The sequence below is a fragment of the Crassostrea angulata genome, chromosome 8 (assembly GCF_025612915.1).
Source record: "Crassostrea angulata isolate pt1a10 chromosome 8, ASM2561291v2, whole genome shotgun sequence".
Classification (NCBI taxonomy): domain Eukaryota; kingdom Metazoa; phylum Mollusca; class Bivalvia; order Ostreida; family Ostreidae; genus Magallana; species Magallana angulata.
The window spans coordinates 39667612-39811790 of record NC_069118.1 but is presented as its reverse complement, the minus strand read 5'-3'; the positions used below and the strand labels follow the sequence as shown (position 1 = coordinate 39811790).

Genomic DNA, 144179 nt, shown 5'->3' with positions numbered 1-144179 from the left:
AATACCAAAGCTTGTATGCATAGTGAATATCCTAAATCACTAGAATCGTGACCGCTGGACCAATGCTAGGGCCAAAAGAATGTTTTAAAATTTACATCTAAATACCGGGCTTGATCCAAAAGTAACGTTACAGATGCAATAAAATCGTGAAAAATCCGCGTAAAGTGACAAAAACTTGCGCTTTGAGATATCTACCCTATTCAATTCAGATCTGAAAATTTTAATGCTTTATTATAAATATTTCTGAAGATAATGTATTTTGTAGAGCCTGAACCATGGATGGTCGCCGCACGCTAGCGACTTCATTTCTAGACTTTTCGCGTTCTTGTAGAATTACGTAATTTAGTGGTCTGTGAAAATTGGCCACGACATTGATGCTCTTTTTTTTTATATATATATTTTTTCCATAAAGTAACTAATTACTCTTTTTATAATCGATGGGGTAGTATATGAGATATTATTTAATGTGCGATCAGTTTGTTGAGGTCTCTTCAAGAAGTCATGAACGTAGCTTCGAGATATAGCTCATGACGTAAAAACCAGTTTTAACTTTCCTTCAGAGCGTATATCTTCGATCTAATTTTTTTAATCATGTGCTTTTATTATATATTGGAACCACGTTCAGGGTACTCTGTTCACTCGCTCTCAATTTTAGACTGATATGTCATTTCCAATACACTCTAATGATATCTTTCAATCGAAGCAAAAAATGCCTCGTATCATTATTCGATGTCCAGTCTTTTTATTTCTTGATCTAAAGACAAAAGGCATTGCGTAAATATCCGAAATGTACAGTCCCTAATTTTTTAAAACAGTTTAGAAAAAGTCTATGATACATCTGTTTTCAAAATATTGCGTTGTTCGTTTTTTTTTCAAATTTTGGAAGCATGATATTTATGCATAAATACAAACCTTAAAAAAGACGTAAATTCATGACGCGGCGATGTCACGTACGAGGGTTGTTAGAAAAGTTCGCGAACAAAGTGATTTACGGCTAAATTATTGTGTAGTTTGTAAGAAGACGTATGTTTTATTAAAAGAAATTAGGTATGCAAAAAAAAAAACCATATGATTTTGAAGATGTTTTCAAAAGATACAGCGACACTTAGCAATATGGTCTATGGGCTTGTGTTGAATAGTTGTCATATTAGAATTAATGACCTTTATTTAACAATTTACGTACTAAACAATTATATGAAATATCAAAATAAAATAACATAAAATTCTTTCATGAACCAAAGAGGAATAGCTGTATTTTGAGCGTACGTATGACCAGGGGCTCGTAACATAAAGCATGCTAAGATTTTGACTTAAGTAGGGTCATAAGTAGGACTTAGGCGGAATCTTAGGACCTACATAAGTCCTGCTTAAGTATGTCTTATACCGTAACATAAAGCAAACTTAGCAATGTCTTAGCTAAGTCATGTTTATGTTAAAAAGTAAAAACGTATTTTTCATTTCTTTTGTCGAATTTGAATGTATTGGTTTTTATAAGATACACGTGCATGACATCTTTGATATTTGATGGGGTAGATGTAAATGTACAGACACAATATTCAAGGTGGCATGAGTATATATACATATGTGCCTAAAATTTTTAAAAAGCTCAAAGCGATGGATCTCGGAAAATATATTCAGTCTGTTGTTGTTGCTTATTTGCTTTGACGAATATTCACTATCTTAGTCGTTCTCGAAGACTGCCTGTGGCGTAATATAGCGATGCCGTTATAACTTGATATACTTGTAATTATATAGTGGATTTTTTATTTTTTGTTCTACCTCTTACCTCACCAATAAGGCAATTCACATATTCTGGATATAATTTCTTCATTAAGTCGATATATTGAAATTAGGCAATCGTCGTCTTTAAAATCGCTAAGGATTTTTCTGTCTTCGAACGTCGTTTTTTAGTTTCACGTTTCGCGAGTTTATATATGCAATTACTGCTTGTAAACCGACCATTACGTGTTTACAACCTATTTAGCAGTCCACCTGCATATCACCAGTTTATGGAAAATGTTACAGATCATTACGACCACTATTGATATTTATTTTAATCAAATCAAAAATTTTATATTGGTGAATATTAAGATATTCATTCTGTGTAAATATCATAATGTGATTAATACTCTGTAATCATATGCTGAATTGAAATAATTAACAATAAAACTTCTAAATGTATGAAAACATTACTTAAGACATACTTAAGTCACCTCTACCGATCGCCTAAGTTTTGGGTAAATTGTCTTAGCTAAGCACTCTTCTAGTTACGGACTTAAGTCTAAGAATGTACATAAGTCCTACTTAAGCACTGTCTTAGACTTAAGTACCCTTTATGTTACGAGCCCTAGATAATTTCAGCAAAGAAAAAAATGGGAATTGTACAATTTTTTTTTTAAAATATAACTCCTCCTCTAAACATCAAAAAGATGCTATTCATAAAAATTATAACGAAGATTTTGTTCTTTTTCTCCGCTTATACTATATTGGGGTTGGATGGTTGTTGTCGTATTAGACTACAAGTATATTGATATCCTCAAGAAAAAGAGCTCCTTTAAAGATATAAAAAATATTCACATCGGAGATTGCATATAACTGGTAATGTCATTTACAGTAGCCTAGCGTCGCATTCAGCATTGCTGGCGTTCAAAAGCGGCTGCCCAAATTTATTATCCTTACAAAATAAATTTTGAAGCTTGAGTACTGGAGCGATCTGATACAACTCTGAACAATCCTACGTTAATTATTGTTTAGATTAATGAGTGGAATATTAATATAAAACAGCAAAAACGAGCAACCTGGTGTGTTCTGTTTATTAGACGAAAGCGCACAAGAGACATTGAAGTATTCATATTCCGGCAGAAATAAGGTATCCAGAAAAGTAGTTGTAATGTCTTTCTATATGTCTTGCATGACCGAGGCGTCTAACCCATACATTATCCCCTTTCTTCCAATTCAGTACCACCGATCCTGAACCAGTTTCTGGTGAATAAACAGACGAAGCGATCCTCAAAACCGGACGGCCATTGTGTACAATTACAACAGTTATCCCGACTTTGCTGTTGGCCCGTACTGAGCAGGTAAAGACATATAGCCCTTTTCTTGGAGCAGCAAAGTGCCCTGACCATCTTTTATAGCCGTTTCTAACATTTGTAACGACATTGTCATATACTATTGCATGGTCGTTTTCCAGATAAGTATTCTGGGATAAAATCGCGCTGAAACCTATAGCAGGATTGGATATTCCTAAAATGATAAAATTATTTTGCATTATATGTCAATGCCATAAAAATAAAAAAATTAAAAAATTAAAAAAAAACACTTTCCGCAAAGAAACAAGTTAAAGAAAGACAGGAGAAACAAGAGATAATTTTTTTTACAACACCTTGATCGACAACGGTTGAAAGTAATATGAACGTCGCAGTGAAGAGAAACGTGTTCATTTTTTCAAACGTTTACCTCTTTCAGTTCGATCTGAAATAAAGAAATAAAAACATTAATCAAATTGGATAATTACATAAAGCAACAAGCTTTACAAAAATTTAAATCAGCCGTGAATATTTCACATAAAGTTTTAAAATTAAACACTTCAAAACGCATTAAATTCAAGTTATGTTCTCTCTCTCTCTTTCTCTCTCTCTCTCTCAATTTTCAATTACTCTTTCATTTGGATCAAAAAAGTAAATCATTAATATTTCATAATCAGTTCGCAGCAGCTGAAAAAAGAATTAAAGAAACTATATGTATATAGGTTCCATTTCACTTTCTTTTAAGTCATGTCCTAGTCAATTAGTTAATTCAAACCAATAGGTATGAAACAAAATCTGCTCTGATTTAAAAATCCAGTAAATAAATTTTTCAGTCAAAAGTCAGTTCTTATGAATAAATGGTATCAAAGCACTAACATGAAATGCATTTAATTTTATAAATGTGAATAGTCAGAAATATTATTTTTGGATATATTTGTGAAATTTCCACCAAAAATATCAATAATTATTTTCAAAAGGTATTTTGTGACATTTCAATGATAAGGTTTTGCTTTAGACTATATTTACAATAAATAATTAAGAAAACGCTTCAGAATAAAAAAAAAAAGTTATCAAGAATCTTGCCCGATATCAGAGAGAGAGAGAGAGAGAGAGAGAGAGAGAGAGAGAGAGAGATTAATTACGAAAAGCATGGCCTAAAAAGTTAAAACACAAAAGATATAAAAAAAAAATAGTTCAATACATACAAATCTGGCTTAAGCGTGTCTGTCCAATTTTACAAAGCTTCAATTAATTTAATGCCGGTCGTTATATTCGTTGTACTTTTATGTCACAGCTGGTCATCATATACTTATATAAGGATAATGCGATATTTAGCTGTACTGTGCGGGAAGCAAAATGCTGACCGAATCATAAATGTTACTTTAAAATAGCACATCTAGTGTTACATATAAAAAAAAAATTAGGACGATTCAAACGGTTATTAACAAAGCATTTTTAAAACTTAATCCGACAAAATATGCGCAGTTTCGTACATGAAAATAACCTTTGTTTTATACTTTTCGTATATTAACTACAATGTACATGACTGTACAATAGCCAGGGTCAAAATAAGTAAAAAAAAAAAATTAAGTAAATTATATTTATGTTTCAATGACTATAGTCTGATCTCACTTGCATTGCACATCTATTATTGAATATAATGTCAATCAATTGTTCGTTTGCAAATAGATTGAACGTCTATTACGTACTTAGTATTCTCGTCGAAGTAAATTTTGTTATTGGTTTTGTTTTTTTTTTTCTGGGTTTTTTTTTGAATTGTATTGTTTTGATTTGTTTTGTTTTTAATTAAAACTGCACACTGTACATTAGCAAACAATCATAAATAATAATAAAAGAAATTTGACGCGACGTCAAAGTACAAAAATACCCAAACATTATTTTTTTGCACTGTTTGATTTTCTGATCACCTGAGCCACTTGCGTGACCTATTGCCATTATTCTTCGTCAACCATGGCCATTATGCGTCGTTTATCATCCGTTAACAATTTGTAGCTTCCGAAAAACTTCACAGCCACTTTTTTTTTGCTATTTTTTGGTGTGAAGATTCTAATATTGGATTACTATAAATTGTGCATCTTCGCTAGCCAAGGGTTTCTGATCCGCACCGCTTCTCACGTTAACTTACTTTCCCTAGAGCCTTATTTATAAGTGAGGCCTTTACTGCAAATATATGCCAAATTAAAAAAATATATCTTCTTTTTCTACTCCCGGTATAAGAAAAACTAAATGCATGTGTATATTAATGTCCATGAAACCCTCAATCAAAACCGTGAAAATGGACCCTTGGTCAGGGTTCTGACCTTAGGGCGGAGCAAATATGGCCGTATAGTGAAAAGGTAAAAAATCGTAGAAAAACTATCTTATATAAGTTTGAGAATAACTAATTGCATGGTTGTGTTTATTGAACCATCTACCTAAATTGTGAAATTTGTGGCCGCTGGGTCAGGGTTAAATGCCATACGTCGTGGCCAATATGCCGATAAAGTGTAAATGTATGAAATCTTAGAAAATATTTTTATCTACTCCCGTTAATATTGAAGAAAATCTAAATTCATAATTATGATGACCATTAAGACTTTTGGCTATTTTGTGTTCATGTGTTCATTGTGTATTAATGGGTTCAGAGCTAAGGCCGAGTAAAATTTATTAAATCTTTAAAAAAAAAAATTTTCTACCCTCGACAGCAGTTGACATGGTTATGATGTCCATGCCATGAAGCCCTTTACCTAAAAAGACAGGTGTTTGAGGACAGGACCTACATTCCCAAAGTAAAGCAATCGCGTCTTTACTATTTTTTCCATTGTCCTAAGATCATAGTTATGGTTTGTAGTTTAACAAGTAGTAGACACGATTGCTATTTCTTTTTGTTGCCCATTGTCAAACTATCATTTTATTAATTAAGGCATGTCTTTCGTGTTTCCACCTATCCACTGATTATTATTGAATTATGATAATTGTTAAAAAAAACGGAATGCTAAGTCTTTGTCAAGCATACAGTGAATTATTTCGCGAAATTTGTGATCTTTTCTTTTTTGCGATAGTTTGGCGTATATGCCCTTTCTTTCGTTGATTTTAGATTGATCAACTCAAATTAAGGCAATTTGTCGGTGAAAAAAATTCCGTATTACCCAGTAAATGTATTACAATATGCTGATGTTAAGTGAAGGGAATAATCGATCTACTAAAAAAGGTTATTTTTCAAAATGAGTGCATGAATTATTCTAGAAATTTATCATAAATTGAATGAGAAAGAAATTGGTCTATACTTGTGTGAAGGAAGGGGGGTGGGGGGGGGGGGGGGGTCCTGTACTCTAGCATCTGTGTGCCTAAATCGTGAAATTCATGAACCCTGTGACATAGTGTACTTTTTTAATTTTATTACAGGGTGGGTATACATTTGGGATATCAGTTCTTTCTCGGTTGGTTAAGTCGATTAATTGGGCGATAATCGAGTACTCGTTGATTTATTTGAAACCGTGTGTCCTTTTCAAATAAATAATGCAACTGTCACATACACCGCATTTTAAAACTCAGTAAGATTTAAAAACTTATGATGTTGTGTACTGAAGGTACAGTGTACTTGACTTAAATTAAATTGAAAAGTTTTTTATCTAAATGTCCGTTAGCAAATGTCTCTAGTTATCTTTAATTTTTTTTCATTTTGGCGCTTACCCTTGAATGAGCTCAATATCAAATCAAATGTGCCATTTTCCAATATAATTGTAAGTCATTGTACCGTTCCTAATGAAACAATTAATGATTGTAAAAACGAACGTCTGGAGATGATTATTGATATGATTAAATTTTCAAATTAAAACAAACATCTATTCCAATTTATAACGGGTTAAATAAAAATTAAAGTATACTAAAGTATACTATACTAAATATATAAGTGTACTTTAAAAAAATAAAGTACACTGTATTCAAAACAATAATTTTATCTACAAAATCAAGAGAATAATTATCTATTTAGCCAAGGACACGATGGAACATCTAATGAACAAGGTATTACATGGACCAAAATGCAGAAAAGAATTATATCTGTATTCTTCATTCGTAGCCGATTTTCTTTTTCACTTTATAAAAAATGGTCGGCCAAGAAATATTTGCTGATGATTGTCGTGAGCGAGCAATAGTTAAATACTCGACGTGCACTCTTTGACATCCCTGGTATAAAAACAGAATTACAACATTAGCCCTCATGCTGTAAATTTTGTATAAATTTTATACCCACCCAGTAATTCAAAACTCACAACATGAAAGAGAGTTCGTAAATTTCCCAATTTCGCAGTTCAGGCGTTTGGAAGGATCAATATGACCACATGGTAAAAGAGTATACAATTTTCTGATATTTGCTTTCTTTACCTTCCCAAAGGTTGAAGAAAAATTAAATGCATTGTTATTACATGTATGTAAAAAATGTCATCCTTTTTAATTGTAGATTGTACATGAAATACATCCTTCATTATGCTTTGATAGCTCTCTAGAGGATTAATAAGTGCAACTTCAATCACAAAAGTGTAGTGCTATTTATTTTCACATCATTCAAATGTACAATCTTTAATTTTACTCACTGCTAAGTGACAACGGTCAAAAACTCTGCGGGTCTCTTTTTACCTTAAGTTTGTTGGTCCCATGCAGGAACTAACTCAACGGTACAAATAATCCGAGATTAATACGACTCTGCCCCACCTTCCCCTCCCCCTTTATGAATTGATGTTTACAAATGTCCAAAAATAAAAGCCGGGGTAACAGTCAGAGGGGTCTTGAATTGGGGTTTAGACTTCAAAATGATGCTTTAAATAAAAGTTCAATTTGACAACAAAAATATTAGTAATCAAGCATTGGGTTACTTGTTTTAATTGACTTATGTTATTAGGTCTTTAAATTAATTTTCAATTAAAAAATATAATTGATAACTTCACTAACTTTTAAATGTCGGAACTGCATATTTTTTAACGTACTATTTGAGAAATGATACGAGAGCCTATATTAAATTGAAGAATGATTCAAACATCTCGCACGGTGGCTATCAGATCAATACAGTGTGTTTGCCTCAAGCTGACATCAAAGTGTTATAAACTGATACCAGCAATTAGCATCAGGTTACAAATAAACGGACATATATATTAGTTTTTTTATACACATTGTTAACTGAAACTTTATTCATGTAGAACGTTGTTAAGTGAAACTTTATCTATACTACTATATTAAAATAATAGACTCGAATTTTTGGGCTTTTATACCGAGAAATCGGAAGAGTACTGTCTTTTGTTTTATATATTTTAAACATCATTGGTACTTGAAGATTACCAATTTATTTTTATTTTTTCTCAATCAAGCTTCGCTGATTGATAATCAACGATACTACAATCTTGCGCATGCGCATTACATTCACGCTAAATCACGAGAGACTCTTTAGTTTATGTTTCCATGATATCAAATTTGCATAGATAAACTAAGAAACGATATTACAAATACGTTTGAATTTTTATTGCATTATTGTAGGCTTAAAGCTTGGTTATGTAAATGTCAACAATACAGTGTGTCGATGTATCGATTTCGAAAATTTCCGATATTATAAACAATGACAACCCTTGCACGCAGGGGTCAAAATCTAGTTCATAAAATTTTTTAGTCTAAGTCTAGACGTCTTTAAACACACTGCTTTTCGAGGTTTTAAATCGATACCCAGCTTTGTAACTTTGAATAAACATTTCAGATTTGTGAGGCTGGGACAGACTGTTTTTAGTAGTAAATAATGCCGTGTCGTTTTCGATGAAAGTCTTTTGTAATAGTTTTTGGGAGTTGATTTTAATCAACTCTCCTATGCAGTTACTCTGTCAAACTAAAGTGAAACAGTGTTTGGACCTAAGCACAAATCATCACCGCTGACAAGACTTAGTTCTTGAAAATAATAGAAAAATTCAAATTAAAATAAAGCATGCTGAAGCATTGTTTTTCAAGGAAACTAATCAATAAACACTTTGAAAATAGTCAGATTTTATATAATACGAACAACTAAGATATTTTTACAGTCTCATGTATTCCTACGCCAGAGTTTAATATAGCCTCGCTCAACCAAACGCTCGGCTGTCTCCGTAAATCTCTGACAAGCAGAAGGCTCTCTTGCTTGTCGGAGATTAACGTCCTCCTGGATTAAAACACAGGAATTCGTTAATTTTGTGCTTGATGTTGTACAAGTACACTATTAAACTTGAAATAATCGCACTGCAGCCCATTATTGATATTCAACACAAACCAAAATAAATCGGACACGTACATGTAGCACTAGTCATAGTGGAGGGAAAGGGGGCGCTTTTTCTTGCAATAAACATTTTGTTTATTGACAAAAAATTAACATATAGCTAGGAAAGGAATCTTACGACAGCTGCCCCTTCCTGTCTACATATTTTTTGGTGATTTGTGAACATTCAACCTTTCGGGAGAAATAACAACTTGAGATGAAAATAAAAGATAAAGGTTTTTAGCACTACCAACCCTGCCCCAGAGTATTCTAGGGTTTATAAATGCTTTATATTTTAAAATACTAAGTTTTAAGAGCAGTTAGTATTTTGAATTTGAATTTTTATCAATGTAAATATATATCAAATTCATAATGTACTTGCGCAATTTTCGTATAACAATACATCATCCTGTGTCAAAATACCGTTTAATTCTGAGCATTACATTGTTTTTCTCAAAATTGCAATTATGTATTTCTATATTTTCAAATCGTTCGCATTAAAGTATATCATACCAAAATAACCCACCTTTAAATGTGTTTGAAAAATGTTTTAAACGTATAGCAAGACTCTTTAAAAGGAGCAAAAAGTATTATTTGTTAAGGATAAGAAAGGTTGAACTACAAAAAAAATGATCGCCCAACGTGGGGCTCGAACCCACGACCCCGAGATTAAGAGTCTCGTGCTCTACCGACTGAGCTAGCAGGGCTTGTGCTATACCATATTTGGAGTTGTCAATTTGGCTCACCTGTGTCTTTTGTGACATTTCAGTTTAATATTTAATCATCCCCAACCGTAATACTCGTAGATAACATTGGTTTGCTTTGACATCAAAATGTTAATGACAGATGACACCCAAGATAATTACGTTTTAGGATAAACCAGCAACTCATTCTGAAACCGTTTTTAGTTTTTTGATAATACATTTGCTTATTGCATGATATCACAATACCGACAGGTGATTTATTTTCCGTTTTAGGGGACTAGGAAGTTCAAACAAATTAACCATCAAATATCCATAAAACTTTTAAATATTATATTTATGGCCATAAACTGATGTTTCCTTAACTAAAAATTTCTAAATATCCTTTGCTTTAAAATCTAAACATGTTCCTATATCTTAATTCAAAGCTCTTTGTGTGAAGGAGGTAAATATAACCTGAACATTGTCACGACTATCAAGCCCTCTTAACTACTCACGTTATGATAGTGTGTGCAATAAAGTAAGCAATATGAAAAAGTATGCCATTAATAATTACTATAATAATTTGGAGCTCAGCTTATTAGACTCAAGTAAGAATAATCCAAAACTCTATTGGAGATTATTGAAGAACATTTTTAATATTAAAATGTCTACTGAAATTCCTCCATTGCAATTTACCTTGAAAACGGGTGAACAATCGATAGCTTATTCCAATGCAGAAAAGGCTGAAGTTCTGAACGATTATTTTTCTTCTCTTTCATTTTTAGATGACAATGAAGCTAAATTACCCAAATTTCACTCTGTATGCAATAATTTAATCACTGATATATGTATTTTAGAACAAGAAGTTATAGATATTGTATCAATTCTTCAAATTAACAAGGCTGGGGGCCAGATAATATAAGTCATAACATGTTAAAAAGTACTACGTATACTATTGCTAAACCTCTGTGTATATTATTTAATCGCTCTGTAAGAGATTGTACGTTTCCAAGCTCCTGGAAAATATCCCATGTTCTTCCTTTATATAAGAAAGGTGATTCATCTCAAATGTCAAAATATAGACCTGTTTCTTTGGTAAGTTGTGAATCAAAGACAATAGAGCGAATTATTTTTTAAACATGTGTACAATTATTTTCATGGCAATAATCTTTTTTTATAAATATCAAGCTGGATTTTAACCTGGCCACTCAACTGTTTACCAGCTTATAGAAACATATGATCATGGCCAATCATGTTGCATGATATTTTGTGATTTGTCAAAAGCGTTTGACCGCGTCTGGTATAACGGTTTATTGTTTAAACTCCAAACTTATGGTATCACTGGGAATCTGTTTAAATTGTTTGATAGTTATCTTGTTAATAGAAAGCAAAAGGTTATTATCGAGAAGTGTTGTCGTCTACAAAGCCTGTGAATGCCGGAGTGCCTCAAGGCTCTGTCCTTGGGCCATTGTTATTTCTTATTTATGTAAATGATATAGCAGATAATATGTTAACATTATGTAGACTTTTTGCAGATGATAATAGTTTTCAACATGCTGCAATCAATGTTCAAGATATCTGGAAATTTGGTCTAAGAAATGGCCTTTGAGCTTCAATCCTTCAAAAACCAAAGCAGTTCATTTTAATATTAAAAAGAATAGTGTAAATCCCTTGTTAAAATTTCAAGATCGTGATTTGGAATTTGTGTCTTCTCACAAACATTTAGGTGTTATTTTTTCTGAGGATCTTTCATGGACAGTTTATGTTAACTCTATTATAGCAAATGCTCAAAAGAAATTGGAGCTAATGAAAAAACTCAAATTTAAACTTAATGGAAAGTCACTATCATTGTTATATACTTCATTTATAAGACCTCAGTTAGAATATGCATCTGATGTATGGGGCGGGTGCACTTTCACTGATTCCGAAAGGTTAGAACAAATACAATTGAATGCAGCAAGAATCGTCACAGGATTACCTGTTTTTGCTTCTAGGGATTCTCTTTATTTCGAAACAATGTGGGAAACACTTGATAGTAGAAGGAGAATGTCCAGGCTGAAAACCATGTATAAAATTGATAGAAACTTTTTACCCAATTATGTAATGGACATTTTCCCAAATACACGTGTTAAAGCATCCAATTATTTTACAAGAAATGCACAAAACTATAGTATACCAAAATGTCGTTTACAAATGTATAAATCTTCATTTGATCCCACTGGTGTTAATAAATGGAATGCGCTTTCAAAGGATGTCAGTGAAAGCGACTCCATTCGCATTTTCAAAGAAAAAATACATGTTTCTATTATAAATCAGAATGATATTACCTGTCGAACAAAACCTGATTTTTTTACTTATGGTGACAGATTTTTGAATATTATTCATACTAGACTACGTCATAATTGTGTACTAAATAGTGATCTTTTTCGTTGTAATATTTATTAATAGTCCACTCTGCTCGTGTGGCAAGCTCGAAGACACTTATCATTATTTTTTCACTTGTAATAAATATAAAGAGGCTAGAAATATTATGCTTAATGAAATTTTCAATATTGTAAATTTAAATATTGTTAATACTCATGTCCTACTTTGGGGCGACAACGCAATCAGTGTCAGCGAAACAAACATTTATTTTCTCTAGTTTATCGTTATATCAAAGGTACAAAAAGATTTAGTTGATGTTTGTACACCATTGAAAATTTATATATAACTCTCATATGATCTGTTGACCTTACATATTGTGCATACATTATTTTTACTGTAGTATATACTTGCATTGGGAGAGGGCGGTCTATGTTTTTGAACTTGTGCCCAATCCCTGTTGTAATTTTTGTACAATAAAAATATGTTCAAATCAAATCAAATCGATAGTGTGTCGTGTACATATATGTACTTTGATTAGTCATTGGACTAACCGTTGTGTGCATAACCCGTAGTAAAACTGAAAGACCACCCTGCATAAGTGAATGCAGGCATTTCTAAACAATGTGATTGTTTGTCAAATTACTAAAACTAGCAGACATAACTTGATTAATTCAACTATCCAATTGCAAGAAAGAACCAAACGTATGCAAAGCAATGCAAACATAGCCTTATTCTAATGCTCTAGTGCCAGCAGTCATCTGGATTTAGAACGTCTTGAATGCTAGTATCTATAATTTGATAAACGATTTCACCCATAGAAATATTTAAAGATATTATTTAACAAATTCTTATTATCATGGCGTATATTTCTAATAGCCTTATGAGCATCAAGCATAGTACTCGACGTGGGTATGCTGAGATCGGCTTTTCTTGAATTATTTAAAGTTTTGATGAAATATACATGTAGTAGTGAACATAGTAATGCTATTCTTTAAACTTCATATTAAATTTACCCTAATGTTTAGACAAAACCTTACTAATTAATCATATGTTATCACTTCTACACACATCAACAACATTTTGCTGCATTTTGACGGGCTCTGTGGATTTCTTTATCCACGTATGGACTCTTTCATAAGGCACCGTTTCCGACCCATAAACTCTCTCCAATGCAGTAGAAATTACCGATTTAAAAAGTTTTACATAAGCTCTATCTTTTATTCAATATTCTCAACCTGTTTCCAAATCATTTATTAATCAGTGGTCAACGGCTTGCTTTATTGAAACGACAATTAGTTTAGAAGGCTTGTATTTTTACCGTTTGAAAAGCTTTGAATAGAGCAATTAAAGAGTATCAACATGCAAAAAATTGTAAAAGCGTCATCGCTTTTTGATGCAAAACGGATACCAAGAAGCCCTCGTATAGATTTGCATAACAATAATTTTGATTGGGTTCGAACCCCTCGATACTTTACACTTTCAAATATACAATCACGATATATTTAAAAGAGGTTCTACGATTTTTAACCAGTATCATTGCCTTCAACCTTTCTACAAATAGTATATCTAAGAATTAGTTGTAACTAATCTAATTCTGTACTGGATCAAAAATAGAGGTTCGATGATTTTATATATATATAAATAAACATAAACATCAAGTTTAACTGAGCACATTTATTTGTTATGTTTCGGTTGATATAAGGTATATCGAAAAGGAGTTATAATGACTGATGATACTTCGGTCGTGAGCCAGACGTCTTACCTAGAACCTATCTCTTTTATCCTTTGCCAGTACCATCGTTCTTGAACCACTTTCCCATGATGAATGAGCTTAAGAGACTTTCAAAATAAAGGTGACCCTTTATATGACGTTTTGTTTGGGGACAAGAATCAGTCACTCTGTGATCTTCGAGACAGGTGTCACGTAAAAAGAATTATGCCAAACAGAAACTGTTGCGTTTGCCTTTGCAAAACATCTTTAGAAAATGGTACAATTGTTGGAAAAGTACTGCAAAGAAGATGCAGTTCGTTCTTTGCAAAGAACATGTGCATTGGTGACATTCTATGCCGAAAATGCAGGAGGACGGTTTAGAGATCACAAAGAAATTTGGGGGGGGGGGGGGTGGGGGCAGTTAGAGTTTTCCGTCACTGCCATCCCGGCATCTGGTAAGTCGCTTTATACAAAGCTGTTAATCCGTACGGAGAAGAGTTCAATTGAATGTACAATGAATGATTATAATGTTCAAACACCTCGTAAAAATCCTTCTACATCTACAAACATCACTTTTCCTATTTCTGGTTGAAAAACCATGTCCATATGCATTGTTCTATTTGTAATGACTAAATGGATTATTCCACTAGAGCATTTATTTATATTATTATACTTTTTTTATTTTGAACAATTTGCTTGTCCCCATACACCTTAATGCAATATTCATTAAATGATTACTGATAACATTTTTGAAAAGTTCTCTTTGTAAATTCATTGCTACTTTAAATTGCCTCAAATTAATATTAAAGTATTAAAAACATGGTGGATGTTCAGATTTACCGAGAGAAATTTTAAAAAATATTATTAACTAAGCAGTAATTAATTAATGAAGATTGCATTAAGGTCTATGGAGACTATTACATTATTTTAAATAAAAAAGTAATTACTAGGAATATCAAAAAATGGTTCGGTGGAAAGATGTATTTTATCATTAGGTATACAAAACTAGTGAAAAAAAAAATATACTGTGTAGATTGTTTTAGAATTAATATTTATAGAATAAAAGCAAAGGGGGACAACTCTTCAAAAAATAGAAAAAGGTCATTAATTAGGACACATTCCACTCTTACATATCTATACTTAAATACTGTAAAACGAGAACATTTGGCGCATACGTATTTTAGCGCAAACGCAAGTGCCAGTACATTAGCGCAATTATATTTTAGCGCATGCATCTTTTCCTTAAAAAAGAAAACAACAAATGTTGTTGTTTCATAAACAATCACGCCCAAAATTTAGTTCTGTGTTCACTCAAGCACGTGAACACAACGACTTTGATTTCTATCTCGCATGCACAGTAAACTGTCGTTGAGAACAAAACACTTTCGTGTAAATCGTCAGTAGATAGATATGAAAACTTCATTTATTGGCGATGATGTGTAATTTTTGCTGGTAAACAAATTTGAGTTATCGGACTTTGAAATTGACGTGTCGACTTGGAAAACACTGGAAGAGTCCCGAAACTAAAAGTGAAATCGAAGGCTACATTTACCATGAGTTTCGATCACCATGAGAAAATCTTTTCACAGTAATTTTACATAAAAAAACCCACAAAAAATAGGTATCGTCTTGTTTTCTTTATATCAACTAATCAGAGATCAAAGAAATTATGATCAATATTGTCATTGTATTGTCAGCGTTAACGATCGCCACGATTAATAACATTTTTCCCTCGAGGCGCTAAATGGAAGTGGCATGGGGAGAACCCCTATTTTCAAGGTGCTAATGAGAGATACTGAAAAGCAATTAAAACTGAATTAATTAATCCATGTTTAGGCACTTATACCCGATAACCCATACCGTTTACCTGTGTAATTGTTTAAACAAACAGAACCGACAGCATCTGATATTTAAATGAACACTTCTATATAGCCTTGAAAATGGACTGATGTTATTGTTTTGCAACTTGAAGAAATTTAATACATATAAACAATCGTTGGCGCACTATTAATTTTAGCGCTCAGAGGCAGTTGCGCCAAAGGCGCTAAAATTTGTAGTGCGCCATATTTTCTCGTTTTACAGTAGGAAAATTATGTTCCAGTATACTGAGTATTAGGCCCATACATATTTGTTGTGCATCCAGATTCATTGAATCTGAGGCCTTAATGGATCGGATATCTTAAGACTGCGTGAATTCAATTATCTCGAATTATCTCTCTGTAAGCACATGTACAACTGTGCCTGGGCAAATTTAAGACGAAGCGAAACTGCTTGTAAGTATAGAGGGGCTAAATAATAATCGGAGAAAATAATCCAGTATGTAGTATGTTACTAGTGACATATATGTAATGAAAAATGTAATTCTCATATTAAGAAAATCTTGATTGTTTCTTTTTTTTTTGGTTACAGAGACATGGAAATGCCCCCAGTGTACGTTTACGAACGATGGATACAAATCCAAGTGTACTGCTTGCGGGACATACAATGGTACGTAGTTTATCTAATTATGATACATAAAAATGCATACTGTACTAGATTGTTATATACAAACTCCATGCTTATAAGAAATAATTGATTTTTAAAGATGGGAGTTCATAAATGTAATTTCACGTTTCCCTATTATCTTGAAGAATATGGCGGTGGTGCACGTGGGCACAGTCCACGGGGAGGTTACATGTCGCAAGGAGGACGAGGGAGATACGGAAGGGGGATAGACAATGAAGTGCGCATTGTGCTTCTGGGAAAAACAGGAAGTGGAAAGAGTGCCACGGGGAACACTATTTTGAACGGTGACTTTTTCGAGTCTACCACAGCGGGCTCGTCTGTTACGTCACGATGCACTAGCAGACAAGCGCAGAGATTTGGAAGAGAGATTCAAGTAGTTGATACGCCGGGAATATTTGATACCAACTTGCCTAACGATGTTGTGCAGAAGGAAATCGTCAAATGTATCGGGATTACTTCCCCGGGTCCCCATTGTTTCTTATTAGTACTTGGACTCAGTCGATTTACACAAGAGGAGGAGGAGAGCATTTGTCACTTTGTCAACTATTTTGGAAGACATGTGTTTCGTTATTTTATTGTTCTCTTCACACGAAAAGATGATCTTGATCACCATGGAAAGACGCTGGACGATCACTTACGGACTGTTCCGACCAGTCTTAAGAAAATCCTTGGCCAATGCGATGATCGTTGCATTGCGTTTAACAATCGGGCCCCGAGTCCCGCTCGGCACGATCAAGTTGAGGATCTTCTTGAGATGATTGATGGAATCGTCCGTCAAAATAATGGAGAATATTACACGAATTAAATGTACTCGGAAGCTGAAAAAGTAATGAAACATCGTCAATACCAAATTGAAAGAGAAAGAGAAAGAAAATATGAAAGGGAAAGAAAAGAAATTGAACGCGATGTGGAAAAAAAGTACAAGACCCACTACCAAAGCCAAAATGCCAAAGAGTAGCGGAACTTGAATCAATGCGCGATCACTACGCAAGCCGATCGACTGCTCTTGAGAAAGAAGTCCGGGAGCTAGAGGAGCAGATAGACTACGAAAAGAGACAGTATGGATCCCCAAGCTCGAAACTTTTGACAAAACTCAGACATCTGCAAGAAGAAGGAACACGACTGGGTTCTGGGAGAGGGTCAGAGAAAGATAAAGAGATTGAAGAGCTGCGGCATCAGCTTAAGCATATGCAGAAGGAGACGAAGAAAATCAGTAAGGAGAAAGATAGGATGTATCAAGAGAGGCTTGAAGAGCTTGATAAAAGGTACAGCCAACTCGAACATGGCCGTCATCAAGCAATAAAGGAAGTGGAGACCGGAAGTGGAAATGTTGGGGAAGCCTTGACCATAGGAAAGCTTGCGTGGAAAGGAATACAAATGCTCTTTTGAAAAAAGAATTTAATCTTTTCTTTTATGCACTAGTCCTGGTATCTTGATTAGCATATACTTTATAATTGTCTCCCGTGTATAAATTAAACATTTGGTTTTGATTGGACGGAGAAAACGTGATTTTTACCATTTGTGAACAAAAAGGAGCGATCCCGAACATCACGTCAGGTATTATCTTAAACGAAACTTGTTCAAATGTATAACTATATAGTATGTTTTTTGGGGTGTTTTAAACTGTGCCATTTAAGTATATTATACGTGACTTAAAGAAACAAATTGATAAAATGGAACAGTTACAATTTATAGCATTCTGAAATGATAGACTAGAACCTAGACACCTCACATGAAATGACGCGATAAGGAGCAGTGTTCAGGATCAAAAGTCTAAAGGAAAAATACGAAACAGGAGCATAGCAAACACGCGTCCCTACAACAATTAGAGGTAGGATCAGGTGCCATGGAGGAGTGAGCATCCTCTGCTGACCGGTCACATTCGACGTACGCTCTTTGTCGAAATCGGAAAAAACGTGCAAATATCTAGAAATTTCGGTGTCCTAACAATAAGTATGAAAACGCCAGTCAGCATTTGAACTATCAGAAGATTGTATTTGCTGACATGGTTGTTGTATCGACCATAGCAGTTTGAAAATGATGACTTCAATCAAGACTATCGATAATAAACTCTATCATCTTACTCACCGAGGACACATGTCAAAGTATGGTATTAAATGGCATGGATTGGTGTCATTTCAATTACTGAGTTATGCTGTTTGTAAATATTTGATTAAAAACCAAAATCATTGGATTGGACATCCTAATCTTTTTATAAATTTAAAGCAATTTTAAGAGAAAATTGTGATTTAGAAAAAAAAACAAAAACAAAAAACAAAAGTGCATCTTCTTTAAAAATCATTTCACATTGTACGTTGTGATTAAAAATAAATGAAACATGCTATATTAGTTTTATAAAATATACTACTGGCTTTCTAAAAACTCGAAATACAAACCAACACATTAACTATTTAAGTTTCAGTTGAAGAAAGGTATCTAGAAAAAGAGTTGTAGTGGTGGAGAATACTTCGGTCGTGAGCAAGACGTCTTACTCCGACTGTATCGCCTTTATTTATTGACAAAACCACCGTTCTTGAACCACTTTCATAAGCTGCAAGAGTTAAGGAAACTTTCAAAATAAGATGACTGTTTTTTATGATTTATATCGCGGTGAACAGAATGAAAAATAAAAAGATCACGGGAAATCGGGAATTAGATTCCAAACCAGGTTAACAAGCATGCGTATTTGTTATTTAATTGCGCACAGTACATTTTAAATAGGACGCTATAATTGATTCATTCATGACTAATTCTCCAAACACATTCATCTCTAAAATATCTTCAGTTCTATAGAGTTTTCTACCGTGTATAACGTGTATTATGTCGAAGTTCATTCTTACTGTAAATAAATAATATACACAAAACTCCAAATATTTCCAAACATATTTACTATCTAAGTTTCTGTTGAATTAAGGTAACCAGAAAAGGAGTTGTAATGGGTGAGAATACTTCGGTTGTGAGCAAGACGTCTTTCCCAGACTGTATCCCCTTTATTCATTGTCAGTACCACAGTTCATAAACCATTTTCAAAAGCTGCATGACTTGAGGAAACTTTCAAAAAAAGATGACCGTTTTTTATGATTATATATATATATATATATATATATATATATATATATATATATATATATATATATATATATATATATATATATGTGTGTAATATAACTTCTACATTGTAACAACTTTAAGGTTGACGTTTAATGGGGAACAAATCATTTGATGATACATGTAATGAAAATAACCCATTGTATATTGATTATAGTGTTACATGTATTTTTTATTTTCAAATTGAGTTAATGTCCATTTGATATATTTTTTGTAAAGTTATGAAAAAAAAATATTACGAATTATTATAATAAAACTCTTTAAGGTTCAAAAATAAAATATAAAAGGATGTACTACATGCTTGCTTACCTTTTTCAAGTACTTTCAGTACTTTGAATCAAGTAAGCAAAAAAAAAAAAACCCAAAACAAACAAACACTCCCACCCCCCCACCCCCCCTCCCAAAAAATAAAAATAAAATTAGATTATAAAAAAGTAATTAAAACCCCAAAACAAAAGACTTTATGATTACTTATTATTTTTAACATTGAAGGTATATTGATCTTATTTTGCTGACATAAAATGTAATATATATATAAATGTAATGATCAAAACCTTGAGACATGCTGTTTTTAACCTTCTTAAGCATATTTCAATATTTGAGAGAGAGAGAGAGAGAGAGAGAGAGAGAGAGATCTAGTGAGAACAATTTTACCTGTTTAAATAACACTGTATCCGATCATCTTTTAAACGTTTGTACAGGCAATTCAATCTTAAATAAATTTTTTACAAAACATCTTTGTTTTATTAAAAAACGATAGAAAACAAAAGATGGACTATGAATTGAATTGATTAGTCATTTAAAAAACAAACCAAACAATAAAACAAACAATTATGTTAGCCACTACGTAAAAAATTAAATATAACATTACCATAATGCGGCTGTCTCTTTGGTACAAAACTTTGGTTCCATATTGGTTGTTATAAAGATTGCTCCTTTGCATAACAGCTAGTTGGTGTGTCATATATCTATGACGACGTTTTAATAGCTGATGAATCAATTATGATTAACAACATTGTTAATTGATACTTAAATGTAATGAAAATAAACCTGTATTATTTACTCATTTTGTCAGGAATAAAATCGAAAACTTTGCACTAATGTCAAAAAATTCAATTTAATGAATGCAAATAGACAATTGATATATCTAATTCGTCAGACGTCAAGCACAGCAACCATTGTTGAATAATGATTTCTTTCGAGACAATGGTCAAATTGGATACGCACACGTAGTAATATATAGGTAACATAAGTATTTAATGAAAAAGGTGTGTTTAAATGATTACAAACTTTTTGAGATATTTTGACAAATAGATCAAATTTTATAAATGATATGATTAGAATTGTTGATATGAAATACCAAGTGTTTTATTAGATAACATTTTGTTAACGCATTGTCTTCATAATGGTGTCCATTATATATTCGATAAAAATGTTTTGATATGAAAAGGGATATTGGCACAGTTTCTACACAAACAAAACAAAGAATATGAATGATAATCTTTTAAGTGAATTTAACTACAAAATGCTGAACATGCAAGTATGCAGGGATTCTTTTTTTGCACAAATGTAGATTAAGCAAAATTCAAAACATGATTATTGTGCTTTCGCTTTTAATATTAAGCATTCTTTTATTATGATGTCAAAGGTGTGTGGCATGCTTCTTACCTCACCATTCAAGTAGTATAGTGCAGCACACACAAAACCTTGAACATTATATAAGTATTGTGATCTCTACATTACAAGTAAAAAAGACTGTTGGAAGTCGAGATTTATTTCCTTGATACTATATCCAAAAACCAAGAGTAGATAGAGAGTACTTTTAAAAACCTCAGCTCATCGAAAATTTCTAATTTCCTTTGGCATGAAAACAATAGTATGAAGAAGCGCATTGTTGCATAATTTTGTTATCATCCTTCACATGAAATTGCGACGTACGGAATGGCTGTCAAGAAAGTTGAACACACTCATGGAGCAGATGTGACCAAGTGCAATAAAAAAAACCCCTATTTTTGGAAGTTATAACCACAATAAAATGCCGGGACTATAGATTTTCTATTAATTATTGTAAGACCATATGTTTAAAAACAAAAGTCTCGAAATAAATCTGCACTATTTCACAAACTACACTATTGAATTGATGATTGTTTAGACTTCGCTACTGGTGGATACCAGCTTAAATAAAATATACTTGCGTGGGTCTCCAACCACCTGAAGGCTGAGTGTAAACATTGATATCAGTTATCGAATTTTTTTCTGGATAATTGTAGCCAAGCAATTTTTCAGCAAACAGTTATGACCACTGTGTCTATCTTTGGATTGGATAGTCTGCCCTTGATTTCAAATGGTACCTTTAGAGAAATGGCGCTTTAGTAATCAATGACAGCGAACCAGTCATATTCACGTAGAAATACTGAAATACGTACGACTACAAAATATCTTAATTGTTCGTACAATTTGAAATCTTACAACTTTCAAAGTATTTATTCCGGATTTTCGTAATTTGGCGTTATCGCTCGTAGCACGAGTGTCTCTTTATTAATAGAGCAGGTATAGCGCTATGTAACAAATGTTTACAAACGATTAAAAGAGATTTTTTTGTCTTGTTTCATTGTTGTTGCTGGCAATGTTAAAAGACAATTACGTGTATGCAATAAAAAGATGTTGTAAAACTACAAACAATGGGGAAATTTGCGAGCGCGTTTAATAATTGAGTCATGTACCACAAATTAAATGCAGTTGCTACCGGTGAAGTGCGTGATGTCAGGAGAACGCCGGTGATACATGTACATATGTACATTGTATTATCCAGATAACTAGACGGGCAAAGCTATCATAAATACATGGATGGTTTTGTCTGTAAAGACACTATATCATTTTATCAGTACGTCGAAGTACAATTATGGACATCCTACGTCCTACGCATCTGCACTGATTATTGGCGGAAGTTGCCATACTTCCTCTTGATCGAATTCATTTAGATTGATTCAATTTCATCATAATGGAAATTAAGAAGGAATATTGCCATTAATGGATAAAAACATTTGCAACCTAGCTTTTCCGTACGTGCGATCATGGTTTCATTGAAACTTGCGTCAGGATTAAGATTGAGAACTTTTATGCTTTTATTTATATATTAGTTAATTCCATTCTTAATTTTCTTGAAAAATTTATTCACAATACCCAGGTTTGAATATAATAATATATCATATATTATAATAGGTAATTATATAAAGGACATTTAAATAAATGATCAACGTAACAAAGGAAAAAAACGAACAAAGGTTAAACAAAAGCGAAACAAACAGAAAACAAATGCAAACACAAACTACAATCAAAGTACTGAAGAAGTGACGGAAGTTGATTTTGTCGATGTTAATTTATTTCAAAATCGTAAACTATTTGTAATTGATTTACACACATTTTTATAAGATGAATTTTTTGTTTTTTTTCGACAAGAATGGTGGTGGTGGTGGGGGGGGGGGGGGGGGGGGGGACTAGTATGCTTCTGAATCCAACTTCTTAATCTTTCCAGGTAAATTTAGGAACAATAATCTTTCCTCTCAATCTTTCAAGGTAAATTTAGGAACAATAATCTTTCCTGCGAGAAAAAGTGGGGGCTGAACCCTCTATCATGCTATGTTTCTAATGGTTAGGTATAACTCTGCATAAAAAGTGCCCCCCCCCCCTTGCCCCCCCCCCCCCCCCCCCCCCGGTTCCAACGCCTATGCAAGAAGGACAACTCTAGGTCACTAACGGTCAATCCGGGAACGTGCTATCACTGAGGGTTTAAAGGCCAATGGGCTAGAGACTGCAGAGGGGAAAACTCAATGATTTAGCAGAGACAAGTATTGTTAATACATCCAGAAATTGAGATTCAAATTCAAAACAACTAGTAGACTAATTGTTCGAGAACAATAAGAGGTCTTTCCACCTAATATCTTTTTAATAACTTGCTAGATTGCTCAATAAGGTAAACACAATACTATTATTATTCTTGTGATATATGTACAGTGTAGTAATAGAAATTGAGAAAACCACGAAGCCATCAACGATATTTAAAAAGAGTTCTTTTATTTAATTTCAAGCCATTGCTTTGACAATTTCATGTTGTTTATTGTAAATGTCTTTTACATTACTTTAAAAAATATACGCTTGCTCTGAACAAAACTGATAGGCTGGTCAGGTGAGTATTTTTTTTACACAAGCCTATAAATAGAAAATCTAACAATAAAAAAGTGTTATAGAGGCTAGGCTGTGTTTGTACAATGTACAATATGAATGGTTGACTGTAAAAACAATTTACACCTCAGTACCTGCAGGACCATGTTGTGATACTTGGCTGACCAAATTAAATACCTTATTGTGCAATCCAGCAAGAAATTGAAAACTTTACAAAAATTCTCTATTTCTCAAGATATGAAAATTCATTAATTAACAAATAAAACAACCTTGACCTTTGAAAATGTCGTTTTGTTTTACCAAGGTAGACAATCCCATTCCAAGTGGTCCGAAGTCTCTATGATAAATATTAAAATCGTTGGAAGAGATTTAATTGAATTTAAATACTTTCAGGGGCAATAACTACTAAGAGGGGTCTCAGATCCTTTCGGTATGAATAGATTGAAGAACCCTCTATGTGTACTGAAGACATTGGTAAAAGTTTCAAGTCTCTCTCTCTCTCTCTCTCTCTCTCTCTCTCTCTCTCTCTTTCTCTACAGGGTTAAAATTGAAAACTGAATAGGGACATTTCAAGGAAGGAGCTAAGGGGCTATATTTTAGAACGTCTTAAGATGTCATACTACCTCTATGAAAAAAAATATCTGTATCAACCTAAACAAATAAGATAAAAAGTCACATTATTTCACAGTTTATCAAATGACCTTGACATTTGACCTTTATGTCATTTTAATTGGCAAATATAGACGTTCCTATCCCAAGTGATCTGTTCAAGTGTAAATTAAAGGTGTATCAAAAGAAATGTCGCTGGAAGTGCGATTCTAGTATGGAAATGTATGCTGTACACTGGTAAGAACATCGACTGGCAGTCTTACAAAGATGCATCACATTTTAGTCAATAAAAAAATAAATTCTATTATTATGACTTAAATTAATAACAGAATGTTTATATTATTTCCCTGCACTACCCTGGAGACGCCGCGCATTTTGCTATTTTGACATGCTATGGGACACACGTTTCCAGACATTTTTTTAAATAGTCATTAGCTCATCTGAGCTGAAAGATCAAGTAAGCTATTCTGATCACATTTTGTCTGTCCTTCGTCCGTCTGTCCGTCTTTCAATCAGTCTTTCTGTAAACTTTTCAATTTTTCAACATCTTTTCAAGAACCACTTGACCAATTTCAACCAACTTTTGCACAAAGCACCCTTAGGCAAAGGGGATTCAAGATGTGATAATTAAGGACCACGTCTTATTTTAATGGGAGATAATTAAGAATTATTAAAAATTTTGTGAAAATAATGTACATGAAGCGGTGGGGGGGGGGGGGGGGGGGGCTACAGTTGGGTCGAATTTTTTAAAAAGAATACATAGAATAAATATTTAAAAATCTTCTCAGAAATCAATCAGCCAGAAAAGCTGAAACTTACGTGAAAGCATTCTCATATAGTGTAGATTCAAAGTTGTGAAAAGCATGACTCCCAGGGGTAGGGCGGGACAACATTGGGGGTATCAAATTTTCACATAAGAATATATAGAGTAAATCCTAAAACATCTTCTTAACAAGAACCATTTGGACAAGAAAACTGAAACTTCTATGGCAGCATCTTCTGGTAGTGTATATTTAAAGTTTCGCCCAATGGGGTGTCAAGTTTTTACAAAGGAATATATAGAGTAAATATTTAAAAATCTTCTCAACAAAAAACCAATTGGCCTGGAAAGCTGAAACTCGTGTGGAAGCATCCTCAGGCATTGTAAATTCAGAGCTGTTAAAATCATGATCCCTGGGTGTAGGATGAGGTCACACAGGGTGGGACAGTTTTTTACATAGGATTATATAGAAGAAAATCTTAAAATCCTTAAATCTTAAAATTTTTCTAAAAACATTTGCTTACATAAGCTGTAAATTTAGTTAAAGCAACTTCAGATGATGTAGATTATAATTCGTTAAAATCATATTGGGGATCCAGCTGTACAAAGGAAAACATTTAAATTATTCACAAAACTGAAATGTTATCATTATAGTTTTACTTATATGCAAGCATCTTGACTTACTGCTGATTTTTTATAATTGTTAAGACTTTGGCCCCAGGACAATTCTTCAGCCTCACAAGGGGTTCAGAGTCTGATGCAGGTGTAAATCCCGTATATAAACAATGTAGGGTCTTTTTGAGAACTGCAATGCTCAACATGTGATATAACTATACAATCATCCTTTCAGAAAAGGGAATTTATTATAAACATGAGAACATCGGGGGGGGGGGGGGGTGTTATTAATGCAGGATCCACATGCATTCTACCACATTGTCCAGATATTTTGTATAATTATGACTTAATTAAGCTGATTATATTGTTTCTATTATTTCTTGGGTGAGCGATTGGTTTTTTTTTTATTTTGTTTTTGTTTTGGAAAGGGGGTGGGGGGCAGTCATGTCGTCGATGAAAAGATTAAATAGTTTGTTCAAAAAAGTATGAGTCGATGATTTTTTATATTATATTTAATCACAATGTATATGTACATGATACATTTTTGTTTTGCTCACAGTTTAAAATAAACTTCCGGCTCCCCTATATATGCATTCTTGGTTAGTTGGCCATCGTAAATGGGTACCGTCACACAGGTACATGTGTATAAACCGTTCGATCTCGTTACAGCCGAGTATTCCTTTCGTGGTCTTTTTATTTTATGCATGTATTGCTCATTTTAAATGCATATTCTGTTTGTAAATCATACATTGACTTGTGTGTTTGATGTTAGCATTCTCTTGGCTTAAAAGAAGTGCGTAAATTTTTTCTCGCGACCGAGTAACACGGCGAGGCAAGATGTACGTCCATATATGCGAGACTTCCACAGTGAAATACTTTACGGTGTCAAGAGGTCTGCAGCTTATATATGGGTTGAAGGGATAGTGATTGTAGAGATAATGGTGATAAAAGATAAATATGGTGAACAGTGCCTCTTCACGAGCGGTGTTCAGCTTTAAGAGCCAGCAATGGTGCATTTTAAATGTTTTTGATATGCCCTTGGTAAATAGAAAAGCACGACTATTTACATAAATAGAAAGGATCTATTGAATTTTGAATCATATAAAAAGAACATTTTTAAATTGCTCCTACAGTGTTCATGTGTGTGAATCAAATACGTTTGGTTCTGGTCGATTTCGGTTGGGTGAACATACATAATACATATAGCGACAACGATTCGCAAGTATGGAGGTATTTCTCCCTTAAATATTATAGTTCCATAAACAGCTTTAATTATGACGTTAAGATTGAATAGTACACCAAAAGTTTATTTAATGGATTAGTATCATAGATGGAATATATTTTTGTTTTTCATGTAACACAGTGTACAGATTTCTGGGACAGTGTTTATTACTTGTCAGGTAAGACAGATTAAAACAAAAGTGTCAATACATGTATTCCTTCTATACAATGATCTATCACTTGATATAAATGGATATTAAAAGAAACTGCATCTTATAGGGATGCAACAATGTCACCTTGGCATGGCATAACTATCCGGCACAGTGTTTAATACGTAATATATTAAGCGACGGTCATATAAACCGGAGCTCATTTCTTTGACATTTATCCTAAAAAAGATGATCTCTTTACAAAGCAGAAGCTTTTTTAAAATCTAATAGATAAGATTAATTCAATCATAATTTGATTTTTGAATTCAAATAAGAGTATGTCCTAACTATATTGATATGATGACTGAATGCCTTATTTTAGGTCATTTTTCGGTCACTATTGTTACGTTAATTTCTCGACCTATTTTACTTCAAATCGTTTGTTGTATAGTTTTGCCACTTTCCAACACAAATATATTATCATGATGGTTTTAAACTGCGTTGCAATAAAATAATTTGTTATTTTCTTACCCTTACTGCTCTGCAAATAATTTGAATTTAGACTTGTCTGTCCTTGATTGAAGGTAACACTCACAAAAATGCATGAATGTTTGAATTAATATTGTAATGAGTGATCTAACATTAGAATAGCGGTAGTATAATTGAATATTCTCTCTCTCTCTCTCTCTCTCTCTCTCTCTCTCTCTTTCTCTCTCTGCATGTTGCCACTTTTAAACAATTTTTAAACAAATGTATAACGTATGATAACAACCAGTACAAGTAGCCACTGAAGATCGTAGATGACCTATCGTAACTTCAACGAAGCTAATGTCATACCATGTACTATGAATAATTGCATGATATTATTTTCAATGTCAGCCAAGACACATTCTGTTTTTAAAGAAACTTAACGACGATTATACACTAGTAAGTCCAAATTCATTTAAGCAGTGAAATGTTTTGTCAAATTACAAATACTAGCAATTATTTAATCATTCAAGAAACAAAACAATACAAAGCAATGCAAAAACAGCTTCAGTCGTCTAACTGCAAAACGATAAAGCACTTACAATGTCTAAGTTCCATGTTATACTTGTATTTTCAACAAACTTTGTGAGCATATTATACTCGACGGGGATATGAAAAGACCGGTTCCTATTGTATTCTTCTAAGTCTTAATGAAACGAGTTCTGAACATTATATCACCAATCCCTGGCAAAGGGGTTAAAAAGCCACAACAAGTTGGATAAAAATCATAATTATAACCCGCACAAATCATTAAAGATTATTTTTATCACATTGATTTTTTAATTTCATATTTATTTGTAAATCTCAAATTTAGAGTTTTATGTTTTTAAGAAAAACCTGAACTATATTTCAATAGTAATTCACCAAAATTAAGTTTGACGACAATGCTGTGGTAAATCAATAACTACATGCCGTCATTTATTGTACAGTGAAAACACTAAATACAATTTTCATCTTATATAATATTATATAATAGAGATGCTAACGAAAGATCCCATCAAATCTAACTAATAATCGTGTTATTATTGCCTGCAAAATTTTCTTTGAATTTGAAATTATACTTTTTGATTTAAAATATATAATAAGAAAAGCTGACTGATGACTATTAAGTTCATATTTTATTTTGCTTGTGTAAGAAAAAAACCTATTTCAGCTGATATAAGTTGTAACTCCTAATTCATACCATCTTCCCAAGTCAAGGGTCTTTGATCCGCTCCGCTCTACATAAACCCTTGACTGAAAACACAACACATATGCGGGTTATTTGATTACGCCATCTAGTGAGAAAACTCATTTTTGAACTTCTGTGACCTCTTGTTCTGACCAATCAGAGAATGTGGCATAAACAGAAACAATATAGCAACATGGCTGCTCCCATCAACAAAATCACGTTTGTAAAAAAATGGATTCACTCGGACTAAAAACCGATAGCAGTAAGTCAAATACTTACAAGTCCGTCTCAAATTTATTTGACAACGGTTCAACATTGATCAATACACAATTAATATCATTATTGAAACAACGTTTCTTATTGGATCATGCAAACTTGTATGACACCAACCAGCGTGCGAGGTTTCTAAGCCCGTTAAACTCTGCCTATTCAGTCTAGGGTTTATGTAGAGCGGAGCGGATCAGAAACCATTGACTTGGGAAGATAAATTTAGACACATGTAACATTTCTTTTTCTATCTCGTGAAGAATGTACATGTATATCCAAGGTAAAATTCCTTTAAATTCTGCATATGATCTTACAACACTGGTATATAAGTGATTACACAAGCGCACTAACTATAATTGCTTTAAGAGAAATGTACGGCGTGAATGACTGCGGAATATGCTCCATCGCATGAAACATCTATGAAGATACTCTCTGTCTTTTTCAGAGTATGTAAGCAGAGGAAACAAGGAAAGAGTTCAAAGAACTTGGTAGAACTTAACTGTTAAAACTGTGACATTTGGTCGTATACTGGAGCTCCATGATCAAAGTTAATTAAGAATATGAATAAAAAATGGTCAATTCTAGAGAGGATCCTTGCCAAAAAGTACAGTTACTTTATCTTCAAAATATTTTTACTGTTTTTATATAGAGATTTGTTCAAAACATTCTTTTGAAAAATAGTAGTGTAATTTGACTCTTTAAAGTAAACAATCAACATGCATGTACATCGATTTACGCTTTTTAATGAACCTTAGAGTATCAGAGGGAGGGGGCTAAAATAGTTTTCTTAAGAGATTGCATTCAGACCTAAGCACATAATGCATTTAATTGAAATGAACCAACAAATATATATCATCTACTGAATTGAATTTCTTCTCTTTTGCCTTCCAGGCGATTCAATGCTCAACTGCTCGAACATATTTAATTATTGTGTGCCAAAATTTTTGCTCCATTGATTAAACAGATCGACCGATTTCTATTGTGACTTACCAACCCGGTACGTTTCAGGTAAGGTTTTTAAAATTCTAACGTTCTAATACATAAACTTCAGAAAAGAAGCGATTTTCCGAAACTTATCTTATAAGCGTTATGTGCTAAATACAATTAATTTTAACATTAATTAATTGTTTTTATTGTAAGTTATTGTATCTGTTTTCTCAAATGATTAGTTTAAAATTTGTTAGCGACAAAATTATAGGAAATGAAATTGTGATTTTGGAACAACATCGTTCTATTTTTAAATTTAAATTATCAGCTTTAAGACTGTGATAAGGACATGACATTTTTTATGATTAAAGGTTAGATCTCGTGTACGTTGATCACCATGCATTTCTAAAGATGTCTTGTTACATGTATTTGGTCACAAACAATTGTTATCATTTAATTTGTATTTCTCAAATTCATAAGATTTCATATGAATTGTAGCACTGTTGTGTGATAAAATGTATTTCATCAATTACACAAATACATATTAACTAAAGGTTTTATAAAAAAAAAAATAATCAAATTCTACAATTGAAAATGATACCTGAAGAGAGAAATATTATTTTCATCGTATCAAATTTAGTATATTCGTCAACAAAGATCATTTAAAGCACCTTTGCTTTCTATAATTATTTCATCGTACATAAAGTAACACTTTGTTATCAAGGCACGCATAAAGTGTTTTGTGTATCGCATATGTTTTCCCTATTTAAACACCAGATATCTTTTTACAACCCCCCCCCCCCCCGTTTTTTTTCTTTGTTGTCGAATAAAGTGAAAATAAAGGTAAATATTGTGACGGCACATTGAAAACTCATCCTTTGTTGTTTAGTAGATCGTCGAAAACTAATAATAATCTATAATGAACTTCTTACACAATAAACGTCTTATCATATTGATTTAAAAGATATAATTTTGATCAGTAATTTAACATTTTCATCCCTTTTGGAGTGTAATGTTTTAGTGTGAAGGATTTAAAATTGTGTACAGTGTATGTAGTATGATGTCATGTTGTTTTCTCCAAATCTCAGTTTGTATAATACTAACAAAAAATCAATAATCATGTATAAGTCTCTTTTCAACATATTATGAATGGAGGAATATACTTTAAAGAATATACCACTGGAAAGGGGATTTACGAGGGAAACGTTTTGGGAACATTCTTTAATATCTCTATTTTATGACTTAGTAAGTTGTATATACATATACCATTCAATTCTGAAAACAATTTTTCAATCAAACTTATCAAATAATAAACCTTCATTTATTGATTTACCAGCACAAGAAGGATCTTCTATAACTATGCAAATCTTGAATTCGTTTATCAGATGTATCCTACCTGATGATAAACATTTAAAATTGACATTTAATCTTTTAAAGTGCACCCTCTTGTGTTATCAAACGGTTCGAATGCTTATCAATAAAAAGATCGACCGATGTCTGTTGTCGCTTATTAACTGTGTTTGCTTTCGGTAAGAAGGTTTAAAATCTTTCATTCTGTCAATTAAATACAAAAATACTTTCCAGAAATTTCGTGAGGCAAATCTTTTTGTAATCATTCCTGCGCATAATACATTTCAACTTAACATTTGTAAATTGCTTTCATTGTCAGAAACTGAACGTATTTATACCCCCGCTCCGAAGACGAAGGGTATATACTATTTTACCCTTGTGTGTCTGTCCGTCCGTCTGTCCTTCTGTCTGTCTATCCGTGAAATCATGATCGCCAGGGGTAGGGTTGGGCTGCAATGAGGGAGTCAAATCTTTACATAGGAATATAAAGAGAGAAATCTTTAAACATCCTCATCTCAAAATCCTGCAATAAAATACCGCTCAAATGACCGACAATAGAAACCTAAACCAAAGTTCATTGTTAAAACCTAAATCTAGGTATTATAAATAACACACTGTCTGTCTGTCTGTATGTCTCTGTCTGTCTGTCTGTGTGTGTGTGTGTCTCTCTCTCTCTCTCGTTATATCCGTAATTGTTATATCCGTATAACAAATTCCTAATAATAACTACAGCGAATTCACTATATAAAATAAAAATTCAATACTTTAATACTTTTAATTATCGTATTGTGAATGGAAAATGATTATGAAAAAAAATTCATTCAAACTATTACGTTAAATGGTAGTGCAAACTTTTTAGACTCAAAAGCAGTTCACTATTATCGTATATTCGTTATATCCTAATTCGTTATGACCGTAAAACCGTAAAGCTTTGCAAAGATTTGTTAATAATTTACCTGGGGCTTAAAAAACAACTTCGCTATATCCGAGAATTCGTTATATCCGTGTTCGTACTAAACATGTTTTACTTTATAACCACGCATTGTGTAAAAATTAATACTTTACAATTTTTAAGAAATCGGCGATGAAAGTTTCGTCGAAAACCTAAAAAAATTATGAAGGACTAAGAAATGAAATCAAGGAGGACGACTTTAGTTTTCATTGCGCATGTTTTTGCTCATTCTACATATTTCTAGTATAATACAGTTGATTTATACTTCTTATGAAATTTTTTCGATATCTTTTATAAAATTGAACACAATAAATAAAATACAGATAAAAATATTCATATTTTTAAGGCAATTTTCATTTTTTAAACGATTTTTCCGTTGTGAGGTAGGGGAGCGTTGCCATTGCGCTTTTATCACGTTATGATAAAATGAAGCTTTATACGAGAACGTTATAATAAATAACAAAAAAAAAAAAAAGAAGTAAAAATTGCACGTCGTTGATATTTTATATACAAAATGATGCTATCCTCAATGACAATTTCCTTATTTTTTGACTGAATCCATTTTACCAATCTTCATTCTTAATGATCCAAATATAAAGCAAAATTTGGTGCATTTTAATATTTTTAAATGACATTAGTATTTCTTACATATGAGGTAGGAAATGATATTACTAATCATATATAACAATTTGAGAAAAAAAGCTATAATTGTAGTTGTTTTTTTTTTTATATCTGATTTGATGTGCGAAAAATGACAGTTTCCTATATATTCCTCTAGTAAAAGAACCAGACGGTCGATTTTCTTGAAACTTCGCATATATACTAGAATTGGTTTAATTACATATGGTTAAAACATAAAGAGTTTTGCTATTGTAGTTACTATTCCGCAAAAAAAAAAAACCAAAAAAAAAAAAAAACACCAAAAAAAAAACCAAAAACAAACAAACAAAAAAAACAAACAAATTGGCCTCCTCAAATTAAACATTTTTTGTAACTGTTTTATTAAAAACAACATCGCGGAATTTAAGTATGTGTTATTAAATCCAGTATAAAAAATCTAGAACAATATTCAACTTATCTGGTCAGCGATAATCTCCGTCCGTATTCATCGAACGACATTTGTCGATAAACCGTATATGGAAGTTGCAGGCTTTTTTCTGAGGGGTCTTGCACAAGTTATCTTGCACGCTTTTTGTACGGAACCCTTCGTTTTGTGAACGCTACGGTTTGTTTCTTGTAGGGAACGGTACGGCTCGTTTTAGTGGTGCAGTAGCACGTTTAATGGTATGCAATGATATTACTATTGCATATACAGATATATCATTTCATAACAGAAGTTATTAACCTTAAGGCAGTTATGGCGTTCCATATGATCCTAAAAGCAAACAGCTTTACATTTTGTTTCTCATGATGCCGACATTTATGCTATAAACTCCGTTTAAACGTTTGTGTTTTAACTTATTTAAAGATATACTTCTCCAGAGGAAACAAAATCGTTGAAAATAAATTACCGACAACACGAAAGTAGTCTTGCTGCTTTTTTGCAACCAGGAAAGCCCAAATTACAAAAGAACAGATTGTCATAAGGTAAAGGAACAATTAAGTTTTTGAAATTAAATTTGGTACTTTAAATGAAATTGTACATTTGTTAAATTTTGCAATCCTAAACTAGTTTAAATTCGAAACAAACATTACATGTGTATTTAAAGATAATGACATATAAAAGTGACGATATTTATTTGTTAGTATTCAAAGATGGCAGTTAGTATGGAAAGTGATATTGAGACAATCGAAACGTTTTTGCAAAGCTTGGGATTGGAAAAACTTGTTACCTCATTCCAAAAGAATGACATCGATTTGAAGTTGCTATTGGATTTGCCTGAACCGGAATTAAAGGCGATGTTGATTGATATGAACCTACCCATCGGGAGTCGATATAAAATAATGCAGGGGATTCGCAAACTGATAGCTAACGGTAAGTTTAACGAGTTGATTTTAGCAGTGAAATGCATATTAAATAGGTACTTGTAGATTAATTTAAAGATGACAGAAAAATATTATTTAAAATATAATGTTGTACAATGTTGCCTCTTTGGATTTGTTCGGTGCTCTAAAACTAGTACTTTAGCAACATCCGTTCTATTCATTAAGATCAAGCAGACTTATTAGAGATACAAAATCATTCATATCTTATTTAGTCAGTCAAGTCTTAAAGTATGCAGGACTATCATAAAAATACAATCATGTTATTCTAAATAAATATCATAATAATAGATAAAGCTTAAGTAGTGATATAATGTAATACATGAAATATATAATTATTATAATGTTTCTGATTAACTTATTATTATAGACAATGAAGACAAAGAGAATAATTCATGTAATATTTTTATTTTGTAATTTGGCGATTATAGCAACGACCTATTTAATACACAAAAAATGTGTTTATATATATAGTATGATTTTATAATAAACGTTATAATCAAATAATCCTTATTCTTTAATGCATATTATAAATAAACCTTATCCTTATAAACCTTATCCTTATAATCCTTATCCTTATATACCTTATCCTTATACTCCTTATCCTTAAAATCCTTATCCTTATAAACCTTTTAAACAGTGACAACATTCAAACTGGTACTGGGTGAGCAGATACTCAGCAGAAGTTGTTAAAATACTTAAATTTAATAACAGGCGTCTCGAATAAGCACCACATGGTTGTCTAATGCAAAACTGACAACCAGCGCCAACAAAGATTGGTGGAATGAGAGACACTTTAAACTGTAGACGTAGCCACACCTTGAAATTCGAGCTAAAATGACCATTTGTCATAAAAGCACACTCTTTTTAATGCCCTCTGTAAATTGAAAAGTATAAAATATACAATTGCCCAGATTCGACAGATCAACTCCATCACTACAAAATATTTCTTTCGAGAACCAAGTAATCTCTGGGTATTTTATAAAGAACCCACCATTGACTGTCACTTAGTGATTCATAAAGTTATTGAGTCTGACTGCAGCAATGTTTTGGGACTTTGAATCTGAATTAAAACGCCATGACATTCTTACCAAGATATTCGACCAACCAATGGTAGTTTTTGGGTGCATTTGCTTTAACCTTTCAAGGGTTATTTGCATACAGGACCGAAGCTGCAATAACGGAATTTTCCCTATATCATTTGCACCGCAATGGATAATCAAAATATCAGATGGGGATTCATACCTTGACAAAAGCCTAATTTTTGGAATAAGGTCAAACCATTTCATGCCTCCTTTTCCTTGCCAAAAAACTCTGTAATTTCGTCGTCTTTATCCCAAATTAACACCATCTATGGAGTGCTTTGTGAAGTAGAACGAGCATTTTATTAGCGAGGAACCAACAATTCAAACAACCTTTTCACTATCTATATAAATATAATATTTATATTTATTGATCTATATATAAACAAAAGTTACTTAATCCTAATGTAGCTTTTAAAGGCATTGGAACTCCATCTACCTTGCTTTTTAATTTCCAATTCCAAACGACCGTACAAAAAACTGTCTGACGCCGCCCCAATACGGAAGGAATGAGATTTGTAAAGTGATTTTGGAAAACCAGCAACTTCAAGCGACTTGCTTAATACTGAACAAAACTGGAACCTTGTGAGAGGACTGCCATCTAAATGCACAAATAACTGACCACCTATCTTTGGTCTCATAGCTATATATTTTTTCAACCACAATACAGGACATACGGAATTTTTTGTTGGTTCCAAATTTACGGATTCCCCATTTCCAGTTTGATCCGTTTTAGAAAACGGAACTATAAGCTCTATGTAATCTACCCAGGAGTTTCAATTTGTTACAAATTTTAAATGACCGAAGGCAATAACTTGATTGGTTTGGTTTGGTTTGGACTTAAAGTAAATTCCCGATCTCTCAAAAAAGCATGATAAGCAACTGCAAATGCCGTTGAAAAAAAAAAATAGCCTCCAAATTTGACGAACATACTAAAGATTTTCTTATTAAAAAATTTTGTGTGTTGTCAGAAACCCCCAATAACTTGCATTTGAAACCAATTCCTGAAAAATATGATGAAATTGTAGCGTGCGCTAAACCTTTTAGCGACAAATGAGCAATAAACATTGATATGTTTGAAACGAGGGGAGGCCAAAATTGACGTAAAACATATGACAATCTAAATTGCTCCAAACCCTCAAGGCTAGTTATATAAGTATTTCTTGTATTCAAAGCAACTGATTTGAGCGTCAGGCGTTTAATTTCAGCTGTGAGATCATTCCTATAAAATCTTCCGGAATAGGAATCGAATGTAGATTGGAATCTGGGGCAAGGGCAAGAAACCTGGTCCACTGCTTGCGAGAAATTGAATCAGCAATAGCATTGTTATAACCAGCAATGTGACAAGCTTTAAAATAAATATTGTTCACCATGGAATGTAATACTAAAGGTCGAACCAATCCCATAACTCTGAGTGATTTAGATGATTCCTTATTCAAAATAGAAATCAAAGCCTTATTGTCAGTGTGAAATAGTATCTTTTTGTCGAGAAATTGAGTTTTAAATAAGAAAAAGGAAAGGACAATCGGCACCAACTCTAAAACTGTTATATCTAACATAATATTTGGCTCTATCCAACTTTGAGGCCAACCAAAATATGCCCATTGACCATGAAAGTATACGCCGCAAACTAACTGATGATTCCATGTACTATCAGTGTAGAGGTGCAGTTGGTCATTTGATAACCAACTGAGATCCATAAAATTTAAACTACCTTTAGAATTGTGTAGGAAAATCTAACCCCACTTGGAGGTCTGATTTCATTCCCAGCGTTAATCTAATAAAATGACCAGGGTGTTTAATTCCGCACATGACATCACAGAATCTTCTGTTAAAGGCCCTTGCTGATGGAATAGCTTTTGCACAAAAATTTAGAGTGCCTACCAATGATTGTAATTCTCTAAGCTTAGTTTTTGTTTTCCGTAACATAACTTGTTGTAAATTCTCTTAAACGAGTATTTTTTCGTTTGGAATTCTGATAACAATTTTATCTATATTGATTACAATACCCAAAAATGAAAGAACAGTTTTAGGGCTTTCTGTTTTTTCTTCTGCTAGTGGGATGCGAAATTCATCGCACGTATTTTTAAAGGAAGGCATCAACAAATCACAAATTTCAAATGTACTTCCAGCAAATATAAAGTCATCAAAATAATGGTTCAAAGAGTAAATTCCAGTTTTTAGCTCACCTGAGCTGAAAGCTCAAGTGAGCTATTCTGATCACATTTTGTCTGTCGTCCGTCTGTCTGTTTGTCCGTCTGTCCGTAAACTTTTCACATTTTCAACATCTTCTCAAGAACTACTGGGCCAATTTCAACCAAACTTGGCACAAATCATCCCTAGGCAAAGAATATTCAAAGTTGTGAAAATTAAGGGTCACACTCGTTTTCAAGGGGAGATAATTAGAAATTATTGAAAAATTTCGAGAAATTTTCAAAAATCTTCTTCTCAAGAACCAGAAAGCCAGGAAAGCTGACACTTGTGTGGAAGTATCCTCAGGTAGTGTAGATTCAAAGTTGTGAAATTCATGACCCCAACGGGTAGGGTGGGGCCACAATGGGGGGTCAAAGTTTTACATAGGAATATATAGAGTAAATCTTTAAAAATCTTCTTCTCAGAAACTAATCAGCCAGGAAAACTGAAACTCGTGTGGAAGCATCCTCAGGCAGTGTAGATTCAAAGTTATGAAATTCATGATCACTGGGGGTAGGGTGGGGCACAATGGGGGGTCAAAGTTTTACATAGGAATATATAGAGTAAATATTTAAAAATCTTCTTCTCAGAAACTAATCAGCCAGGAAAGCTGAAACTTGTGTTGAAGTATCCTCAGGTAGTGTAGATTCAAAGTTGTGAAAACATGATCCCTGGGGGTAGGGTGAGGCCACATTGGGGGGGGGGTATTAAAGTTTTACAAAGGAATATATAGAGTAAATCTTTTAAAATCTTCTTCTCAGAAACTAATCAGCCAGATGATTCTTTATAATTGTTAAGACTTTGGCTCCAGGACAATTCTTCGGCCTCACAAGAAGGTTCAGAGTTTGATGTAGCTTAATATCCCATATATAAACAATTGTAAAGGATCTTTTTGAGGACTGCAATACTCAACATGTGATATGAGTATAAAATCATCCTGTTAGAAAAGGGACTAATGATTATAAACATAAGAATATCCAGGGGGGAAAATGGATTTTATTTTTACAGGATCTACATGTATTATTGTACATTGTCCAGATTGTTTGTATTATGACTTCATTAAGCTGATTTTATCATACTCATTGTTCCTCAGGTGAGCGATGTGGCCCATGGGCCTCTTGTTTCTTCAACTACCCACTGTATCAAATGTGCAAATTTTCCCCACAAGGCACAACTAATAGAACAGCCCATTGGTAGACACATATCGTAATAATAATTATTATTAAATCTGAAACCAAGTAACTAGAGGTCTGACACATATCGTAATAATAATTATTATTAAATCTGAAACCAAGTAACTAGTGGTCTGAAGGGTTAACGGGAAGTAGCCTAAATGCTGATTTAACATTCATTTTCTCCTGTTCTAAGTTTCGCTATCATATCTAAAACCTCGTCAATAGAGGTATAATGCACAGAGCAAGCTTCTGTATCTATAAAATGATTAACACTATAATCAAAAGGATAAGATAGGTGATGGATCAGACGCCATCCTCCATCCTTCTTTGCAACAACACCAATTGGTGATAATCTTAAATTACCTAATGGCTCATAATTAAAAGGGCCAGCTATACGACCAAAAGCAATTTCCTTATCAATTTTTTCCTAAACAGCTTTTGGTTAATCTTTAGATTACTAAAGAAACTAAATTTGTGCAGGTCGTAGAAATTCTAAGACCCTCATAATGAAGGTAAAACCCAAATCTAAATCCGTTCTTTAATTCATCAGCTATAGATTTGTTTGGATATACAGATAAATATGGGCACATTATGTCCACTTTAACTGGAGTTGAACCTGTTCTTACGAAAGGAGTTTGATATTTGTTGCCTGACTGGCGAAAAGTTGATGAGATTGGCTGGGGCGCTTGAAAAGCTCTTTATGTTTGTAACTTATGTACAACTTGCTTATCAGAACAATGAATAGCAGGATGTTTGCTTTGACACTTGAGACATTGATGCTGATATTGACAATTTTGAACACGACAGAAACCTTTGTTGTTGTATGCATAACAGAATTTGGGTTGCTCTGAGTATTTTTAAATACAGACAGAGTATTGCTATTGGGGGTAATATAAAGTAACCATAACTCTTGATCAATTTTCCCTCCTGAAATACTGTTGTCTTTCGCTCTGTTTAAGCCAAATTGTCAGTCATTCTCTCCAGCCTAAACCCCCAGAAACTCAACTAGCACCGAGTTTGACATTGGCCATGTATTTGATGAGACTGAGGGTTTGATCGACATGTGATGACAGATAAATACTCATATATATTTAAATGCATTTACGCAAGCATAGTAATTTTGGTTGCATTTGTAGGTTTTAAAGTAAGTTGCCCATTCATTAATACCGGTAGCACTCTACTTTCTTGTGTGTCAAAATCTGCCTGCTTATTCAGGAGTGTATTCAGCTCAACGAATTTACCTTTCATGATTTTTTGCTTACCTAAATGTGGAACGTGCATTGCTAGATCATCATGGACACTAATTAAACTCGGTGACCCAGATAAACATGAAGGTGGTTCAATTGTATCGAAACAAATAACTTCGTTTGAAACAGATACATCTGGATTACACGAGACTTTAATACCTTAATCTATGGATGTCTCCAGCCGCTGAGAAATAATCGTTTCAATCTTTTATTTATTTATTTCCGGCAACATCCGCTCTGCCACCGATGACACTACTTGTTCCAGACCTGTGGCGGCTCCATCCGTATCAAAGGTGATTGTATCTATTGATTGTTGTGGTCGAAGTGGTCCTCCGGATGATTTTTCGGCATTTGAAGTCCGGGGTTTCTTTTTGCCTGGTAATCTGGCCTTTCCCGAGTAAACAGATATACGCTTTCCTCCTGACTCCCCTGTCCCTTTGTCAACAGAATGGGATTTCTTACGTGGTTGCATTCTCAAAATAATAATAATAAAAATATGTTAACAACCGAAAACAGATTAAAAAGATTTTTTTTTAAATTGATAGTAATGTTGCAGATAAATGTTTCTTTACAATATAAACAATCTAAACAAAAAATACTTCAAATACTAGTATAAAATGCCATATATTATCAATTTTGTTTTTTGGTCTACAAAACAAAGTTCACCCACCTCGCAATCAAAGCTGCTTGGAATAAAATGACGTCAAAGCTAACAGTAAAAAACGTCATCTATGGTGTGTCATTACGCGAAAAATTAATAAGGCGCGGATCATACAACAGCAATACTGGAAACATCGCTATAATAATTAATTTTATTTTTTATAAATCGTATTATTTAAAAAAAAAGATGTGTTAAAAAGATCGCTCCCAGTATGTATTGGGATCAAAATTGATTTTGTTCACCCCTGTGAGTACCATATAAAAGAGTACCAGCTAAATATAACTGCGTATTATGTACTACATGCAGTATTGAATAGGTTTTTCAGAAACACGCTGATTAAAATCCTAATAAAGTCATTGAAAAATAAATCTGCTTAATATCAAAATAATAAAATTCGTAAACATTATTCGCACCTATAACTCTGAACCCAGAGCTCTGTTCTTTTAAAAAGCAGTAAAAAGGTGAAATGCAAACTGATGACCCATTGCAACTGTTGCGTATTTATTAAGATGTTTTGTGTTGAAGCTGTGCATACATACATTTATCATTTCTAGATGCAGTTGAATTAACTTACTTATAAATTATCGTTACATCGTGAAAAATTAAAATGTATTTGATGAAGAATGGATAAAATACCACGAAAACGCAAAAGTTAACGCCACTTTATCCTTAAGGTATGCCGTTAGTATTTGTGATTTTACGGAATTACATGAAACTCAGATTACATATGCTTCCTTAACATCCCTGCATAATGATCTGAACCGTATTGCTTTTTTTTATTGAAGACGTCACTTTCGGTTTTGATATATCGATATATTGTCGCTTTAGCGATTTTTAGAGGGGTGTTTTGTCGGTGGTACTCATTTTATACTATAGCAGATATAAATTTTCAGTGATGGTAGACCGAAGACTAGATTTTGCATAAGGTTTAAAATCATATCTACCGCTAAAAGCGTCGAAGCTTGCATGGACCCAAAAATTGAGACTTAAAGGGGCATGGTGAAGACTTTGGTAAAATTCTATTTTTCTGTTTTTATCATTTACAATGCTTTCAAAGTGCATTTCTAAAGAGCACATGGAGTTTGAGAGTCAGTCGTTGACTTATAAGCAAGATACAGGGCTTTCAATGCTTTGTCATGTAAACATGGTCCGTGTCCTGTTTTTGTTTACATAGCTTTAATATACCAGTAACAAATCTTTTTCAAATTGATTTGTCTATTTTTTGATTCATTTTAAGCATAAATGAAAAGTTCTAACGTTTAACACATTCATTTTAGGCCTAAAACTGGAATTTTCACTTAAACATTCAAAACGTAAACAAAAGCTTTGTTTACATAACAAAGAATTGTAAGCTCTATTTCTTGCTTATAACTCAACGAATGACACTCAAATTTTGTTTGGTTGTATGTTAAAAACCCATTGCTGAAGCATTGTAAACGTTAAAATCGAAAAAAAATAATATTTGACCAAAATCTTGACCATGCTCCTTTAAAAGTCGTAGTCATTTTTCAAGTTTTTCTTTGATGACCTCTTTTCTCTAAAATATTGTGTTAAGACAAGTACAGCAAAGAAAATTTATTTATAAAAAAAAAAGCATTCGTTTGACATTTCGAAAAAAAGGTTGGCCCCTTAATTATATAAGTTCGGAATCAAGAGGCTCTATATTCATTTACTCATAGCTCTTTCCTGAGAAATATTCTTAATATATTACAGAAGCAAAAATGTTTATCATACATTTAGTTATTAATAACTATACATTATAACAATGTTCTTATTCGATACGTAATTAGGGGTTTTAAGGGACAAGAAGTCGAAAACATTGATCACTTGTATCTCAAAAAGTACAAATATTTTTAAATGCAATATTCAGAGGAAGATGCTTAAAATGATGTTGTAAACAATATTCAACCCTCAAAACTTTGTTAAGTGGTCCCAATAAGGAGATAAGGTGTCGGGAGCCAGTTTTACTAAAGGTCGTAACTCGAAACGTAGACGTAAACGTAGACGTAGACGTAACTGATTTTGCGTTTTACTAAAGGTCGTATCTTACGTTTTGGCGTAGATTTACGTCAAAATCTACGGGTGATGTGCAGCAGACGTAGGAACGTACGTAGCTTAATAAAAATGGCGACGTACCTACTGTTGCAACGCGCACTTAAAAGAGAAAGGGTTTTCTGCGATAGGAGTCAGCCGCTTGACTCTCTGGATGACGTGGATTTGATCTCACGGTATAGATTTCCGAGGAGAGTTCTTTTAGAACTTATCGATGCCGTGGATGCCACATGTAGACCGGCAACGAATAGATCCTACTCTATTCCCTCTCAACTGCAGGTATAATGTAAACAAAACGAAGGTTGATGAATTGTTGTCTCCCTTTGGAGAGCTCCCAGACAAAGTTGTGCACCCGTTCATGAAATTATTCGTTCTCTGAAACTTGCAAGTTGAGATGTTTAAGCATATACTTTTTCCAAGCTGGCAATAGTAACATTATTGAGTGACCAAACATGAACTGTATGGTGATATGAAAGAGATATACTATAGCAGAGAGAGAGAGAGAGAGAAAGAGAGAAAGAAAGAGAGAAAGAGAGAAAGAAAGAAAGAGAGAGAGTTTATTTTCGCATCAATGTATCCCTTTGCATTAAATTGAAATATATATAGATATAAACCAAAAAAAAAAACACGATTAGTCTGAAAAATGAAACCTATTATACATAATGTATGCAATAAAGAGTGTATGCCTGAACTGCGGCTTACTCGTGGAAACGATCGAGGATCCAAATTTTCATTTAATTGTGCGGGAAAACTTAATTATAATACATCATGCATAATATGTGCGTTCATGGATGTCTCTGACACAACGTTAACCCTAGAGTAAACATATGACAAGCGCACCGGAATTCCAAATACGATGTCCAGCAATCTCTCTAATTATAATACCATTTACTAAGCTAAAATCATATATCAAATTTGTACACACTTTTACAGAACACATACCACTTTTTTCAATTATCTTATTATGACATCGACTTAATGAAATAAACGGCGTCTACGATGTATCTGATAATCTTCAGCCATTCTTACAATTGGTAGGACTAATCACCAGTTAATACATGTACGAGATTCAGTTGCGCAAATGTTCCGATAATTTGGTAAGTTAAACAAAAAAAGGAAACGACATATATGACCTGTCATAAATTTATTTTCGAAATATCTTTTAGAAATAAATTAAACTTTCCATCAATATGCTGTATTTTTAAAAGAAGATGCACATAGGTGAGCTTTATGTTTACAAAATTCGTATGATATATTTGGAGATAATTTCTTTTGATATTCATAAATCTTAATAATCTGCCATTAGTAAACGTACTTATCGGTGATGGTTTCCCACGCCTTTTTCTTCATATCCGAGGTCAAGGATGGCGACAGTTTACCCCGGATAATACTGTTTAATGATAGACACGCGTCAGCTAAGATACACATTTCTCCCACCGACTTATTGGGTTTTAGTGGCTTTTTATCTGTCATATTATAGATCTAGCAGACGATAATGGGCTAAGCGAAAGTATCCAATACGCATGCGTAGCATTAGTTGTTAGGATAGTTTTTGTACCTCCTTCTAAATAGTTCCAGACGTAAACTACGACAAAGTCTACGTGTGTATCTACGTTTACGTGTGTAGTTACGACCTTTAGTAAAACACAATCTACGCACACGTACATTCGGACGTAAAGTCTACGTTTACGTCTACGTCTACGACAACATTTACGACCTTTAGTAAAACTCGACCCAGGCCTTTTCCTTAAATATTTTTATATCTCAAGAACAGTAAAAAAATTCTAAACACTCAATTAACGAATTGTGTACTATACCTGTAGATTTTTCATTTGATAACAAGACATAGGGGCTAGTTCCTCAAATAAGGGGTGAAATGGGCTCTTAAGGCTTTCTTTAGTAGCAATTTACTGAAGAGTATTTTGTGATATAAATTAGAAGAAAAATGTTTATCACACAGTTATTAAACTATACCTTGTAAAAATGTTTCTTTTCGTAAAAAGGGGTTTTAAGTGGCCAGAAGTCAAAACGTTGATCACTTGTATCTCAAAAAGTTGCTTAGAATGATGTTCTAAACTATATTCAACCCTCGACATTTTGTTAAGTGGCCCCGATAAGGAGATAAGGGGTCGGTCTCTTAAATATTTGTTTTCCAAATAGCCCAAGAACAGTAACAAATTTCTAGACAACTTAATTAGCAAAATGTGTACAAAATAAAAGTCCTTTGATTAGATATCAAGAAAAAGGGACTGTCCATCAGATAGTGGATCATGAGGGATCTATTTTATACCCAGTTTCTTACTGGTGAATATTTTGAAATATGTTAAGAAAGCTATAATGTTAATCTTCCATATTTTTATCCATACATGATAACAGTTTTCTCATATGTTACTTAATTAGGGGTTTTAAGGGGCTAGAATTCCAATATTTTGATCATTTATATATTTCGAAAAGCAATTTTGAAAAGAAGATGCTAAGAATGGTGTATAAATTATATTTAACCAACAAAATTTAGTTAATGGACCCTATAATGAGATAAAGGGCAGACCCCTTAAACAATCTTCCCCATATATCTCAAGAACAGTAATGCATATCTTAAAACGTGTTGAACACATGTGTCTATAATTATAAAACCTTTTATTTGATATCAAGAACAAGGGAATAAAATAAGGGGCCAACAGGATCTAAAACATTTTCAACCAAAGCTCTTATATCTTATACAAAATAGTGTCTGGCCCTTAGAATGAAGATCCTTTGTTCTATTTCTAAATCATGTTTAGCCGTTGAATAGCAAAATCAAGGTCATCCGTGTGTCAACTTCTAAAATCGGACGGAATACCTCCTCGTTGTTCGCAACGAGATCGTGTCTAGTTTTGTAATTGTTTTTGTTATTATACGAAATATATATTAAACGCCATATATAATTCATATTAGAGCTAAGAACACAAAAAATATACCTAAATACACTAAATAAAAAACTAAATACAGAAAATCAATGTTGTGCTGTCTCTGTACTCAATAAACTAGAGTTGAAAGTAAAGTTCAAGATCAACACATTTAGTGCAAAAAATCATCTTATAAACTTATCATAAAGTGGTTAGTCTATCTAAAAAAAGGCGGTGTCAAAATTTGATAGCAAAAATTGCCTAAAACTAACTTGAACTGTGAACAGTTTTACTATCGTTCTGCTTCATTTCAATTCAATTCAAAAAGTTAACAAGTCAATAAGTTTTAGGCCAAAAACAGATCAGTTTGCTTTGGTTATGAAAAAAAAACACTAAATAGTAAATAAAGGAACACTTGTTAAGACGATGAAAAAAATGTTTAGTTAAACAAAAAGGTTTTTGCATTCATTTGGATATTTAAATCCAAGTGGCAACTTTTCATCTAAAATTCTTTCCCGATCCAATCTTGTACAAAAAGACGACATTAATCGAGCACTTCCAACTCAGTGAATAATTTTTTAAAAATATCTCTCCGTTTTTTGGATCTGTAAAATTCAATTCTCGTGGATATTCTATGTAGTTTGCACGTGAAAGCTGATAAATCCCCGTGAGAGTGGAGGAACCAGTGGTTGTGGCTGTAATAACTAGTAACCACAAATCACATCAGATATGATCAGAACGTAGACTTAGAGAATGTTCACTGCTCTATCTGTAAATCATATCCTCACATATTTAAAAGTTGATTCTTAACCATCCGGACTGCATCCTATTCATTCCTGAAAAAGATTCATTAAAGGCCCTGTCACACCAAGCTGCGTCCCCACGGCGTGTTCACGGCGTTGTAAAATTCATGGAATCGCCGTAGGATCGCAAGGAAAAATCTGAAAAAATTTTATTTGAAAATTTTACAAGTGGAGTTGTCACGGCGTCCTGACGGCGACCGAGGCGTTCTTACTGAGCTCCTTCGCTGTGTAACTGCGTTTCCACGGAGTTCTTCTCGGCGATTAACTGCGCTCTCGCTGAGTCTCTGCCGAGCGCTCATGACGTGCTATGAGTTTTTACCGCGCGTCCACGGCGTTCTCGGCGCGCTGACTGGGCTCACAAGACGTTCTTTATTTCTTGGTAGGTTAATATTAATTTGTACAATTGTATGGGAAACAAACAATAATTTACAACTAGTAAATCAATGATTAAAAAATTGTTTTGATTTTATGAAAAGGTACATTGTATTCTATTGAAATTAAACCACAATTGAAATAAATTATTTCAATAGTGGTTAGGAATGCATTTCATTAGAAAAATCATTTTGCAACCACTATTGTAATAAAACCACTATTGAAATAAATTATTTCAATAGTGGTTGGGGATGTATTTCATTTGAAGAATCACGTTGCAACCACTAATGAAATAAATCCACTATTGAAATAAATTATTTCAATAGTGGTTTGGGATGTATTTCATTTGAAGAATCACGTTGCAACCACTAATGAAATAAATCCACTATTGAAATAAAATATTTGAATGATATTCAAGGATGTATTCCATTTTATAACCAATTTACAGACACTGTTGAAGTACAACTACTATTACAATTATTTTTTCAATCGTAGCTTAAAATGAATTTCTTTATAAATATTACTTTGAAAATTTTTATTTTTTTTCTTTACATTTCTCTTTCTACAGACATATCATGTTCAATAAATATTGTATATTATTTGCAGAATGGACATCTTGTAATTTGCCGGAATTTCTATTCAAACCCCCTGTATATTGAATAAATATTTATTGATAAATGATATTATCAATATCACTATTGAAGGTAAGGGATATCTTTCATTTTAACCACATTTGAAATAAAGTATTTCAATAGTCGTTGATGATGCATTTCAGTTTTATGTCTATCATTATGTCTGTTTGTAACACTGTCCTTTCTGTATAGGGAGTTTCTAAGAAGATAAGAAGTTTGTCTTTTGATATGATAAATTCCTTTTTAATCATGATTTACTTAGATGTTCCTTTATATGGTCATGTTTTCCATACTACCAGTCATCTGCAACTGAGAGTGTTAAGAACAATAGGCATTGAAATGACATGCATCCCTTCCACTTTTGAAATATTTCATTTCAATAGTGGTTGCCATGAAACGGATCCTTAACCACTTTTGAAATAAATTATTTCAATAGTGGTTGTAATGAAACGCCTCCCTAACCACTATTGAAATAACCTATTTCGATAGAGGTTGAAATGAAACGCATCTTTAACCACTATTGAAATAATAAATTTCAATAGTGGTTGAAATGAAAGCATCCTTAACCACTATTGAGATAACTTATTTCAATAGAGGTTGAAATGAAACGCATCTTTAACCACTATTGAAATAATTTATTTATCAATAAATAATTATTTAACATGCAGGAGGTTTGAATAGAAGTTCTGGCAAATTACAAGATGTTCACTATTGTGCAAATGATATACAATATTCATAGAACATAATATGTCTGTAGAAAGAGAAATCTAAAAAAATATATATATAAATTTTCAATATTAAGTAATACTTATAAAGAAATTCACCCTAAGCTACGATTGAAAAAAATAATTGTAATGGTAGTTGTACTTCAACAGTGTCTTTAAATTGTTTATAGAATGAAAAACATTCAAGAACATTATTTAATTAATTTATTTCAATAGTGATTGTTTTTCAATAGTGGTTGCAAAGTGATTCTTCAAATGAAATACATCCACAACCACTATTGAAATAATAAATTTCAATAGTGGTTTTATTTCAATAGTGGTTGCAAAGTGATTTTTCCAATGAAATGCATTCCCAACCACTATTGAAATATTTTTTTTCAATAGTGGTTTATTTCAATAGTGGTTGCAACAGGTCTCGGTGCAAGCGCAATTGACTTATCACTGCGTCTACACCACTGCGATTAGCTGCGTTCCTTGAGCGCTCCGAAGATGCTCTCATGACGCTGTTGGAGACCTTACGGCGCTATCACGGCGACCTCACTACGCTTCTACGGCGTTTTCATCAGAACGTCGAGCCGCGGCGCGTACTTTGTGCATGTTCAAAGTGCGCGCCGTCGCATTGCGTTATCCCACCGCGACGGACGAAGATGCCGTTGCGTTGTTACGGCGTTGTAGGAAACTCTACTGCGTTTATCTTGGCGTTTAACATTATTTAAGGACGCAGCGGGATCGCCGTGAGGACGCAGCCCCGGTGTGACAGGGGTTTAAACTAAAGTTTGACCGTTAACCATCTCCACATCCCGGTGCAATTTCTGCATCTGAGCAGGTCAATGCATTCTTTAATTTGTTTAAACTGCGCTTGCACGGAGACCTCACGGAGTACTTTGGGATCTCACTGCGTCTTTATCACGCTGTCACTGCGCATCGACCGCGGTTGAACAAGTTGTTTTTCATTTGGCTGCGTTCACACAGTGACCCCAAAGAGCTGTTGCTGCGTTCATCGCGCTCTCGTGACGTTTCTTCTGCGTTTATACCGCGCTCCCACGGCGTTTCTAGTGCGTTGTCATCAAGACCAGACCACGAAAACTCGAACAATGGCTGTTGTACCATAGCAAGCGATGTAATAATTATCAAACTGGATGTAGATGACTATGTAACAGGTAGCATTTGCTAATAGTCCAAGACCTATCAATGGACGTAGATGGAATTCATGCCATTTGGTTCTGATGTTTTCACATCTTTTCTATGTTTTTTAACAGCTAATAGCGGATCTGTTTTGTAGACCTGACTACTAAAAGTTTTGTCCTAGTCCTTCACAAATTGTTTAGATGAACTTATTTTTCAATTACGATGTACTTTTTCATAAAATCAAAACAATTTTTTAATCATTTATATTTACTAGTTGTAAATTCTTGTTTGTTCACCATACAATTGTACAAATTAATATTAACCTACCAAGAGGTAAAGAACGTCTTGTGCACACAGTCAGCTTGGTGTGACAGGGCCTTCAGGTTAGCTTAATTATCCCATCGCGCAACTTGTTGCGAAGGGGATATAGCATCGCTACCGTGCGTGTGTGTGTTCGTATGTGTGTGTGTGTTTATGTGTGTATGTGTGTGTGTGCACTCAATTTCAATTTTCTAGTAAAATTAAAAAAAAAATTTCCAATAGAATTTCCTCAACCTTTGCACAAATATGCCTCATAGTAAAAGATTAAAACAAATACAGTGTCATATTTTTATGCAAAAACTTAGATAAAATTAATTACACCATTGTAAAGGGGGGGGGGATACATTAAGACAAAATTCGTTCAAAACTAAAAATATTTATTATATTTTGCACACTTCTGTAAAATAGCAAATAACTTTGTATACAATCGAAATTTCTGAGTAAGAGTAACTGTTATCAATCACCCAGAGCTAAAGTAGCGTGACAGAACAACGTTTCGGCGAGTAAATAGAGTTAATAGATTAATGTGTGTTTGAATGTGTGTTATTATCCCTTCGTGCAACTTGTTGCGAAGGGGATATAGCATCGCTGCTATGCATATGTATCTGTGTTCAGCTAGGAAGCAAGTTAAGGAAAACCCTTGCACGGAAATTTATCAAACTTCGTATACATGTACCTATTTGGCATGGTACATGTAAAAGGACAAAGCCTGGTAGTTTTCAAGTCCCTTAATTGAGTACTGTTTGATACATGTATATCGTACAAATAACACAATTTTAAACAGAAACCTTATGTACGATTTGACAATAACTACTTCCGCTTTACTTCTTTGAAACTAAAGTGAACGTAAGCAGTTCAAATCAACAACTTGATATTTTTTGGTTTTAGATCTAGTACAGGTAAAGAAAACGTAGTTTTTGAAGTAATAGAGGGTTAGTATAATGTGGTTTTCTCATTAACATTTACATAACTATATATTCTGAAATAATGCATCCCCACACAATAGAACTCGCGTCGCGAGGGGATGCTCTGCTTAGCGGTGTACTTATTATTTCATCAAATGCCTTTGTAAGTCATATCAACATTAGGCACATCATTCCCACCGTCAATATCCAGATTATCACACAGTGTCAATATATGCAGTACCCTTTTTACTTCCTAAATATTTTAAAATAAAAATGCTATCCCGAATAGAATATGAGATTGTGTTGCTTAGTAAAAGATAAATATTTTCACATCACAGCTTTATACACCCGTTGAACATACTCGGAACTGTCAATTTAGTGAACAAAAGAAAATATATGTATAAGCATTGTCAACAGGTTTACCCAATATTGTCCAATCTTAAAACAACGTTGGATATTAGCCGAAAACTGGCATTCTGTGAGTGAAAGAATGAATAACGGTCTTTGGAACCTCGATCAGTTCTTCCTCTCACAGAATAAACCGTTTTCGGCTTATGCCCTTTACAAAAACTGCCCTATCAGCATAATATAGAATGAAGAATTACGCGTGTATATAGTGTTGCATTAAATGAATTGTATTTCATAAATTCAATTCAGTAGTCCTGTTCTTCAATTACATTGTAATTTGATTTAAAAAAAACACAATAAACTACAGTGTATTATAAACTCATTAACTCATTATTATGTCTCTCCTTTCAAAGGGGAGACATATTGTTTTTGTCGACTTTTTCATTCTTCTTCTTCTTCTTCTTCTTCTTCCAAATTTGTCCAGGCCGTAACCTTTGAGATTAAGACTTCAAACTTAGAACATAGGTAGATTGTATTGAGAAGGAGTGCACGCCATCAAAAATTTTGACCTTGACCTATTTTGTTTTTCGAGGTCAAACTTTTTATAAAAAATATTGTCTGGACTATAACACAAGACTCCTTTAACATACAGACTTTTAACTTGTATCATAGATAAATGGTATATAACATACGCGGGCATGTTAAGGCTTCCCGATGCGATATGTAGAAAGTCACTTGTCTGTACTTCATACGATATGACGTCATAATTAACTTTGACGTCACGATCTGCATTCCTGTCGATAGTTCTCAGGGAATGTATCTTAACGTTAAAAGTGAATTATATCAAACCAGTATAATACCGCATGTTTCCTTTATATAGATGTTGCAGTTAATTCTAGACGTACAGAATTCATTCATATTAAAAACCAGTATCAAATAATCGGCAGTTTTAAAACTTCGTTTTAAGTTAAAGACTATTTATAAACTAGTGGTTTGGAGACTCTCCCTGCTACGTGTAAACAACTGAATGAAGAAATTTTAATGCATGTAAAACCAGCTTGGTGCAGGTGAAAGATCAACACAATTTTAGAATATTTTACGTAAAATTGGTAGAGAATATAAGTACCAATGTGAATCGTGCTGCGGAAACCTACGGATTTACCCCATTTTTTTGTAAATCGCTTTTGATTAGTAAAAATGTGCATTATTTTGATGATTTTGTGGAATGTTTCAACAAAATCTTCTATAAACGAAATATCTATTTCTTTCCCAAGCAAGAACTTCAAAGTTTATAACTTAACAAAGGATTTTTCTTAAAAATATGTATGATTTAATGTCATTAATCACCTGCGCCGATGCGTTTTAACTAGATCATTTGCAATATTAGGATTCGCATGTCACGTGATTACGAAGTACATATGACGTCACAAAAATGCATCAAATATAATGTTTAACATCGATGTCAATAAATGTAACATAGATTTAAAGAAATACTCCCGGTAAAATTATTTTTGCCATGATTCAAATAATATCGTTTTCCAGCCGTATTTTAGCATCGGGACGCCTTAACAATGCTGCGTAGTTGAACCTTACCAAAAATTTTGACCTTGACCTAGAATTTTTATTTCAAGGTCATATTAGAAAAAACTTCATTGTTCAACTTCTGAATATACTTTGACAGAAGGATTTCAAACTTTAAACAAAGAACGATAATAATACACTTAGGTGTACTATTGAATAATAATGGACCTTGTTCTTGTTTTACTCAAGGTCAAATTAAGAAAGAAAAAAAATTTAATCTTGGTCATAACTTAAATACCCTTTGACATTAGGACTTAAAACATAGAACATAGGTAGATTGTATTGAGAAGGAGTGCACGCCACCAAAAGTTTTGACCTTGACCTGTTTTGTTCTTCAAGGTCAAGCTTTTCATAAAAAAATTTTGTCCGGACCATAACACAAGACTCCTTTAACATACAGACTTTTAACTTGTATCATAGATAGATGGTATATAACCTAGTTGAACCTTACCAACATTTTTGACCTTGACTTAGAATTTATTTCAAGGTCATATTAGAAAAAACTCCATTGTTCAACTTCTGAATATACTTTGACAGAAGGACTTCAAACTTTAAACAAAGAACGATAATAATACACTTAGGTGTTCTATTGAATAAAATTTGACCTTGACCTTGTTTTACTCAAGGTCAAATTAAGAAAAAAATAATAGAATTTTGTATGGGTCATAACTTTAATACTCTTTGACATTAAGACTTAAAACTTAGAACATAGGTAGATGGTGATGAGAAGGAGTGCACGCCACCAAAAGTGTTGACCTTGACCTTTTTGTTCTTCAAGGTCAAGCTTTTCATAAAAAATACTGTCCAGACCATAACACAAGATGTCTTTAACATGCAGACTTTTAACTTGTATCATAGATAGATGGTGTATAACCTTAGTGAACCTTACCAAAATATTATACCTTGACCTAGAATTTTCTTTTCAAGGTCAAATAGAAGAAACTTCATTGTTCAACTCCTGAATATACTTTGACAGAAGGACTTCAAACTTTAAACAAAGAACAATAATAACACACTTAGGTGTATTATTGAATTATATTTGACCTTGACCTTGTTTTACACAAGGTCCACCAACAGTTTTGACCTTGACCTATTTTGTTTTTCGAGGTCAAACTTTTCATAAAAAATATTGTCTGGACTTTAACACAAGACTCCTTTAACATACAGCCTTTTAACTTGTATCATAGATAGATGGTATATAACCTAGTTGAACCTTACCAAAAATTTTGACCTTGACCTAGAATTTTTATTTCAAGGTCATATTAGAAAAAACTTCATTGTTCAACTCCTGAATATACTTTGCCAGAAGGACTTCAAACTTTAAACAAAGAACAATAATAATACACTTAGGTGTACTATTGAATAATATTTGACCCTGACCATGTTTTACTTCAGGTTAGATTAAGGAAAAGATAATAAGATGTTGTCTTGGTCTGGGTAACATTTAGCTGACATCATTCTTTTTCAATTGTTAAATTTGCCCCATATTACAATCCTTGGGAAGAAGGGGAGACATGTGTTTTTTGTTAAAAAAAACAATACCCACTAGTTAATCTTAAACCAGTTAAGATGATGCATGATGTACATTTCTCAATTTTGCATACCCACATATATCTTATAGATTTGTCGTCAAATGCCATTCAACTTGTAACAAATGGGAAAGAAGTTGGCATCCAAATAGGAAAGCATAATATATGCCATTTAAACATAGACATTTCTAATGAACTGCAAACTGAAGAAGAATCTGGAAGTACACATGAGGGTGATCTTGTACAAATGACTTTAAGGATGCACACAGCTTTGTCGTCCGGGATATGTATTGCGTTTTTGGAAGAAAAAATGTTGCAAGCATTGTCAGGAGATCAAAGAGAAGAAATCAACAAAGTTCTGCGCGAAAAATTTGGTGTTGAAATTATTGTTTGCAAGAAAGGCAGTGTTGTTCTTGTTTTACGGAAAATAAAGCCAATTTCCAAAGGTCTGATGTACAAAAAAACCCAGCTAGATTTCCTTTCAACTTTATTTGAACTTCTTGGATTCTCAAATAAGCATCCATCGGAGATCAATTTTCAAGTGCAGCTCAAGTCAGGAGATAATATCTTCAATGAATCTCAGCTGAAGGAAAAAGGTATAGATTGGATTGATAGATGTACATATGTATAAGCCATGTATTAAATCAATGGTGAAGGAACTGTAAAGATATGATAAAATCGAATCAAACGTACTAACATAAAACTACGTTAACTTTGGTATTCATATGATAGATAGATAGATAGATAGATAGATAGATAGATAGATAGATAGATAGATAGATAGGTAGATAGATAGATAGATAGATAGATAGATAGATAGATAGATAGATAGATAGATAGATAGATAGATAGATAGATAGATAGATAGATAGATCGATCGATCGATCGATCGATCGATTGATCGATCGATTGATCGATCGATTGATAGATAGACCATGAAACGTGCTACTATGCACTGTTTGGTTTGGTTTGGTACGCTTTCTAAACGGTACGGCTCGCTTTGTGAACGGTACGGTTCGTTTTTGTGAACGGTACGGTTCGCTTTTTGCACGATATGCTTTGCTAAAATTAGTTGCACGCCTTGTGAACGGTTTGCGCGCTTTATGAGAATGAGGTAGGCGTGGCCTGAACGCTTTAATTTTTCTCTATATAATTTTGTTTAGTTTTTGTCCCATCTACTTTGGCAAGGTTGTAATTATGACAAGCATTTTTTTCTTTATTAATATAATATATTTCAAATGTGTTTCAATTTAATGAAAATCTGAACTTCCATCCGTTCCTCCGTTTTGATACATGTACGTTGAGTGAAACGTGTACTCATTAAAAACCAGGAAGCGGAGGGTAGTTTTAATTTTGATGAATCTGTTATAATAATTAGTATTTAATTTTAGATTAATGTAATTATTAGGATGGATTAAAAAAACTATTACTGTTTGACTTTATTCCTACATATATTTTTTCTAATTCAGCGATTTGTCAATAATTCTAACAAGCATCTCAAGTTTTTATTTCTATACGTGTACTTGAATTGTACTTGAATTGAATTCACTAAATATTTCTAATCTATTTAAAATTGCTATGAAAAATTGCCCCGACTTTATTCCGATATGTCTTGAGTTTCCTTTTACGTTGACTTCATTCTCGGCTAGTTGTTATTTTTATAAGCCTTTTTCAATTTCTTTATTCATAATTCTAATAATCATTGTATTGCATACTATTGCAGTACTATTGCAGATCAAAATCCCCGGATGAATAGACGATAGAAAATTACAAGCAATTAATGAAAAGATAAAAGTGTTATACTTAAACTGATTGACAGGCGAAGCACGTGGAGTCCTGAAATAAAATCCCGCTCAAATGGCCGACTATAGAAACCCAAAGCGAAATGATATAGTTCAGTGATAAAACTTTATGTATAATATTCAACATACAAGGAATCTCTCTCTCTCTCTCTCTCTCTCTCTCTCTCTCTCTCTCTCTCTCTCTCTCTCTCTCTCTCTCTCTCTCTCTCGCAAAATATTGAACTTACATGCATCTGGTCAGCGATAACATCCGTCCGTATTCATCGAAAGACATTAGTCCATAAGCCATATATGGAAGTAGTACGGTTAATTATTGCACGTTACGGAACGTTTTTTGGCCGTTTTGAGGCGTGTCTTGCATAAATTATCTTGCCTGCATTTTGCACGGTACGGTTCGTTTTGTGAACGGTACGGTTCGCTTTGTAAACAGTACGTTTCGTTTTGTGAACGATACGGTACGCTTTGTGAACGGTACGTTTCGGTTTGATAACGGAACGGTTCGCATCTTGCACGGAACGATACGGTTAGTTTTTTAGGTGTAATTGCACGTTTCAGGGTCTGTTTATATTTGTTTTTGCAGGCCTTCAATTGATTTTGTCACCTAGAAAAACGATAGCATGCATGGCAAAGGAGGACCAGAAAAAACTAGTGTCATGTTTAATCCTTAAAACCATAGGCTCAAATCTTGGAGACAACACCACCAGTGAACTGCAGATCGAAACCAATTTCGGAATTAAAATACCCAACCATACTGAAGGTATGTATACCTCATTATAGAATTAAATAAAAACATCTTTTTCGATTGATTCTAAATATTCAATGCAGGAAAAACAATTCTCCTGAAATCTTAATATTTTTCAACATATCGAACACTATTGAAAACCCTGTGGATGTTTATACCATTCGTATGAAAAATATACGATGTAATCAAATGATTGAAAGATTTTTTTATATCATCTATCGTAAAATTTAAATCCTTCTTAAATCATAAATCTTATCGAGCAACATAACATTGAAATAACTGGTAAAGTGATAAATGTACAGTTTTGGTAAACACTCAGGACGTTTTTGTTTTAATTTATTGTAGAATCTAAAAAAAAACCTGATGTATTCTTTATCTATCCAGTATAAATAATAATTTATTGAATGTATGTTGGGATATACATGTATATAGATTATTCTCAAAGAAATTTGTAGTTTCTTTGGCGTTGCCCTTGGGGAAATACTTTTGTTTTTGCTCGTATTCGGGCCAAACTTAAACAAGTATTCCTTTTAAAGGAATAATAGGCAATAATGATATATTGATAGCTAGAAGCAATCAACATGATCAGTTTAATGTAAAATAGTTTTAAAAAGTACTGTATATTTACAGAATTTAGAATATTTTGAATCTGTATACCATAATTTCATCATTATAAACCGTCAACAAATTTAATTTCGAAATAAATTTGGGGAAAGCCGTTCGTAAACTCCTTGTCTAGTTTTATATTTTTAACGTAATTATTAAATGTTAATGTATCGTCTTCTTCTTTAGAATACTGAGTAGGGCTCTTCAAAGAGCATTAACACGTATAGGAAGAATGAGTTGTATTAAAATAATTCAATGCGACTGAAAAACATTGAATACCATCATAACTTGCTATTGAGGTCGCATTATAACGTAATCTTGTTTATAAATCAAGCTTCTATTATGCAACATCAATAGATCGAGGTCGGTTCATGGATCATCTTCTTATGATTGAGGTCAGTTCATCGAGGTCAACTGCATTACTGAATGAATCTTTCGATCGAAATTCTTACGAGTGAGACAAAATGTGCATTCTTGAATTAAAAGGTCGAACTGTATTTTATGTATGTTTGCATCTCTTAAGGTAAATGAATTTAAATACAACTGAGTAAAAAATGTTACATAACTACTAAACCAAACTTCAAGTTTTTATAAGAACTACTTATGCCAGCGGAATGAGTGCTCACGTGGAAGCATTTGCCGGATGCCTCATATGGACACAATAGTGATCGACCGAAGCCGATCACAAAAAAACAACTATATTTTAAGAAATAAAGTTTAATGTTTTATTTCTATGAAGAAAAAACAAATTAATACTCGTGAGTCGCGTGATCATATCTAAAAATCCGAAGGGCTATATGAAAACAATTTTCACGCACCAGCCCGCATTTATTCTCATGTCCATTAAAAATGATACATCATTTCTTTTCTTCTTTTTTTTCATTTGTTGCAAGTTATTACATCACTTTCTATTTTAGTGATACCCTACAAACTGCTTTTATCAACATGACCTATCAAAACTAATGTATATGTACTAGGTACATGTATTTATTCAACAGTAAAAATGAGATATACGTAGCATTATTTCTGACAATGCAATTTGTTTTCCGTTTAATAAAGTAAATAAGTAAATAGAATTCACTCGTTTTTAAATGTAAAACTGATGAAGATCGGTGAACGTTCACAACGAAGGTTGAAGCTAGTCACAGATCAAGTATTTATTTGAAAAAAAATAAAAGACTTGTTGGTGATATTTCCGACGAAATCGCACTTCAGACAAAAAAAAATATTTTGGAGCACCATGTTTTACCTCGGAACTTTTAAAACTGTTTATGGAACGTAATGGACAAAGAAGAATAAGGAGTTTAATCTTTATCATAGTAGACATGCAGAGGTAATGAACTTTACACGAAAAGTTGATTGCAAATGGGATTTTAAGAGGAATTTTCAGGAATAGACAATAAAAATAAACTTACTGTGTATTTTTAAAACTTGTAGGAATGGTCGTGATTGCTTTTTTGTTGTCAAAATGAATAATTGTATTTATGTAAGGCGTACAGTAATTTATCCCATCTACATCATAAATTATTATTTTGTATTTTCTTATTATTATTTTCTTATTATACAGTTTAGATTCTATTCTTACATACTCATTTACTTTGATAACGACTTAATTTACCATTATTTTTTAGGGAGGAAATTTTTTATAATTTTTTTTATAATTTTTTGCATCAAATTACGAGAATATATAATAGCGAGTACCATCTTTTTGTTATGCTTACAAATAACACTAAACTATCTGAAAAATAAGAGCGAGATTTTAAAATCCGCGAGGACTGCATCTCGCGATTTTACGCGAAAATTAATTCCTCACGTTTAATAAGATGTTTACAGTATTGCCGTTGTGCTATTAAGAGCGTATTGAAACGGTTTTTTTTTTCCATTTTATCACAATCGCCTATTTAAATGTAGTGGTATTGTCTGCTCTCAAAATATATGTTACACCAGTCACGATTTTTAAAAAACACCATAAGGAAACAGTAACATGGTTACAAAAATAAATTGACAATGTAGATACACAATTAAAAAACACATGACTAAGGACTGGTAGAAAAAAAAGCTGATCGTACTATTTATATTAAAACATGACATCAAAAGGCATATACATTGAATAAACGTGGAAAACACTAGGTAAGACTAGCTATTCAAAATATGTTTTAACCTATTTTATTATTTTCATACTTATCTGATAATACAGATATACATGTAGCATTGGTGAATAAAGGAGAGGAGGAGGGTCAATTTTTCCTCCCTTCTTAAATTGTGGTGAACAAAGATTATGTGATCAAAATACTGGAGTCTCTGTTATAAAAAATCTAACCAATACATATGACATATATATGGATAATACAAAATAAGAGTTAATGATGCAGAGGGTATAAATCATTTTATGTCTAACTACAATTATACCATTGCCTATGGGTTTTTTTAATTGACTTATCTTCATTTTTAGCACATTCTACTTTGATCTGTTTTGAAGTTTTTTGCTAATCAGTAAAATAATATTTAAAGCACGTGTTGAATGGAAAAGTTATTACTAACTTAAAGTTATTATTTAAATGTGATTACAAATGCCCTTTTTTAATGAAGCGGGATTGTTCGCTATCGAAATATATGTTGCATTTATCACAATGAAATATAAAACAACCAATATGCATGAATATAAAAACTGTATCTGTACACGCACAATAAAAAAATATATGAGTAAGGACAGGCAAAATTTGGGCTATAATCAATATAAATAAACGCATGTAGCCTTAAACTTGTCAAGAACCAGCTGTTTAGAGACAAGTGCGCCGGTTAGAGGAAACGTATAGGAGAAAATATGGATATCAACATGACAGGAAAACATAACATGTGGAATATAATTTACAAGGACTTTCTTTACCAGCATTCTTACTGTACAGACCTTCTGTACCAAAGCTTGGGAAAATCTTAACTGCAAGTCTTCTAATGTTGTTTACGGAATAGAATGTATCTTTTGTGGGCTTATTTATGTTGGTGAAACGAAAGTTTCTCTTAATAAACGAATATCGGGACATCGATTTCAAATAAACAACGTTAACCAACACCTGCTGCACTGTAACCTCAATTCACCCAATCATTCTTTTTTATCAATGAAATTTAGAATTCTAGTGGAAATTTATCATTATACTTATAGTCTATTACTAAATACATCTTTCCGTAGAAAACGATGAGAGTTGTCTATCAGAAAACTAGGCACAGCATTTCCTTACGATTGCAACGACAATGTCGATACTAAGGTATTATTTAAAGTCCACAGTCTAACAATAAAAATGTGATGAGAGTTTTTAACAATACACATTGACGTAAGCCAAAGCCATGGAAATCGGTCTGACAATAATCCCATTATACACGATGTCTATTTTGACTCACTTTTACTTTATGTAAAGAAACAGGCTTCCATCATATTCGAGCCAGACTTTACTCTGTCTCTTTAAAACTTATTTAAAATATGCAATGACATACAAAAAAGATATTTACATAATTAACGATCCTGCATAACTTGATTTAACATAATCAACAGTTTCCCAAGACTTTGTAGATAATTTGATCATTCAGACTAATCTTCCGCCCCATACAATCATAGTTTATCTTTGTGACCAAATATACACCCAAAACGTTTTAATATTTTATTCAATCAAACAAAGGTGGTAGGAACACACAAAACCTACAATGAAAATAACACACAATGACTTATATGTAAAATTACAAATATCTTCATATGTGGGCACAATTTTGTGATAAATGATACAGTTAATGAGTTATACGTTTCATTTGCACTATGAAGAATATTCATTTAAGAGTATCTTGTAAAGTGAACAACCTTCATTATATTCAAAAAATAAATGGGTTGTTTTTTACGGAAGCCCGTTGGTGCCACGTAGGAAAAATATTTTATCTGGCGGCCGCCAGATAATTATTTGGCGGCCGCCACTTATTATCTGGCGGCCGCCATATGATTTTCTGGCGGCCGCCACATAATTACATGTATCTGGCGGCCGCCAAATAATTATTTGGCGGCTGCCAGATAAAACCTGGCTTCCTGATGTGCGCGCCAGTTTTAATGGGAGCTTTTTAGGGAGTTTTATTAATTATTTCTGAAACTTGACATTAAATATCAATTGCAGAGCTTTGGAGTTTGAAAAACTGGTTGAGTTGAATGTATAGAAGATTTTGTTGTTAGAATCTAGAATGAATTTTATAGTACTTTATGCCTTGTATTATACATGTATGTTGTAAAACATGGTATTTTAAAGTTGATTCTGAACTTTTAAAACTGAACTAAACACCCGTTCAGGAAATCTTAACATTAAAAAACCTCAACTTGACAGGAATTTTATGTAAACATGTACATAAGTAAAGGAACGCACTGCCTTCTATATGTTTTAATTTTGGTATAAGAATTTACCAACGCAGATTAAAGTCAGCTTCATTGATCACGACAGCTAGTACAGGCAATATTATCACGAGAGCAGATCCATCTATGACTGTGTTGTTAAACTCTTATTCCAAATCACATGAAAGGCAGTACAATAAAAAGACCGTGATCGGCCACAGTCTCTCTTGGTAAATCAAAGTACTGAGAGTACTGAAAGGCGGGGTCTTGAAAGTTTGAATTTGTAATTGTTCACGTTTTCCTCCATTATGTTCCAAAAATTATGAGTTTGAATTTGTTCTTTTAATCCATATGTAGTATGCTTAAGTTCGGATTTTTGTAATTGCCTGATACTTTGTCATAATTTTGTTAAATCCCGACCGGGACTGTTCTTCATAATTGTAGAAAATTGACACAACGGTATATCATGTGAAATAAGACCCCAAGAAAATTTTTAAAAAACTAAAACTAACCGGGAAAAACAAAACAACTATATTTAGGTATATACTTGAAATCGTTATATTTATTTATTTTGTGATCAAAGGGAAAATCTTTAAGTCGGACGGTATCTGTTATACAAGGTTTATGGAAACTCCCAAAATTCTCAAACTGTTGAATTACCAAACAAAGTTAACATTTGGATACCGATAACAAACACAGGCATCTAACGTTAGAAATATTTCTTTTTTACAATAAGATTATTCCAAGTATATGGTGGCATATATCTGCCCCCTGTGTGCAATTTATTTTTCTGTTTATATTTATGTTGACATGCAAGATAAATATGTTGACATGCAAGATAGCTATGTCATCTATTATTATATCAATTAATTATTATTATAAAAATAACTTGCACACAAGGGACAGAGATATGCCACCTTATCTTGAATAACAGATACTAATAGATTTCCCCTTTGATAACAAAATAAATAGATATAACGATTTCAATTATATACCTAAATATAGTTGTTTTGATTTTCCCAGTTAGTTGTAGTGTTTTAAACATTTTTTGGGGGTCTTATTTCACATATTGTGTCAATTTTCTACAATTATGAAGAACAGTCCCGGTCAGGATTTAGCAAAATTATGACAAAGTATCAGGCATATGCAAAAATCCGAACTTAAGCATACTACATATAGATTGAAACAACTAATTCAAACTCATAATTTTTGGAACATAATGGAGGAAAACGTAAACAATTACAAATTCAAACTTTCAAGACCCCGCCTTTCAGTACTCTCAGTACTTTGATTTACCCAGAGAGACTGTGGCCGATCACGGTCTTTTTATTGTACTGCCTTTCATGTGATTTGGAATAAGAGTTTAACAACACAGTCATAGATGGATCTGCTCTCGTGATAATATTGCCTGTACTAGCTGTCGTGGTCAGTAAAGCTGACTTTAATCTGCGTTGGTAAATTCTTATACTAAAATTAAAACATATAGAAGGCAGTGCGTTCCTTTACTTATGTACATGTTCACATAAAATTCCTCTCAAGTTAAAGTTTTTTTTATTGTTAAGATTTCCTAAACGGGTGTTTAGTTCAGTTTTAAAAGTTCAGAATCAACTCTTAAATACCATGCTTTACAACAAACATGTATAATACAAGGCACAAAGTAATATAAAAATCATTCTAGATTCTAACAAAGTCTTCTATACATTCAACTCAACCAGTTTTTCAAAACCCTAAGCTCTGAAATTGATATTTCATGTCAAGTTTCAGAAATAATAAATGAAACTAATACATTAGAGGGTATCCACAACTCCCTAAAAAGCTCCCATTAAAACATGCGCGCGCATCAGGAAGCCAGGTTTTAAATGGCGGCCGCCAAATAATTATGGTGCGGCCGCCAGATATTTATGTGGCGGCCGCCAGAAAATTAAGTGGCGACTGCCAAATAATTATGTGGCGGCTTCCAGATAAAATATTATCCTTAGTGGCACCAACGGGCTTCCGTAGTTTTTTACTCCTTTATATTGTATGTATTAACACTACAATATGTGTATATACTATTTGTGTGGAATAATACTATTAGGTTGAACCTGCTCTTGTTAATCATGAAATTAACTTAATAAACATGCATGTAGATTATGATTGGATCAGTGTTTCATACTTACATACTTGGATAACGGATAACCCCTGTTCTTACATCTTGATATACACACAAAAACAAAATGTATTACGACACATGTGTATTGTGATAGGTGCTTTTTAGAACATCTCAATGATAAAGTACTAAGAGTATGTCAACTGCAAATTTGTAAAAGTACAGAAAAATATAAACAACACCATGGATATGAAATACAAATGAAAATAAACTTAAACACTAGCGTAAATATTAACTATTACGAATTTTCTACGGATTTGCCAGCACTTTAAGTAGAAATAATACTTTAAATTGTAAAACTAAGTGTAAATTCTATGGTGCTCGTACATTTGACTAACTATGCAGAGTCTGACATTAATTTTGTTTACAATGACAATCATATATTAAACGTATCAGAATCAATAATAAGTAAGCTACCTCTCACTTGCCAAAAAAATATATTTTAAAATATAAACGGGTATATTGAAATTAGGTGGAATACCAGTTTAAAACAAGTGCACACCCTGGTTTTTCAGCTGAATTTGTAGGGAATATATAATTTCCGAAACGTGTACGAAAAAGAATAACAGACACGGACCAAATATTTTTGAATAATATCGCTTGCTCACATACTTCCCTGCTTAAACGAGTAACCTCCTCGTTACTATACTATAGTGTGATCAAAATTTAAAGTATGAAAGCAACCTACACATTTTGACAGAAAGTGCACTCTATAGTTTGACTAACCAATGTAAGATACACGTTTGAAAAATATCGATAGTAAAGCACCAAGATTAATTACCGGCATTGTGAAAGTAATGACACCCGTTAACAGGATATTAAACAGTTTACTTTTCACTTCATAATAGAAAAAATCTAGTATTCTCTAAAAATTTCTAACGATCAAACAAATTATCAAACAATGTAACAAAACAGATTTCGGTTGCTGTTGAATTTTGGAATGCCTCTTAAAGGTCATATGAAACGATTTTTAACACTATGATTTTCTTTCATAAATACAAAGCTTGGTATAAATAAATGTTAAAATACGTGGTGTAAGATTTTTTTGCTTTTGCATTACTGAGAAATAACCGTGAAAACTGAGCACCTGAAAACATTCTTCCCCGCTTCTCGTTCTTGATTTTGTGGATTTATGACGTCACACAGACCCACCGATGTAAACAATTCATTAAAAATTGTGTAATTTTACAGTAGTTTATCGGTTAAATTTTAGTAATTTTTGCATATCTGAACGTGTCTTTCTTTTCAAATGAGATCATTTGATTTTGTAGTAGCCTACAGATGACTTAGTTTTAATTGGTCGATTATGAATAAATCTAATATCAGCTTTTCGTCAGAGTAAAATCATGATGAAGTTTCCGTACTGCAGTGGAAATTTAACGAAAGAAATGCCCCAACATTAACAGCTGATTAATGAATTATCCTATTTAAATAGAAACATCATTTTCTTCTTCAGTGCGTATAATATTGAGCTAAATTTAAAGGGAATTAAAGCATTTTAAATTAAGAAAAAGGCAGGCCAATGAAAATTTTTGAGGCATTGTGTACATAGTTTGTATTTAAGAGCTGCTGTAAAATGCCGTAAAATTATTCTTAAATTTTATTTTGAAATAATATAAATTTCTGACTTATTAATATATACATGTAACAATATCTTTAGAAAATACTTTGTGTACACGTGTATTAACGTTTTATTAAATTAGATCACGGAAATATGGCATTTAAGGATCTAGAAATGTATCGGTAAAATAAATCAGTTGTTTGATAAAATTAGTTGTGAACGAATGTAAAGATAATCAACAGATTTTATTAAGAACAAGCATCAATAATGATACAAAAACAAAAGAAAAAATTGCGGAAAAAAGTGGGAAAGAAGGGATCTGTGATTAAAACCGCATATACACGTTGTAAAACCAAAACACCGCACATACAAGTACACGTTTTAATATCAAAACTTTTGAAGAAATTTTTCTTAGACTAAAAATAATTAAATGGTAACATATTTGTGAAAAGCAATATAATCGTGAAGCGAATAAGGCACAACGAGGCCTATATGTTGTTTATAAAAAAATCTTAATGAATTGCATGAATTAACGTGCAAATAGGAAAAAACGATCAGTTATTTTTGAATTAAAAAGATCGAAATAAAACATACATACATGCATATATTAAAATTATATCATACTTGCATGTGGATCTATGAAAAAAATTACTTTCTCCGTGCAGTCTCGAAATTAAATATGTACACGCTATTAAATATAAACGCGCACGATTTCATTTCTTGAGAGAAAAAATACTGACGTGGTTGATTATTGTATAATTATACAAGTTTTTATATAAAATTGTATTTTTTTCTTTTAAAATGCTGCAAAATGACATGGATATTTGTATTCATAACATAGCTGTATAAGGCTATTGGGTCTTACTGACGTCATAAGCATAAGTCAATGTTCCTTTTCCCGATTAAGTGATTTTGATCGACTGTGGCGCTCACATTTTACATAAAATATTAAAAAAAAACAATGTCAGTCTTATTAAATAGGCACTTATGAACTCATTTCCGTATATAACTCAATATGGTCAGGATATCGTTTCATATGACCTTTAATGTTGAAGGGTGTGGACCTTCGTAACTGACGATACCCCTTGTAACCTAGAACAATGGGTCTTTAATATTACAAACTGTCACTGGTCGCTGACCAAGAAATGGTTAAGAGTCGATCCGATTATCTACGCGGCGTGATCTACTTTTGTCAAGAGGTTGAATTAGAGAAATGTCTTTTGCTGTATCCAGACATGTTACCACAATGAAGGGGTTGGAAAACCATTTGTCTTGAATTGTTTTCCGTTCGAGACACCGGTTTCTGACTAACACATAAGAACCATCTTCTAATATCTCTTGGGATGATTGAGGCTTCACTTTGTGCGCTTCCCCTCGCGAAGTAATGTTTCCCTGCTTTTCGGTATGCTAGTCTCAATTTCTCCAGATGTTACTTGAAGTTGTTATCTTTCTGTCCCTCTTCGAGTTCATACAGAGTTTATTGGGAGTGTTGGGTGTCTGCCCATCTTCAAATGAAATGGCGTGAGACCCGGATATGCGTGGATACTAAAGTTGTAAGCAATACTTGCGGTGCAAATGTTCTAAGGAGGTCATGAAGGGCATGGTTGAATCTCTCGCATTTGGTCATTCCCTTGTGGATCGTAGTGTATGGTACGGCTCTTTTCCAAGGTATACATCCTGAATAGTTCACCCTCCAGTTCCTTTTCAAAGTTACTCATTTGATCGTTATGATCGTTGTGGTACTCACTACTCCAGAGAGTAAATTCCATGGCCAGAAATCCAGAAGGTTCGCTAGCCAGTAAGTGCTTCAAAGGAACGGGCACAAGAGGAAATGGTATCTTAGTTATACTTCATTTTTTGCATCTTACTATACTCTTGTATGTCCTTCTGCATCCCCATCCAGTAGAATCTTGAAATCAGATTTGTCGTCCTCTCTGTACCTTGGTGTCCTTGACTGTCAAGCAGCATTTTGAATGAGACTTGTTTGATCAGGAAGTATTAACTGCTGTAATTCTCCCAGATGCAGATCTAAAAAGAAGTTAATTGGTAAGGCATATATTTTACAACATACACCATTGCAGATAAGTGGTAAACGTTGTCTTCTTATCATTTTACTGCGAAAAGTGTGGAGCTCTTCTGTGTATGGGGGCGTTTTGTTCAAATTTCATACCAATCCATACCACACCATTAACCTATTCATTTCAATCTCTCAATTAAATATCATAGCATATTACTGAAATTGCATACCATAGCATAGCAAAAAATTGTAAAAGATATGCATGAAATTACTGTATTTTTCTCTGCATGCTCACTTTTCTGTGAATGATATTAGTTTTTGGTGATATATTAAAAAGAAAAACACTGATTACGACCAAAATATTTATTAAAAAAACAGCCCGAGTTGTTTCAATACTGGTGTCTGCATTGTTTGTTTGACATAATGTACTCACTTTACATTTGCTGTTTATTTTGTCCTCAACATTGTTTTAAATCTTAAGCAATCCGAAGGAAACGTTACTTTGACATAATCTTTCTCTTTAATAAGTGGAACATAATATCCGTCAGCAACTTCAAACAATTCAAAAGCTCTTAGCGAAATTCAACCAACTGGAGGTGCTTGTGATACTTGGCAAAGTTCAAAGTCCTGGTATGCAACCTGAGGTCAATATATCGTTCTTAACTATTCTGAAGTTAAGTGGAATTCAATCACTCTGACGACAAGACAAGTAAATGTGCTTATTTCAAATTGTAAATACATTACAATGCGTGAACACAATAGTTTTGTTGAATATATATATATATTTTAAGTACATGGCGAGGATAACAATTTTCTTCGAAGAAAGTATATATATATATATATATATATATATATATATATATATATATATATATATATATATATATATATATATATATATATATATATATATATATATATATATATATATGAGAGGCTATATGTCATTTATTATGTTAGCTAGTTGATGTTATCTGTAATTTGTCCAAGCAGCATTACTTAGCAATGGATTTAGCTCTAGTATTTTGTTAGTTTTTTACCTTGCTACAATTATTTTAAATGCGTCTTATTAAAATATACTTTTCAAAGGACTAAGTGCGGTTTTATGCAATTTTTGCCCCCCAAAATCAAAGTTTTAGAAAGAGCTTTAAAATAAGGTGAAAGATAGTTAAAATCATATTGGAAATAAAGGTGTAAAAGGTTATCACCACAGTGACGTCATAATGTAGTAATGACGTCATGAATATTGCATTATTTTGATAAATTGATGTTTTGTAGCAAAATATGGGTGTTTTCCGATGGTTAATCGACTGGGAAACATCGAGCGCAGGCTTGCTCAAGTACCATTTTTAGTATTATATGTATAACTATTTGAAGAAAAACATATGTTAAAAACGCACTTGAGCAGACCTGCGCTCTATACTTCCGTATGCAAAATAAAGAGCAAAAATGAGAATATCTTCATTTGTTTGCAAATTTGCGGGAATAAGGTCATTTAGGTGACGTCATAGATAAACAGGGAGTGAGCAATGATGACTAAAATCATTATTAAAGTTATAGGGATCCTCTTTACAATGATTTGTGAAGATTTTATTTTCATACGATACTATTTAAAAATTGGTTGAAATCGGGGGCAGATATTTGACCATACCGCACATAGTCCTTTAAACAATATAAAACAACGTAATTGTATGAGTATCCACAGTGCAAAAAGTCCATTCGGTGATATATTGAGTTTGTTGTATGTACTTCAGACTAGCAAACATGTCAAAAATACGAGGCCTTGAAGATCGTAGGATACAATAAATTGTAAATGTTTTCATCACTAAAATGTAAAACGTGTACACGCACGAGAGAGAGAGAGAGAGAGAGAGAGAGAGAGAGAGAGAGAGAGAGAGAGAGAGAGAGAGGGGGAGAGAGAGAGAAAGAGAGAGAGAAAATTATTGCTGTAATGCAATTGCTATCATATTGACAATCCTTTTTCGACACGAAGCTGCAACAGAAGACCTCCTCGTTGCAACGAGCTCGGATCTTGACACGCAAAGAAAGCAAGAGGCCCATGTGCCACATCGCTCACCTGAACAGCGGTTTCTTGTGACATTCTATTTCGTAGCATTTGCTTTTACTTTTTTAAACTTTGAACCCCTTTTTTGGGCGCCTTTATTGGTCCGTGGTTTATGGTTGGCTTTAACAATTTATAATCTACACTAACTTATCATGCTTGCAAAGTAATTCCACACATTGTAGTATTGTAGTTCCCGAGACGATTTTTTAAAACATTTTCTATTCATATTTCTATGTTAAACTTTGAACCCCTCATTGGGCCCAAGTATTACTCCGGTAGCCACATCTTAATTATTACTAGTAATTTAGAATCTACATTATTTTAGGATGCTTGCACGGTTATTTTACAAATTGACGCACAATAGTTCTCCAGAAGAAGATTTTTGTGATCGGCTTCGGTCGATCACTGTTGTGTCCATATGAGGCATCCGGCAAATGCTTCCACGTGCGCTAACATTCCGCTTGCATAAGTAGTTCATATAAAAACTTGAAGTTTGGTTTAGTATTTATATAACATTTTACTCAGTTTTATTTCAATTCATTTACCTTAAGAGATGCAAACATACATAAAATACGGTTCGACCTGTAAATTCAAGAATGCACATTTTGTCTCACGCGTAAGAATTTCGATCGAAAGATTCATTCAGTAATGCAGTTGACCTCGATGAACTGACCTCAATCATAAGAAGATGTTCCATGAACTGACCTCGATCTATTGATGTTGCATAATAGTAGCTAGGAAGACGGCTTGATTTAAAAACACGGTTACGTTATAATGCGACCTCAATAGCAAGTTAAATGATGGCATTCAATGATTTTCAGTCGCATTGAATTGTTTGAATACATCTCTTTCTTTGTATACGTGTTAATGCTCTTTGAAGAGCCCTACTCAGTATTCTGAATAAGAAAATACATTAACATTTTATAATTACGTTAAAAATATAAAACTAGACAAAGAGTTTACGAACGGCTTTCCCCAATTTTATTTCAAAATTAAATTTGTTGACGGTTTATAATGATGAAATTATCGTGTACATGCAGATTCAAAATTTTCCAATTTTGTAAAAATGCAGTACTTTTTCAATTATTTTACATCAAACTGATCATGTTGATTGCTTCTAGCTATCAATATATCATTATTGCCGATCATTCCTTTAAAAGGAATACTTGTTGAACTTTACCCTTATATTTCTATGATAAACTTTAAACCACTTTCTGGGGCATCATCAAATCGAGGGTCATGGCTTTTGTTATTTACAATCTACACTATTTGAGGATGCTTAAGAAATAATCTGACAAATTGAAGCATAGTAGATCATCAAGAAGAACATCTTTAAACATTTTCAATATATCCTTTTTTGTTAATCTTTGATCCTGTTTTGAGTCCTCAGTATTAATCAAGGGGGTCAAATTAATGAATCTACGTATACAATATCCAAGGTAGCATACATAGTAATCTCATAAATTGAAGCATTGAAGTTCTCAAAATGAATAATTTATTTATTTCTATCTTAAACTTTGAATTCATCTTGAAGGCCCCAGTTTTACTCCGGGTTCACGATTTTACCAATTTAGAATCAATAATAGCCACCGATGCTTGCATAGTAATTCAATAAATTAAACTGTTGCATTGTAGTTCTCTTGGACATAATATTGTCTAGCATGTTCCCTACGTATTTCTATGCTTACTTTGAACCCTGTCTGGGACCCAAGTGTTAGTCGAGGGGTCACAGCTTTTACAATTCAGAATTTCGGCTATTTAAGGGTCCTTGCATAGTCATTTCACTAAATGTTACATTGTAGTTTTCGACAAAAAACATTTCTAAAAATGTTTCTCATATATTTCCATGTTAAATTTTAAACCCCTCTTGCAGCGGTCACGGTTCAGTAGTCCGAAGGTTCATTAGTCCGAAGACAAATGCCTAGTAGTTCGAAGGTTCATAAGTCTGAAACCATCAGTCAGATGGTTTATTAGTACGAAAGAAGCAATTTTTTGAAAGTAGCTTAAATAATTCAAAATTTTACCAGGCAATATTTCATTAACTTGATTATAACACAAAAACTTTAAGAGTCTAAAATTACATGTAGAACTGTGCTTTTATCCCACTTTAAAATAAACAAACCCCTATGTTACTTCTAAAATACAGTGTAGATATTCAGTTTTTATTCGTTTGTTTTTTACTCCAAATTATACTTATTAAGTCATTATCTTTTTTTTAAAGTTCATGCAGACTTTTTAGGGTTCCTGTTGTTTCGATGTAGTATATTGTCCCCCGCGTTTACTCTTAACATACATTTTTATGTGATAAAACATGATTTTTTTTAATCATATGATTTATAAGCAATTATATAACTTGTTCTTTCTATTCGAAAAACTTCAGTTCGAAAACTATCATTCCTATCCTGGAAATAACGTTCATGAGAACAAATTAAAAATTAAACTGAAGAACCAGAACTCTGAATGCCAGAAAAAAGTTGTTTTTTGGGGGTTTTTTTTGGGTTTTTTTGACATATATATATTTTATTCAATAAATTACATTACAAGCGAGGCAACATCTCCGCAGAGACCCTCAGGTATATCATCACCTGGGGTGCCAGGGGCCCCCTGGATCCGATAAGTTATAATTAATATCAATAATATATATATATATTATAGAAAATATAAAAGTATACGTATATAACGAAAAGACTATCTCATTTAAACAAATATAATATGATGGATGATTTTCGTCCTTGAATTAAATAATGACGTTCATATAATGAAATACATGTACATATGTTTGCTGCCACAGGGGATATCATCACACATCTTACAGAGTCCTCGTTTTCCCCTATAGCAGCTCCACTGGAGAGACAGAAACCCTCCAGTAGCGTGGAATATGAAATTAATTTATAATTGGAAAATAAATACATGCATAAGGGGAAAAAAAAGAAGATACATGAAGACTGGACATCCAGAAGATGTATACATGTACTCATATTAAACATAAGCCCATATCAGTTTTGTGATACATTGTTAATCATAGTTCAAAAATAACATTACAGCTTCTCAAATAAAAGCCTAAGCATATCTATGTTAAAATTACTATATTTTGATTTTTTCAGGGCTAAGTAAAACATTTGTGTGGACGTTTTCACGTGCGAAATTATGTATTCTGGTTTTTCAGTATCATCATTTATTCTACACCACATCTTGTATTTATAAATTCTAAGTGCTACAAACGATATAACATTATTATAAACGATAACTTTGTTATTGATTTCTTTATATAGTCCAACAATTACATGTTTCCATATGCATGACACAACAAAATGTAAGATAATGCTAACAATATTCCATATTTTTTTGACATTTGTACAATCATATAGTAAATGTTTAATTGTTTCATTAGAGTGCTTACAATACAAGCATGTACTAGAATCGTTTTTCCATTTACTGAGATAGTCTCTACTTATAAGTATGTTGTTTAATAGTTTATAGTTAAATTCTGCGATTTGTTTGTCAAACATGTTAACGACTTTGTTTATATAAATGTTTTTTATCCATTCTGATCCTTCAATATTAAGGTCCTTAAGTATTTTCTTGATATAGTATGGCTTTTCAAATTTGTGATCTCTAAAAATCTTATAGTAAAATTTACATTTTTTATCACCTATCGATTCATATATGTTACCATGAAATAGAAACTGCGGTCTGTGAATAACAGTCGTATGTTTAGCCAGACCTAGGTCAAACTGTTTTTTAAATTTATGAAATACGTTTTTCATTATTAAATATTCACAGATTAAATTGTTCTTTTGGGCTAATATATTCGAAAAGAATTCCAGTGGTTTTAGCCCATTTTCGTAAACAATATCTTTGACATATTTATAACCTTTATTAAACCAGTTTTGAAAATAAAGTGTTTTGTTTTTAAACATGAACATTTTATTGTCCCAAATATGCTGTTGTAAAAATTCAGGGGTTGACATAGCATTTGCCTCTTTAGTGGTTTTGGAATAGCAAAATGCTTCAAATGAATGTCAGAAAAAAGTTATTATATATACAGGTATACGAAAATAATCTTACAGATCTATATAGAGATAGCAATTCATAATACAGTATTCTCTTTTCATAGTATTTTGTTTGTGTTCTGAACCTCCAAAAACTTGTGAAGGTGAAAAATGATGGACTAAATCTGGCCTTTAAGGTTATTTAACCTTCACAACATTTACTACACCGAGTTTCTGACTAATCAACCTTCGGGCTAGTGGGACTTCGGAGAAATGAAGCTTTGGACTACTGGATTTTCGATTTAGTGAACCTTCGGGCTATTGGGCAGTCCCCCTTGCAGCCCCAGTAGTAGTCAAAGATCACAACTATAAAAATTTAGAATCTAAATAGTCAAGGAAGTAGGCACAGTAATATCCCAAACTGTTGCATTATAGTTCTTGAGAAGATTGGTAAACCTTTCCTTATATATTTTTAGCTTTGAAACCTGCCTAGGACCCCCGTTTCGTCCGGGGGTCACGATTTTACAAATTAGAATGTTCACTATGTTCACAAGCTTATGTATAAATATTGTCATTTCTGGTGCAGTAGTTCTTGAGAAGAAGATTTTTGAATATTCTTACTATGTATTTCTATGTCAAATTTTGAACCCCGCCTGGGGCCTTAGTTTTGTCCAGAGGTCAAATTTTACAATTTAGGATTTTCACTGCATGCTTGTGTGCAAACTTTGTATTTATAATGGTATTGTCGGTGCAGTGGTTATTGAGAAGAAGATATTTTAATATCATTTAATATGTATTTCTATGTTAAACTTTGAAACACGCCCGGGGCCCCATTTGTGTCCCGGAAGGGGGGGGGGGGGTCAAAATTTATACAAGTTAGAATTTTCATTATATACATGTATACCAGCCTTTGTGTAAATATTGGCATTTATTGTGCAGTGGTTCTTGTGAAGAAGATTTTTGAACATTTTTCCTATGTATTTCTATGTCAAACTTTAAATCTCGCCTAATGCCTTATTTTTTGTCCGGGGGTTAGGATTTTCTCAATTTAGAACCTTCAGATAAATTAAAGCTTTATGTATAAATATCGGCATTTTTGGTACAGCAGTTCTTGAGATGAAGGTTTTCATGAAAGGATACACGCCCTATACTCGCTGTATTGCAATTATCTCCCTTTTTAAATAGGTTTAGCCTTTTATTTAAACAATTCAGAGTCACCTAAGAATTCTTCGTACCAAGTTTAGCTAAATTTGGTCCAAAGTTTTAAGAGAAGAAGTACACAATGGAAAGTTTTCAGACCGACAGATGGACGACGGACAACAGGTGATCAGAAAAGCTCACTTGAACCTTCGGTTCAGGTGAGACAAAAGTAGACTTACTTCTCAAAATCATGAAATTATTCATCTATGGAGGTAAAATGTGGGGTATATAGCGTAGTGTACCTTCTGTTCATTTTCTACTTTTAACTTAAAATGATTACGTTCTGCCAAAAGTAAAAACAAAAGTAAAAGAGTGTAACACTACCCCTAAATTTATTTGTATGTATGATACAATAATTCGATCGGCAATTAGTTCATATTTATTGGTATTACTGCTAGAATTTGTTGATAATCGCATAGAATAAATATTGTCATTATTTTTGAAAACCCTTTCGACTTCTTTAATTTCACTGAAAATACTAAATATTTTTTTATTTAAAACAACAAAGCCGATCTAGAAGATTCTAGCAGAACTGTTTAAGTAGTTTATGTAATATGCTTTTGATAAATGCCATTCAACTTTCATAATATTCGGTGTAGTGTTACACTTTTGCCTTTTTTTGTACACACTGACAGTTGGAAAGCCGGACAAGTCACATACATGTCTGTCTGCTTACCTAATAGCACTCGCTAATAAAACCAAATACCCATGCCCGTATTATCCCGATTATATCCAAACTGACATTCATCTAAATCTTGTGTATCAGTATGAAATAAGTCTTAATTCAGCATTGGTTACACAACATTTCGATGATTTGTCTCCTGACATTGATCTTCTCAATTAAACATGCATTTAAGTCATCAATGATTATACGTAATACAGAGAAAAAGAAGATATATTCAGTTAGAAGAGTTTCTAGTGATACTTTACAGCTGAAGTTTTTATAATTAAGTTCAGAAATAAAGTAAAAATTGACATTTTCTGATTAAAAATAACACACCATTCTGCATATCGATCAGACAAATTTTAATCAATCGATCGCTAAGAGTTGCCTTAACATACCCGCGTCGTCTGTCTGTATGTCTGCCTGTCTGTCCGTAAACTTTTCGTATTTTGACATCTTCTCAAGAACAACTAAACTTGGCACAATCACCCTTAGGCAAAGAGAAATCAAAGATGTGAAAATTAAGGACCACACCTTTTTTCAAGGGGATCTAATTAAGAAATATTAAAACAAAATCTTCCTCTCAAGAACCATTCGGTAAGGAAAGCTGAAACTTTTGTGGAAGCATTCTCAGGTAATATTGATTCAAATGTCTGAAAAGCATGACCTCCGGGGGTAGGGTGAGGCCACAACAGGGAGATGTCAAATTGTAACATAGAAATATATTCAGTAAATTTTTAAAAATGTCATAAACTAATCAGAAAGGAAAAAGACACTTGTGTGGAAACATCCTCAGGTAGTGTAAATTTAAAGTTGTAAAAATCATGACCTCCCAGGGACAGGATGGAACACAATTGGAGGTTGGATTTTTACAAAAGAATATATAGAGTAGATCTTTAAAATCTTATTATCAGAAAACAATTAGCCAGGAAAGCTGAAACTTAAGTGGAAACATCTTCAGGTATTGTAGATTCAAAGTTTTGAAAATCACGACCCCCGGGGTAGGCGTGGGACACAAGGGTGGGGGGGGGGGTCAAAATTTTACATTGAAATATATAGAGTAATTCTTTCATTATCGTCTAAGAAACTAATTAGCTAGGAAAGTTGAGAAAATAATTTTCTCCGGGGAAAGGGTGGGCCCCGTGGCAACAATGGGGTCATGATTTCTACATAGGAATATCAGCCAGGTGATTCTTTATATTATTTAGATTTTGGCCCCTGGACGATTCTGTGGTGTCACAGGGGTCAAAGTTTGATGTAGGTTTACATACCATACACAAACTAATCTTGATGATCTTTTTTGAGAACTGAAATGATCACCATTTATGACTATAAAATCACCTTGTTAGAAAAGGGACTAATGATAATAAAAAATGAGAATATCCAGGAGAAACTGATTTTTTTTCACAGGATCTATATGTATTATAATATATTGTTCAGATATTTTATATTATGACATCATTAAGCCGATTTTTACAGACCTGCTATTACTCAGTTATGTGACCATTGGGCCTCTTTTTTTAAATGCATCAAATTCCGTTGCAATGTTCAGTGTATACCGAGTGTCTTAAGATTTTTAGCAATATCGTGATCATCTTAAGGTGTGTCAAGTTTGTGAAACAGTTATGTACGATAAATCAAATGACACATTGTGGTTTTTGGACAGATCTTAGTCATAAAATAGCTTTGTGAATTGGCTTTTAATAACTTGTTTCATTAATATTCATATCAAATAGAATGATTGTGTGTTTAAGAACAATAATCCACTTATTCGTTTATCCAATCTAATAATAACTGTTTCTATTAAGAAAGAGGATTTTCTATTCGTATCCTCTTTTTTTCAGTGCAAAATGAAAAATGAACACAATGCAAATACAGAAATGAACATGAATTTTATTCATTTTTGTTGTTGAACACAACATAAATTGGTGAACCCACCATCGTTTTCACACAAAAGCACATTTTACAGTACCTTAAGACCTTCATATTCCACAATAACAGTCACAATATTGGTGAATCAACCAAGTTATTTCATCGAATATCTCACATACGAATAAACTTGGTGGGTCCACCAATAATAAAATTTTGGCGATTGTATTTTTTTTAGACAGCTTCAAATATGTAATACTCGTTTTGTCTTATACTTTACTGATTAAATTTTGTGAACTCACCAAAGAATGAAAAATGCAGACAGAATTTCTTTATCCAAATATTTGGTGGATCCACCAAAATGAAATTTTACAAACAAATATAGAGTACAAAGTTGGTGCAATCACCAAAAGTTTCTAAACATTTATCGATGACACTAAATAAACAGAAACACCCCAAAATATGTCAGTTTATATACAAAACAAGAAAGTTGGTGAAGCCACCAAAAAGATTGACAGAATTCAAAATACCTCTACTTGGTGGATCCACCAGATATCAAGTTATACGAATTATAAAAAAATTACAAAATTGGTGGATTCACCAAAGAAACTCCAGGCCGGTAACAATTAGTTCATCGCTGCAATTGAATACATAATTGGTGGGCCCACCAACATGAATGCTATGTTCAGTTTACATAAAAGATCAGAAAGTTGGTGAATCCACCAGAAAGATCAACATATCATCATAACTCGTAATTGCCTTTGGATTTACAATGCCATAAAAAAAGAAATACGTGTAGAAAGAAATTTTAAAGAATATTAAAATATCATGAAGTGTTTTTGGATTACAGTAGTGAAACATTTTATTACTTGCTTTACACAAAGGGTTTACATGTAACTTTTTCATCATCCATGATCACGTTTTGTATTGTGTCTCCACGTATAGTCTCTTTTTCATAAAGAGTTGACTATTTAGAAAACATTTGACATATTCCCTATGCATGTGCGAAAAAAATGTCTCCATCTATTTACAGCATTGTTTCTTACTGTTCTTATATAGCTTATTTTTTTTCACAGATGATTTGTACTAATCAATATGATAACTTATTGACCATTTCCAATCAGTGAAGTGGATAAAAATTCTTTCTTTAAAAAATGCGTTAAAGATGAACGGGAAAAGTTTTGGTATTCCTCTCAAGCTACGAATTTTGCGACGCTTAAACCATGCTTGTTTACCTCCTTCGGATTTCTTGTTACATGTAGGCGAGTCACCCATCCTTTTGTAGAACGTTTTCACTATCGAATCGTTGTTTGTAATCTTGTAGTGAAGTGGACGAGTAAATTTTGTCAAATCACGCATACTATATTGCATCAAGGTGTGAATGTCATAATTAAATTACGTTAATAATCATGTTGACTTTAAGAAGTAGTTCAATGGGATCATCATTTCCTCCTCAGTTTCCAGCCTCGTTGCTGAATCATGCATTGACATCCTCATGTGCATAAGAAAAGGTGCAACTGAAAATACATAAATTTTTTTCAATCTTTTTAATTAGATCTTTGATCAAGGCAACAAATCTATGTTTCCTACATGTATAGCAAAGGTGATAATGAAAGTGAGGTAGTGGACAGGCTTTGGCGGATCCAAGTCAGTGGGAGTTAGCATAAAGAAATATATACTTTAAATGAAATAATATTGAATAAATACGTTAAGAGTTAGAATATTTAGCGAGAACTTTTTAATATGTGGATTAATTAACAAAAAATCTTTGAAGATAGTGTAGGGCGAGTTCATCAAGTTTCGGGCAGATACATTGGATCGGACAACTTAGGTTCAAAATCTATCCCCAGGGGCCCGTTTCACAAACCATGCTTTTGACTAAGTTATATTTTGTGAAAAAAAAACTTTTTCTTAAGTCCATTTCTTATCCGTTTCACTATTCAAGTCTTATCTTAGGAAATTCCTTAGTTATGTCTTTACTTTAAAAAGACAGGTAAATCGATGTCTTAACAAACTTAACATGACGACTGTTTATGTTCTACTAAAAAGAATTATACGGAGATTAAAGCATATTAAAGTGGAACAAAAATAATAAAATACACGTATCATTAAAACCTGTTTCACTTTACTTCTAAACTAAACCATTAGAAGTAAAAATATACATAATATATATCGTCAATTAATTCCTTTGGTTTAGACTTTAGATTTTTACATTTTTTAGATTAGCTGGTCACATTAGAATTTTTAATTTTCGAGTAAGCATATTTGTATATGTTAACACGGGCTATTTATAATGAACCAACTATAGACAAAAAATACACTCGATCGTAAAAATTTCAGCAGTGACCAATTTCAGTTGATTTATGCAGTCATATTCATATAATATCTAAAACAAAGAAATATATCTACATGTAACAAAAAACAAGAAAGATAATTTGATCGATGCATTAATTAAAAAGAAATACCGTTTACAAAGAACATTACGTAATTTTTATCTGCTCGCTTATGCATGTAAATGGAAAATTTCATACAAAATATCAGTATATGTATTTAGACATTACACTATTTACACTCTATGTACGCATTTTTTTCTAGGCTAATAAGAGAATGAATTTTTTATATTCACTTATTAAGTTTACATTCTTGTTATATTGAAAAGAATTTATACATAATCGGTATTAATTTAGCGTTAACAATATGATATAAAAGTTATTTACAATGCATCTTAATTAAGATAAGTCAACTGTGCTACGCTAAGAAAGTGTTGTGAAACAGCTATGGTAAACCTCGGGAAATTCCTAAGTTATAAATTAGGCATTTCTTAAGTGCTATCTAATGAATCATCTTTGGAAATCATTGTGAAACGGGCACCAGGAGTGGGGGGGGGGGGGGGTTCTTCTCCAAAACAGTCTTTTATCTGATACATTTAATTTGGGACGGTGATAAAACTTAATAGTGGCATTTAACCTAACGAACAAAATCTAGAAGAGATACGTCCCACTAATCATCCCCTTCCCCTTCTGTAATTAATGTCCTAATGCATGTACAGCTGTATTTATGCGATTGCGGGTTCATATTTATTACAATAGATATTCATGAATAGAAATATTTCAAGCTTCATCATTAAACCGCATATTAAACAGTGGAAAGCCGGAAATGTTTGTATTTTTTCCAGTCAGATGCAATAAAAAAAATCTTAGCAACTTATGTCAACTGTATACATTTATACATTATCAATTTTAGTTAATTTTTTTCGCATTGTCATCTCCTCTGAATATCACGCCAGTTGCTACTTGATTTCATTTTTTAAACCATAAGTCAAGAAAAACAAATAAGGAAACATTCGGACACAGTATAACGTACAAAACAATCTTGTTGAACACACAAAGCCCTGTAATGTTTATCCTCTAGTATATCAAATACGCATCATTTGTTAAACATGGATTTTATTTTACTACTTCCATCCCATAATTTATATGTTAAGTGCCCGTGAATTAATTTGACTATCTATAAAAGAAGTTGTAGTTAACTGAATAATTAAGATATTTTGGTTAAATCAATAAAATCTTAATTTCAGTTCAACTGCGGTCAATTTGGATACAGATGACTTTAATAATCAGAATACACAGAGACTGTCAAGAATATTTTTCCTTAACTAACGCAAATCAGCATATACCTGATTAATATAGAACAAAGAGATTCTTTATCAGTTGTTATCAATTTCTCGATGAAAATCAAATCTTGAATAGGACATAATTTTACAATGTAAACTTTACATAACATTTTTCTGTATGGCAATATTATTTAAATGATAGAGAACATTCGAAAATAGAAAGAGCTTTGTTCACTTAATCCATACAATATTTTTGTCTGTATCCCAATTATAGGTACACGATTTTGTTATATAAACAAGACACTTAATCTGTGGGGTGGGGGGGGGGGGGTCATTTAAAAGTTTCATTCGAGATCCATGTTTTATGAATCAGAATATGAAAAATAAATTTTTTCAAATAACATTTGCAATTCATTTCTTTCATAAATATATACAAGGCAATCGACCTTAAATGACACCAACATCAAAACATGTGTTATAATCTTAGAGGCGAATATATCATTGTAAATACTGGTATGCATTAAACTAAATGTGTGTGCTTTTTGAATTTGCGAAAATGTTCTGAATTTTCATGTAGCCTATACTAAACGTTTTTCTTAGTTTATGAAAATCAAACCGTTCTACATGTACTTGTGTTTTCTTGGACAGACCTTTGAAGACTACGACGAATTTATCTAGCTCGAAGTTCTGTAGCTTCATGTCCCAATATTGATTCAATATTGTGATTTTTTTTTTAAGGAAGACTATAAACATAATCATTTCTATATAAAAGGGTCTAGATCGAAGTGTATATTTTATAAACGTTTAGTGTATGACAACCTACCTTCGGGTAATGCTTGTGAATGGATCTTTTCAGCCAGTAGATTCATTAACAAGCGCTTGAATATTAGTATTTTGACATCTGATTCAAAAGTAGGATGATGATCACAGCAACTTCCGAGTCTGAGCGTGTAGCCTTTTACGAGGTTTTTGAGAAAATCACGGCACATAACGGAGGAGGCTTTGTAAGAGTCTTCTAAACGGAAAAGAAGGAACATTAGAATAATTTGGCAAGTGATGTTGATCCATCTCTTAACATGGTCAATGCAGACGAATTTGACAAATCGCCGAGTGAAATGCCGAGATTATCACCAAATTGAATGCTATTGAGATATCTTTCCTAAAAATGCACTGCATGAAACAGAAATTCGAAATTTAACTGTCGAGTTATTTGGCAATTGGCATGATAGGCAATTAAATTGTTCTCGACATGACCCGCTATTCAAAAGAGAAACATCGAGAGTAATCTTCACAATAGTCTCTACCTTGACCCATTTTCTCAGCGTCCACATCGTTAGAATACATGTAGGGAGTTCTTTAGATTATGTTTTTATCAGTTGGAAGAAAGGAAAATATTCGTAACGTACAATTTGTACTCAAAGTAGTCTATTTTCTCTTTATATTTTGACTTCAACAATTTAAAAACGTACCTTTGATTAAGGATTTTTTTCCTCTTCATCCATGATTTACATGCAGTAATCGAAGACGTTGTTTGTATCCTCGAAATGCAAAGCTTGTAAACATTTGAAACAATTCTATAGCGCAGACCGACCTGTTTATGCAAATACAAAAACGACACAGCATGGCTCCACGGCAACCGTTCTACACTAATTAGGCCGCACCTTAGACCACTCACTCAGTCTAGATTTATTTCCCAATGAACAACAGACGTGTCTTCTTTCGATATGTAACATACTCTACGATTTATTCAAGTCTCTCTCTCTCTCTCTCTCTTTCTCTCTCTCTCTCTCATTTTATTGAAGTGTTTTGGTAAACGGAAGAGAATTGTTACTTTTATGTCACACACTTTTAAGTCAGAGAGAGAGAGAGAGAGAGAGAGAGAGAGAGAGAAGGGGGACATACGGACAGGTACATGTACATGTAGGCAACCAAACGGTCAAATAGACACTGTTTGTAATTTGTAAGCATACAGCCATAAGATAAGTCAAGAAATTTGACTCACGGGTTTGTAAAACTTTGCAAGGCTAATATGGTTGTTCACATAGTAATTCTTTCATACCAAAAACTAACTCACAATGTTATACGAGGATTGTCCAAAAATTGCGTAGATAAATAGCGTTACTCACTTGATAATGAAAATAAAAAATGAAAAATTAAAATCAGCATAAAGAAATGAATATCATGACGAAAAGTACTTTTAATTAATAATAAAGAAACTTAAAAAGGGATAAAGTTTGTTCAGGCTCATTTTTTTAAACAATAAAAAATTGTTTCATTTCGTAGTAAAATGGCGACGTCAGCGTTTGAGGCGACGCAAAGATAACAACTTTTGTAATGATCTTTAAACAGATCTTAAGGCGATATAAAAATCAACATAATAGCTTAGAAATGAATTTTGTTATCAAATAGTCAAGCAACAAAGAAAGTCGTCATACGAGTAAAATGACATCAAGTGGAAAAAAAAACCCTCAATCGACAGACAGCCGTTATACAATAATTGATGCAGGCATGTCTGTAAACGAGACATCGTAAATATGCATGTTGGGGAACATGTTCAAGGAAAATGTTTTCTCTGATGTTGTTAAGAAATAAAACGATTAATCTGATTTTCCCCATGTAATTTGGGAATGTGTATCATATTATAAGCGTCCGTAAATAATATGACTTAATACGTCTATAATTGTAATGGTGTAAAATCTCTCTCTCTCTCTCTCTCTCTCTCTCTCTCTCTCTCTCTCTCTCTCTCTCTCTCTCTCTCAAAACAATAAATAAGAAAAAGTATGTGCAGTATCATCGATCCTTGCGGTGATTTAGAGGAACAACGATTAAAATATTCTTCCTCTATATATGGAAGGTCTGTCGGCATACCTGTGTCAGATGGTACCGACGATGACAGGGAATAGGCAGAGGTTTTGCGAATTAAACATGGTTTACGGTTGGAAGTCTGTCATTTGTTCATAGAGTCAACACAGTCCGTGATTTAATTGAAAAAACATTTATATTGATTCCGGAAATATTCACACATCTCCCTCTCATTTATTTTACATACACACAATTGATTTAAGGTTATATGAACGTATGAACGATGTAAAATCATTAATTATATGTAAGTATAAATATTTGCAAATGTATTTTATTTCCCTTAAATCAAGCTACAAAATAGCAAAAACGTAGGCTAAGAAATAAGTCTCAGTGGTTATCGCGTGAGCTTAAACCATTTTCTACATTGTAACAAGTTTGTTTATTTCTTAATTGAACAGCAATAATTATTGCAATCACCTAAATGATGAATGATTCAAAACTGAAACAATTTCCGTACCAAAAGGATGTCAAGATACTTGAATTTGAAGACGCCCCTTATTGGCCACTCTTTCTGAATTATAAAGCTGTACTTACTCGACAAATATCTACCTCTTTCTTTTTTTCATTCTTTATCTCTCCCAAAACTTACAGATTTTGATAAGTCTATGTAAGGATCTTACGACATGTAGATGCCTCATTTGAATTCTCTCTCTCTCTCTCTCTCTCTCTCTCTCTCTCTCTCTCTCTCTCTCTCTCTCTCTCTCTCTGGGTGATGGTTAACCCTAATCCTGATCGATCATGCAGACACAGGGAAATCGCTTCTGCATGTCATCTGCTTGGTCCCCCTGATTTTGACGAGTGCCGATATGTAGTGGAGAATTTCATCAGGGAAAGTGCGATTTCTGCTTGATTCATGTTCATGTATCTTCCCACCGAGCGCCGGGTATTGTCATTTCTTCCGATGGGTCTGTGGATCTGTGCTGCGAGTAAGTCATTGCTTCGAGAACCGGAGCAGACTTGCCGGACCATAACCGCAAAGCCTCTGCAGACAGGCCCTTCTTCCTCCGTCGTATCCGTAGCGCCGGCTCGGACAAGACGAGAATCACCACAGAGCCCATGCGGAGTCGGGCGTCAACGGGTACGGTTCTGTGTTCGCTTCGGAGAAGGGTAACGCACCCGAGCCGGCCCAAAACAGCACTGTCTTTGTGTTCCCGGTCCGTCCAGACTGAAGCAAACTTCCTCAGAGTCAGGATTACGGTTAGGGTTAAATTGATTTGCTAAATCTGAATAACTTTTTTTTTAAAGTCAGTTTAAAAAAAAATTACATGAAGTAATTCGCGTTTGCTAATTTCTTTTCAATCAATTACAATTTATTGTACACGGGATCACCACAACCAATATTTTCATCATAGTAAAACACATATACATGTATATACACTGGTGTATCCACACCTGTAACACCTTAGCGCTGGTGCAAGGGATGGGGTATCTGGCTTAGGTGTGAATAAATGAAACAAGGGTTTGTAATTTACCCATTTACATGAGGTCATGAAATCAGATGAAATATCCCAAGATTTTTGTGTGTTTTATTACTTACCTATTAGTTACTTAATTTATCATGTTTAATTATATTGGAGAGAGAGAGAGAGAGAGAGAGAGAGAGAGAGAGAGAGAGAGAGAGAGAGAGAGAGAGAGGGGGGCTCAACTTCGTTTCTATATGAAGAACGATCTATGTATGCACAGGAAACTATTTTAACGAACGGGAAATATACCAATTAAGCTAGTGGACATTGGATTTCCTCACTTGTCGTCTTTATATTGCATGTTGTTCAAAGGGGGTTCATTTGCTACATGTGCCTGTACATGTACATGTATATTTTACACTGGGATTTACGTAGCTTCCATAGTCTGTTCTACATTTATTATCCATTTGTCATTTTTCACATGTTACATATGTACATGTACATATGCATGTAGTTGTTTGTTTAAAAAATTGTTGAAACTCTTATCATATGTACATCAGCCGGAATCGGACAGTCGTCCTGATATCAAAATGTATCTCAGATCTATGATAAATGATGAAGCGCTTATCACTTGGTGAATTAACATTTAGAGGACCACAATCCGATCGAGTGTCAATCGGGTTTTAGTACAGCCGGATCAATCGAGTTGTACAGTGGTCCTAATTGGTGGTGTTGCATGTAATCTTATGTCGATAATCGTCCATAAAAATTCTTTCTGCATGCTCTGGGCATTACTAGCAAATGTTAAAGAAATTCCGAACGGATTATTGGTGCAGATATGTGTACCGGGTATACGATTCACGCCCATTTCGGTCAATCGAGTTTCCCTTAACTTCAACTTACATGCATCAGGACCCGCACCTTAATCATAGACTTACATGCAGGTCCAAACACAATTACAGTGGCAGTTTTCAGCGCTGGTGTGCTCTATATGTCGCTAAATGTAGATGCAAATGTAACTGACGGCTTCATAGCGCACACAATTTTTTTTTATGGCCAAATTGACATTTTGGCAGTATAATGGATCCTGTGCTATATGTAAAACCAAATCAAATGAAATTGAAATTTCCAGCGACTTCCTGAAATCCTTTTGACATGCATGCCAGATTTAAAAGCAATTGTAAAGAAGTTTCGAGAAATAATCCTGATCCTGATAATGAAAAGCTTGCACTTGGATTGATTCCCAATGACCTATTTTTTGTAAAGGACAGTATCCCCAAACAGAACCTATTAAAAAGGTTAATGTTTTCCACATCAGCAAATAGTACTGAGGATATTGTCCTTTACAAACATTTAGATTATTAATAATCAAAATTTGTTGTCATGTACAATTTTAATTATCAATAAAATTATTTTTTGTAAAGGACAATATGATTCTCAGCAATTAAAAAAGGAGAAAAAAAATCAATGATTAAGTAGCCCCGTCTCCATCATAAACAGGAACGTAGCATCATTTTTGAAAGTGGGGGGGGGGGGCAGACTCATCCAAAAAATCATGACAAGCCCCCCCCCCCCTTCCCCCAAAAAGGAAGGAAAAAAGAAGAAGACACCTTTCCATAATCATGAAAACCCTAATCCGATATTTTACTGTTCATTTCCTTTTTTCAATTCTATTTTATTACATTTTATATGTAAATTTAAGAAAAATCATTGTTGCGACAAAAAAGCCCCCCCCCCCCGATACTACGTCCCTGCAATAAAACTAGATGATATCCCGCACAAGCTCGGAGATTACATGTACATGTATCACTTACACATTAATATGATGAAATGCTTAATATCTTCATTTCTTAAATATTTAGTTAATTTTGTATATATCGTGTCCATTTTAAAAAAAAAAAACTTCTTTAACATATTCCTTAAAAATAAAAAAAAAAATTAACACAACAGCAAAAATGAAAAATTAAAGGAGAGGATAGGGTTGAAAAATCTAAGCTGATTATTTATGTAATGTACGTGGTCATAATTCTTAATTTTTATGCGGCTGACTGAAAAAATATTTAAATTATTTAAATATCAAACCAGTAAGTGGGTATATTTTATGCTTTGTATCTCTAAATTTTGTGATTCAGGTTCCTTTTATTTTTATCATTCACCCAAGTAAGAATTTCAGATAAAATACTGTTTTTAAAAAAAATAGGGTAGGGGGTAACCCCTCCCCTTCATCTTCCCCGTTTTATGCATAAAAAAATTATTCATATGCAGAAAGACGTATCTACACCATTTGTTTATTGTTTACAGATTATGCATAAGGTGAACAACCAATCTGTCGCAGTACATATTTTTACAGTGGGGGTACAGTCCCGGTAACGCTCTACTTTCCCACTTGAACGGTGAAAGTACGGTGAGCGCACTCTGAGCAAACGGTAAGCGCACGCTGAACGAGGTGAACGCTAATGAACGATGAGCGAACGCAGAGCGCAAACGGGGCGCAAAGTGAACGCAGAGCACACGGTGAACGATATGTGAATGCTTTGTGAACGCAAGAGGAACGATTTATTTGGAGTGCCTTGGAGATTATCTTTACATTGTATTTCGTCGGTAATCAGGAAAAAATAGCTTATTTACTAAATGTACAGTACTGCTATCGTGAATATTGATAAAACAAGGCTATCCTATCCAATATCCTGCAAAAAAATTTTATTATACATGTATTCTATCTCATACCATATCATTTATGGTTAGGAATAACATTTAAATTATAATAAACCAAATTTAAGACCATAATGAAATCCAATAATGTACTAACTGTCTAATTCTGGTAATGTATCGTTGTATGCTGTGTCTCGCAAAGACCGATTCTTTCATTTTGGAGTTCCGAATGAAAACTGACTGAACGATAAGTGAACGCTGAACAAACGGTGAACGCTTTGTGAACGCACAGTGAGCGCGCGGTGAGAGCTTTGTAAACGACGAGCGCGAACGGAGCGGATCGGAGAGCGCAAGTGAACGCACAGTGAGTGCACTATGAGCGCACGGTGAACGCACGAAAAAAAGTTTCAGGGTCTGTAACAAGGACAATTTTTTGATCATATCTAAATTTGTATGTCGGCAAACGGTTGATGGGGGTTCCAAGCACTAGTTTCAGTAACTTTACTATGTGATTTTATTCAAATTAAAGTCACCCCCCCCCCCCCCCCCCAATCCACGCATATCTTGTGTTACATATATTGAGTACAAAAATCTGTTCTGTAAATTTTAAGAAGATTCCCCATCTAATATTTATATGTAGATCTCAGTAAGCCTTTTGCAATTTCCATTTTATTAAAAATCGAATATGCGGCAAATCGTATCTGATCGAATATAACATTTATAGATCCAAAAAATCTTATGGTGTGAGAAAACAATTCACGCAATTAAAATTTGATGAAAATATGATAAATATTATGACATGTTTTCATATGTACATGTATATGCATGTACACACCATTATCTACATTTACCTGGGTAAGAAATGCAAGAAACAAGTATAATATTTTAAAATATCAGATTCACGCGAAGTATTGAAAGTTTCCACTATGCATCGGCGCAGAGACGATTCCTATTTTTCTGCTTTGAAAACCCCTATCCCCTCCCACCCTCACGCTGGAGTTACATGAGCTTTGTACCATTACCTTTTAGGATGTTTGAAACTCTCTGTCGGAGAATTTGATTCTAAGTAAGGTGACCATGGCTTGCTGATATTTAGAATTGGCGATGATAATATTATAAAAGGCACGCATTTTACTGAACGTATATACAATGTAATTGTAATGGGTGGTCAAAAAAACAAGCCAAAAAAGTAAATAGAACCATTTTATCAAGGCCTTGGACTTTCAGTAGGACGAAACTATCCATTTCTTGCGTGAAAGGGTTAGGGTTAGGGTTAGTCTTAGCTGAAAAGCCAGACAAATCTTGTCAATTTCAAAGACCCCTACACAACTACCCAAAGTCCAAGCTGTTGTTAAAATGGTTCTAATCGTCATTGGTGAATAAAATTACACATTAAAAATCTTTGAAAATGAAATTGCTTAATATTCAAGATTATAGATATACATATGTAGTATAGATAGATGATCAGCACGTCATACAGTAGTTATCTAGCAGCGAAAGTAACAAAATTATGTGAAAACTAACTCTCTCTCTCTCTCTCTCTCTCTCTCTCTCTCTCTCTCTCTCTCTCTCATTCTCTCTCTTTAATATTCAGGTGCGAATGCAGGATTTTTTGTTTTAAAAGGGAAATAGACATGCGCATGTATGTGAAAAATGTGCATGTATATATAACTCAACATTTAAGGTGGCAACGGTAGGAGAGAGCGTTGTATACCATCCGGGTATATCCCTATATTCCCGAGGAGGGGGGGGGGGGGTGAGGGGGTTCTGATTCAATACTACATACTGTTCATGTATGTACTTCTTATATCTCTGCAAGCTCGGATGAATAGGGAAAGGGCACATACCACTATAAACTGTTTTTTGGAGGCAGACTGCACTTTTAAATGCAATGTATTCTGTCTTATAAACTTATCACTTGCATATTTCTTATTACACATTAGGTGGGTCAGTCACGTTTTGTTCGCCGTCACATTATGTTCGCCGTTACAAAATGCAAACCTTTTTCAAAAAAAAAAAGTGGCGGCGGACAGAACGTTCATGTGTGCGAATTTTTATTAAAAGCAATAGAGACAATTCTGTTTTTTGCGAGGGAAAAGGAGATCATGTATCCGTTTAATACATAAATGATTAAAAATTAATCCAATGATTTATTCTCAAATTTGATATTTTACTTATCGCAGCGTGAAGAAACTGTTGGATTTGATGCGACGGAGAATAAATAAAAAAGAAATAAGTATATCATTCATGTACATAAAGTATCACAAGTTGTCCTAAGAATAGACAAATATTCAGCAGCACATGGACCTTTATGTAATGCGTCATACCCGCCTCTCGAAAGTTTCTTATCTATAAGCTATAGCTTCATAAACATTCCTGTGGGAGCTCATTCAGTTCATCTCAATCGTATTTTTGTAAGGTACTTTTTTCCGTAAAGACTTTTTTTAATAATTGCTTCTAATTTTTGACAATTATTCAACTGAAAAGATATATATTTATATTCATTGAGTTACAGGTCACTTTCCAGGAGCATGTTTCATTAGAACATCGATCATTGCAACGTTATGTAAATTACGTAAAATTCAGCAATATCTGAGAATTTCAGAATTATTCCGTGCTAGAAACTCAGCAAAGAGGGAGGTCTTTGATTAAATAATTACAAACACCTGTAAGATCACTTTCTTGGTCGGCACAGCGGGAGGCTAAATTCTGTTGAATTCGCTGGGTCTTCACACCAGCGGGAGGATAAACATTGCTGACCTTGTGCAGGACAAGCGGAACCGCGTTTTGTGTCTCCTTTTCTCCATTCAAAATAGCCTCTATATCCCAGCGACTTTATCTTCTGTGTTTATAATTTGAAAAATAATATATGACCTAAATCCACCTTGAAGTTTTTTTTAAATGATATTTGAAGAAAGTGCTAAGAATACTAAGTATACATGTATATTTTGTTTATATACATGCTTATGTTAAGTGGCATTTTCCAGCAATGTGATAAGAACTTCTCAGCAAAAAGCAGAGGGACGCTTACACATTGCTAACTGATTCAAATAAATAAAAAAAAAATGTTGACTTAAACAATGCCCTTTAAAACATATCTCTTTGTTATGATACTTTGTACTAAAAATAGATGAACAATCCGATTGATATGAAAGAACCCATTCCAGTTACCAGACACTTAATTTAAAGCAATTTATGTACGCAATGATAACTTTCCTCCTCAAACTCTTCATACACCCCCATCCTTAGTTTTTTTTTCTCTTTGATGCATTCAACTCTTTCTATTTGACAAGTTTTCATTTGGACGGTAAAGAAATGTATTTTAACGAAACGAAAACTATTTTCAAAAATCGGGCCCGCCTGTGAAGCGGAGAAATCGAACTTTGTCCGATGAAATTCTCCGCTTCAAAATCATCAGCACTCGGTGTCGTAATGGGGGCGGCCGAACATTAGACAGGGCCGGCTTCCCTGGGTCTGCATGTAGGTCATGGTAATAGTTAACTCTCCCGAGAGAGAGAGAGAGAGAGAGAGAGAGAGAGAGAGAGAGAGAGTATTGTTCACTGCTCTTGGATGTCGTGAAATTCCCACATAGACAAATGTCAGTCAGCAAGATCGGAGAGAGAGATAAAGAAAGAAAAAGGAGCATAGATAATTTGCAGAGAGAGAGAGAGAAAGAGAGAGAGAGAGAGAGTATTGATCTAATCAAATTTTCTGTTTATTCTAGGAGAAGAGTATATAAAAAATATATGACAATTAATTGTTTGTAACGATTTAATCCTAGATTAAGATGAACAAGTTTACGGTTCCATGTACTTTATGAATAGATGAATTCAGTTAAATGTAGATAGATATAGTATTTATTTATTTTGAATTTGAAATGGACGGCACAGTCAACAAATAACGGTAACGGTTGCATAAAGACTTCCTGCTGTGCCTTCCTCTGAAACATTATACCATCAACCAACGGAAGGCTGGGTGAATAGGGCATGCACAGAATGAATGATCAACATTATAAAATAGGACATACGGATTAACAACAACGGAATTTTGAATTACCACGAAATATAATAATCTGTTTGGATAATGACCGAAATAATGGATATTGTGTTTGAAAGAGAAGAAAAGAATTATATGGATGCCGATGGTTGGATAAATGAAGAAAGAAAAAAAGAAATAAAGGCAACAAATGAAGTCGGCCTAGTCATGGTAAGTCATACACTACATCAACATGAATACTCGGAATTTTTGTGAATATGTTACTTAACCGTGTCCACACTTAACTGCAGAAAAAATGCAAAGTTATGACGATTGCTAAAGTCATAGGCGTCGGCGTTTTTTTTGGCAAAGTTAGACCTAACCATTAGGCACAAAAAAGAGGGTTCAGCCCCCCCCCCCCCCCCACCACACACACACACACACACTTTTTGTCGCAGCAAAACTAATTGTCCCACGGATTAGGATTTTTATGATTTGGGGGAATTTTTGCTTGTCAAGATCTATAAGGATTAGTTTAGTCCCCCCCCCCCCCCCCCCTGCTTTCAATTTGCTTCCGACGCCAGTGATAGTTATGGAAGTAAACATTACAAATGCAACAGCTTTATCTGCATCTTTGACCTGGCCTTTCTTTTTTCTGTTTTCAATCATAACTTTGCATACTAGTACCTTGTAACTAAGGCACATAGCATCGGGGTTGGGGTAGGGTAGGGATTAGGGGGGCAGCAGCCCCCCTTTGCTTTTTTGTGCAGTAAACATTTTTCTTAAATCTACATATAAAGAGGGAAATTAAGATGGACTTGTCCCTTTTTTTTCGCTTGTCAAGATTTTTTGGATGAGTTTGCCCCCATACACTTTCAAAAACGATGCTACTGCTGTCATAATGGTTTTTAAATATTCATTGTTTTTGGTTTTATTTGTTCTAAATGTAAGTCTTTAACACGCTCGAAATAAATTCTAGACCTAAAGATGACATAATAATGTCACAAAACCACCTTTCTTCAAAGAGAAAAGAACGAGAAGGTGCAAATTCTTCAGTGACTGTAAAGGAACTCAAGGTGCACTTATTTATTCCTTCACCTGACGTGATTAATGGGTTGGGTTGGATATATATGGTATCAAAAAATATACCGGTATTCAGCGATATGCTCTCCTTGATATATACCATTCCTACCTGGCTTCCTAATTTTCTTAAACATAATTAAATGATTTCAGCATCTGGGTGTCACTTGCGGGATCTAACACGTTATCAAAGAGGAGATGAAAGTTTCAATGAATATGAAGTTTAATTCTAAAAATAAGATTTATGTACAATTTACATTCACTGAGCATATGCAAAGTGGTGACCATTGAGAAAAATATGTTGGGATTTCCATTGAAAAAAAATTGTTAATCACGAGTGTAAGTAGACATAGCTATTTTTTCTTTAGTTTCAGTGCAGTAAAATTTAAATATGATATGCCTAAAAACTAAATCTCATTTACTATACTTTCAACAAAAATAATCAGGAAAATGATGGGAAAATACAAAAGGAGACAGTAATCAATCAAACTAAATCACAATATTTTAACCACTATTTTGGCTTAGCCAATATAACTTATATGTAAGTGAAGTTTTGTAGTTTGGTCAAACGTATAAATGACGACACTTGACCTGTACGTGAATTTACATGTAGCTTACTTTTTTCAGAGGTCGATTAACGGTTTTTAGAGATATTACGAAGCCTTTAAAGCAAAAACTTGTCTGGAGATATCGATGGTACTAATCATACCCACAGACCTTGTGAAAGTAAGATTAATCAGTTCAAATATTAGATTTAGCTATTAAGCCACGTAAATTGCAACTTTTAGTACATAAACAACTATAACTATTATAATTAATAGAGAAGACCCAGAGACGACAAAATCATTCAAAGACAGCAATAAATAAGTAGGATTTTGCATGGACTGCATCATGTTGCTATAGTAAGACCCATATTATGATATACCTTTGCATTACAAACATTTTTCTACCCTTTTCACGTCCAACAAAAACGAAATAACCGTTATAATTCGGAAAATTGCAAAATTGATCGATGGAATTTTCATTCTCCGTGTGCGCCCAGATTCCCACCGAATGTACATCTTAAGCGCCCACTTTCTTTAACAGATTTAAAATTAATATGATTTTGTTTTGTCACTTGATACACTCAGTAGGCCAGTATGGTCATACAGTGTTAATATACACGTAAAATGGTTGAAACTCTTCTTCTTTATCGCTACTAAAACTGAATGAATTTTTAGAAAGACTATAAAGTCCAAAATTATTAATTCAACAACGACAGAGTAGGGTTTCTTATCGCAGGGTGTGGCCAGAATCCGCGTTTTCGGGTAATTTTTTCTGCAATTTTCGCTACATGTACCGTCATATAACCTGTATGAATCATCAAAAAAGCATACTCTCGTTTATGTTTACATCTTTTTTCTAAAAAAATTATTAAATGATTGTCAAAAGTATAAATTAAAAATTATTTAAATTACAATTCATATACACCAGTAAGATGTATATGTACATGATTATGTTGTGCAGTCCGTGATTTTTCCTAGGTCAGTGTAGGTTTCGACCAATTGATAAGAGGGTTATGGGTAGATTTCAGTCATGTGAGTGTCTACATAGCTATAAATTGCAATAAAGGATGACCTCACGTAGCGCCGGGTTTGGGGGCCTTTTCGGTCGCATCTGTTGCGTTTATTTCTTAAGCCTAGTATCACTTTTGTTAAAAATTTTAAAGAGTCTAGTCAATTTCCAACATGAATTAAGATTTTAGACTGTGATACATTAAGCTCTTTCTATGTTTTTCTCCTTACAACTTTCGAAAAAAGGAGAGTTTTTGCTTATCTACCCTTGATCAAACATACAATGTACGATTGATATTAATTTGCATGATAGGTGGAGCTGGCATTATCAGAATGGTACTAAATTAAACTAGCATGAATAATAATGCCAATGTATAAAAATTTACCGGTATGTGATCACTCTTTCACCATAACCCTATCTATTCTATAAGGTACAAATATACTGTTTAATATGGTTTCAACAATTAGACCACGCCCATGTCAGTCCATCCATAAGATGATAACTGAGGCGAATTTAACAATTCTGATTGATATGAACTACATTAAATATCTATTTTAGAATTATTATGAGGTCGACATAAATCAAACTCGGGAATATGTATGCACTCGATTATATGAACTTTTTGCACTTGGAACTTTGTAAAAGAATTGTTCCCCTTGAGAAAAAGAACAGGAGCGCACAAGGCGTTGTATATCCCCCACTCGGAGCAATGAAGACGAAAGAATTTCAATTCAAGTTAGAATATTAATTTTTGACTTGTATGCATTGTTTTCATCATAAATTTCACGATGGAAGTCAATATTTTGCTTTCAATCTATTAACACGAAAGGTATATGTTTCCAAAGTAAGCTGCACATCGCTTTTTGCCTAAATCTTGAATCATTCACTGTAATTGCAAAATTAGGTATGAATGGATCCTGACTCCATTCTAAAAGTACTTTTATTTAAAGAATTAGTTTATGTATTTTATTATTGATTTATTAAATGGAGTCTAGACCCATAATGGGTCAAATTTGTGATTTTCACCAAAAACGTTTTATTTATTAATAATTGTCAAAGAGTTAAATTTATTCACACGTACTCTGGTGTGTCAACGTAGCTCACTGTGATAAGCGGAGGCTAGTAGTCCGTCCCTCTCAACGGAGAGGGTGTTCGAGTCATATAGACGGCGTTTTATTTTTAATTCATTTGCTTTTAAGTAAAACGTGTTTTGCTTTTTTATTGGAATTTTATGAAAAAAATATCTAATACCATTTATATAATGACAACAATTACGTTATGTTCATATAATCTGTACACATATAGCGCTAGCATTGATATGAGATCATGCTGCAATACAAATGTTCTTGGAAAGCATCAAATAAAACAAAGGAGATAAGTAGCAAGTGTATGTATTATTGTATATTATGTATTTGTAATAGAATGCAGTTCTATATTATACATGTACATGTACTGATGCACAGTTTCAAATATAAAGATTATATGCCATTTCAAAATCCTGGGTACGGGGGATTTGTCCGGCCTGTACACTCTTGTCCTTTAAAAAATTCAATTATTAAAAATATGAATGAATTTTTTAGCATTGTGAAAGAAACGGAAAGCTTTTGCAGGTTCTTACCGAGAAATTTGTGAGAAAATTATTTGTACTATAAAGATATATTCAAAAATGCATTTTTGCCCATAGACTTCAATGTTAACTTCAAGATGGGATAAATTTGTTAATATTAAAAATTTTCAAAAATTTTAAAGCTTAATCTTTATTATTGAATAAACCTCTTAAAACCACACCAAGATTTTAGTAATAAAACTTGCAATCTATTAGATATGAAATATGATAGTTATGGATGGACTACCTTAAATCAATGCTTGACAACTTAACGTGCTTGAAAATATTGTCCTGGTAAGCACATAACATGCTATCTTACACGTCATGTGATAGAATTTAGTATTCACAAAGTTAACTGAGGTGAGAAATCACGTAATGACTTAAAATAAACAACATGCATCAACCCTTGGTTACAACGGGGAAAGTGAAAGTAAAAAGAAGCAGTTTTTTTCTTCTAATTTTAACCATGAGCGCATGTTTTTCTATTAATCTCCCTTTGACATAACTTTGATGATGCAAATATACAACTACTGTTAAACGTAGAACAAAACACAAACATGCGCTGAGTATATATGAAGTCAGTATAAAAGTGGGCGTCCTCATTATCGTATGGAGATTCAAGAAATCGTGATGACCCCCGCCTGTGAAAACAAATTCGTACTATGTAGCAACATACTTTTATTTAACGCAATTACGTAAAGTTGCAGTTTAGATGTTGACCATTTCTGCAATTGAAAGAAAAATTCTTGTTTTAAGTTTATTTTCTCGCAAATATCGCATGTGAGGTAACCATACTTGGTGGATGTAAATATAGAAAGTTAACAATTCCCTAGCCAAAACACTGCATAATATGTTGTAAAAAATTTTGGATTTAAATGCCAGATATTTTCACCAATATACATATATGGTTGTTTGTATTTCTGTTAAGAAAGAGGCAGTGTAAGAATGAATACTGAAAGCTTAAGCTTTGTTGGTCTAATATTCAATAAACTGAATATAAGATACAGAAGAATTACATGTACGCAGAAAAAGAATATCACTGTGGTATAATCTGTACAATTTGATTACAATGTAACATTAGGTAGAATATTGTGCAGTGATAAGTTGCAGTATCTTTTTATTTGAACAATTGAGATTGCCAAGTGGAATAGCCAGGCTTTAGATGACAAGTTGATGTTTTCTTTTCATTTTCATAGTTATCCAGTATTTTAGTAATTAGTCTTGTACTTCTTTTACAGATCGCTGTGTTGGTTTACATTTAAAATCCCTGTGGCACCACCTCCACCTAGAAGCATGAGGAGGATAGACAAATTATGCGTATGTCGATAATTCGCGAACTCTTTAGAATATGACCAGAGAGTAGTATCGGTGATTTTCTACGAGAATGATCAACGAAATTATCGAAATGAGGAATTGTGACGGTGACTAGTTTATTTACAACACCTACCATCGGTGGAAATCCTTATAAGTTGGTCCTAGGAGTTAGTGATGATAATCCCGTTTAAAAGGGAAAACTTTTGACCCACAGGAAGAGCAGACTCCGACAAATCTATATTTTTATTTGACAGTGAAAAAAAGTGCTTTTGGGAATTTAATTTTTTGTGTGCATGCACCAGGTTTGTAATCTATTTTGGTCAATAAGTCTTCGTAGATCCACCAAGTATATGTAAATTTAAAGTAAACGTGCTTGCTTTTGGTGAGTCCAGCAAGGTGAATTCATTCCACTAGTCTGCATCAGCGAAAACTAAAAATATGTCAATGTGATCTTTCTGGTAGATTCACCAACTTTCTTGTCTCTAGTTTCATTTCACATTTCGCACAATTTTATATTGGTGGATTCACCAAGTATTGAAATAGCGACGGCATTTTTCATTTTAGACAAGTTCTTAAAATTTGTTCAGTGTAGTAGTTGTATATTGACATATTAGAAAATTTAACCTCTTTGACTATTGGTGGAATCACCGAACAATGTTTGCAGAATTGTTGATTTTTAGGCATTCGAATGGTTTTTGTTTTTGTCATATGTTCTATAATTGCTTTGTTGGTGGGTTCACCAATTCTTCGAATGAAATACTAAACTGTATACAGACAATTTCACACTTAAATTTTGGTGGAACCACCATGGTCTTCTGTGAATGAGATATTTAATGCTGTTCAAAATAATATAATCGCCAATATCTTATTATTGGTGGACCCACCAAGTTTATTCGCAAGTGAGATATTCGATGAATAAAATTGGTGGAACCACCAGGGTCCTCTGTAAAAGGAGATATTTTTATGCTGTTCAAACTAATAGAATCGCCAATATCTTATTATTGGTGGACCCACCAAGTTTATTCGTAAGTGAGATATTCGATGAATAAAATTGGTGGAACCACCAGGGTCCTCTGTAAAGGAGATATTTTATGCTGTTCAAAATAATAGAATCACCAATGTCTTATTATTGGTAGACCCACCAAGTTTATTCATAGGTGAAATAATCGGTGAATGAAATTGGTGGAATCACCAATATTTTGACTGTTATTGTGGAATATGAAGGTTTAAAGATACTGTAAAATGTGCTGTTGTGTAAAAAAGATGGTGGGTTTACCAATTTATGTTGTGTTCAACGACCAAAATGAATAAAATTCATGTTCATTTCTGATATTGCATTGTGTTCATTTTTCATTTTGCACTGAAAAAAAGAGGACACGAGTAGAAAATCCTCTTTCTTAATAGAAACAGTTTAATGTCATTTTTTGTACAGACAGAGAGAACCAAATCGAAAGGAAATGCGCATTCGGAAGTCCTCAGTGTATCTTTGAAAAAAAAGGTATGTGATATTTCTTATCAGTTACTAATTTAAAATATAATAAACAACTTCGTTGTAAATTAAAGAAATTAACGTAATACTTACTAATTGCATCACCTTTTCCTATACTCTCAACAGCATACTCCTTTGTATCCTCCACAAATATTTTTTTAATGCTAATAAGACTAACAAAAATTACAAATCCTTTTTCTTAAGGTTTATCAAAATAGCACAATTCTGCCAAGCAGATGTAAATGAAGCAATAATGTACACTTTCTCTTAAAAAAGAGCAATTTGCAATCTGATTAAAATCAGTCGTTCTGATACGCTACCGCTCTCGAACGCGATAGAGTATCAGAACGGCTGACTTTCATCAGATTGAGTTGAGCAGTTTTGCAAATGGATTCAATTGCTTCAATGAAAACACAGTCTTAAAATATGAAAAGTACAGAGTTTGTAATTTAGAAGTGATCAATTTGAAAGTTTTAAACTTGAACCCAAGTGAACCAACAAAAAATGGCTTAAGGAGGTTGGCACCTGAAATCATAGTAATGTCAATCATCCGAAAACCACTTGGATATAAAGATTGGGACTTCAGATGTTCATTTATTTTATTTGTGACCCATGTCACATGCTAGTTTTTGGAAATATAGGGTTTCAAACAGAAATGATAATTGATAATAGTTTGAACTATTTTTAGCTATGGTTTTAATACAGTATGAGGTTGAACACATGTAGTGACTTTAAAAGAAAAATCTAAATCAAAAATTAAAAAATCTTGTTTTACTGGTGGCTTAAAAAGCTAGTACATAATGAACACACCAGCAGATGTTACAAAATTTTGTAGCAATCAAATATAACACATATAAAAAAAATATAGTAACGTCATCAATCTAAAAATTTGCATACAAATAGACATATATTTAATGTATCATTTAAAAGTAAAACAAGTAGGGATCACATCTCAAATATTTGAGGTATAGCATGAATTAAATTAATTTTAGGCCAAAATTGGAGTATTTTTTTTTACTAACTTCTATCATATACAGGATAAATATGCCAAAATCTATCGATATAAATATCAAAATATTGTTTAGATAAGTTTTTCAGAATATCATGAATATATCGTAAGACACAAACTATCTAGAATTTTGGTTTTTGTGAAAATTAGGAGTTATGAAAAATTGTCATTCCCTTCTTGAAAACCTTCCGCCACAACATATAGTTTCTTAAACTCTGTAAAAATGTTTTTTTAACAATTTTATTCAAAAAAGGTCATTTGGCATTGTAGAAAATAGATGTACTACTATAATAAATTGTAACGTAGAATTTTCAGTCTAGAGGTGACCCAAAACGGCTACCCCAAACCTAAGGAGCGAACCTCTTTAACTCTTACCAACAATTATTATTAATTGTCTTGTGAGTGGGTCCTCAGCCATATATACAGTTTTGAAATCGTTTTAACTACTCTGAATTCTATGGTGGCATAGTTCTGCCACTACTTGTCAGATATCCATGTCGACTTGTCAGATCTTGATGTCGACTTGTCAGATAATTATGTTGACTTGTCAGATCTTTATGTCGACTTGTCACTTATTCACGTGTTGGAAAAAGTCAAAACTAAAACGTTTCCACGCTCAATTTGTGCCATCCACTTGAAATGCATTTTCTGACAAGTCGACATAAGGATCTGACAAGTCGACATAATCATCTGACAAGTCGACATCATTATTTGACAAGTCGACATATTTATATGATTAGTAAAAATTATTATTTGACAAGTCGACATAATATCTGACAAGTCAACATCATTATCTGACAAGTCAACATATAATATGAATGATGATTTTCTTCATTTTATTTTTTCTGACAAATAATTATGTTAACTTGTCAGATCATTATGTTGACTTGTCAGATAATTATGTTAACTTATCAGATCTGTATATCGGCTTGTCAGATAATTATGATGACAAGTTAATCTGAGAAGTTGACATAAATATCTGACAAGTCGACATAATCATCTGACAAGTCAATATAATAATCTGACAAGTCAATATAATTATCTGGCAAGTGGTGGCAGATCCATGCCACCATAGAATTCATTTTAATGAAACGTGTTTCAGTATTCTTTGATTTTGATATGACCCCATCACGCACAAATTTACATACATAACAAGTGAATCTACTAAAATGGGAACACCTACAAAACGTAATTTTACTACAAAGTACAAAATTACTTAGCGTAGCTTTAATTAAAACCAAATCACAACATTTACTCGTTAACTGGCAAAACCTTAAGTTACATGGACGATGAATCAATTTGGATTGATTGCCTAGAAAAGACTTTGCTATCTTCTTTAATTTTCTGACATCATAAAAATAATGACCATTGATAATCTAAGAAATAGTTTAACAGAGTGATGCATACAAGCATGTGTAATGTAGCATCATTTTGGAACTGGGGGGGGGGGGGAGACTCATCCAAAAAAAGAGAATTGAAGAAGTATCGAAATCAGAAATCCTAATCCACTGGGAGTGGAGGGTTCGGGGTTGGAGTCCATAGTCTTTTTTCTGTGACTTCATTTTTTTGGAATATCCATATTATCTCTTTAATTTAGGAGGCAACTCAATGAAAATTCAATTTTCAATATGTGAACTTAAGAAAAATATTGACTGTGAAAAAAGAAGTGTGCTTGTGTGTGTGTGTGTGTAAACCATTTTATACATAAAACATAAAAATAATTTTTTTTATCTTAAATCGTGACCAAGTCCCCTTAATAGAATTTTCAGTCTTTTATTAGATCTGGTGCATGCACATGCATATCACTTGAAATTAGATACAAATTAATTTAGAAATAAACACATTAAATAATTGCATGTAAGCTAGAAAGCGTAAGATAAAACAGACAATTTTTAAATTGCATTTGTTATATTAAGATGCAAAATAAATTGAAAGGCATTTTTAAAATTTCCGACCATGAAAAATGGGAAAGGATATTAAAGCACATGAAATTGTTTCATTGAGTGTGTGGAGGCGGCTTCTTCCAAAAACATCTTGACAAACAATTAAAAAAAAGTGATCTCACAAAATCAGGAACAAAAATCCTTATTGTAACTTCATTTCAATTAGAATTACATGTACTTATTTCCAGCTTCATCTATTATATGCTGATGTAACGTGCAAGGGGGTCACTGTCTGTGATCCCCCGCGGCCCCATACCCGAGATAGAATCGGATAGCCCTGATTGTTGCCAATATTTACAAGTAATCCCCGCCCCTGCACAGATATAGGGACTTGACTAACGTTACGCAGGCAGGGATGACCACACACCTACGCAACTCAACAGGTACCAACGTTAACGCAAGCAGGGATGACCGCGCACTTGCGCCAACAGCGCAAACTAACTCAAGCAGGGAGTGCCGCACACTTGCGCTAAGAGGCCAGAACCCCAGCAGGGATGACCACACACTAGTGCTCCTCTGCAATCACCACCAATACAAGCAGGGATGACCGCACACTTCTATTAATGCGACACAGAGCACGGATGACCGCACACTCTGTATCGTAGATTAGATCTCGTAGATTAGATCACACGAAGATTAGGTAGAGTAGGGATGTCCACACACTCAATCTCGTACCTGTTTAAGTTTAACCCCAAACACTCATTATCCGAAACGCAATAGCACTGTCCCTATATATGTGTCGGCCTAAAATAATTCGAAGTATCTAAAAATTAAAAATAAACATACTATCTAGATCTAATCCAAAAAATATTCATACATAACAACCCATTTACATAGAATATTTATTATTGTATAAAAAAAAAATCATCACACTATTGGTAATTATTGGAAACATTAATTAAATTATCAAAAGTCAATAAATAAAAGGGGAATAACTTTGGCTAAAAAATACATTAATAAGCTGCCCGCTTCACTGCGACAAAAGTGAAAGGGGAACAATGATATTGCAATTTATTAGAATATTTGAATATTTAGTTAAGAAAAGTGCCTACTGCAAAAAAGAGGCCGCTCCCCCTCCCCCGATGCTACGTGCCTGTGATGTGTACACCCGGTTTGCTCTTGAGTATGCTCATGACCCAATCATTTTCAAATCACTCAACTAAGTCCTCAACTCAAATCCTTAAAAGAAATAATGCATGAATTTGAGGTCAAAACTCAGAATTGAGGCTGAATCTTCACTTGAGGAAAGTTGGTGGGGCCTGGATTCGTCCACTAATCAGCGCGCAAAATCTATGTATATGACATTACGGCGCGGAGTCCTGCTTCACCATTCACGTAATGGCGGAGATCTCGACCAAATGGTTTGAATGGACTCATCCATGTGCATTGATCCATGGAGAAGGGGCAAATGACTTTTTTGATATTTGTTTTGTAACATCTATATATATTATAATTTGGATCGAATGTTTTGGTAGAAATGAATCTATTGAATAAACACACTTTAGTAATTATTTAATGTACATTTCGTAAGACACGCAAATTATGTACCCTTCTCAAGATGAATGCCCAATTGATCGAAAATCGGGTCTCAATTCGCTTCGGCGGTAATGTTTCTTCAGGGAAAAATTCATCTAAGTATATTATTAGTTTTAATCAAAACTGATCATTTGTGATAATGATGACAATCCAACACCGATTATTACTTACATTGTACCGTAACAGACACTATGTAACAGCTTGTTGCGAATACCCTCTCCTCCCTTTCCACCGTTAAAATATGACCAATCTATAAATTTTAAATCAGGATTACACATGTGCATGGTGAACTGCTCTTTGACTTGAAAATTTTTTGCTCAGTGTTGTTATTACTTCCCATATAACATTTTCATCAATTGTGAATGTGAACGCTGATACATGAAACATGAGTCGATAAATCTTTTTCTTGTGAAAAATTTTGATATTGCTTAATGCTCCCATTGTCCGCACGGTATTGGAGAAAGGAACTTTCAAACCGAAACCGGAGATATGCCTGACGTCAAGCCACAAAACAATAAACATATTAAGTGAAGGCAAAACATCTCAGTTTTATCAGAACCTCTGTTAGAATCACATATTCTCCTTATCTATTAAATAATTATATACCCGGTTCTCAAGAAATCCTTTCCAACTTTTATTCAGACTGCACGGAAAATAATACGTTGCACCAAAACAACACATAACACAGGATTCTAGCAGCACTTTTCAATTTTAATATTGATCAAACTTTCGATACATGTAAAATCTGAAGTTCAATACATACGGGGTAGTGTTGTTCTAGCGAGTTTTTTATATCATAAATAACGACAACGGAAAGCCTGACCTAGAAATAAAAACAAATTGTTATACCTTTTAGCGAATAATTGAATTATTTAACATATTTCCAAGTATTGTTTTGATCAATTCTCAATTAATCACACCAGAATACTTTTTAAGAATTCTGAGATTACTTTTATTTTGAATCTGTTTACAATGCTTTCCGATCACATTTACTGAAAAATTCAACTTTCAGTCAATGTGTAAATCTACGTAATACAGTCTTATTGGTGAAAAAAATAATGTCTCCTGTATTTCTTATTTGTTTTGTTGTCTACGTTCGTTGTCTGAATATTTGAGCATATGCACATTAACTGAAACTGGTAAATCCACGAAATTACATGTAACTCTGATTCCATATGCTTTCTTACATGTAACTCCCAACGTTGCATTTTCGCGCTATACCTCACCCTGTGCTTACGAATACTGCATCGCTTGTTGATGAATTTCATTTTTACGTATTTATTCGTGTATTTTAAAAACGAACCCAAATAAATTCCATTTATTAATTTATTACTGCATGTCTTGTCAGATACAAAAGGTGATACAGAACCAAAAGGCTTATTTGAACGTCATCTATCTTATACTGTTAGTAAAGGTAGGCCATACGCGATACAATCACTTTATTACTGTCATTACAAAAAGTTAATTGTATATCATTCCTTTGTTTTCTGTACATGTATGATGTATATACCCTCTCTCTCTCTCTCTCTCTCTCTCTCTCTCTCTCTCTCTCTCTCTATATATATATATATATATATATCCATTTTATGGATATATATATATATATATATATATATATATATATATATATATATATATATATAGTTCATCAGTTCATACTCATTTGTCAATATATTTTCAATTTATTTTTTAGATCGGAGCATTGCTTGCAGTTTGCAAGAAATAAGAATTGTGCTAATTGGAAAAACGGGAGCTGGAAAAAGTGCAACTGGAAACACAATCCTACAACAAAACGCATTTAAATCATTTTTTTCTTCAATTTCCGAGACGAAATTCTGTGCTCAGAATTTCGTTGTTCGATTTGGGAAAAAAATTGTTTGTGTTGATACCCCTGGCATTTTTGATACGGAGGTGTCGAATGAAAACATTCAAAAAGAAATTATGAAATGCATAGGAATCACTTCGCCAGGACCGCATGCATTTATCATCGTGCTGACTCTAGGGAGATTTACAAAAGAGGAAAAGGACACCGTAGATCATTTTGTCAAGTATTTTGGGGAAGATGTGTATCAATATTTTATTGTTCTTTTCACGAGAAAGGACGATCTCGACGAACTCAATATTAGCTTAAAAGATCATTTGGCTAGGGTTCCTGAACCGCTTCGACTGTTTATCGAAAAATGCGGCGGCAGAGTCATTGCATTCAATAATAAACTCAGAGGAAGTCAAAGTGAGCCACAAGTTGAAGAGCTTCTGAAAATTATAGAGAAGAATGTGAGCAGAAACGAAGGTAACTTTTATACGAATGAAATGTATCTTACAGCAGAAATTGAAGTACATAAAATGGAACTGGACTTGCTTAAAAAATACCGAGATGAAAAAGTCATGAAAATAAAAGCTTTGGAAGAATCAGAAGAAAAATTCACTGAGAAGAAGAATGCTATTCTTTCAGAGTTAAAGGAAAAGGAAAACAGAGTCCGTGATGATGTTAGAAAGGATATTGCAGAAAACGGTTTTGTTCGGGCATGGACATATGTTAAGTCCTGGTGGCCTTTCTAAAATGTATATTCTCATCTTTTGTTGATTATAAAAAATTGAATTTCTGTTTACTTAAAATGAAAAAAAAACAATGATTGATAGGTTCATTTATATAAAATTACCTGTCACAATTGATAAGATAATGAATGGATTAATTTAACTTGCTACATTGGAATATCTGTAAGTGATTAGTAATTTTTTTGAAATATAATTTTAATATTTAGATAGAAACATTGATTTATATTCAGTGTTGCACAAAATTATTTTTGATTTTTTTTTAAAGATAAAATTTGTTTATGTTCGTTCTCTGGTCGACACAGCGACCTAATCAGCAAATATAATCTTGTCCAAAAATATCCACGATTCACAATTTGCTTAATTACTCGATATTTATAAATACGTCAAGGTTTTAACGATGTTCATTCAAAAGTATGAAAATTTCCTAGATTTCTAAGTTGAAACGCTCCCGTTTCTTATCAGGTTTCAATACTAGGCTAAAAATATAATTTACACGGGGATTTTGCATTGCAGCAAGCCCGGATGATAATGTTGAAAAATTGCGCGATGTATTCTGAGTGACATCCGAATGAAAAAAAAAACGTCAATTCCCCACTATAAATCTTTGCGTCAAATCTGTTCGTCTTCCTGAAAAAAATTTCGACTGAAAAATGATATTGTGTCAATGAAGATATCTTTGAAATTTTTCCTTCAATCAATTTCAACTGCACTTTTTATTAAAAATCGGCCAAATGTGCTGCAGAAATATCCTGAGACAGACTATAGTTTGAATGCTGACTGACATTTCATAAACTTATTGCTAGACCATTATTAATCAATGCATTGTTTACGAACTTGTCCTTTTTTCTGATTACGACAAAGAACACATGGTGAAAATGACTGGACAGCAGGGGATGTGTACTCATCCATGGCACCTGATCCTGTCTCTAATTTTTGTAGGAGTCCGAGTTTGCTCTGCTCCTGTTTTATATCTTTATTACGGTCAGCCAGAAGGCGGTCCGTTACTTAATATACATCTAGATATTGTAACTGCGTTTCTGTGGGATAGTTTTTTTTTATAGAATTAATATTATGCTCATTTTTATGAATTAAAAGAAGTCCTTAATTTTCATGTAGAAATATGTTTTATGCCTATAAGAAATATTACATAATTTTTATTTTACTTGTACATGTAAAGTGGGTCATAGACTGTTGTGTTAGGTGCGATTTTACCAAGACTATAATCTTTTCAGAAAATTTCAGAGTTTTTCATTGTATCGAGGTCGGTATACGGGACAATCTAAAGACATGAAATACAGAAGACCTGAATGAAATGAAATTTTATAAATGATATATTTGAATTTCTTTGTTATGAGTCAAATTAAATGACTTTTATTCCATTTCGGAAAAAAAATATCTGGCTTATTTTTACCTTTAAAAGTGTGCAGTTTCTACCGGATGAGCATATGATCTTACATGATTCAATGCAATGCAACAAAAATAAAAATGGTTTAAAATACACAATCTCAAAGAGAATAATGATGAGTTGAACTTCGTCTTAGTATAATGTACAAATCAACGTGTTTTCCATTACTTTATACTATGGCAATGATCATACAATTACCGTTAGAAATGCTTACAGTAACGAACTCTATTCTTAATAATACAATGTAATAATGAAATGTTACACTTCAAAAGGTGTTGCTGAAAAATATATTAAAATTTACAATAAAGATTATTAGTACAACCAACTCGTTTTTTTTCTTTTTTGTGGTGCGTTTTTATGTGAACAACTAATGATAATCCATACAACAATTATATTTTTGCGGCACATTTCACGCTTGCGTCAATATTCTTTTTATTGTTTTGAATTTTGTTTTTGAACACTGTTCGTCATCACCATATTTATACAATTTGGATGAATGTTTAGGGCTATTTAGTAATGTTATGCATACTCTGAACTCTGAAGGCTTACATTTATTGACGATCTATCAAATCATTCTTTAAAAAAATTACAAAAGAGAAATAGCACCCGTGCATATAACGTGCCATGCATTGTAGAGACGAGTTTAAACCATATAAATGATATCCAATTATAGTAGGAAAACCGATGTTTTGTTCATCTTTGGGTAAAATACGAAAGAGCGACACAAAATTAAATGAATAACCGAATGATATGAATTATTTTTGGCATTATTACTTCCGACCGTAAGTAAAAGTCTGTTTAAAAAAAATTCCAGGCACCGATGCCTTTAATATTTTTTCATCAGCTAGCCTTTTGGAACCAGTTTATCAAGAGCTTGGACTTTGGGTAGTACTGTAATATGTAAATTGAAAAAAATACACACGCAGGCCGTAAGAGATAATTTAATTTTTAAAATGAATTTTCATAAAATGAGAAATAAATTAATGAAATTGCATAATTTATATCATTATAAAAAAAACTAATAGACATGCAGTTTAACATAATAAAGTGATATGTTAAATGGGTATGATATACTGTACGATGTAGATGTCATTTTTCATATGAAAGGTAGTTAAAAAAACAATCACTAGCCTCGTTTCAAAAACTCAACACCATTTAAACAATGAAAAGATTACAGAAGGCCTGTCTGTTTCTAGTTTAAGATACATGTAATGAAAATAAATTAATGACCCTGCATACATCATTCTGTAAAAAAAGTAATAGACATACTGTTTAAGAAACTAAAGTGATATATTACAGGGATCAATAGGATACACTATACAGCAATTTTAGATATAAACGGTAAAGGTTTCATTGGATTTGTTTCCAAACATTTGAATAAAGGGAAAACAACTTTTATATATTAATTCTTTTTAGCTCACCTGAGCTGAAAGCTCAAGTGGGTTATTCTGAATGCATTTTTTCCGCCGTCCGTCTGTCTGTCTGTCTGTAAACTTTTTACATTTTGAACTTTTCTAAACCGCTCGGCCGATTTCAACCAAAGGACTATGTGCGGTATTATGCATTTGTTACCCCAAAATAAAAGTTTTATTTCAAGCTTTAAAAATAAGATGGAAGATAGTTAAAACCGTATTGAAAATAAGGGGTAAAAGTTTATCACTAAAGTGACGTCATGATGTAGAAATGACGTCATGAAGATTACCTTATTTTGATATATTGATGTTTTGTTGCAAAAATGTGGGTGTTTTCCGACGGTTTTTCGACTGGGAATCATTGAGCAAAGGCTTACTCAAGTACCATTTTCAGTATAACGTGTATAATTATCTGAAGAAAAACATATGTTAAAATCGTACTTGAGCAGACCTGTGCTCGATATTTCCGAATGCTAAATATAAAGCAAAAATTAAAATATTTTCGTTTGTTTGCACATTTACGAGGATCAGGTCATTTGGATGACGTCATAGATAAATAGCAAATGTGCAATGACGACTAAAATCAAGATTAAAGTGATAGGCGTCCACTATATAGTGATTAATGAAGATTTTATTTTTATACGATACTATTTAAAAATTTGTTAAAATTGGGGGCAGATATTTGACCAACACACACATAGTCCTTTTACACAAAGCATCCTCATGGGAAGACAAATGTAATATATTGCAAAAATAAAAGACCGATCTTTATTCAAAGCGGAAAAAAACCTTGAAAATATAGAAAAAGGGAGGTGCATTTTTAAAAAAAAATTTCTACAGAACAACTGAGTGAAATTCAATGTTTTGTTGCATAAATAATCCTTATTGGAAGGAAAATATGAATTGCAAAAATCATGGGCCAATTCTGTTTCAAATCTGAGTTATTACGAAAATAATAATAAAGGAAATGCGTGTTTCAATCAGATTATAACTTCGGGTTCGGTATTCCAAACTTTTAAAACGGGACGGTGTAAAAAGTAGGTTCTTTATTTAAAGCAACCATGTCGGACGTATGATAAACGGGTCGAGATCTGACAAATGTTGTGCAACAGTTCGCGTGCAAAGGGAATTTTCGAAACATGCAAGATACATTGGTGCCGATTTTGTGAAGTACTTTTAGGTTAAATATTTCAATGCGTTGGTAGTTTTCACATTTGACGGTTGTGTTATTTTGACTTGTTTTGATTTTTGTTCATTTTCATATTATTTATGCTTTGTAACCTGGGGACCTATCGCCTGTATTTCGTAATTTTTAAATATCAAATCAATTGACTGGTTTCCAGCACAAAATAGGCCAAATCTGGTGTATTAACAAAGTACTAAAATACAATTCCACTGGTAATTGGTACATATGATCTTTTTCGTATTGGTTGATTAATACAATGTGTTTTGTTGAGATGCTAAGCATTTTCTAGAGTTTATTCAGTTTAAACAGAGTTTAATATCGCAAACAAAATTATGTACTAGGTATATATATGATTCATTTTGAAAAATAAATTGTGCTCTTTGTTTTAGTATATGTATCTTCTGTTTTACTGTTTACAATTTCTATATACTAACCAAATTTGATTGTTTAGCTATATAGATCTTTGTACACAGATATGAGGCCATTTTTTGCTTGCATTTTAAATGCTGAATAGGTTATGCCAAGTTGAAAATCTAGCAAAGTTGTGAGCTTTTTATCTTGCTTATAATTTTACGACTGATGCTAAATTTTGGTTGATCATTAGAAATGTCTCGCTAAACGTTAAATATTTGTATAAAAAAATACAAAGATGATATGCTGTAACTACTCTCTGGGGCCCCCTCTGCATACGATAAATTATATGCATTCCATATAATTTTTGATAGTTTTTTTTAGACACAAGTGAATAAAAACGACACCGTTAGAATAGTTTGACACATTTTAACGGGGATAAAGGCATTATCGCCATTCCTACGAAAATATTACAGCGTAAAATCATCCTGGTTTGTAGCCATTGACTGTTTTGATAAACTTCAAGATAAAATAATGGGTGGGTCTTGGTAAAGTACAGTTATATGCCCGCCAATACATTGACTATGATAACTCTTTTACATGTAACGTGACCATATTTTTCATTCGAGTGTATTCATCAATCAAGTGAATAAGGTAAGAAAGTCACGGGAGTTTACGCCAGGTAAACAACAGTCGTTTATGATGGGGAAGACCAATTAGATTTTTGAAGTTTTTAATTTGAGGAATTGAGCTCATTGAGACACAGTTCTATTCTTCACATCTATAAGAATTTTTAATTGAAATCTTCCCAAATAGTTCCTTCCACCAACTGGTGGTATATCGAACAATAAATATTATAATAAATGTTTAAAAATAAAATAACTGGTAAGTATAAGGAAGAAAATATACCTATATGCTCTCAAATATTTTGATCGCTTTATAAAGTATGGAGGGAGGAGGTGCAGAACGAAAAGAAAGGGATTAAGAAGTTAATAGTGTACCCTTACCAAAAGTTTAGTGTTATATCTTGCATTGGATTTTCTTCTTTTTGGTAAAAATGGTCTTCCATAAAGGTCATAGATTAAGTGTATGCAAAAATAGATGTACAATTCGAAAACTTAACATTTATTTTTTGGTATCCTACAGAGGGGCCGTATGGTACAATATCCTTTGAACGCCGATATAAAGCCATTGTTTCTCAGGTGAGCGATGTGGTCTCATGGGCCACTTGTTCAAATTAGAATAAATAATATTCTAAATAAAATTATATAAATATTTGTACTTGATGGCTAAAACTAATTATTTTTCTGTCTATTTCTGCTGTTCAGGAACAAGACCTATACATTTATCAGACACTGCTTTAAAATTAATTTATAAATATTATATCTATTTCCCATTGTAACTGGGTATTTTTGTTCTGTTTGTATACAAAAGAGTATATTAAAAAAACCTGGTATAAAATAGTTACTGTAATGTTAAATTTCAAGATAGCTGTTTCCAAAAATGTTACATGTATATCAATATGTTATATAAAACATATGTTAGATGGACCGGGAAATTACAAAACAAGTGCACTCCATTATATGTTTGCTGGTATTGGTAATGTGAACACTTATTATTAAAACAGTTCATCCAGTTACATTTCAAGTGCCCATACCTGTTTTATGTTACATAGATAACATTGTTATGAATGATGTGCATAGAACAAGTTCTTCTGTGGTTGGCTCCATAAATCTTGAAAAGATGGTGTGAGTTGGTAAAAAGGCAGAATAAGGTTCCATCCTAATCCTAATCCTCATGCATTTCATTCAAGTAATATTAATGTCTTGGTCTGGAAATTAAAATCGAATAAACAAAAAGTGTTAAAAGAGAATTAATCCTTGCAAACATTGTACACTCATCAAATACTTATATATTCAATACAGTTATTTCAAGAATGTGCTATAAGTACTGACAATGTAATCTTTTCTTATATTGTACAAATATGTATAACATTATTTTACAACAAATTTTCAACCCAGCTGATAGTTTCTTTATCTTTTTATTAAGGTCTTCCGCTTCCGAGCGGAATACCTTTTTATTGTTCTGAAACATTTTCAAGTTTCTTCTTATTTTTTTCTTCTTGACGCGAACTTTGATCCTTAATATCTCGCTCGTTTGTTCACCGATTGTTTTGACATTTTTAGGTCTGATAACAAGCTGCGCGATGCTTTCGTTTCATATTTTAATTGATGAAAATCAACATCCAGTTTTGAATTATTTCCCATTTTAGTAAAATTTAAAGACTTCTTTCGTCAGATGGGTTTAGCTTTAACGATAACTGGCAGAGTCTCAAAGATGGGCTGGTTTGGAAGCAGCTACATTGAACGGGTGCAAGACATATTTCATTGTTATTTAAATGCAATTAAAAGAAGTGGTATATGTGTTGAAACAAAGGTTAGAAAAAAATGCAAAAATGTTCACGTATTTTTCCTTTTAATTTTCTACATGATAATAATTTGTTATAAGATGTAATTTAAAAGTTGTTAATCTTACCGAGACCTTTCATTCGGTATACAGAAAAAGGGACTGGCCCCTATAATTAGGGAGGTAAAGGCGTCAAACGTTTTTTTTTTATATCTTGTAAAGGAATAAAAATTTCTAGTGCATTATTGAAGCAAAGTTGTAAAGAAATTAATTTCGAATCCTTCTGCGGTATTCAATTTGATGGTTTTGTAATTTATAGTCAGTATATGCAGAAACAATTTTTGTCAGTTCGGTCCAATTTTGTGGGGGAGTGCACATTAAGGAAGTTATGAGAGGGCTTCTTGTAATGCACAAACTGATACATGCAGCGCGTAAAGATAATTCCACGTAAAATTTTCAAATGTTTTTATTCATATGTACACTCTCATTTCATAAAAATGAACCTCTTTCACCTTATTTTTGTTGTTTGTTTTAAAACTGTGCCCCTATCTATATTTAGATGCATTACGAGACTCGGGTAACTGATCGATATCAGAGTCGCTAGTTGTATTCAGACCGTCGCCCAGACGACAGTGCATGTGCTTGTAGAGCTGGACGTACACATGTTTAACGCCCCACTGTTTTACTGTAACGAAAACATCTTCAATTGTTTCAGTACTGGGAGATGTGTTAATAAACTATTTCCAATGCAAGATAATTTAACTCAACTTTTCTACAATACACGACCGTCATATAACACATAATGTGTATTGCTTACATGATAAATGTACGCTGGCAATTTAAACGAACACAGGATTTCTTCCGATAGAACATTTCTTTTAAAGCAAAACAAAAACTGATTAACGATGAAGATGATATTATCATCGTGGAGATGATTTTAAAAAGTAAATTAAATATTCCTATACGATACTATTTGAAGCCGAAGCCGCTTATTTTAAGTTACGGTTATTGATATTAATTATGACTTGACCCGCGTTTCGCGTTTTTTATTTGCAAAACATCTACAAACGGAATATCAAACCACTTTCAGCACCAATTTATGAATTATTCTTAAAAAAGTGTCGAATGACCTACAGTAAATAATAATAAAAATCATACATTATTTTAAAGAGGTAATTAAATATGCTTTATAATTGTACTCGCTATCTTCCGTAGAAAAAAAAAACTGCATGTAAAAAATGTTGTTCAATGTTCATCAGATACGCTGTAGCCTTAGCAATCAAAAATAATTAATAAAATGTATATTGATAGTCTGACACATTAAGAAACACTCAGACCCGCGATGTGTTTTTTGCAAATTCTATAAAATTTAGATTCAATGACTGAACTCTTTACCGTTTTCCGTTTGGGGTATTTTGAATCACGTGTCTAGACTTTGTTTACATAAAGATTTGTAGCCATAAAGAAACACTTTAAAGGATTTGTGACACAATTTTGTTAATCTTATATTTTCCTGTAAAAAACGCTAATGCAGCTGATAAAAGAAGAGATAACCAAGCATTTCTAATAAGCTGTTTGTATATCCCGCGGAGTAGTGCTGATAAGACAGCTGGTCAGAATATGCCTAATTCTGAACTGATAAAGAGGCTCTACGTCAGAGGTGCATCCCAGTTATCAGCATCAGTTCTTTGTTTACATTTGAGATATAGAGGTTACTCACGTTTTGAATGTATAATGGTCAACTGTGCTGCATTTGGTTGCAACAACGAGGCAGGAAAGGGGTAGTGGACTTCGTTTTTTCCATTTTCCAAAATATTCTAATTTGAGGAAGCAGTGGATTTATTACTACAAAAGGAAGGATTTTACACCTGGAGATGGACATAGACTGTGCTCTGTACACTTTTCAAGCAAGTGCTATGATCAGGATCCTGAGGTGCTGAGTACTCTAGGTCTAGAGTACAGCTTTAGGAAACGTTTAAAACCTGATGCTGTGCCAGATATACCACTTTTGCTTGAGGAGGAACAATTAAGACAATACAGAAAAACCTAGTAAAGTGCCAGGGGCATTTGCAAAACGGCAGTGAGCAGAGGTCAGTTTTTATAAGTAAAATTTACGCTATAGAAAAATTTGTTTTTCTGCATTATTTGTTATTTGTTATTATTTTATTTCAAATCTCTCAATATGATTTAGTAAGCATAGATAACACTAATTATGTGCAACTGAAGCTTTGTTTTTGATACTGATACAGGTTCTAAATGAAGCTTTCAATGAAAGTTTGTCACTCCCATATGATGCTTCTTTGAAAAATACAAGTATCCCTGAAAACCTTTCCACAGAACCATCCAAAGAAACTAGAAACAAACAAGTTCAGGTTGATATTCACCCTCCTCAACGCACAAGGTCCAATCAGACAGAGCGAATAGTTTCATTGAAAGTAAAACAGAGATCATTTGGTACCCAGACAGATGAATCAATAGCCCAAGTTCAATCGATTTCATTATTGTCACACCAAGTTATGGAAGATATTCCAAGTGATGAACCTGAAAATAATGATGAAAGTTTCATATATCAATGAAATTGACATGAGCTCCTCTAAAGATTCAACTGAGGAAGAAGACAAAGATTCAGATGAGTTTTATCTTCCAGACGACTCTGACCTTGAAGTTAATGATGACGAGGATGGTGAAGTGGAAGTTCAGACGGCGACTTACAAGTTAAGACAGGACACATCACCCGTGGATGAGAAGCAGTTCTTAGTCAGTGAAACTGCACTTGCTGAATTGTTGTCTGTATGTCGCTACTGTAGTGCAGAATGTACACCTGTCATCAAGTTTTTTAGAGGGACATTCATTAACACATCTTCAAAATGTTTAAATGGGCACGAGTTTACTTGGAGTAGTCAACCATGCCACAACACTTTGCCTTGGTCCCATCTTTTCACAGCCACTGCAATACTGACTAGTGGCTGCAATGCTACCAAAGTATTGCAAGTATTTAAGAACATGAACCTGCAGATGTTCACTGCAAGGACATTCAACAGACTACAGGCATATTATGTTGTACCTTCTGCGACGAAAACCTGGGATTTTGAACAGTCCCAGTTGTTAACAGAAATAAGGGATGGACCAAGCCAAGATGTTGTTGTAGGCGGATATGCTAGGTGCGACTCACCCGGATACTCTGCTAAATATGGGACATATACAATCATGAATCTGGAAAGGAACAAACAAAATTCTAGATTTTCAGCTTGTTTAGGTAAAACATTCAGATGGCATTTCACCAAAGTTATGCACACTTACTATCATTTACTTCGATGGAAACAACTTTCTTAAATGTACTTTGTATCATATACTTTATGTTATTTTGTTGTTGCTTTTTTGCAGAGAAATGAAGCCAAAGGATCATCCCACATGGAGCTTGCAGGTTTGAAAAGAGCTATGGAATTTTTGAAAGATCATTTGAACATCAAAACACTAGTCACTGATCGCCATTCTATGGTCAAAAAGTACATGCCATGCAGAGAAAAATCATTACTTTGATGTCTGGCACATTGCAAAAGGTAATTCAGGTTAATGTATTTCTATCTATATTGAGATTTTCATCAAATCTTTTTTTACAAAACCGGCTTCTACTTTTACATTTTACTAAGGTGTATCTAAGAAACTTGAAACAGCATCAAAAAAGGTCAGCGGCGAGCAAATACGACCTTGGATTAAGTCTATTGCTAACCATTGTCACTGGAAAGCTTTATCAAGTGAAGATGATGGTGAACTGAAGCAAGCTAAGTGGGCATCTGTTGTCAACCACATTCTCAACAAACATGAAAACCACTCCAGGAAGTACCCTAGATGTGAGCATGCTCCAATCAATGATGAAAGACAATGGATTAAAGAAGGTAATGTTTTCAAAATCATTTGGGTAAAATCAAAAAATTCATACTTGTTGCATTCAAGATATAACGTAATTTTTGTCAACTTCAGGTTTGGTCCCCTACAACCTGATGAAAGAAATCATTTTGAGCCCTTTCCTTGTAAAGGACATTGCCAAACTTTCACCTGCTCACCAAACCTACAGCCTTGAGGTGTTCCACTCCGTAGTGAATCACTATATACCAAAGAGCACTCATGTCTACTACCCGGCCATGTATGCAAGGTATTCACCAAAATACATTAACATTGCAGGATCATTCTATACAGTTGCAAATACAATATATATCATGCATAGTTTTTTTCTCTCAAGATTGAGTGTTGCAGCTCTGTATTTTAATGAAAACAGTGGAAGACAGCAGGCAACTTCCAAATCTGGCGAATTGCAGTATGGAATATCTTATCCAAAAGCAAAAAAGGATTAGAAGCAATCGTCAAACCAAAGAAAACACCTCCAACATTTAGTATGTAAATCAGTATTTACTTTTTGAGAATACTATACATGTATTATAACTATCATCTATAAGTTTTGTTTATTTTTTATTTATTTTTTTTCATTTTTTAGACTATGTGACAATAATAAAACAAGCTGTTCATGAGCGGAGAAGTTCAGAGTGCCCATCATATAGATCAGCTGCACTGGATATTTCTGTCCGAAATGAAGATGTCCCAGTTCCACTCACTCAGAATTTTGAACATTTCGAGAAGGCAGCTTTTATTCGCAGGCATTCATCAAGATATACATGAAGATAAATTATGAACACTATAAAAAACTTATTATACAAACGAAGATGAAATGTCTAAATATTTATTAATTATTGGACTGATTGTGTGAAATGTGCCTTTTCTGTTTGTTTTTCATCTGGCATATCTAAAACCACAATATTGTTCTGATGGAAATGCCTCTCTTATTTTGGATACCATTGATTGACCATTAAATCATTGATTCTTACATGGAATTGATCTTAAATGATTCCACAGTATTCAAGGCATTTCCGTCATTTTCAAGCAATGATAAAAAAGACTCATAAAATTCAAAAATAGACGCAAAGTAAACTGCATTCACGGTATATGTTTACATTGTATGACGTGTCTCAAAAGTTCCTATTTTTGACTCGATCGACTATAACTGCGAAAAAATGAGAATATATTAGTTCTCAGTCTCTCTTTATGCTTGTTTGTTAGCTTACATTTATTAATTCGATATGTTCAGGTTAATATCGGACAGAAATATGCGTCCCTGTTATTGGGCATCGAAGAAATTATATGAAACGTGAAGCAATGTCTGGTTCTTGTATAATGTTTATCTTTTAAAATGCCGTATTGGTCGTTTATAAATTCATGCTTTTATTACTTTGCAGACTTTAAATGAAGTAAATAAAGAAATCTATTTCTGACGTTGTCAAATGTTCCATCGAATTCTCGCAGTAACTCCGTACTTGCTTATGAATTGACAAAGATGTAGCGCCGACATTTTAGCGGGCATCAATGTTATGCACCGCGTTCTTGATATAATAGTTATTCCTAAATGGTTTAACTTGTAAAACTTATTAAATTGACATTGAAAAAACATTGTTACGCCAGTTTTCGTTTCGCAAAATAACTCTGAAATATATACTCGAATCTGATTGGCTACAGGATGCAGGATAGGATAGGATAGGATAGGATAGAACTTAACTTTTATATTTCTATCATGTATCGTGCATCCTATCCTATCCTATCCTTGTCAACTTTCAGGATACCAGCACTGTATTTCAAAAATAAAACATTTCAGCTTTAACCCTTTAGTAAATGTGACAAATGATAGGAATTTTTTTTCATATTCTAAACAAATTATTATAATAAGTAGAAAATCCAGCTTTAAAAAGATTAAATGTAATAAAATCATGAGACGAGTCATCTTCACAAAACAAAGTTTTATGATTTTCTTTACCTTACTTTTAAGTCGACGACCGGCACTCGGAATTTGATAAAATATTATATATTTTTTTTCATTCTCTTTTTTCCGATTTTCAAGATATCGTTAATAGTGGGAATTTTTTTTTAAGTGTATATAGTTAATACGTTATTTTATAATCAGTTCGTTGCAGAAAACAATAAAGCAGATTTATGATACAATTTCGGATTGTTATGAATAATTTTTGGTCGAAAATTAATAACTTCACACTTTTAGATGTTAAATTAAGTATTTTCTTCTTCAAAAATGCAGTAACAGATAATTTATAAAAGTCAATAGCCAGTTTTTAAAAAAAATGATTAAAAAGAAAAAAACAACAATGCATTTTATCTTATGTAATGAAATGGTCGGAAGTGTTTGGATTTTTTTTTCACCTCGGTGAAATATTATTCTTTGAAAGGTTACCAAAATGTTAACGCTTTATTCTAACTGATTTACAAATCGGTTGTTCTTAACAAATATTTTTTTTTGTGATATCCCTTTAATAAATGCGCTTGAATTACAATAATGAAAAACAAATGTTCTTCCGACTTTAAGAATAGCAATATCATGCTGTTTATTAAATGCCTGGAGAGAGAGAGAGAGAGAGAGAGAGAGAGAGAGAGAGAGAGAGAGAGAGAGAGAGAGAGAGAGAGAGAGAGTTAAACTTATATCATAACTTTAACTTATCTTAAGATAATCTTAAGATAATTATTATAGGAGCGATTGCATAAAATTCAATCAGTAAATTTTAAAGTATAGAATTTATTTACGAAATCCGTAGCATTAATATAGCATTGAATCATGATTTTTTGAAGTATACACTCTCATAACTGCAGCGGTGTGTGCATACAAATTGAGTAACGCGCGTTAGCGCGTTATGAAAATTTGTATGCACACACCGCTGCAGTTATGAGAGTGTATACTTCAAAAAATCACGATTTAATGCTTATATTTACATTTTTTAACTTCTTGCCTTGTCTGCAAATGTGATTCATACTTTAAAATTCCTATCTTATCCTAAGGGTCAGTTAATATTAATGGAAGAGCCACAGTAACAGCCACAAGCGTGAACTTTGATTTTCGCTTGTGACGTTGCAGTTTACAGTGTTCAGCGTTTGTGACGTCATAATAAAACTCGTGAATTTCACCTTTGACTACTTGTTGCATTTAGAGGCATTTGAAGATCACAGAAATTTAATGGAAAAACACAGTAGAATGTAAATATTATATATTTAATTACATTACTGGATACTTTATAATGTACCGTATGTTTTTGTACTTTCTTTTGATAAGAACAATAAAAACAAACCAGTGAAGAAAATAAATCTACATGAATTCAACTGAAATGAAATATATCAACTCCTGCATGGTAGGTCTATATATTAAATAAAAAAGTGCAAAAGCATTATTTGTATCTCTTATAATTATAACATTTACTTTAATATCATTTACGATGAGCATCATTTATAAATTTGAAATAAAATGAATCAACATATTGTTGCAGCCGTACCATTTTATTATGTACACCTAAAATATAGCCCCATCATGCTACCGTAAAATCGAGTGTTCGGTTGTATTCACCGTGATTTAAAAACTAACCAGCGAACACCTCGTGCATTTACAAGTGGAACTCTCCAAGAATGGCACGGAACAGCAAAAGAAATCCCAATGTTTCAGCTTCTGAATTATCTATTTTAAGAAGTTGAAAAAAGGAAACAACTGCAATTTGCCAAGCAAAGTAGAACAGGGTGCTACAGTATGAAGAGAAAGGCTCTGGGAAGATATTGCAGAACAGATAAATGCAGTTAATTGTTCTAACGTCATGCGTTCTGGGGAGGGTGTTAAAAAGAAATGGACTTGCATGTGTAGCATGTCTAGCGAAAGCAAGAAGAAGCTGGCGCTCAATAAAAAGAACAAAGGAAAACTGGTGGGGGGGGGGGGGTGGGGGTGTCTCTACCATCCAATGTGACCATAAACCCCTGGACGAGAAAATTAAAGGAATCATTGGTACGACAGCAATTACAGGCGTGAAGGGAGGATAGACGTGCTGGACGAGGCCACGACATCAGCCAGCAGCCCCAAGCTCACAGATGCCCCTTCTATTATGGAAAGTACAGACAATGGTAAGTTAAATAGTGTTAAATTCGAACAATTAACGAACATCTATGTAAATTGTCTTTTTTGTCTTTTGAAAATCATTTTGAAATTAAATAAAGTGTGAGAGAGAGAGAGAGAGAGAGAGAGAGAGAGAGAGAGAGAGAGATTTAAGGACAAATGATAGATTTTTTTTGAAATTGTGAATTTTTTTAAATATTTTGGGCGCATTTACAATGAAAATAAGTAAAAACAAATATACCGAGTAGACATCGAATTGTCTGTTTGTATCATCTGTCGTGAAAATTATTAAGATCTTCCGTTTCCAGCGGAAGACCTTATTGTTTTCGTATTGTTTATTATTATTTTTTTTCCAAATTTTGTGCTAGCGATTTCTCGAAAACTACTCAACCGATCTCGACAATTTTTTCACAGATGATGGGACATTATCTGAATTTGATATGTTTTTGAATTTGTTGTCGTCGTCACTTCCGGCACCAGTGGCGCTATTCCTTGGAGGTCGGTTAGGCACAAAAATGGGGTACACATTTTGAATCAAAATTTTCATACGTTTTGATTAGTATCTTTTTATCGGTTGATATTTTGTTAAGACATATAGAACAAAAGTAGTAGAGAATCAAAAGTTTTATCCAACAAAATCAAGAAAAGGGGGCTTGCCCCTTTATTTAGGGATCAAGTGACTCGTAAATCTATTACGAATAACTTGAAAACGATTAATATTTTGTTATGCATTATAGAATCAAAGTTGTTGATCGCTACACTATCTGTTTGAAAAAGTCATCGTCAGGCCCATGGTTGACGTAATTAGGGATTTTTATTCATTATCTTAAAATTTTTTTTGGGGGGGGGTGTTAATTTTTAAACTGTATCGATATTTCATGGTATCATTCAAAAAATATCGGACGGAAGACCTACTCGTTACTCGTGTTAAAAATTGACTTGAGAGAGGTATATTTGTGTCTTAAGATTTTGAACAATCTTAAGATTATTATAAGTTAAGACACTTTTGTGAAACAGCTATGATAAAAACTTATGACAAATTTTTGTCTTAAGACAGATATTTGTCATAAGATACATGTAGCTTTGTGAAACGGGCCCCTGTACCTTATGTGAAAGCATCCTCCAATAGTGAAAATTCAAGTTTGTCAAAATTTGATATTCAGGGGTAAAATGTGACCGGGTTCGGGTCAATTTTGCATAAGATATTTTTATTTCCATTTCCCGAAAACTAAAATGTGTTAAAATATCATAAAACTACGAAAGCCGAGAAGGATCACTCGAGATTCGAAATACGAGATTCGAAATTCGAGATTCGAGATTCGAGATTCGAAATTCGAGAATCAATATCTAAATTAACCAATCAAATCATGGATCTGAAACCTGTATCCTAGCAACATCAAACTGTTCTAAATATAAAATGGTTAAATTAACATTGATGAATTAACCCCACACAGTATAAACAATTAAATTAGAAATAACACTGTTGGCTTTGCGAATCTAAGTGGTTTTGTTTGCCCTGTATGTATTTTCCCCCGAACAATTTTAACCCGAAGTGTATTCGCCCCAACTGTGTAAAAATCGGCTCGCGAAGAAAGATCTGTTTAATCCAAATGTTTTTGCTATGAAACGAAACTCAATGAAATAATCGACATGTCAAAATATAGGTTATGATAAAGTTTTAAACCATAGAAGATATAATGATTTACAACCTCAAAGACAAAAATCCAGATTAGAAAAGTTTATTGTAGGGTATGGCAATGCCATTGTCGATATGAGTGAGAGAGAGAGAGAAAGAGAGAGAGAGAGAGAGAGAGAGAGAGAAAGAGAGAGAGAGAAAATAGAGCTTATTACATTTACATAGTAAAATTATTTAAAATTGGCCTAGGACCCCCTACAGAAAAAATTAGCTACGCTTATGAAGTTCTCTACCATAACCGCATTTTTACACACAAGGGGTGAATAAACCCGGGTTTTAAACTATTACTGGTGGTGAAATACCCCCAGGGTTCAAACGCATCAGGTGGAAATGCACCAGGGCAAACAAAATCACTTAGATCCGCGAAGCACACTGCATTATTACTAGTCTACTTAGACATTCTGTGTAAAAGTAAATACACATAATTATTTAGTTCGGTAGGGAGAAGTGAACATAGCATTTATTAAGAGTTATTAAGACATTTATTTGTAGGAAAGAGCATGTACGAATGATCTTTATTTAGAACAGTTTGATGTTGCTAGGATACAGGTTTCAGATCCATGATTTGATTGGTTAATTCAGATATTGAATCTCGAATTTCGAATCTCGAATCTCGTATTTCGAATCTCGTATTTTGAATCTCGAATCTCGAATGATCCTTCTCGGCTTTCGTATATAACATATATGCAATCATCTTAATATGCTATTGATTCTCAATTGTTTGAACCGGCAATGCTGGATATTTGATTTGAACATGACAACTTCCTATTACAAGATGAAGTGTATGTTTTTGTTACATAGGAACGTCTGGAGAAAAATTAAAATCTTTTCACTCAGTGTCTATATTTCTACACAGTGCAGCTATTTTGTTTATTACTCCTCCATTAAGATGATATTATGATTGCTATTGAGCGATCTGGCCCATGTGACTCTTCTTTGTTACTTCGTATTTCTGCTTCAGTCAAAATTACATCGCTCCTCTTAGAAATATGGCCAATAGTCTTTGTTGAAATTTTTTCAAGTTTAATTGACTTTTTTTTTTAACAATTTATGTCAACAAATACTGTATATGAAATATCACAGATAAAATAAAACAAAAAATTCCTTTATGAATCAATGAGGAATTACCGTATTTTTGCAGAGGTACATGTATAACCAGATAATTTTGACAAGGAAAATAAATGGGAATTGTAAAACCTCTTTTATAATTACCCTTCCCTCAAACATCATTAAGATGGAGATTGTTATTCATAAAGTTCATACCAAAGATTTCTTTTACTCCGCTTATACTACTGTCCTTTACAAAATTTAGATTATTGAAAATAAAAATGTTGTCATGTGCAAATATTTATTCTCAATAATCTAAATTGTGTAAAGGTCACTACATAGGGCTGAATGGTTATGGTGGTATTAGACAGTATTGATATCTTTGAGATAAAGAGCTTCTTATAAATATATGAAAAAAAATTCAAATTGAGAGTACTGTCCTTTCATTTTATCAAATAAAATATACAACATGACTACTTTGATTCACATAGTTTTTTTTATCGATCGCGATATATGATGATTTATATTTTCATTTTTTCTTCTCTTGTTTATGTGCCAGTAGGTGTTTCATTTTGCTCCTCTTATATTTTTTTTTGGTTTATTTTCTTTTACCACTTGCCTAATAAATAAAAAGTTAAAATTTGAGCTTTCGAAGACGAAAGTAATTGGAGCAAGGGGGAAAGTAGTCATATTGTATATTTTATTTGATAAAATTAAATATATCAGAAAGGACAAATATGTTTATTAACAGTCTATGTGCGTTTAATTAAATATATGAGTTCAATTGTTTTGTGTAAAATATTAGTAGAGGAGTTTTTAGTCATAGTTTGTTTGATAAAGTAGAGTAGTAGTTTTGTTTTATTGACCTAAATATTTTGTTTAGGTTTATGGTTTACAGCAATGTATACATTTATTGCCTTTTTCTTTTAATTCAAAATACATTACAAAATGTTAAATATAATGATTACTTTAAAATCGTTTTCGGCATATCCAACAGTTGCAAATGTTTTTCTTGTACAAAGCAACGCTGTTCAAAAGTGAATACCTAAAGGTTGTCTAATTACTTATCAAATCTTATTCTGCTAGGTATGCAGTGTAACAATGTCGCAGAAATGTAGTATTATGTAATTTATTAGTCCGACGACCAAGTTAATTTACATATGGGTGTTACGATGTTTATAATTGTTATTAAGGTTTCCTTTTATCTTTTTTACCTAGTGTCAAGATCAAGATGTGCTCAGGTGTCAGCTGATTTTTCTTTGTTAGAGGATTATCTACGTTAACTTAATTATTTCTTTATGGCCAGTGTCCAGAAATCAGGGTCAGGTGGGTTAATTTCTAATTATCAAAATTGTGTCCGAACAAAGAATCTAAATTTTGATTGGCGGAAATAGATCAGGGAAGCCCAGGTCTACGAATGAGATAGCGTACCCTACCTTGGCCTTTCTAATCGGAGACCTACAGCAATAAACGTCATCTTTTAATTTTCTAAAAGCTTCTCTGTTTTAATTTCAAGTAAGATATGGTTTATGTTATTTTTTTTTTAATTTAAAGTTTATTTTCAAAGTTTAATCATTTCTACATTTTTAAATGCATTAAAGTTTTTCATGCCGTTTTTAAGTTCAATGTGATTTGATTTAAGCCTTGCTTTTCTATTTTAAATTGTTAACTTTAGTTGCAATTCTGTCTTAGTCTATGAATTCATTATTATAATCAGTTAATTATAGTTATTTTTGTTTATTGTTTCATAACTGACACCTGCGGCACTTTATTTCTTTTTACAAAGACGGAAATAGTTATTCCGATTTTGGTTCTTGAGTTTAAGATTTGTTTACTGCACAGCAATGCAGCGTGAAACTTTTATCTGTTTATATTGTAAGTTTTTACTCTAATACTTCATTGATCTTTATTTTATAGAATTCTCAGGTAATTTATACATTGTTTAAATTACGGGTTTGTTGACTTAAAAGTTGTGTTGATCAGATACTTGTTTAACGCTTTTCCTTTTTAAAGTTCGAATTTCCTCAGCAATTGTTTACCGTAACTACATGTATATTATTTATAAAAATGTCATTGTTTAGATTTTTATACAGAGTGAGTGTTTTTATATTGTTTAATCACTCTGATAGTCACCAGCGTTAAGTAGGCTAGGGCACCCACATTTGTAATGCTTAATGCAGATAGTTATCATAATTTTTATTGTGCCTGGTGACTACTATTGTGTTCAATTCTAATCGGAGACCTGCAGCAATAAACGTCATCTTATAATTTTCTAAAGGCTTTCCTGTTCTAATTTCAGTGCAATCGTCCCAAACCTTTTGGACTGGATCATTGCTAAACGGGTCCTCACACTGCAAGCGAGTTATAGAATTCCCCCTATACAATCGTAGTCAAAAATACGACACGACAGTACCAATAACTGGTAATGTCATTTAGAAGCCTAGCGTCGCATTTAGCATTGCTGGCATTCAAATGCAGCCGCCAAAATTTCTTATCCCTTTAAAGAGACAGTACAGCTGAAAACACACGTGTGAATAACTTCAGATTTACCTATTGTATAGTTAGGAAATAAGAAATAACGTTTAATGTAATAGTTGAAATACACGAAAATCCCTTTCACATACTTAATTAACGTAATTATGAGCTTCCGGAAATTCAAGGGTCGTACAAACCTGAATAATCTTATATCGTTTATTTGTACCACGTGGACTTTGAATGACAGTAATTGACACGTGCTGAAAACTATTTAAAAAGATTTTCGTCCGACTACGGTCATCATGGAAAACGAGGTGAAATCGATTCTCTAAATGAAACATATCCTTACTTACTCGATAATTTACAAATGGTTTACTAATTTAGGTTCATTTAAAGTGAATAGACATAAATATGTCAAATAACCTCTCAAGGGGCCTCATTTATAAAAATAGATTTAGGTTGTAGCAATTCCTATGATAAACACGAAAAATACATGCTTACAAAATAATAATTGTGGTTATTTTAAAAACAGTTATTACCTTTGATAAGTAGAAAAGACATATTTTTATCAACAAACCTGTCCAGGAGATTCTTTGCAAGCCCTGCATGTGTTTTGTTTACATTAAATACGCATGCGTAATAGTATAGAAGGCTGAACCCCGAACACGTTGCGATGTATTTATGTGATAGGTTATACGTAATTATTAATTTTAATGAAATTATCAGATTTATTGCATGGAGAACTTTGTAATTTTCTGAAAAATTATACATTCATGAGTAGTACAAAAATACCGAACCCGATCGAAAAAAAAATTTAAGTCGGTTTTTTGATAAGATGCACTGTACTGTCTCTTTAAGCTATAGAGTTCTTGAGCGATCTGATTCAAGACTGACCAGTCCTATCTTAATTATTGTTTAGATTCCTGGGTGAAATATAAAACACTAAAAACGAGCAACCTTGTGTGATCTGTTTATTAGACGAAAATACACACGAGACATTGAAGTATTCATATTTCCGCAGAAATAAGGTATCCAGAAAAGTAGTTGTAATGTTTTTCTATATGTCTTCCATGACCGAGGCGTTTAACCCATACATTATCTCCTTTCTTCAAAATCAATGTCACTGATCCTGAACCAGTTTCTGGTGAATAAACAGATGAAGCGATCCTCAGAACCGGACGGCCATTGTGTACAATTACAACAGTTATCCCGACTTTGCTGTTGGCTCTTACTGAGCAGGTAAAGACATATAGCCCTTTTCTTGGAGCAGCAAAGTGCCCTGACCATCTATTATAGCCGTTTCTAACATTTGTAACGACATTGTCATATACTATTGCATGGTCGTTTTCCAGATAAGTATTCTGGGATAAAATCGCGCTGAAACCTATAGCAGGATTGGATATTCCTAAAATGATAATATTATTTTGCAAATGTTTATGCCGTAAAAGTAAAAAAAAATAAATAAAAAAAAACACTTTCCACAAAGAAACAAGTTAAAGAAAGACAATGACAGGAGAAACAAGAGATAAAATTTTTACAACACCTTGATTGACAACGGTTGAAAGTAAAATGAACGTCGCAGTGAAGATAAACGTGTTCATTTTTTCAAACGTTTGCCCCTTTCAGTTCGATCTAAAATGAAGAAAAAAAATACTTTAATCAAATTGGATAACTACATAAAGCAACAAGCTTTACAAAAATTAAAATCAGCTGTGAATATTTCACATAAAGTTTTAAAATTAAACACTTCAAACCGCATTAAATTCAAGTTATGTTCTCTCTCTCTCTCTCTCTCTCTCTCTCTCTCTCTCTCTCTCTCTCTCTCTCTCTCTCTCTCTCCCTCTCTCTCTCTCTCTCTCTCTCTCTCTCTCTCTCTCTCTCTCTCTGAATTTTCAATTACTCTTTCATTAGGATCAAAAAAGTAAATCATTAATATTTCATAATCAGTTCGCAGCAGCTGAAAAAAGAATTAAAGAAACTAGGTTCCATTTCACTTTCTTTTAAGTCATGTCCTAGTCAATTAGTTAATTCAAACCATGCAATAGGTATGAAACAAAATCTGCTCTGATTTAAAAATCCAGTTAATAAATTTTTCAGTCAAAAGTCAGTTCTCATGAATAAATGGTATCAAAGCACTAAAATGAAATGCATTTAATTTAATAAATGTGATTAGTCAGAAATATTATTTTTGAATATATTTGTGAAATTTCCACCAAAAATATCAATAATTATTTTAAAAAGGTATTTTGTGACATTTCAATAATAAGGTTTTGCTTTAGACTATATTTACAATAAATAATTAAGAAAACGCTTCAGAATAAGAAAAAAAGTTATCAAGAATCATGCCCGATATCAGAGAGAGAGAGAGAGAGAGAGAGAGAAAGAGATTAATTACGAAAAGCATGGCCTAAAAAGTTAAAACACAAAAAATATCAAAAAAATAGTTCAATACATACAAATCTGGCTTAAGCGTGTCTGTCCTATTTTACAAAGCTTCAATTAATTTAATGTCGGTCGTTATATTCGTTGTACTTTTATGTCACAGCTGGTCATCATATACTTATATAAGGATAATGCGATATTTAGCTGTACTGTGCGGGAAGCAAAATGCTGACCGAATCATAAATGTTACTTTAAAATAGCACATCTAGTGTTACATATAAAAAAAAATTAGGACGATTCAAACGGTTATTAACAAAGCATTTTTTAAACTTAATCCGACAAAATATGCGCAGTTTCGTACATGAAAATAACCTTGTTTTATACTTTTCGTATATTAACTACAATGTACATGTCTGTACAATAGCCAGGGTCAAAAGAAGTAAAAAAAAAAAAGATAAAGTAAATTATCTTTATGTTTCAATGCCTATAGTCTGATCTCACTTGCATTGCACTTCTATTATTGAATATAATGTCAATCAATTTTTCTTTTGCAAATAGATTGAACGTCTATTACGTATTTAGTATTCTCGTCGAAGTAAATTTTGTTATTGGTTTTGTTTTTTTTCTGGGTTTTTTTTTTTGGTATTGTTTTGTTTTGTTTTGTTTGTTTTTTAATTAAAGCTGCACATTGCACATTAGCAAACAATCAGCTGAAATAAAAACAAAAGATTTGCCAAACAAGTACGCAATGAAAAAAAAAAATAAATTAATAAAAGAAATCGACGCGACGTCAAAGTACAAAAATACCCAAACATTTTTTTTCTTTAAAAGTGCACTGTTTGATTTTCTGATCACCTGAGCCACTTGAGTGACCTATTGCCATTGTTCTTCGTCAACCATTATGCGTCGTTTATCATCCGTTAACAATTTGTAGCTTCCGTAAAACTTCACAGCCACTTTTTTTTGCTATTTTTTGGTCTGAAGATTCTAATATTGGATTACTATAAATTGTGAGATTTATTAACTTACTTTTCCTAGAGCCTTATTTATAAGTGAGGCCTTTACTGCAAATATATGCCAAATTAAAAATTGTATCTTCTTTTTCTACTCCCGGCATGAGAAAAACTAAATGCATGTGTATATTAATGTCCATGAAACCCTCAATCAAAACCGTGAAAATGGACCCTTGGTCAGGGTTCTGACCTTAGGGCGGAGCAAATATGGCCGTATAGTGAAAAGGTAAATAATCGTAGAAAAACTATCCTATATAAGTTTGAGAATAACTAATTGCATGGTTGTGTTTATTGAACCATCTACCTAAATTGTGAAATTCGTGGCCGCTGGGTCAGGGTTAAATGCCATACGTCGTGGACAATATGCCGATAAAGTGTAAATGTATGAAATCTTAGAAAATATTTTTATCTGCTCCCGTTAATATTGGAGAAAAACTAAAGGCATAATAATGATGACCATTAAGACTTTTGGCTGTATTGTGTTCATGTGTTCATTGCGTATTATGGGATTCAGAACTAAGGCGGAGTAAAATTTATTAAATCTTTAAAAAAAAATCTTTTTTTTTTCTACTTCGACAGCAGTTGGCATGGTTATGATGTCCATGCCATGAAGCCCTTTACCTAAATAGACAGGTGTTTGAGGACAGGACCTACATTCCCAAAGTAAAGCAATCGCGTCTTTACTAAAAAAATTTTCCATTGTCCCAAGATCATAGTTATGGTTTGAAGTTAAACAAGTAGTAGACACGATTGCTATTTCTTTTTGTTGCCCATTGTCAAACTATCATTTTATTAATTAAGGCATGTCTTTCGTGTATCCACCTATCCACTGATTATTATTGAATTATGATAATTCTTAAAAAAACGGAATGCTAATTCTTAGTCTTTGTCAAGCATACAGTGAATTATTTCGCGAAATTTGTGATCTTTTCTTTTTTGCGATAGTTTGGCAAATATGCCCTTTCTTTCGTTGATTTTAGATTGATCAATTCAAATTAAGGCAATTTGTCGGAGAAAAAAATTCCGTATTTCCCAGTAAATTTATTACAATATGCTGATGTTAAGTGAAGGGAATAATCGATCTACTAAAATAGGTTATTTTTCAAAATGAGTGTATGAATCATTCTAAAAATTTATCATACATTGAATGAGAAAGAAATTGGTCTATACTTGTGTGGGGGAAGGGGGGGGGGTTCCTGTACTCTAGCATCTGTGTGTCTAAATCGTGAAACTCATGAACCCTGTGACATATTGTAATTTTCAATTTACTGGGTGGATATAAATAAGGGATATCAGTTCTACTCGGTTAGTTAAGTCGATTATTTGGGGTCTTTAGTCGAGCGATAACCGAATACCTGCTATATTAATATAAGTTGTAGAACTTGCTTATCAGTCGTTGAAAAATAAAAAAAAAAGTTCAGGTAAACCGAGTATTCCTTGATTTATTTGAAACCGTGTGTCCTTTTTAAATAAATAATGCCTTTGTCACATACACCGTATCTTAAAACTCAAAAAGATTTAAAAACTTATGATGTTTTAGTGCTGAAGGTAATTGACCTAAATTAAAGTGAAAAGTATTTTATCTAACTGTCCGTTAGCTAATGTCTCTAGTTATCTTTTACTTTTTTTCTTTTTGCCGCTTAGTCTTGAATGAGTTCAATATCAAATCAAATGGGCCATTTTCCAATATACTTGTAAGTCATTGTACCGTTCCTAATGAAACAATTAATGATTAATGATTGTAAAAACGAACGCCTGGAGATGATTATTGATATGATTAAACTTTTAATTATTATAAAACATCTATTCCAATTTATAACGGGTTAGAAGAGTCTTAAAGTTCACTGCAATAAGAACAATAATTTTATCTACAAAATCAACAGATCAATTATCTATTTAGCCAAGGACACGATGGAACATCTATGGAACAAGGTATTACATGGACCAAAAATGCAGAAAAGAATTAAATTTGTTTTCTTCATTCGTAGCCGATTTTCTTTTTCACTTTATAAAACATGGTCGGCCAAGAAATTTTTGTTGATGATTGTCGTGAGCGAGCAATAGTTGAATACTCTACGTGCACTCTTTGACATCCCTGGTATAAAAACAGAATTACAAAATAAGCCCTCGTGCTGTAAATTTTGTATAAATTTTATACCCACCCAGTAATTCAAAACTCACAACATGAAAGAGAGTTCGTAAATTTCCCAATTTCCCAGTTCATACGTTTGGAAGGATCAATATGACCACATGGTAAAAGAGTATACAATTTTCTGATATTTGCTTTCTGTACTTTCCCAAATGTTGGAGAAGAATTAAATGCATTGTTATTATGTAAAAATGTCCCCCTTTTAAATTGTGATTTTGTAACTTGTAGATGAAATACATTGCCTTCACTATGCTTGGAAAGCTCTGAAGAGGATTAATTAAGTGCAACTTCAAACACGAAAGTGCAGTGGTATTAAAAAATTCTAATCTCACATCATTCTCGTGTACAATCATAACGTGACCACAGTCTGCGGGTCTCTTTTTACCAAAAGTTTGTTGGCCCCATGCAGGAACTAAGGTACAAATAATCCGAGATTAGTACAACCCACCTTCCCCTCAGCTCCCCCTTTATAAATTGATGCTTGCAAACGTCCAAAAATAAAAGCCGGGGTAACAGTGAAAGGCGTTTTGGATTTAGACTTCAAAATGATACTTTAAATAAAATTCAAAAGTTCAATTTGACAACAAAAATATTTGTTATCAACCATCTGTTAACTTGATTAAGAAGACGTATGTTAATTAGATTTATAAGTTAATTTTAGATTAAGAAAAAATAATTGATAACTTCACTTTAAAATGTCGAAACTGCATATTTTTTTAACGTACTAATTCAGAAACGATACGAGAGCGTATATTAAATTGAGGAATTAATCAAACACCTCGTTACTTGTGGCTATCAGATCAATACAGTGTGTCTGCCTCCAGCTGACATCGAAGTGATACCAGTCATTAGCATCAGGTTACAAATAAATGGACATATATATTAGTTTTTTATACACATTTTTAAATGAAACTTCATTCATGTAGAACATTGTTAAGTGAAACTTTATCTATACTACTATATTAAAATAATAGACTCGAATTTTTGGGCTTTAATACCGAGAAATCGGAAGAGTACTGTCTTTTGTTTTATATATTTTAAACATCATTGGTACTTGAAGATTACCAATTTGTTTTTATTTTTTCTCAATCAAGCTTCGCTGATTAATAATCAACGAATATTCCTTTTAAAAATCCGTAAATCATCTGGATTTTTTGGATTTTACAATCTTGCGCATGCGCATTACATTCACGCTTAATCACGAGAGGCTCTTTAATTTATGTTTTCATTATATCACATTTGCATGGATAAAGTCAGAAACGATATGACAAATACGTGAAAATGTTATTGGTTTTTGTAGGCTTAAAGCTTGGTTATGTAAATGTCAACAATACGTTGTGTCGATGTATCTATTTCGTGAATTTCCGATATTATATGCAATGTCAACTCTTGCACGCAGGGGTCAAAGTCTAGTTCATATTAAACTTATAAGTGTAAGTCTAAACGTCTTTAAACACACTGCTTTTCGAGGTTTTGAATCGATACCTAGCTTTGTCACTTAGAATAACAATTTCAGATTTGTAAGTCCGGGCCAGATTGTTTTTTAGAAGTAAATAATGCCGTGTCGTTTTCAATGAAAGTCTTTTGTAATATTTTTTTCATACTTTGTTTACTATTTGACACAACGAATCAGAAAATTTTAATTACGTTTGATCACTTGATATTTTTTTAGTTACTCGCATATATCATATTTGAGACCAAAACATCTGATATGGTTTTAAGGAAGAAAATCATAACACTATTCCGTTCTCCTTGATTAAAACACAGTAATTCGTTAATTTTGTGCTTGATGTTGTACAAGTACACTATTAAACTTGAAATAATCGCACTACAGCCCATTATTGATATTCAACATAAATCAAAATAAATCGGACACGTACATATAGCACTAGTCATAGTGGAGGGAAGGGGGTGCTTTTTCTTGCAATAAACATTTTGTTTATTGACATAAAATTGACATTTAGCTAGGAAAGGAATCTTACGTCAGCTGCCCCTTCCTGTCTACATATTTTTTTGTGATTTGTGAACATTCAACCTTTCGGATGAAATAACAACTTTAGATTAAAATAAAAGCTAAAGGTTTTTAGCACTACTCACCCTCCCCCATAGTATTCTGGGGGTTTTAAATGCTTTATATTTAAAAATATCAAATTTTAAGAGCAGTAAGTATTGTGAATTTGATATTTTTAGCAATGTAAATACATATCAAATTCATAATGTACTTGCGCAATGTTCATATGACAATACATCATCATGTATCCAAATACCGTTTAATTCTGAGCATTGCATTTTTTTCTCTCAAAATTGCAATGTATTTCTATATTTTCAAATCGTTCGCATTAAAGTATATCATACCAAAAACAAGTGAAAAGCTGTCAATGTGACAGCAAACCGAGTTTTCTTTTATGTAAACTGTATCCATAATCCATGTCAACCCTTATCCACAGGTGCTTGTGGACTGGACCGTGCACTACCCCCCCTTTTTTTTTTTTTTTTTTTTTTTTCAAAATTTTTTTTTTATTTCTTTTATTAATTATCATTAACAACCCCTTATATATGTCTCCAGTCGAAAAATAAAAGAAATATCACGACTTGGTAGCATTTTATAATCACACTCGTTTCCCCTATATATATAAAGAGAGAAGGTAAGCAACTCCCGTTTGTTTACATTGAGGTACCACCTGGGAAATTCAAACAATTACTATATCAAAAATCGCTATACCTTTGGTGTCATCTATTTTTCTCACTTCCACACATATCCTTCTATCTGAAAACTTATACAAATTAGCACGCTGAACCGTAATCTATCCAATTAATAAACATTTGTCACTCGCGACCATGATATTTTGAAACGTTCCAAGTAGAAGCTACGGAAGTTAGCTGCACAGTGACATCTATGCTAAGAACGATAACTCATCCCGTGTTCCGAATGTCATTGACTTAAGGGTAACGCACGAGAGGCCCGAAAAAAGTTCGGGAAAAGTTTTAGATTAAATGCAAAATTTCAGCATTTGAATATCTGCCGTCTTCTATGCCAGCCCACCTATGAAGTGTCTGGGCTTTCAAATCCTGGTAATGTGTTGCTGCAATGCCTGTAGAGCAAACTATTGATACTTCTTTTTTTTGAGTATACCTAATGTGTTTTGCAATTTTTTTGTTATGTATGTTTTGCCTGTCCCAGCTTGGCCAGTGATGACCAAGTTATGGCCATTAATTGCTGCTTGAAAGGTAAACAATTGATCTACATCCATTTTCTTAAATATTGCACTAAAACTTTTCCCGAACTTTTTTTCGGGCCTCTCGTGCGTTTCCGTTAAGTCAATGACATTCGGAACACGGGATGAGTTATCGTTCTTAGCATAGATGTCGCTGTGCAGCTAACTTCCGTAGCTTCTACTTGAAACGTTTCAAAATATCGTGGTCGCGAGTGACAAATGTTTATTAATTGGATAGATTACGGTTCAGCGTGCTAATTTATATAAGTTTTCAGATAGAAGGATATGTGTGGAAGTGAGAAAAATAGATGACACCAAAGGTATAGCGATTTTTGATGTAGTAATCGTTTGAATTTCCCAGGTGGTACCTCAATGTAAACAAACGGGAGTTGCTTACCTTCTCTCTTTATATATATAGGGGAAACGAGTGTGATTATAAAATGCTACCAAGTCGTGATATTTCTTTTATTTTTCGACTGGAGACATATATAAGGGGTTGTTAATGATAATTAATAAAAGAAATAAAAAAAAAATTTTGAAAAAAAATATAGAAAAAAGGGGGGGGGGTAGTGCACGGTCCAGTCCACAAGCACCTGTGCCCTTATCCAGTGAAATGGAGTACCCTACATGTATATGCAATATTTTGCCAAAAAATGACTAAGTTCAAAAGCTGGTATTTTTCGATAAATTAGCAGAAACAAAATCCTAGCAATATGCACACCTCTGATATATGTACAATTGATCTGCAAAAGAACAACTTCCTATCTTGAGAACTGTAGGAGGAGTTATCCGTACAATGAGGGTACACTATATGCAATATTTTGCCAAAAAATGACTAAGTTCAAAAGCTGGTATTTTTCGATAAATTAGCAGAAACAAAATCCTAGCAATATGCACACCTCTGATATATGTACAATTGATCTGCAAAAGAACAACTTCCTATCTTGAGAACTGTAGGAGGAGTTATCCGTACAATGAGGGTACCCTTTTGGCAGCCGCCCGCCCGTCCGCCCGCCCGCCATTTTCACAATTTTAATAACCGGATTTTTCCGTTGGAAAACCCGGTTAAAAAACCAGCTTTAAATGTGTTTAAATGTGAAAAATGTTTTAAACGTATGACAAGACTCTTTAAAAGGGCCAAAAAGTATTATTTGTTAAGATAAGAAAGGTTGAACTACAAAAAAGTGATCGCCCAACGTGGGGCTTGAACCCACGACCCCGAGATTAAGAGTCTCGTGCTCTACCGACTGAGTTAGCCGGGCTGGTGCTATACAATATACGTTATCAATTTGGCTCACCTGTGTCTTTTGTGATATTTCAGTTTAATATTTAATCATCCCCAACCGTAATATTCGTAGATAACATTGGTTTGCTTTGACATCAAAATGTAAATGCCAGATGACACCCAAGATACTTACTGTTTAGGATAAACCAGCAATTCCTTCTGAAACCGTTTTCAATTTTTTGATAATACATTTGCTTATTGCATGATTTCACAATACCGACTGTGATATATTTTCCGTTTTAGGGGACTAGGTAGTTCAAACAAATTAACCATCAAATATCCATAAAACTTTTAAATATTATATTTACGGCCATAAACTGATGTTTTCCTAACTAAAAATTTCTAAATATCCTTTGCTTTAAAATCTAAACATTTTCCTATATCTTAATTCAAAGCTCTTTGTGTGAAGAAGGTAAATATAACCTGAACATTGTCAGGTCTATCGAACCCTCTTAAAGTTAACTACTTACGTTATGATAGTGTGTCGCGTACATATATGTACTTTGATTAGTCATTGGACTAACCATTGTGTGCATAACCTATAGTAAAACAGAAAGACCACCATGCATAAGTGGATGCAAGCATTTCTAAACAATGTGATTGTTTGTCAAATTACTAATACTAGCAGCCATAACTTGATTAATTCAACTATCCAAGTAAGAACCAAGCGAATGCAAAGCAATACAAAAATAGCCGTATACTAAGACTCTAGTGCCAGCAGTCATCTGGATTTAAAACGTCTTGAATGCTAACATCTATAATTTGATAAACAATTTCACTGTTAGAAATATTTAGAAATATAATTCAACAAATTCCTATTATCATAACGTATATTTCTACTAGCTTTGTGAGCATCACGCATTGTACTGGACGTGGATATGCAGAGATCGGCTTTTCTTGAATTCTTTAAAGTCTTGATGAAACATACATGTAGTGGTGAACATATTAATGCTATTCTTTAAACTGCTTAATGAATTTACCCTAATGTTTAGACAAACCTTACTGATTATTCACTGGAATCACTTCTACACACATCAACATTTTGCTGCATTTTGACGGATTCTGTGAAATTTCTTTATCCACGTATGAACTCTTTCATAAGGCACCTTTTCCGACCCATAAAATCAAGCGGATGTACTTATGTTTCGGTTGAAGTAAGGATCCCGAAGAGGAGTTGTAACGATTGATGATTCTTCGGTCGAAAAAGAGCACTGAAGCCTACGGCAGGATTGTATAAACTTAAAGTCATGTCACGTCTACAATATTACAACTACAAGCATGTCGGTTACTAAAAAGACCCAATCCATAATTTTCTTATAAATTACAATAATTCAGAACTTATTGATACGAGGGGCAGAATAATACTAAAAATGTTTTGATATCAGTATTTATATAGCAATAACTTCCATAAAGAATAAATATAAAGAAAATGGAAGGGTAATCTTCGACTTATCTAATTTTGAAAATGTTCAGATTACATCGCTTAACCCCCAGCGGCTTTATAAAGGGGTTTGTATTCGTGAGACACCAGTTGTAATTCATAACATTAATTTTTATTCAGATTTCTGAGAATTGTCAGTAAATGGCCAGGCTCAACACATGATGCTTTTGTCTGGGCCAATTCCTCCATAGCCCGACGTTTCGAGAGTGGGCAGGTTGATGGGTTGCTTCTTGGCGATTCCGGTTATCCTCCTCGACCGTGGCTTTTAACACCAGTCAATCGTCCAAGTTGCAAGTTGGAGAAGATCGATTTAACCGTCACACAGAAGATCAAGCGTTGTCGTGAAGCAAGCCTTTGGCGTTTTAAAATCCTGCTTCAGGTATCCCACTTAATAGTCCGCCCAATTCTCGCTAAATTCACCTACATCCGTGTTTGAACGGAAAGTACCTTTTAGTAAAAATAGATTCAGGTACCTCAAAAATGAATATATAGAACTATGTGTATAAAGTTAGTTGACATTACTTCCAGCAAAATGAAATTAATGTAAGTGTAAAAAGATTGAAGAGATATTATAATGATCATCTTGGATGAGTTCAGACTCGGCGAATTATAAAAGATAATTTGAAAAGAAACATCCTGCATATCAGACACATATAATTTATACTTTCTATTTTTATAATGCTTTAATTTAATGAAAAGAAAAAATATATGACTTGAGGGAATCGATTCAGCAACGATAAAATAAAAAAAAAAGAACAATGCGTTACCATTTGGCCATTCTGCTGTTATAAAATGTATCTAAGGTCAATTAATAATATTTTAAGATGTGGCGTCTTTAAGGTTTTTAAGCATTTTATATATAATTTTTCACCGTGTGCTATACGATTATCTTATTGAATATGTTAGAAAAAAACCAAGAAAATATACAAAAATATATTCAATTATATTGATTAAAGAAAAAATCTTAACCTTTATAATTATAGTATTTCAAAAAATGAATCAGTGGAAAAAAATATTGAAAATGTCTTTCCGAATGTCCTCTCTTATGCTATGCATTTATTTGTGTTTGAACCTAATTCCATAAAATAGTAAAATATCTTATGTTATGTCAATCATTATTCATTTATAAATATTTTTGTGTTAAGAACAACTTTTACTCCTGACATTGAACTGTATAGCTTTATAACTTATGTAAATACATTTTTAGAGTTTATAGAACTAAATAAGATAATTGATCATTTTTAGTTCTATGTATTTGAAGAGAGAGAGAGAGAGAGAGAGAGAGAGAGAGAGAGAGAGAGAGAGAGATTTTACTTGATTGGATAATTGTGAATACAATTAGAAAGCCTAAGATTGTAATGTTTTTTCTTTCACTCATGCTATCAAACTTTTGCACAGGAAAATAAACTGGAATTCGAAAAAAAAAATAGAATTTTTAAAATTAATATTTGATAATAAAAAATTAAACCTTGATAAAAAAGCGTAAAAATTAAAAAAAAAAAAACCTTCAAAATTAATAGCAATTCTTCACTGCCAAAAACTTCAGATAAAGTAAGCACTAGATAAACTAAAATGTTTACCGATTTGGTAACGATCAGGTAATAAATCAAATGTGACTTGCAACATCGTAAATGAATTTAATGAAAATAGATTACAATGGAAAGAACCAAATAATGTTCTATTATCACAACCAGATCTTTTAAATTCATTATAAGGCGTACTAAGGATATTTCATAGAGAACAAATTGCTGTCATGGCAAACCTAAAGCAGATAAGTTATTGCTAATCAAAAATGCATCGGTCTTTTTGCCATACGGATAATAATGAAATAACTCGTTATTGTAGGTCTGTTTTCGGTAACAACCCTTCACATGCAATCGCAACATATGGAATGCGAAGGACTGTGAAAGACGTTGAACACACGTATTGAACAGATGTGACCCAATGCAAATGAAAGAAAATTGTAGAAGCTCTAGCCACACTAAAATATCTAGACTGTAAAATTTATTAAATCAATATTTGACTTTGTGTTAAAAAATAAAAGTGTCGGAAAAATCTTCACAATTTGAGGCATTAGACTTTTGAATCAATGAGTGTTTGAACAACGTAACAGGTGGATAGTAGATCAATATACATTGATTTACCACCACCTGATGGAAGAGTGTTATGAATTGATACCGAACATAAGCATTTGGTAACTAATGAAAAGACAGCATTACTTTAAAAAATATATACTGTTAAAATAAAAGAACATTTAAAAGATTTTAATCATATTTTGATAGACGTTTTCAAAAGTCTAACACGCTTTAACGTCAAAACATGACTGCGGAAAATAAATCCTGATTTCCCTCTTTGAATATGGGGCGTTTCCGCCAGAGAAGAGGCTGATATTTATGAGAAGCAATATATAAGATGTTTGACTATTCCAATTTTTTAATTTTGTTTCGTTTCGTATTATTTCTATGCGTGTTTGTACCACCAGATAAAATCTTTTTTAAGTTTTGGAACAAGTCAAACGCCGGAAGGAGTTATTACTGGGGAATATGGTGAGTGTGGCAAAACGGTGACCTTTTCCAACTTGAATTACTTCACAACGTCTCAGTAATATCGACTTGAAACACTTTTGCTTTTCGGCACCGGAATATACAAGGTTAGCATACCATCACATTAAAAGATTAAACAACAAAACCCTCATTTGAGTTCATAGTTCTTTTTGGCAACTACAGTCCATCTACCGTGTTTAGTTAGTCATGTTTTGTTTTCAATTTGTTCTTACTGATTTGAAATAATACATTATAAACCTATGTTTCGTCACAAGCAATTATAGTATTTTCAAACAGTTTGGATTGAATTCAAAAAACATTTTTAGCAATGCTCCATATGATAGCAGTTTGTACTCGTGTACGTTTTTGGTCATTTGTCTATATGCGATATCTATCTATCTGGCAAATATATTTCTTACATTTGATATGCAAACAGCTTTGGCAGTACCGAAATTGTGTATCTGATATCTCTTTCAAATATTTTGTAGACCTTTGGAGTCGTTTACGTTGCCTTTTACTGTGTAACACAATTGACCCCATTTATAATTGTGTTTAATTGTCATAACAATTATGTACTATTTAATGACTTAATATTAATTCCTATGTTTTCGCTATGTTTACCTGTACTCTTATAGTAGTCTGTTTACCTGGACGCATGAATGACAGAGGTCATTCGACCGTGCAGAATGCAGTGCTTAGACAAGGACGTACTTGTACACGTGCCGGGGGCAACAGAGCAGAACCGTGAAGACCGCTACCTGAACGCCAATCAAGGACACAGTTACTGGTGAACCAACACTCTTCTCGATGATCTACTCACTGATCAGGACGTTCTGACAATTGTTGTCATTCGAGTGTGGCTGATTGACAGTTAAACTAATTACTACACAAAGACTGTGTAAACGTATTTTAACGACTGGATCTTTTATGGACAGTTTACGAGCTTCAAAAGTAATGACCACGTTAATGCCCACGCATCAGTGACAAGGGGGCGTTTCTAGTGACCGTATATACGAACTGACATGGACAGAGTGAGGCAGTCCTCAACCGACCACCAGTGAGGAACGGTCTCCCTCTGTTGTTACACCCGGCTTCCCAAAGTGTTGTCTGACTTTTTATTATTATATTTTTCATTACTCTTGTTCAGTGACTCTGACATTCTAAAAGACTTTAAATTATTATCAACAATTATTCTTTGATTGTAAAATCCTTAATTGTTTTTCTTTATTGTTTTTGCCTTATTATTGTAATGATTCAATTACTATAGTATTTTTGTTAACTCTATTAAAGTAGTAATTTAATTGGATCTGTTGTTGGCTTTCTTTGTGCTGTGTTACAGAGTCAATTTGGTGCCGTGACCAGGACCTGCTGCATCTATCAGTGTCAGTTGCATCACGAACGGGTTCAACTTGCCAAGGAAATTTAATTCGGAATCTTCTACATTCTCTCTGGTAAGTTTTTGTTCTGTATTTTGCCACTAAACACAACGCGAACTAACATGGGTGAAGAAGCTTTTCTTAACGCAATGCAAGGGTTAGCAACTTCTATAGTAGATAACATTGGTCAGGCTTTTGGGACAACTCAAATCAAACCTTTTGAGGGAGATCCTAAAGAATTTAAGAAATGGATAAAGGCTATCGAGAAATTTGCTTTGTTGAGAAGGGTCCCTGATGAAAAAATCAAACTTGTAGCTTATGAAACTAGTTCTGGACATGCTAGCGAGTTCATGCACCGTTATTTGTCGGGAAATCCGGGGGTTAATTGGGAGACAATGAAAAAGGAACTAAATCAAAGGTTCAACGCAGTAAACGACCCACAACATGCCCTTCAATTATTAAGAACGGTAAAACAAGAACATGGCGAAAACGTACAGATTTACGCTGAACGATTGCTTTCTCTCGCTGAACAAGCTGTAGGGGTTCTAGAAGTACAGTTAGTGGGTATTTTTACAGATGGGTTGCATTCAGATCGCGTAAGGTTAAAGGTAATGAGAGATAATCCTCAAACAATGACCGATGCAATCGCATCCGCGAGACAAGAAATAAATTTACAAATGCGTTTTCAGTTACGCACAGGACGCGACTACTTCTCACCGCGAGATACTAAGGGCGAGCCAATGGACATTGATCATTTTAGGGTTAGGCGCGACCGACAGCAACATAAACGCCAACCGCGACCTGAAAACAAACCAAGAGTAATTCACAAGAAAGTTTTGGCAGTCGATGAGCATCGACCACGATCGCAAATCACTTGTTGGAATTGTCATAGAAGGGGCCATTTTAGTTTTGAGTGTACAAATGCACGCGTCGCAGCGCGAAGTGCCGATGCAAGATTTACACCACGGAAAACAACACCGCAAGTCGCAGCGATTGACGAGATCGCGATTTATGATCAGGAAAGTCAGGAAGAGTTAAACTAAAACGCTCCGTCCATGCCGGGACGATTGGGGGGAGCAAATATAAAATTGAAAATAAATTACCAACTGTTACAATAAATTCGGTTGAAAATCCAAATTCATGTATCATTAAAATTGGAAAACGAAGATTTAGACCCCTTTTGGACACGGGCGCCGCCGTTTCTTTGGTTAACGCAGACGTTTATTGGTCGCTTCCTTATCCTTCAAAATTATCGAAACCGAAAGTAAATTTAAAATCTGTAAATGGCGCCGATTTGAAAATTGAAGGTTGTGCAAATATTAGATTCAAAATTGGTGGATTGACTTTAGATCATGAGTTTTATGTAGTCAAAAATGTAAATAGATCATTCATTTTGGGCAGAGATTGGTTAATTAAAAACGGGGTTAGACTTTATTTTGATTTGGGAAGTTTAAGAATTGGTAAAACTTATGTCCCTATGGTGGAAGATATTCATATAGCTTCTATCTTACGTGCATGCAAAAAGACTGTTCTTAGACCTCAGACCTCGACTGTGTGTTATGCAAAACACAAGAACCATTCGAACTTTGTGAATAAAACTGTTGAAATTAATGCAATTGATAAATGTTTTCTAAGTGATGAACCAGGCCTTATGATCGGAAGTGCAATTGCGAAAACAAGACAATCGTGTAGAGTGCCTGTATTGCTGGTTAACAATACTAACAAGATTTTTAAGGTGAAGCGCGGCAGCATCATTGGTAAGATCAACGCCGTCGACGAAATGTGCATCGAACCAACTACCAGTACGGGGAAGGATGATGATCTTCAAGACATCACAGCGGAGTTAAACGTTCCACCCGAACATCGCCAACGGATAGAGAAGTTAATCTCACGACACCGAGACCTATTTGCTGTGTCGGACGCACACCTAGGACACACCAATACCATACAGATGAAGATCGATACTGGAGATCATCCCCCGATAAAGATGAAACCATACCGGACACCTTTGAACAAACGTAAGATTTGTAGATCTACTTTCTGGATGGCCAGAAGCATACGCAGTACCAGACAAGACAGCTGCTACGATCGCTCATTTGATTATTGAGGAAATCTTCCCTCGTCACGGAGCTCCTATGGAAATAATCACAGACAATGGAACCGAAAACGAAAACAGAACTGTGAAAGAAACTTTAGAAGCACTGAACATATCTCATGTGAAGACCTCATACTATCATCCGCAAAGCAACGCCAAGGTTGAACGATTCCATAGAACTTTACATGATGTAATGGCTAAGAAGATGGACGACAACCTAACCACGTGGGATATTCATCTAAACCAAACTTTGGCTGCCATCAGATTCAACGTCAACGAATCAGCAGGATACACACCATTCTACCTGTTGTATACCAGGGACGTTGTTCTGCCAATTGACAACATCCTGAGACCAAGACGACGGTACCTTGGAGAAGATCCTCACAGAATTGCGCTTGAACAACAACACAAAGCATTTACTACAGTTCATAGGATCTTAAGACGCTCGAAGAAACGACAGGCTAAATATGCTAACAGAACAGCAGTAGATATCGACCTGAAGGTAGGCGATCCTGTTTACTACAGAAACAATCAGCGCCAGAGTAAACTTCAATCCAGATGGAAGCCTTTCTACAGAATCATTGAACAAACATCACCAGTAACGTTCAAGATCAAGAACCAACTCGATGGCAAGGTCACCAAAGCCCACAAAGAGTTGCTGAGATTTGCCAAGATCGATCAATGGGAGATTCCAAAGGATGATACAGGAAAACCTCTACGTAAAACAGCGTATGTTATGCCACAAGAGTCAGAGTCAGACGATGATGAACCACAAGAAGAAGAAGAGGACGTGAATAATGAATCACACTCAGCGGCACCAAACTCTGATGATAATTCAGAAGCGCGATCTGTAGTTTCAGATCAAGATTCATTAATGACTGAAGAACACCATGATCACGAAGTACTCCCTAGCGAAAGTGAAGATGAGGACGACAATGTTCCGCTTGCACAGCTAGCACGTCAGTATCGAAGAGAACGAGAAGACTCCTCTTCCGAAGATGATATTCCTCTGTGGGAACTTCAAAAGAGACTTAGAGCAAAAGACAATGTTAAAACTGACAAAGACTTGGATCTTACTACT

The 144179-nt window shown here is 33.2% G+C and overlaps 1 protein-coding gene, 2 long non-coding RNA genes, 2 other non-coding genes and 4 pseudogenes across 5 annotated transcripts; 4 read left to right on the top strand and 5 right to left on the bottom strand.

The window, feature by feature from the left end:
• Positions 1-9931: 9931 nt before the first annotated feature.
• On the bottom strand, positions 9932-10004 carry Trnak-cuu (transfer RNA lysine (anticodon CUU)). Its single transcript has one exon. It is a non-coding gene; the product is annotated as a tRNA-Lys (tRNA).
• A 6465-nt stretch (positions 10005-16469) lies between these two features.
• Positions 16470-18754, top strand: LOC128159558 (GTPase IMAP family member 7-like; annotated as a pseudogene).
• Positions 18755-39432: 20678 nt separating this feature from the next.
• Positions 39433-40808, bottom strand: LOC128160949 (uncharacterized; annotated as a pseudogene).
• Positions 40809-56417: 15609 nt separating this feature from the next.
• Positions 56418-107350, top strand: LOC128161444 (GTPase IMAP family member 7-like). Its single transcript, XM_052824728.1, has 4 exons — positions 56418-56580; positions 98540-98605; positions 104433-104498; positions 104778-107350. The coding sequence occupies exons 1-4, from the start codon at positions 56445-56447 to the stop codon at positions 105641-105643; spliced, it is 1134 nt and encodes a 377-aa protein (XP_052680688.1). The 5' UTR covers positions 56418-56444; the 3' UTR covers positions 105644-107350.
• Positions 77308-82402, bottom strand: LOC128161446 (uncharacterized). The gene is made up of 3 exons (XR_008240371.1): positions 82131-82402; positions 81485-81676; positions 77308-78565 (listed from the first exon to the last, which is right to left on the bottom strand). It is a non-coding gene; the product is annotated as an uncharacterized LOC128161446 (long non-coding RNA).
• A 7633-nt stretch (positions 107351-114983) lies between the features above and the next one.
• On the top strand, positions 114984-115974 carry LOC128160948 (uncharacterized; annotated as a pseudogene).
• Positions 115975-116132: 158 nt separating this feature from the next.
• On the top strand, positions 116133-117109 carry LOC128157747 (uncharacterized; annotated as a pseudogene).
• A 9626-nt stretch (positions 117110-126735) lies between these two features.
• LOC128158509 (uncharacterized) lies at positions 126736-128135 on the bottom strand. The gene is made up of 3 exons (XR_008240006.1): positions 128056-128135; positions 127143-127231; positions 126736-127004 (listed from the first exon to the last, which is right to left on the bottom strand). It is a non-coding gene; the product is annotated as an uncharacterized LOC128158509 (long non-coding RNA).
• A 7412-nt stretch (positions 128136-135547) lies between these two features.
• Positions 135548-135620, bottom strand: Trnak-cuu (transfer RNA lysine (anticodon CUU)). The gene has a single exon. It is a non-coding gene; the product is annotated as a tRNA-Lys (tRNA).
• Between the last annotated feature and the right edge of the window lie 8559 nt (positions 135621-144179).

Coding starts and splice junctions, on each gene's coding strand:
- LOC128161444 (XM_052824728.1), top strand. CDS start 56,445: ATGGCAAAGGAGGACCAGAAAAAACTAGTGTCATGTTTAATCCTTAAA. Junction 98,606..104,432: donor GTGTATCTTTGAAAAAAAAG/GTATGTGATATT, acceptor ATGTCTTGTCAG/ATACAAAAGGTGATACAGAA. Junction 104,499..104,777: donor ATCTTATACTGTTAGTAAAG/GTAGGCCATACG, acceptor TTTATTTTTTAG/ATCGGAGCATTGCTTGCAGT.